The sequence below is a fragment of the Carassius carassius genome, chromosome 38 (assembly GCF_963082965.1).
Source record: "Carassius carassius chromosome 38, fCarCar2.1, whole genome shotgun sequence".
NCBI classification, from domain to species: Eukaryota; Metazoa; Chordata; class Actinopteri; order Cypriniformes; family Cyprinidae; genus Carassius; species Carassius carassius.
In genome coordinates, this window is record NC_081792.1 from 2,626,820 (window position 1) to 2,766,524 (window position 139,705).

At 42.1% G+C, this 139,705-nt stretch overlaps 54 non-coding genes across 54 annotated transcripts; 38 read left to right on the top strand and 16 right to left on the bottom strand.

Annotated features, from left to right (window-relative positions):
• Positions 1 to 9,506: 9,506 nt before the first annotated feature.
• trnar-acg (transfer RNA arginine (anticodon ACG)) lies at positions 9,507 to 9,579 on the bottom strand. The gene has a single exon. It is a non-coding gene; the product is annotated as a tRNA-Arg (tRNA).
• A 414-nt stretch (positions 9,580 to 9,993) lies between these two features.
• Positions 9,994 to 10,065, bottom strand: trnae-uuc (transfer RNA glutamic acid (anticodon UUC)). The gene has a single exon. It is a non-coding gene; the product is annotated as a tRNA-Glu (tRNA).
• Positions 10,066 to 11,125: 1,060 nt separating this feature from the next.
• On the top strand, positions 11,126 to 11,197 carry trnae-cuc (transfer RNA glutamic acid (anticodon CUC)). Its single transcript has one exon. It is a non-coding gene; the product is annotated as a tRNA-Glu (tRNA).
• Positions 11,198 to 17,436: 6,239 nt separating this feature from the next.
• Positions 17,437 to 17,508, top strand: trnae-cuc (transfer RNA glutamic acid (anticodon CUC)). The gene has a single exon. It is a non-coding gene; the product is annotated as a tRNA-Glu (tRNA).
• Positions 17,509 to 31,173: 13,665 nt separating this feature from the next.
• On the top strand, positions 31,174 to 31,245 carry trnae-cuc (transfer RNA glutamic acid (anticodon CUC)). The gene has a single exon. It is a non-coding gene; the product is annotated as a tRNA-Glu (tRNA).
• Positions 31,246 to 31,352: 107 nt separating this feature from the next.
• On the bottom strand, positions 31,353 to 31,440 carry trnay-gua (transfer RNA tyrosine (anticodon GUA)). The gene is given in 2 exon segments: positions 31,353 to 31,388; positions 31,404 to 31,440. It is a non-coding gene; the product is annotated as a tRNA-Tyr (tRNA).
• Positions 31,441 to 31,522: 82 nt separating this feature from the next.
• trnae-uuc (transfer RNA glutamic acid (anticodon UUC)) lies at positions 31,523 to 31,594 on the bottom strand. Its single transcript has one exon. It is a non-coding gene; the product is annotated as a tRNA-Glu (tRNA).
• Positions 31,595 to 35,345: 3,751 nt separating this feature from the next.
• Positions 35,346 to 35,417, bottom strand: trnae-uuc (transfer RNA glutamic acid (anticodon UUC)). Its single transcript has one exon. It is a non-coding gene; the product is annotated as a tRNA-Glu (tRNA).
• A 2,058-nt stretch (positions 35,418 to 37,475) lies between these two features.
• trnac-gca (transfer RNA cysteine (anticodon GCA)) lies at positions 37,476 to 37,547 on the bottom strand. Its single transcript has one exon. It is a non-coding gene; the product is annotated as a tRNA-Cys (tRNA).
• Positions 37,548 to 43,965: 6,418 nt separating this feature from the next.
• Positions 43,966 to 44,037, bottom strand: trnac-gca (transfer RNA cysteine (anticodon GCA)). Its single transcript has one exon. It is a non-coding gene; the product is annotated as a tRNA-Cys (tRNA).
• A 2,406-nt stretch (positions 44,038 to 46,443) lies between these two features.
• On the top strand, positions 46,444 to 46,515 carry trnae-uuc (transfer RNA glutamic acid (anticodon UUC)). Its single transcript has one exon. It is a non-coding gene; the product is annotated as a tRNA-Glu (tRNA).
• Positions 46,516 to 46,598: 83 nt separating this feature from the next.
• On the top strand, positions 46,599 to 46,686 carry trnay-gua (transfer RNA tyrosine (anticodon GUA)). The gene is given in 2 exon segments: positions 46,599 to 46,635; positions 46,651 to 46,686. It is a non-coding gene; the product is annotated as a tRNA-Tyr (tRNA).
• Positions 46,687 to 48,100: 1,414 nt separating this feature from the next.
• On the top strand, positions 48,101 to 48,188 carry trnay-gua (transfer RNA tyrosine (anticodon GUA)). Its single transcript is given in 2 exon segments — positions 48,101 to 48,137; positions 48,153 to 48,188. It is a non-coding gene; the product is annotated as a tRNA-Tyr (tRNA).
• Positions 48,189 to 55,399: 7,211 nt separating this feature from the next.
• On the bottom strand, positions 55,400 to 55,471 carry trnae-uuc (transfer RNA glutamic acid (anticodon UUC)). Its single transcript has one exon. It is a non-coding gene; the product is annotated as a tRNA-Glu (tRNA).
• A 1,856-nt stretch (positions 55,472 to 57,327) lies between these two features.
• trnae-uuc (transfer RNA glutamic acid (anticodon UUC)) lies at positions 57,328 to 57,399 on the bottom strand. The gene has a single exon. It is a non-coding gene; the product is annotated as a tRNA-Glu (tRNA).
• Positions 57,400 to 57,867: 468 nt separating this feature from the next.
• Positions 57,868 to 57,940, bottom strand: trnar-acg (transfer RNA arginine (anticodon ACG)). Its single transcript has one exon. It is a non-coding gene; the product is annotated as a tRNA-Arg (tRNA).
• A 2,596-nt stretch (positions 57,941 to 60,536) lies between these two features.
• Positions 60,537 to 60,609, bottom strand: trnar-acg (transfer RNA arginine (anticodon ACG)). Its single transcript has one exon. It is a non-coding gene; the product is annotated as a tRNA-Arg (tRNA).
• A 122-nt stretch (positions 60,610 to 60,731) lies between these two features.
• trnae-cuc (transfer RNA glutamic acid (anticodon CUC)) lies at positions 60,732 to 60,803 on the top strand. The gene has a single exon. It is a non-coding gene; the product is annotated as a tRNA-Glu (tRNA).
• Positions 60,804 to 63,628: 2,825 nt separating this feature from the next.
• Positions 63,629 to 63,700, top strand: trnac-gca (transfer RNA cysteine (anticodon GCA)). Its single transcript has one exon. It is a non-coding gene; the product is annotated as a tRNA-Cys (tRNA).
• Positions 63,701 to 67,643: 3,943 nt separating this feature from the next.
• Positions 67,644 to 67,715, top strand: trnac-gca (transfer RNA cysteine (anticodon GCA)). The gene has a single exon. It is a non-coding gene; the product is annotated as a tRNA-Cys (tRNA).
• Positions 67,716 to 68,264: 549 nt separating this feature from the next.
• trnac-gca (transfer RNA cysteine (anticodon GCA)) lies at positions 68,265 to 68,336 on the top strand. Its single transcript has one exon. It is a non-coding gene; the product is annotated as a tRNA-Cys (tRNA).
• A 187-nt stretch (positions 68,337 to 68,523) lies between these two features.
• trnac-gca (transfer RNA cysteine (anticodon GCA)) lies at positions 68,524 to 68,595 on the top strand. The gene has a single exon. It is a non-coding gene; the product is annotated as a tRNA-Cys (tRNA).
• Positions 68,596 to 69,143: 548 nt separating this feature from the next.
• Positions 69,144 to 69,215, top strand: trnac-gca (transfer RNA cysteine (anticodon GCA)). The gene has a single exon. It is a non-coding gene; the product is annotated as a tRNA-Cys (tRNA).
• Positions 69,216 to 69,401: 186 nt separating this feature from the next.
• On the top strand, positions 69,402 to 69,473 carry trnac-gca (transfer RNA cysteine (anticodon GCA)). The gene has a single exon. It is a non-coding gene; the product is annotated as a tRNA-Cys (tRNA).
• Positions 69,474 to 70,021: 548 nt separating this feature from the next.
• trnac-gca (transfer RNA cysteine (anticodon GCA)) lies at positions 70,022 to 70,093 on the top strand. Its single transcript has one exon. It is a non-coding gene; the product is annotated as a tRNA-Cys (tRNA).
• Positions 70,094 to 77,520: 7,427 nt separating this feature from the next.
• On the top strand, positions 77,521 to 77,593 carry trnac-gca (transfer RNA cysteine (anticodon GCA)). The gene has a single exon. It is a non-coding gene; the product is annotated as a tRNA-Cys (tRNA).
• A 798-nt stretch (positions 77,594 to 78,391) lies between these two features.
• trnac-gca (transfer RNA cysteine (anticodon GCA)) lies at positions 78,392 to 78,463 on the top strand. The gene has a single exon. It is a non-coding gene; the product is annotated as a tRNA-Cys (tRNA).
• Positions 78,464 to 83,903: 5,440 nt separating this feature from the next.
• On the bottom strand, positions 83,904 to 83,976 carry trnar-acg (transfer RNA arginine (anticodon ACG)). The gene has a single exon. It is a non-coding gene; the product is annotated as a tRNA-Arg (tRNA).
• A 477-nt stretch (positions 83,977 to 84,453) lies between these two features.
• trnae-uuc (transfer RNA glutamic acid (anticodon UUC)) lies at positions 84,454 to 84,525 on the bottom strand. Its single transcript has one exon. It is a non-coding gene; the product is annotated as a tRNA-Glu (tRNA).
• A 2,792-nt stretch (positions 84,526 to 87,317) lies between these two features.
• Positions 87,318 to 87,390, bottom strand: trnar-acg (transfer RNA arginine (anticodon ACG)). Its single transcript has one exon. It is a non-coding gene; the product is annotated as a tRNA-Arg (tRNA).
• Positions 87,391 to 87,521: 131 nt separating this feature from the next.
• Positions 87,522 to 87,593, top strand: trnae-cuc (transfer RNA glutamic acid (anticodon CUC)). The gene has a single exon. It is a non-coding gene; the product is annotated as a tRNA-Glu (tRNA).
• Positions 87,594 to 87,870: 277 nt separating this feature from the next.
• On the bottom strand, positions 87,871 to 87,942 carry trnae-uuc (transfer RNA glutamic acid (anticodon UUC)). Its single transcript has one exon. It is a non-coding gene; the product is annotated as a tRNA-Glu (tRNA).
• A 684-nt stretch (positions 87,943 to 88,626) lies between these two features.
• Positions 88,627 to 88,699, bottom strand: trnar-acg (transfer RNA arginine (anticodon ACG)). The gene has a single exon. It is a non-coding gene; the product is annotated as a tRNA-Arg (tRNA).
• Positions 88,700 to 88,846: 147 nt separating this feature from the next.
• On the top strand, positions 88,847 to 88,918 carry trnae-cuc (transfer RNA glutamic acid (anticodon CUC)). The gene has a single exon. It is a non-coding gene; the product is annotated as a tRNA-Glu (tRNA).
• Positions 88,919 to 104,191: 15,273 nt separating this feature from the next.
• On the top strand, positions 104,192 to 104,263 carry trnae-cuc (transfer RNA glutamic acid (anticodon CUC)). The gene has a single exon. It is a non-coding gene; the product is annotated as a tRNA-Glu (tRNA).
• Positions 104,264 to 110,849: 6,586 nt separating this feature from the next.
• On the top strand, positions 110,850 to 110,921 carry trnae-cuc (transfer RNA glutamic acid (anticodon CUC)). The gene has a single exon. It is a non-coding gene; the product is annotated as a tRNA-Glu (tRNA).
• Positions 110,922 to 112,641: 1,720 nt separating this feature from the next.
• Positions 112,642 to 112,713, top strand: trnac-gca (transfer RNA cysteine (anticodon GCA)). The gene has a single exon. It is a non-coding gene; the product is annotated as a tRNA-Cys (tRNA).
• A 1,840-nt stretch (positions 112,714 to 114,553) lies between these two features.
• Positions 114,554 to 114,625, top strand: trnac-gca (transfer RNA cysteine (anticodon GCA)). The gene has a single exon. It is a non-coding gene; the product is annotated as a tRNA-Cys (tRNA).
• Positions 114,626 to 114,809: 184 nt separating this feature from the next.
• Positions 114,810 to 114,881, top strand: trnac-gca (transfer RNA cysteine (anticodon GCA)). Its single transcript has one exon. It is a non-coding gene; the product is annotated as a tRNA-Cys (tRNA).
• Positions 114,882 to 124,302: 9,421 nt separating this feature from the next.
• On the top strand, positions 124,303 to 124,374 carry trnac-gca (transfer RNA cysteine (anticodon GCA)). Its single transcript has one exon. It is a non-coding gene; the product is annotated as a tRNA-Cys (tRNA).
• An 804-nt stretch (positions 124,375 to 125,178) lies between these two features.
• On the top strand, positions 125,179 to 125,250 carry trnac-gca (transfer RNA cysteine (anticodon GCA)). Its single transcript has one exon. It is a non-coding gene; the product is annotated as a tRNA-Cys (tRNA).
• Positions 125,251 to 126,181: 931 nt separating this feature from the next.
• On the top strand, positions 126,182 to 126,253 carry trnac-gca (transfer RNA cysteine (anticodon GCA)). Its single transcript has one exon. It is a non-coding gene; the product is annotated as a tRNA-Cys (tRNA).
• Positions 126,254 to 127,142: 889 nt separating this feature from the next.
• Positions 127,143 to 127,214, top strand: trnac-gca (transfer RNA cysteine (anticodon GCA)). The gene has a single exon. It is a non-coding gene; the product is annotated as a tRNA-Cys (tRNA).
• An 805-nt stretch (positions 127,215 to 128,019) lies between these two features.
• trnac-gca (transfer RNA cysteine (anticodon GCA)) lies at positions 128,020 to 128,091 on the top strand. Its single transcript has one exon. It is a non-coding gene; the product is annotated as a tRNA-Cys (tRNA).
• An 804-nt stretch (positions 128,092 to 128,895) lies between these two features.
• Positions 128,896 to 128,967, top strand: trnac-gca (transfer RNA cysteine (anticodon GCA)). The gene has a single exon. It is a non-coding gene; the product is annotated as a tRNA-Cys (tRNA).
• A 1,937-nt stretch (positions 128,968 to 130,904) lies between these two features.
• trnac-gca (transfer RNA cysteine (anticodon GCA)) lies at positions 130,905 to 130,976 on the top strand. The gene has a single exon. It is a non-coding gene; the product is annotated as a tRNA-Cys (tRNA).
• Positions 130,977 to 131,780: 804 nt separating this feature from the next.
• On the top strand, positions 131,781 to 131,852 carry trnac-gca (transfer RNA cysteine (anticodon GCA)). The gene has a single exon. It is a non-coding gene; the product is annotated as a tRNA-Cys (tRNA).
• A 930-nt stretch (positions 131,853 to 132,782) lies between these two features.
• On the top strand, positions 132,783 to 132,854 carry trnac-gca (transfer RNA cysteine (anticodon GCA)). The gene has a single exon. It is a non-coding gene; the product is annotated as a tRNA-Cys (tRNA).
• Positions 132,855 to 133,740: 886 nt separating this feature from the next.
• trnac-gca (transfer RNA cysteine (anticodon GCA)) lies at positions 133,741 to 133,812 on the top strand. The gene has a single exon. It is a non-coding gene; the product is annotated as a tRNA-Cys (tRNA).
• An 807-nt stretch (positions 133,813 to 134,619) lies between these two features.
• Positions 134,620 to 134,691, top strand: trnac-gca (transfer RNA cysteine (anticodon GCA)). The gene has a single exon. It is a non-coding gene; the product is annotated as a tRNA-Cys (tRNA).
• Positions 134,692 to 135,580: 889 nt separating this feature from the next.
• trnac-gca (transfer RNA cysteine (anticodon GCA)) lies at positions 135,581 to 135,652 on the top strand. The gene has a single exon. It is a non-coding gene; the product is annotated as a tRNA-Cys (tRNA).
• Positions 135,653 to 136,456: 804 nt separating this feature from the next.
• trnac-gca (transfer RNA cysteine (anticodon GCA)) lies at positions 136,457 to 136,528 on the top strand. Its single transcript has one exon. It is a non-coding gene; the product is annotated as a tRNA-Cys (tRNA).
• Positions 136,529 to 137,332: 804 nt separating this feature from the next.
• On the top strand, positions 137,333 to 137,404 carry trnac-gca (transfer RNA cysteine (anticodon GCA)). The gene has a single exon. It is a non-coding gene; the product is annotated as a tRNA-Cys (tRNA).
• Positions 137,405 to 139,341: 1,937 nt separating this feature from the next.
• Positions 139,342 to 139,413, top strand: trnac-gca (transfer RNA cysteine (anticodon GCA)). Its single transcript has one exon. It is a non-coding gene; the product is annotated as a tRNA-Cys (tRNA).
• The last annotated feature ends 292 nt before the right edge of the window (positions 139,414 to 139,705 follow it).

Sequence of the window (139,705 nt, forward strand, 5' to 3'; positions counted from 1 at the left end):
TCACCCTGGGAGTTCAGTTTATTTGGGCAGATTCCTGTGATTGCTGAATTGATACCTCGAACTGGTAATTAAGCTCTTTTCCAGGTGAAAATACTTGTGTCATCCATTTGAAAACACACACGGCAACCGTTATCTAGAGGAAAAACTGCCTATAGTCACTCTGTCAAGATACAAAAATGACATTGTGAGGGTAACAATGAAAGTGAAACCAATTTTTAATCGGCAAAGTTGCTGATTATTCGCTCCTTCAGTTTAACTCAGTTTACAACTTATTCCAAATGTCCAGGTGGCAATTAGTGATAAGGCTTCAAAATGGCAAGCCTGTGACATCAAAACAACATGGCATTACACCCTTCAAAGTAATGAAGCAGTTACAGAGTAGCGATGAAATTGTTCATTCGAAAATCCACTGGCTGCCAGCCTGCAGTTGTGGAAGATTTTTATTAGTAAGATTTTAATTAAACAAGTATATAATCAATGTGAATCTAGCCATTTTTGTTGCTAGTTATTACTCCATTATAATCTTATAGGTAATAGAAAGATACATGCTGGAATGTACAAAACTGAGGAGAAACATATGGTCAGACATACATACAGGGCCTTTGTTTAGAATAAATCAAGCAGGGGGCCTCTCCTCTCTAGGGAGGTATTATAATTGTAATCATAAAGAAATGTTTGACTATGTGGAACCGCCCCATTTAATGTATATAAAGAGAGACCAAATAACATTCGGGAGATCTCCTTGCAAGGACTCTCGGCTTTATTTTCTGTAAAATAAAGTCTTTTCTTCTGAGAGAAAAATCCCTGACTGAGTGTGATTCTTCGGAGAACTGGCAGACGACACCACATATTTGGCACCCCAGATGGGACTGGAAAAGAGCAGCAGAGTGGACAACCACTTTTGAGCTGACCGATGATCAAAACAACCGGGTGGCCACCATAAAATAAGGTAAGCATTTTTGCTTATAAAATTCGTTTGTGTTGGTTGAGGTCAGTTCTGAGTGGTAAGGACACTTAAAATCTGCTCTTCAAATTTAGAAAAATATTAGGATATCTAAATTGAAAAAGGGGTTTTACTCCAGAAGAAATAACTGCATGCACATATTTGGTTTATTAATAGGAAAGCCTTGGAAGGTCACCTTGATTTAAAACAAAGATGGTGTAAGCAGAAAGACATTGTATGCAATGGTCTGTGTTTATTGGAGAGCTGGGCCTAGGAAGGACAGTGTTAAACGGAGAAGCAGATTAGTTAAGGATTCGCGAGGAAAAGCCCCACGGATACGGCTTTGAGAAAGTATAAAGTGAAAAGTCTCAAAGGTCTGTACGGATGGGCCCTTAAGGATGCTCTAGGAAGAGCGGTGTTTTGTTGTGTGGATGTAACTGTGTCCGGACGAATGAATGTGTGAACGATGATGAATGTATGAACAAATAAATTCCGTATTGGGTGGGTAAGGGTTGAGCACCGTTCCTGGACCGTCACTTCGGTGTGACTTGGCAGAATTGGACCCAGATCCACTTGAGAGGGATGAATGTATGATGAGCCTTGATAATAAAAGGACAATTAATGACTGATTATCCCTTAGATAAAGGGAGAAAGTATGCAAGAATAAGCACTCTGGCTCAATAAAGAGTGTAGAAAGTGTGAATGAGTTTAGGAAAATAGTATCAATAAAGTTTGAATCAAGATATATAATATTTGCATTTGGATGCTTGTGTGAAAGGGGAGAAAATTCTTTGAGCCCAGTGCAGTGGGAGTGGCAGCAAGGGATGAAGTGTCTACATTAAAGTTGCATTACAGGGGTGGACAAAAAAGGAAAGAGAAGTAAAAAATAAAGAATTATGGTTAGAAATTGTTATGTAAAAAGTGATAATAAAATAGAGCAAATAAAATAGACAGTCAAATAATATAAAAAAGTGTAAATGCATGAGACAAAATAAAAAACTAAATTCAAAGAGTTATGACACACAATAAAGAATAAAAAGTAGGGTGAAATTGGTAAAGGAAAAATAGTTAAATTAAGTGAAAGGGAAAAGAAGAGATTGTAACCAAGTTACTATATAAAACTAAAAAGTTGATTTTTGAGGGTAATAATATAAATAAAGATATTGGAGCCACACCAGTGGAAATAATTGGATTAAAATATCCACTGTGTAAAGAGCAAATAAACAAAATCTCAAAAAAACGGCAGAAGAGAACAAAAAATATGATGACAAAATGGCCAAAGGAAGGGACATTTGATGTGGCATTGTGTGAGGAAATGGAAACTCTGATAAAAAACTATAAAACTAAAAGCATCAATATGAAAAGAGAAAAAAGAGAAACAAAGAGGGAAAAAGAGAAAGAAGTAATTGCTCTGTTTAAAAAAGAAGGTGAGGATATGTTGAAAAGTCTAAAACCGGCTAGGAAAATCCTGAAGGGGGCAGAGAAAGATAACATGAGAAAAGAAAAGTTATTTTCAGAGCCTCCCCCCTATTTGCCAGTACAAGGAGAGTTCCCAATACTCAAGGGAACAGTGGAAGTAACAGGAGAACTAGAGTTAGAAGGGCAGATAGAGATGGATGATAGAGAGGAACAAGCTGTAAAAACACAGAGGCAACCCAGAAAGGAAGTTGCAGAAAGTTTGCATCTTGATTGTTACAGGCAAGCACGTACAGCATTAGAACAAATGAAAGCTAATCAGGTAGATAAAACCTGGTTTGAGGAAGGATTAGAAAAAAAGAGGAGGAAAGATAGCGATATTGTAGCACAAGTACAAGCTATGGAAGAAGAAATGGAAGAGAAAATTAGAGAATCAGGGAAAAAGATACAAGAGGTAAATAAGTTGGAGAGAGGAAAGAGTAAGTTATTCTATGGTAGTGAGGATGAGAATCAGGCAGAGGAGTTATTTGATAACGGTAAATGGGAACAGGGCAGAGAAAAAGGGACACTTAGACCACTGGCCGCACAGCTCCCAATTTTTATCAAGGGTGAGCAGGGACAGTATGTCCCCTGGGCTTCACAGGACCTTGAGGGGCTTGTCACTCGCCTTCCTGATATAAATGAGGGTGCGGGCAAATTTATTCGAATGTTTGAGGACGAAACAACAGGAAAGCTATTGTTAGTAGGTGATGTCAAAGCTCTACTGGCTAGAATTATTGGAGGGACAAAGATGGATGAAATTCTCCTTAGAACGACTCTAAACAGAGCAGTGAACTCTCATAATATGGATGGGATTGTTTTTGATGCATTCCGCCCAGCAGTATGGCAGGCATTGCGTGCGGAGTATCCGATCAGACTGAATCCTAAATCACTGAAGGGAGAAGAAATCGGGGATGCAGAGAATCCAACCACATATGTACAGAAACAGTTGAAAAGGTGGAAACAAGAAACTGAGGGGGATCCCGAGGGAGACCCATTAATGGCAACATTGTTTAGGCAAGCTGTGATTGATGCTATGCCGCCAGCAGTAAAAAGCAAGCTGGAGGATGTGGTCGGTTTAACTTTAAACACACAAAGAGTTTTGCGACCATGTGTCTCATGCAGTGGAACAACACAGAAAAAATGAACAAAAACTCATGAGTCAAGAGAAAGAGTTACAACGTAAACTAACTCAATTACAGCTTGAAGAATTCACAAAGAAAAATAAGAAAAATATTCAAGCTTCAGTAACCAATGCAGCAGCCGAACAAATGACTATAATGCCTCCAGTAATTGCTCCACAACCAACTCTTCAGTCAAGCCCACTTACAGCAGTCCCTCCAAATGAACACTTGAACTCTGTGCCCATAATAAATGTTTATACTCAACAGCCAGGACAGATGGGATGGAGAAAAAACCCCATACAGCAAGGTCAAAGAGGCAGAGGCAAAGGCAGAGGCAGAAGCATGCCTCCAAGTCTGTGCTGGGGCTGAGGACAGCCCGGGCACAATAAAGCTGACTGTCCAACTCGTCAATGGCCACAGCAACCTCAGGGTGGAAGGGAGGTGAGCTGGCAACAGCCTAGTCAGGGTCCAGTGCAGGGTCCAGTAAACCCTTGGGGAGGTCCCAATCCAGGCTATTAGGGGTGCCCAGAGAATCCTAAAGGGGAGAGTCAGCTTCCAATTTTATCAACAAAAGCTGATCAAGAGCCTATTATGCAGATTAAAATAGAGGGAAAAGATACTCCGATGATGATTGATACGGGCGCAAATCTAACTTGCATTAATTTGAAATATGCTTCACATCTCCCCATGTCTGGAAAATTTGCAAAGACAATAGGATTCTCGGGAAAAATGCAATTGATACCCATAACAGCTCCAGTGTGTCTACAAACAAACGATCAAAGTATAACAATGCCCATTCTGGTATCTGCAGTATATGTAGGAAAAAGTTGGGAAGCAAAAGATTTAGGACCAATGATGAAAAGGGCAGAACAAAGCAAATGGGAATCAACAGAAAACCCATTAATTTTTCATTCAGCTGACAAAAATTACATCAAAATTTTGTGTGCAACCAGTTTGCTGGGAATTCCACAGGAAGTAGTTATCAGCCAAAAGAAAGAGACACAGATGAGTACATCATCTGAGTTAATAAACACAACTGAGACTCAATTATTTAAGGAAATGGAGTGTCAGGTACCAACTGAACTATGGTCTCAGCATGACACAGATATTGGATTAATAAAATCAGCAAATCCAGTAAGAGTTCAACTTAAGCCAAATGCACGTCTACCTAGAAAAGCACAATATCCTTTACGGGCAGATGCTGAAGCAGGAATAAAAGACACAATTGAAGGCTTAGTGAAGGCAGGAGTATTGATAGAAACTACTAGTTACTGTAACACTACAATTATGCCTGTAATCAAATCAGACAAAAACAGATGGCGACTTGTTCATGATTTACGAACAATAAATGAAATAACGGAAGATATGCCAGCTGAAGTACCAAACCCGCACACTTTACTGACAAATGTCCCTCCTGATGCCAAATACTTTACTGTAATTGATCTTTGCTCTGCCTACTTCAGTGTACCGCTTGCAGAAGAGAGTAGATATCTATTTGCATTTTCATTTTCAAATAAACAATATACATATTCTAGAATTCCCCAGGGATATAAACATTCACCACATATATTCAACAAGATTCTTAAGGCTGATTTAGAAGACCTCGTAATAGACGGTACACTATTACAATACATGGATGATTTAATTATCTGTTCTACCACACTAGAACAATGTCACAAAGATTCAATTAAGGTGTTGACAAAATTAGCACAAGGAGGACACAAGGTATCTAAAAACAAATTGTAATATTGCCAGCCTCAAGTGGAATACTTGGGAAGATTAATTGCATTTGGCACACGAGCTATAGCTCCAGCTCAGTTAGAAGGTATAAGTAAAACACTGTTACCTCAGACAGTAGGACAAATGATGACTTTTTTAGGAATGACTGGCTTTAGTGCAGACTGGATAGAAGACTATGCAGTAAAGACAGGGCCTTTGAGAGAAATGATGAAACAAGCAGGATTACAACATTTAAGCAATCCATTAAAATGGAACACAGATGCCTTACTAGCATTTGAAGCAATAAAAAAGAATTACAACAGGCCCCTGCCCTGGGAATGGCAGAATATGATAAAATGTTTCATCTATATGTGGCAAATAGAGTTGATGGTTATGCATCAGCTGTATTAATGCAAGAGTCCTGTAGTGGAAGGAAAAAACAGCCTATAGCACACTACAGCACAAAGTTAGACAATGTAGCCCAGGGATATCCACCATGTTACCAACAAGGTTTAGCTGCAGTGTATTATGCTTATGAAAAAGCATCCACAATAACTATGGGGTACCCAGTGACTATATATACCCATCACAAAGTTGTGGAATTAATAGAACAAGGGAAATTTGTTCTGACACAAGCTCGAATTCTAGCCTACTCCTCATTACTCACATATCCAGATGTTACCATTAAAAGATGCCAGACAGTTAATCCAGCTGAATTAATTCCTTTGGCTTTTGAAGGAGAACCTCATGAGTGTGTGAATGAGTCCTTGGCATTTACTAGATTACGACCAGATCTTGAATCAACACCTATTTGTGAAGCAGAAGTTACTTACTTCGTAGATGGTTCTAGCTTTAGGGATCACGAAGGAAATCATACAGGATATTCAGTAGTGAAGAAAAACAAAAAAGAATATGAATCTGTAATATCACAACATTGTGTACAGCCATGCTCTGCTCAATTAGCAGAATTAAAAGCTCTCACAACTGCATGTCAGTTAGCAAAAGGACAAACTGCTAACATTTTTACAGATTCAGCATATGCTCATGGTGTATGTCATCTATTCGGAGCAGTGTGGAAACAAAGAGGTTTCAAAAAGAGTGATGGGACTCCCATCCAACATAGTGAACAAATAGGGCAATTGATTTCTGTTATGATGCTACCAAAACGACTAGCAACAATCAAATGTCAAGCACACAAGAAGTGAAATGACTATGTCATTAAAGGAAACAATGCAGCAGATTTAGAAGCTAAAAAAGCTTCAGGATGTCAGGTAGCAGTATTAGCACCTGTTGTGCTTATCGAACCTCATCCTCAATAGGATGACATTATTCGAATTCAACAACAAGCAGGTCCTTATGAACAATCAATGTGGCATCAAAGTGGAGCTAAAAAGACTCACAGGACATCTGGCGTACACATGAAGGACACATTGTTGCACCTACTTCACTGTTGAATATTTTTATTACAGATGCACATGCTTTTGACCATTGTGCAAGGGGAGAAGTGGTAAGAAAAATTAAACAGCAAGGATATTGGTCTCCTTATTTATATGCAATGGTGGATGAATTTTTGTCCACATGTGAAGTATGTGCTAAATACAATGTAAGAAAAGGCATAGTGACACCAATAGGTCATATTCCAACACCTGAAGGCCCCTTTAAACATCTTGTATGCGATTATGTGGATATGATAAAGCGTGTACAAGGCAAAAGATACATGCTGGTTATCATAGACAGGTTTAGCAGATGGGTGGAGGCAGTACCATCCGCAGATCTAGGAGCAGGAACGGTGATAAAATTTCTAACAAGAGAGGTAATTCCTAGATTTGGAATTCCATCAGAAATAAGTTCAGATAATGGGTCAGCATTCATACAAAAAAGTTTGAAACAAGTATTGCAACAATTAAGAATAAAACAGAGACTAGGATGCGTTTATAGACCTCAATCACAAGGGTCAGTGGAGAGGGTTAATGGAGTTATCAAGGCCAAAATAAACAAAATATGTGAAAGTACTAAACTTAATTGGATTGATGCATTACCGCTCGCACTAATGAGTTATCGCATGCAAACTAACAGGAACACGCATTTAACACCGCATGAAATGCTTACGGGTCGACCCATGCCTGTGCCATATTGTAGAGGTCCTTATAAAGGACCCCCTCTAGAACAATTACAAATGGAACTTCGTTCTTATATGAAGAAATTAACTGCCATACATAAAGCTATCTATTTACAGGAAAAAAGAAAAGAGCCCAGAGAGGAATCGGAGACTGCCTGTCCAGTTGTTCCAGGGGATCAAGTTTATCTGAGGGTATTCCGGAGAAAATGGAATGAGCCCAGGAGAGAAGGACCCTACACAGTGGTGAGAGCTACTCCAACAGCAGTCCAAGTGGAAGGAAGCACAGCCTGGTATCATCTAAAACACTGTACTAGAGTTCCCACAGGAAAGGCAGAAAGAAAGGAAAACAGTCAACTAGACAATGCAGGAGAGAGCAATGAGGAAAAATCAGAGACACATGATGAAGTGCAAACTGACGAGGGCTCCCTAAAAAAGGTACACAAGGAGCTTCTTACCTCCTGTCAGACAAACTGGAGAGGACAGAGAATAAGTCTGACAACATGTCTGAAGACCATCCTATGCCTAATGCATCTCATAATGCAGACTCAAACTCAACCGATAGAAAGCAACCTGACTTCCCTTCCATTGACTTTACAACCTTTGAACAAAAGTGACAATCTAATCAACTTTTATAATCTTGTGATATTCCATTAGTGATGTAATGTATGTATTTTATGCCTTTTATACATAACTGTGATAACCACAGGCAAATGCTGAACCAATTGCACGCTCACGCTTATAACATTGTGTACTATTACAGAAGGAAATAGGGAGACTGGATCTTTTACTCCCTCCTCGTCAAAAAAGGAGAGAGATGTTTGGTCCAGTAATCCCTCAGAGTGGAATTTCATAATCTAGTCACTGGTGATAATACAATGTGACTTATTTAGTCACTAGGTAGTGTAACTAATATGACTGGATTATGGAGTAGCACTCTGGATAAGAAAAATGTGAGACTTATTAAGTCTCAAAGGGGAGAATATGTGGAAGATTTTTATTAGTAAGATTTTAATTAAACAAGTATATAATCAATGTGAATCTAGCCATTTTTGTTGCTAGTTATTACTCCATTATAATCTTATAGGTAATAGAAAGCTACGTGCTGGAATGTACAAAACTGAGGAGAAACATATGGTCAGACATACATACAGGGCCTTTGTTTAGAATAAATCAAGCAGGGGGCCTCTCCTCTCTAGGGAGGTATTAAAATTGTAATCATAAGGAAAAGTTTGACTATGTGGAACTGCCCCATTTAATGTATATAAGGAGATACCAAATAACATTCGGGAGATCTCCTTGCAAGGACTCTCGGCTTTATTTTCTGTAAAATAAAGTCTTTTCTTCTGAGAGAAAAATCCCTGACTGAGTGTGATTCTTCGGAGAACTGGCAGACGACACCACACAGTTTATTTCCCCTTTAATCGCTGAGCTTGTCGGAGTGCTTGTGTGATGAATGGCAATACCGAAGCATGTTACGCGACTCCCCATAGACATTGGAACCTCAATCTATCAGGGTTCTGTAGCTCTACTGCTGTCCAAAAAGTCACTTCTGGTGCAGGAAGATGTGCTGGCTTTTTGAGGAGAGAAGCAAAAAAGATCAAGCTTTCCCATCACGGGAGTCGACCCCTGGCTGCATGGGAGAAATCCAGGAATCCTAACTGCTAGACCATATGGGAACTGGCCAGCTTTAACTGGGCACAAGCTTGTGGGCCACTTTCATTAAATCTGGCCAGTGTGGTTTACAGAAATAAATGGTGTTACATGAATTCAAGGGTCATGTTTGTTGACTCACCCCGGGGGTTCAGTTTTTTGGCCAGAGTCCTGTGATTGCTGAATTGATACCTTGAACTGGTAATTAGGCTCTTGTCCAGGTGAAAATACTTGTGTCATGCATCTGAAAACACACATTGCAACCGTTATCTGGATGAAAAACTGTCTATCGTCGGTCTGTCAAGGTCCAAAATTGACATACGAAAGGCAATACCGAAGCATGTCCGTGTCTCCCCTAGACATCGGAATGGGTGTGCAGAATATGTCTTTTTTGGAAAAAAAAGAAGAATGCCTGGAGATTTGCCTTTACTTCTAGATTTTGGAGAAAAAGAAAAAACACAACAACAAAATAAGCCGGAGAAAAACAAGCACAGAGCAAGCCAGCCAGGAGTCGAACCTAGAATCTTCTGATCCGTAGTCAGACACGTTATCCATTGCGCCACTGGCCCACCGATAGTAGAGACTCCCGATTGCTACAGAGTTGTTGGTTTTAGATGTGACAGTGGCAAGCATTGCTGTCTGCTTATTCTCACCTTGTTATCAGGAGGCAAGCCTACCAGCCCACCAGCCCACCAGCCCCTCCCTGGTGGTCTAGGGGTTAGGATTCGATGCTCTCACCGCTGCGGCCTGGGTTCGATTCCCGGTCAGGGAAAGCTCTTTTGGCTTCCAATTGTGGACTGCGAATTCAAGCTCTGCTAACACCTGCGAGAAAGCCAGCTCCAAACCAAAAAAATGGTGAGCACTTGAAAAAAAGACCTCCTTCGTGCCGGAGTCGAACCAGCGACCTAAGGATTGCCAGCACTCCAACCTGGTGCAGGAAGATGTGCTGGATTTTTGAGGAGGGAAGCAAAAAGAAGCATGCTTTCCCATACCGGGAGTCGAACCCGGGCCGCCTGGGTGAAAACCAGGAATCCTAACCGCTAGACCATATGGGATTTGGACACCTTAAACTGGCCAGTGGCGCAATTTCCATACATGTGGTCAGTGTGGGCGCAGGATCTTGTAGTGGCCTGTTGCTTTAGGTCTGCGACTGTAACAATGTGATAATAATTTGGCAAAACAAGAATTATCCAAAAGGACGGTTTTCTGAATTATATAGTGTTGTATGCATTCAAGGGATCTGTTTTTTTTACTCACCCCGGGGGTTCAGTTTTGTTGGGCAGATTCCTGTGATTGCTGAATTGATACCTTGAACTGGTAATTAAGCTCTTGTCCAGGTGAAAATACTTGTGTCATGCATCTGAAAACACACATTGCAAGCGTTATCTAGATGAAAATCTGCCTATCATCGGTCTGTCAAGGTACAAAATTTACATATTGTGAGGTTAATAATGAAAGTGAGACCAATTTTTTATCCGCAAAGTTGCTGATTATTTGCTCATTCAGTTTAATGCAGATTACAATTTATTCTCAATGTCCAGGTGGCAATTAGTGATAAAGCTTCAAAATGGCAAGCCCGTGACATCAAAACAACATGGCATTACACCCTTCAAAGTAATGAAGCAGTTACAGAGTAGCGATGAAATAGTTCATTCGAAAATCAACTGGCTGCCAGCCTGCAGTTTATTTCCCTGATAATCGCCGAGCTTGTCGGAGTGCTTGTGAGACGAATGGAAATACCGAAGCATGTCCGTGTCTTCCCTAGACATCGGAAAGGGTGTGCAGAATATGTCTTTTTTGGAAAAAAAGAAGAATGCCTGAAGATTTGCCTTTTCTTCTGGATTTTGGAGAAGAGAAAAAAAAACACAACAACAAAATAAGCCGGAGAAAAACAAGCACAGAGCGAGCCAGCCAGGAGTCGAAGCTAGAATCTTCTGATCCTTAGTCAGACGCGTTATCCATTGCACCACTGGCCCACCAATAGTAAAGACCCCTGATTGCTACAGAGTTGTTGGTTTTAGATGTGACAGTGGCAAGCATTGCTGTCTGCTCATTCTCACCTTGTTTTCAGGAAGTAAGCCCACCAGCCCACCAACCCACCAGCCCACCAGCCCCTCCCTGGTGGTCTAGTGGTTAGGATTCGGCGCTCTCACCGCCGCGGCCCTGGTTCGATTCCCGGTCAGGGAAAGCTCTTTTGGCTTCCAATTGTGGACTGCGAATTCTAGCTCTGCTAACAGCTGCGAGAAAGCCAGCTCCAAACCAAAAAAAATGGTGAGCACTTGAAAAAATGACCTCCTTCGAGCCGGAGTCAAACCAGCAACCTAAGGAATGCCAACACTCCAACCTACAGTCCTCCGCTTTACCAGCTGAGCTATCAAAGGGGCAAAGTGTGAGACAGAACCTTGACATATCACGGTCTTGTAGCTCTACTGCTGGCCAAAAAGTCACTTCTGGTGCAGGAAGATGTGCTGGATTTTTGAGGAGGGAATCAAAAAGGAGCATGCGTTCCCATACCGGGAGTCAAACCTGGGCCGCCTGGGTGAAAACCAGGAATCCTAAGCGCTAGACCATATGGGATTTGGAAACCTTAAACTGGCCATTGGCTTCTGGCGCACTTTCCATACATGTGGTCAGTGTGGGTGCAGGATCTTGTAGTGGCCTGTTGCTTTAGGTCTGCGACTGTAACAATGTGATAATAATTTGGCAAAACAAGAATTATCCAAAAGGACGGTTTTCTGAATTATATAGTGTTGTATGCATTCAAGGGATCTGTTTTTTTTTTACTCACCCCGGGAGTTCAGTTTATTTGGGCAGATTCCTGTGATTGCTGAATTTATACCTCGAACTGGTAATTAAGCTCTTTTCCAGGTGAAAATACTTGTGTCATCCATTTGAAAACACACACGGCAACCGTATCTAGAGGAAAAACTGCCTATTGTCACTCTGTCAAGATACAAAAATGACATTGTGAGGGTAACAATGAAAGTGAGACCAATTTTTAATCGGCAAAGTTGCTGATTATTCGCTCCTTCAGTTTAACTCAGTTTACAACTTATTCTAAACGTCCATGTGGCAATTAGTGATAAGGCTTCAAAATGGCAAGCCCATGACATCAAAACCACATGGCATTATACCCTTCAAAGTAATGAAGCAGTTACAGAGTAGCGATGAAATTGTTCATTCGAAAATCAACTGGCTGCCAGCCTGCAGTTTATTTCCCCTATAATCGCCGAGCTTGTCGGAGTGCTTGTGAGACGAATGGCAATACCGAAGCATGTCCGTGTCTTCCCTAGACATCGAAAAGGGTGTGCAGAATATGTCTTTTTTGGAAAAAAAGAAGAATGCCTGAAGATTTGCCTTTTCTTCTGGATTTTGGAGAAGAGAAAAAAAACACAACAACAAAATAAGCCAGAGAAAAACAAGTACAGAGCGAGCCAGCCAGGAGTCGAACCTAGAATCTTCTGATCCGTAGTCAGACGCGTTATCCATTGCGCCAAGGCCGGCGCCCATTAGTCGAGGTAAAGATCCTAAAAGACGAATAGGGACGTGAGTTCGCGGCCCACTCCGAACAGTGATGGAATTCCTGGAATGTGTCCGCTTCGACGCTGCTGATGCACGCGTACGTAATCATCATTCTCCCCCGTAATTAAATCGAACGTAAATTCGCCCCCCCCCCACTTTAATTTGGGAACTGTCCAAAGTAAACACTCTCACGTTGTGTATGTTTCATTCATACCGGACGCCGGAGGGCGCTCTCTCGCACAAAGTCCAAAACAGACTCGTAAAAGTACCAGCTCGTGACCACTATGTGACGCACGCTACAGGAAATACCTTATATGGACAAAAGCATCAAGCTGTCACTGGATAAAAAAAAGTCGAAATGATTTGACAGACAAAACGTGAATATTCATTGCAACAAATACATGATTTGTGTTTTTGTGCATTTTCACAACAAAATACATGAATAACGCAGCGCTAACTAACTCATTTTTTACAGTATAATATATTATTTTTTACAGTATAACATTATATTATTATATTTTCTGACTTATTCTGAAAGTCCCTGTTTTTGTGTGTGTGTGTGTTTTATTGTTATGTAATACTGGAATACTTAAAAAAATTGCAACTTCAAATACAGTGAGAAATAGGCACAAAAACATTACTAGTGCAAAGATTAAGATTAACAACCCTTTTAATTTGCAAATATCAATAAAAAAATTATAACAGCAGTGCAAATATATATGCATTTACAAATATTGTGAGAATACAAAAAGGCACAATAACAATAGTGTGAGGGCAAATATTAACAATCCTTTTAATCTCCATATATATTTTAAAGCCAATAAAACATTTAGAACAGTAGTGCAATTTTGACACATCAATTAAAAATAATAAACAGTAAACCAAAAATGTTTACCACAGTAGTAAAATGTTTACATATCAGTGTAAAAAATATAATAAATATCAAACCAAAACAAACACAATAACAATAGTGTGAGGGCAAATATTAACAACCCTTTTAATCTCCATATACATTTTAAAGCCAATAAAACATTTAGAACAGTAGTGCAATTTTGACACATCAATTAAAAATAATAAACAGTAAACCAAAAATGTTTACCACAGTAGTAAACTTTTTACATATCAGTGTAAAAATATAATAAATATCAAACCAAAACAAACATTTGCAGTGCAATTTTGACATCAGACTAAGAAAATAATAAATAGTAAACCAAGACAAACATTTACCACAGTAGTGCAATTTTGACATGTTAGCCAAAAAAAGTAAATCAAAACAAAAATGGACCACAGTAGTGCAATTATGACATATTCGCCCCTAAAAAAATAGTAAATCAAATATACCAAAACCAAAATAATGATAATAATAAAAACATAAACATACCATATATATATATAATGGTATCAAATATTTTTCCAACAGAGGCATGCAGCAGAGGAAACACACAGTAATTACACATTTTAGAGAAAGCTGTCATTGTTGGAGACTATTAAATTGCACTATAAAGCAAACATTAAGTTACCAAATAAAAATATCACGTGCTGAAATAGCAGTTTTAAGAAGCTGTAGGGTTGCCATTTCCCTTTTTTCTTCATCTATAACCTCGTTCCTGCAGCACAGCCCTCCATTCACCATATGATTGAGTCTCAGAATCTTTGCAGAACCAGTTGCCAAAGTACTGAAGATGTGATGGTGGCTTTCTCTCTTTGTTACACTTTCTGGAAAGAATTATGTCTGTCTTCTTCACATATTTTCTTGTGACAGTTCCAGTGCGCTCCCTCTCCAGTTTTCTCTTTCTGTATTGCTGAGTGGAGTAAGGAACATCTTGACCGGATGTCTGTGTCTGAGCTGATGGTTGCAAAGCTGAAGGTAATGGGAGGTTGAAGAACATCACCTGTGAGGTACCTGTAGAGGATGGCGCTTAAGTGCCTTTCACTGTAGGAAGCTGCACAGATGGTAAAATGAAAGGGAGAGAGATGAGTAGTGCTGATGCAATGACAGGAAGGCCTTGATGTGATATTGGAGCCTGGGAGATGGCCTGGGGTTGCGACCTCCCCTTAAGTTTTGCCTTCCCAGCAGTGTTTGGTGGCAGGATAAAAAGGTGAGCCTCAGCCAAATTGCCTGGATACAGAGTTGGTCCTTTCTGCATAGCTGCAGGAAGTGTCTCGGGTCCTGCCATGGGTGCGTTTGGGGCTTGGATACCCTGCTTCAAAATCTCCTGTTCCTGTGACTTGCCACACCTGCTGAACCTGGGAAACATAAAACAACAGATATTAATAAACATTTAAGCAATACAAAAGATCAACTACTATTTGTCATGACTATGACGCAGCAGCATGACACAGCTCAGATCACACAGCAGTCGTCTAATGTATTACTGCTTTTGTGAAATGGCTACTTTATTGAGATTAACATTGTATTATGAATTATTGATTCTTGCAGTCTGCTGAAGACAGCTGATCCATGTCATAAATCTTATCTTTCATAATGAAGAAGAAAACAGAAGTTGAACTCTTGTTGATTTGTTTCTAGACCTGCAAAGCAGCCATGGTTACATAAAGGCTGATGATACAAAAAAATTTGAGAAGTGTTTCTTGGGTACGTTCCCCACTGAGAATGGGTAACAAATTTCAATCTGGATACTTCAGATCAATCTTGCGCTCTGTGTCTTATCTGGTTGCCTGTTGATGGCAATATTAACCAAAGTTGCCCAGCAGCATTGATCAAAAAAAGTTGCCGTGTAACATCAGCCCTTAGCTGCTTTAAGTTTAGGCTTAGCGGTGACAATGCTTATTTACTCACCATTGTGTGACTGTTGCAGCGTTCACTTCTGGGAGCTGGATGGTGGTCTCACACATCACCTTAGCATTGGTGAGGATGCACTCTTGGATGTACTTGTGAGCACATGCTACCACAGTGAAGCGGGACACCCTCACTCCGTCACAGCGCACCACGTTTGGGTAGAGAGCACAGAGCCTTGTGAAAATGGCCTCCACCACTCGGTTGAAGTCAGGCCACTGTGCAGGACTATGAGCCCCAACGAAACACCTGCAAATTACAACAGGATACATATTATTAATGTAAGATTGTTTTCATTGTGTGATCTTATTTTTATTTTCCCTTTCTTAGTCTGTTTTGCTTTGTGTTGTCTAAATGTTCATTTATAATATCTGCCCATAGTTATGTTTTTTTTCTTTTTTTTTTTTTTTTTTAGATTGATGTTAAAATGTCATATCAATAAATCAGGTCTCTACTGGATTACTGTGTTGTGGAATTATTACAGGGTGTTGTTAGTCAGCCTGTCAGATTTTATTCACAATAATGACTGCATATTATCCCGCTTATTACATGGCTACTTACTAAAGTACAGTAAAAGACAAATTATTTGACACAACATATTGATACAAAATGATTTTACCGATTTAAGAAATGATTGCTTTGTTTCTGCTAAATTAATTATTCCAATGTAACATACTTAGCAACCTAATATATATTCAGAATTAAACGTAAATCACAACTAATAATTTATGTTTAGTTGTGAAATGAAAAGAAAATGAAAAGAAAGATAATTTAAATGAAATAATTAAAAATAATTAAAAATGAAAAAAATAATTAAAAATGAAATATAATTTAGGAACTTTTGATAGCATCAGTGAATACAAATATTCACATGATTCATAGATAAAGAAATCAATAAATTGTTGTTATTAGTTAAATGTGTCATAATGTATCCATTCCTTAATAACATATTATATTAACTAACAGTGTAAAATTATATCATTAATGAATCATTAGATAATAATTTGTAAAAATATCATTATGTTATTACTTTAACTTTACTTGTTGTGGTACATGACTAATTTAAAAAAAAAACATAACCACAATAACATATTAACAATTGGTTAATAGCTCTTTACCTCAACATGTAAAGTCATAAATTGATTCCTTTGAAAATCATTAGCTAATGATTAGTTAAAGCTGACAACTGGAAGTTGAAGTAAATAGCTTTGGCCACTGTAGTAATTAAAATATACATTTACGTCATTAGTTAATCTAATGTTATTAAGGAACTAATAGATTAAAGTAAATTTAACTAATAAAATTGTATTTATTAATTTATCTATGAAACATATAGAATGTTTATTAGTTGCTGATGTAGTAATCATTAATTAATGGTTTAAGTTAGTGCTTTATTCGTTTACATTAACTCATGATTATCTGTGCATTCGTTAAGTATAAATTAATGGATATTTGTGCAACAGTATTGTAAGTGTTACTTTTTTATTGATAAAAGATTCACTTACATTGCAAATGTTGGTTAGAAATTAATCGATGACCGTTATCTTCTTCTTCAGCCGTGATCCGCAAGTCTCCGGGGGTTCTTGACGTTATCAATTGTTGTTGATAACTTGTTACTATGAAGAATCACGGTTGAGGAACGAGCGCTGATTGGTCAATTTCTTGTTGTTACTGGACGGAATCACGGTTGCGATACGAGCGCTGATTGGCTAATTCGCGGTTACGATACGAGCGCTGATTGGCCAATTTGCGGTTGCGATACGAGCGCTTATTGGCTAAAACATAAATTTCATGGTTGCAGCCAGGAACGTGATTGGCTGTCATAACAAAGAATAACCACGACCTACGGGTGACATGGAGCGCCACTGGCCCACCAATAGTAAAGACCCCTGATTGCTACAGAGTTGTTGGTTTTAGATGTGAAAGTGGCAAGCATTGCTGTCTGCTTATTCTCATCTTGTTTTCAGGAGGTAAGCCCTCCAGCCCACCAGGCCACCAGCCCACCAGGCCACCAGCCCACCAGGCCACCAGCCCACCAGGCCACCAGGCCATCAGCCCACCAGCCCACCAGGCCACCAGGCCACCAGGCCATCAGCCCACCAGCCCCTCCCTGGTGGTCTAGTGGTTAGGATTTGGCGCTCTCACCGCCGCGGCCCGGGTTCAATTCCCGGTCAGGGAAAGCTCTTTTGGCTTCCAATTGTGGACTGCGAATTCAAGCTCTGCTAACAGCTGCGAGAAAGCCAGCTCCAAACCAAAAAAATGGTGAGCACTTGAAAAAAAGACCTCCTTCAAGCCCGCAACCTAAGGATTGCCAACACTCCAACCTACAGTCCTCCACTCTACCAGCTGAGCTATCGAAGGGGCAAAGTGTTAGACAGAACCTCGACATCTGGTGCAGGAAGATGTGCTGGATTTTTGAGGAGGGAAGCAAAAAGGAGCATGCATTCCCATACCGAGAGTCGAACCCGGGCTGCCTGGGTGAAAAACAGGAATCCTAACCGCTAGACCATATGGGATTTGGACACCTTAAACTGGCCATTGGCGCACTTTCCATACATGTGGTCAGTGTGGGCGCAGGATCTTGTAGTGGCCTGTTGCTTTAGGTCTGCGACTGTAACAATGTGATAATAATTTGGCAAAACAAGAATTATCCAAAAGGACGTTTTTCTGAATTATATAGTGTTGTATGCATTCAAGGGATCTGTTTTTTTTACTCACCCCGGGGGTTCAGTTTTGTTGGGCAGATTCCTGTGATTGCTGAATTGATACCTTGAACTGGTAATTAAGCTCTTGTCCAAGTGAAAATACTTGTGTCATGCATCTGAAAACACACATTGCAACCGTTATCTAGATGAAAATCTGCCTATCATCGGTCTTTCAAGGTACAAAATTGACATATTGTGAGGTTAATAATGAAAGTGAGACCAATTTTTTATCCGCAAAGTTGCTGATTATTCGCTCGTTCAGTTTAATGCAGATTACAATTTATTCTCAATGTCCAGGTGGCAATTAGTGATAAGGCTTCAAAATGGCAAGCCTGTGACATCAAAACAACATGGCATTACACCCTTCAAAGTAATGAAGCAGTTACAGAGTAGCGATGAAATTGTTCATTCGAAAATCAACTGGCTGCCTGCCTGCAGTTTATTTCCCCTTTAATCGCCGAGCTTGTCGGAGTGCTTGTGAGACGAATGACAATACCGAAGCATGTCCGTGTCTTCCCTAGATATCGGAAAGGGTGTGCAGAATGTCTTTTTTGGAAAAAAAAGAAGAATGCCTGAAGATTTGCCTTTTCTTCTGGATTTTGGAGAAGAGAAAAAAAAACACAGCAACAAAATAAGCCGGAGAAAAACAAGCACAGAGCGAGCCAGCCAGGAGTCGAACCTAGAATCTTCTGATCCGTAGTCAGACTCGTTATCCATTGAGCCACTGGCCCACCAATAGTAAAGACCCCTGATTGCTACAGAGTTGTTGGTTTTAGATGTGACAGTGGCAAGCTAAGGATTGCCAACACTCCAACCTACAGTCCCTAGTGGCCTGTTGCTTTAGGTCTGCGACTGTAACAATGTGATAATAATTTGGCAAAACAAGAATTATCCAAAAGGACGGTTTTCTGAATTATATAGTGTTGTATGCATTCAAGGGATCTGTTTTTTTTTACTCACCCCGGGAGTTCAGTTTATTTGGGCAGATTCCTGTGATTGCTGAATTGATACCTCGAACTGGTAATTATGCTCTTTTCCAGGTGAAAATTCTTGTGTCATCCATTTGAAAACACACACGGCAACCGTTATCTAGAGGAAAAACTGCCTATTGTCACTCTGTCAAGATACAAAAATGACATTGTGAGGGTAACAATGAAAGTGAGACCAATTTTTAATCTGCAAAGTTGCTGATTATTCGCTCCTTCATTTTAACTCAGTTTACAACTTATTCTAAATGTCCAGGTGGCAATTAGTGATAAGGCTTCAAAATGGCAAGCCCGTGACATCAAAACCACATGGCATTACACCCTTCAAAGTAATGAAGCAGTTACAGAGTAGCGATGAAATTGTTCATTCGAAAATCAACTGGCTGCCAGCCTGCAGTTTATTTCCCCTTTAATCGCCGAGCTTGTCGAAAAAAAGAAGAATGCCTGAAGATTTGCCTATTCTTCTGGATTTTGGAGAAGAAAAAAAAAACACAACAACAAAATAAGCCGGAGAAAAACAAGCACAGAGCGAGCCAGCCAGGAGTCTGACCTAGAATCTTCTGATCCATAGTCAGACGCTTTATCCATTGCGCCACTGGCCCACCGATAGTAAAGACCCCTGATTGCTACAGAGTTGTTGGTTTTACATGTGACAGTGGCAAGCATTGCTGTCTGCTTATTCTCACCTTGTTATCAGGAGGTAAGCCCTGATAATTGCCGAGCTTATCCGAGAGCTTGTGTGATGAATGGCAATACCGAAGCATGTTACATGACTCCCCATAGACATCGGAACCTCAACCTATCAGGGTTCTGTAGCTCTACTGCCGTCTAAAAAGTCACTTCTGGCCACATGGGAGAAAACCAGGAATCCTAACTGCTAGACCATATGGGAACTGGCCAGCTTTAACTGGGCACAAGCTTGTGGGCCACTTTCCATAATCTGGCCAGTGTGGTTTACAGAAATAAATAGTGTTGCATGCATTCAAGGGACATGAAAAACTGCCTATCGTCGGTCTGTCAAGGTACAATATTGACATATTGTGAGGTTATTAATGAAAGTGAGACCAATTTTTAATCCGCAAAGTTGCTGATGTAGTTTCGTCTACCGGTTCTCAGAAGAATCACACTCAGTCAGTGGTTTTCTCTCAGAAGAAAAGACTTTATTTTATGGAAAACAACGCCGAGAGTCCTTGCAAGGAAATCTCTCGAATGTTTTTTGGTATCTCCTTATATACACTATATGGGGCGGTTCCACAATAGTCAAACTTTTCCTTATGATTACAATTTTAATACCTCCTTAGAGAGGAGAGGCCCCCTGCTTGATTTATTCTAAAGAAAGGCCCTGTATGTATGTCTGACCATATGTTTGTCATCAGTTTTGTACATTCCAGCACATAGGCAACTTTCTATTTTCTATTTTGTGACATTTTGGTGGGTGTAATCAGGGAGGGTTATATATAAATATAAAACAGTTTGATGCAAAGTTTTCACGTATAATGTCCGATTTATAATAGCCATATAGGTTATTAGTGAAAGTAAGTCAACATAACCATATTTTGTTAAGATTAGTCCTTCTAAAGGTTTTACTATGCATCTTCTACAAAGAGCTTGTATAAGTGCGTTTCCCCTTTAAGAGAATGAGTGAAACTTTAAGGGTTGGTTGATATGTACTTGAACAAAAACGTGGATTTTGCTATCAGGTTAGATCGATTCCTGTTTGATTGGACATTTAGTAGTTAATGCCCACCTCCAATATACGTGATACGTGAGTCTGATGTGATTGCTTTATCCGGAGATTGGAGGGAAAAAAAGACGAGAGGAGAGGCGTTATTAGAATAGGTGTGCAAAAAGGTTGGTTCTAATCGAAATCTACCGTTTTAATAACACAAAAAGAAACTTGAGTTAAGCCTTCATATTTTTCCAGATACGTTTTTTGTTTAGTTAAGTGTCTGATTGAACACAGGAAATGTGTTTGCCTGTTTTATTTTGATTCGTTTTCGAGTGAAAGACGTTGAGGCCTGTGTGAATATACAGCGATTTCAGTTAGAAAGATTGTCATGTTAGTCTTATTTTATACTATTCATCGTGCTGTTACAAGTAAAACAGTCGATGTGGGAAGAGTAAGAGGAGATCAGATAGCCCTGTTGAGCCACCGGAAGCGCTCACAGGTCCTCTGATAACGAGGGACTGTACAGCTGCAACCGGATAGCACGCCCAGCCACCGGGAGTGTTGGGTGTTCCTCCGGCATCGAGGGAGCGACGGCTGTTAGGGGAGTTGGTGCGAGCCGAGTTTGACGAAAATCGGGACCGCGTATGGACTTACAGGTACTGCTTATTGGTCTTATTTTAGCTCATTGAAGAGAGAAGAGGCCAGTTTGCATTTTAAAGGCCACTACGCACCCAAGCAACGAATCAGGCCTGCATCGAGGTTGGGTTTGAGTGTGTTTATGGTGTGAGTGGGCCCACTTTTTAACTATTGTTTTTTTTTCTGTATATTAAGTTTACGGTTACAGTTCGTAAAACGCTGAAACGTGTTACTGGGATTACTAGTGTTATATCAGTGCTCTAAGTAGTAAGCGAATTAAGTGGATTTATTATTCACTGATAATTCTCAGTTTGTGTTGCAAAGAGTGTACATATAGTGTCAAATAAGAGAAACGAAAAAGTGTTGAGACTTGTAAACTTGGGTATATTTCCCTAAGGGATTTTCTAAGTATTCTAATCCATGTATTACTGGTTTATCAGTATTGAATATTAATACCTGTACTTATTCAAATTGAAATTACCTATTGGTTATTGCTAATATATATCATCTGAATATTTATATCTGATATTTATACCATCCTATTAATATATAAATATAATTATATATTGTATTTTCCTTATTATTATTATTATTATTAATATATATATTTTTTTTTGTTTGTTAAATAAATTGTTTCTTTTGGATACGTGTTTCAGATTAGTTATTTAGGAAACCAATAACTCTCTTCAAAACTTGGTATCAGAGATGGGGGCTTAAATTATAGTCGAGAGACACTAATAAAAGGAACCCGGTGCTCCACCCATTAGAACTTAGGTCAGGACACACCTAGGAGGGCAGGGGGCGCTACATAAAGTGGGGCCTCGTCCGGGATTTTTCTTTCCCTCCCTGGTACCTTTCAGAAGAGAGAAGTAAACACGGGTCAATACTCCTTGATCCCTGAGAAGAAAACAGACATTTGGTGCATTTAACTTCTTGTTGAAAATGTCTCGCAGAAGTAACCCTCCTCCTCAAAGTGAACTTGTTGACTGGTGCAGAGAGGCCGGGATTGACCTTGCTCACTCCTTGATGCTAACAAGTGTACCCAGATCAACTGAGATTGCACGCATTGAAGAAGTAGCGGAGAGCGTGAAAGCTTTTGGAAGAGTGCGCGTTCGAGACACAAGATGTGGAGTCTCTCCAGATACCCTACTTGTGCTGTGTGAATGCAGAGAGTCTGTAGACCCCACACGCTGCCCTATAGAACTAAAGCCGTCCGATGATGAGACCTGGAGGATAATTACGGGCGTAGAAAAAACCCCAACAGGCACTGTTCCCTCAGGATTTGCTGACAAGCTCTCCCAGTTTCTTCAGGATGAAGGGAAGTCCATGACAGATCTACAAGCACTATTTCCTCCCCTAAGTGCAAGTCCCAGTTCCCCTGACTCAATTATTCGTGCAGTGGGTGAGATCCTAGAGAAAACCATAAGACCACCAAGTGATAGCAATGCTTACCGTCGTTTACGTACCTTCTCTGGTATTGTTCCGACCCCCACGGGAGAAGAAACCATGGAACACTGGATGGAGCAAGCTAAGATGATGATAACTGAATGTGAATGCTCAGAGAAAGAGAAACGGAGACGAATTGTGGAAAGCTTAAAAGGACCAGCCCTAGAAATCATTAAAGCTGTCCGTATGTCCAGTCCTGATGCCAGCTCGCAGCAGTACCTTGAAGCTCTGGAAAGTACTTTTGGCTCCTCGGAGTCCGGAGAGTATTTGTATTTCGCTTTTCGGCTTCTTCGACAGCGTCCAGGTGAGACACTTTCTGATTTCCTGAGAAGGGTTGAAAAATCACTGACAAAAGTTGTGCAAAGAGGTGGACTGTCTCCCGCCAATGTTGACAAGGCAAGAGTGGAACAACTGATTCGTGGAGCCGTCGAATCTGATATGATGCTTTTGCAATTGAGGTTAAGGGAGAGAAAAGAAAACCCACCAACTTTTCTGAGCCTGTTGAATGAGATTAGGGAGGCTGAAGAAATTGAAGTCACTAGACGCAAGTTTACTGCTACTGCAAAGTCCATACACTTGCAGGACGAGGGGAATAACTGTCCAGCTTTTGTGCGAGAACTTAAAGCAGAAATTCAAGAACTGAGGGCTCAGCTCGAAAGTGACCGCTTGAATAGCCTACCAGCATCCTCCATGATGTTAGAATCCAGAACCAAGCTATGTAAAACAAGCCCCTCCGATCACAAAGGAGTAACAAAGGATTCTGAAGTTCAGTCTTTGAGAAAGCAAGTACTTCAGCTGCAACAACAGCTAGCAGTAATGAGTGTCAGTTCAAGTAGTTCAGCTAGTCATGCCCAGTTAACCCAACCACATGCTTCAGTCCAGCAGCGATCCAAGCCCTCAAGGAACATGGAAGATTACTTTTGCTACCGGTGTGGAGAAGACGGACACATCTCTACAAAGTGTCAAGCACCCGAAAATGCCACACAGGTGATCACTAAATTAATCCATTCATCACGGAAAGCAAAAGGAATGAGGAGTGATCCAAACAACAGCAGCCCATCTGGAGAGCAAGCCTGTTTTTCTAAAAACAGTCATGTGCACAGCAGTGAGCCAAATGGTCTGACCAAGGGACTAGTTGGGCCCGCCTCGACCGTGGAGGTAAAGATTGGTGGCCATCCGTGCCAGGCTTTGTGGGACAGTGGGTCTCAAGTTACCATTGTCTTTGACTCCTGGTATTCCCGAAACCTACCTGATGTACCCATCCATCCCCTTGCTGGATTATCCATTTGGGGTCTCAGCTCATGCAGTTATCCCTACAAAGGATACATTGTCATAGATGTTACCTTCCCTGTAACTCTCACTGGTGCTGAAGAGACCATATCCATCCTGGCCTTGGTCTGCCCAGACCCCCAAGGACCGACACAATTCCCATTAATCATTGGAACCAATGCCAGCTTCTTTCAACGACTGACAGCATATAATGGGACTACTAGTGGAAAAAACAGTGCCCATTCGCTGAGAATTCAGACACCCCCAGTCCGTATTTTACCTCAAAGTGGACAAAATTCTGCAGCAGATCGACCCGAAGGCAAAGTGATATGGGAGGGCCCTGGAATTTTCAAAGTCCCATCACGAGGGGAGCGGTATGCCTTATGCAAAGTTGAGTCTGACAAACCCTTGAGGAAAGATATCTTCCTCATTGAAGCCTCCACTGTAGATCCACTTCCTGCAGAGCTGTTTGTTTCCCCTGTAGTAATGCCTTCATCAGCTGTGGATGTGAATGACTTCAGAGTCCTGATTCACAATGAGACGAGCAAAGATCTCTCAATTCCAGTTGGTACTGTAGTTGCCCATGTATTCCCTACAGACACAGTTACAGTGGCTCATGACATTCCAGAATCCAAAGGACCCCTTAATCCGGAGTTATTCAACTTTGGGGAGGCCCCTATACCTGCTGGCTGGGAGAAGAGATTACGTTTGAAGTTAGCGGAGCGGAGTAATGTGTTCCCCACCGAGGAATGGGACGTAGGCTTAGCCAAAGATGTCACTCACCAGATCAGACTGAGTCATCCTCGCCCCTTCCGAGAACGTTCACGGCGCATTGCCCCAGCCGACATTGATGACGTAAGACGCCACCTTAAAGATCTTCTAGCGGCAGGCATCATCCAAGAGTCCCGAAGTCCGTATGCATCACCGATCGTGATAGCTCGGAAAAAAATGGTGCCGTACGGATGTGCATCGATTATCGGACCTTAAACAGCCGCACTATACCAGATCAATACGTCACTCCCAGGATTGATGATGCCCTAGACTGTTTGACTGGTAGCCGATGGTTTTCAGTCCTAGACCTGCGAAGCGGCTATTATCAAATAGCTATGTCCGCTGAGGACCGAGAAAAGACTGCCTTTATATGTCCGCTGGGGTTCTACCAATTTCAACGAATGCCACAAGGTATCACTGGGGCCCCAGCGACATTTCAGAGGCTCATGGAGAGGGTGGTAGGTGACATGCACCTCCTACAGGTAATCGTCTACCTTGATGACCTTATAGTCTTCGGCAGAACACTTGAAGAACACGAGGAGCGACTAATGAAGGTACTGGATCGCCTGGAGGAATGGGGGTTAAAAGTCTCTATCGACAAGTGTCAGTTTTGTCAGCAACAGGTCAAATATGTGGGGCATATTGTTTCAGCTGCAGGAATAGCTCCAGATCCAGAGAAAGTGTCAGCCGTAACTCAGTGGAAAGAACCTACAGACCTGAAATCCCTACGGTCTTTCCTAGAATTTTTGCGGTTTCTATCGCCGTTTCATTAATGGGGTACTCCTCTGTAGTAAGACCTTTGACGGAGCTCACGAAAGGCTACCCACCTGTAAAAGGATCAGGAAAGAGGAATGGAAAGAACTACTACAAGGAGACTGACCCCTTTGGAGCACGATGGGACAAGTCCTGTGGAGAAGCCTTCAAAGCCATTATACATTGCCTAACCAATGCACCAGTACTGGCCTTCGCTGATAACTCCCTGCCTTATGTACTCCACGTTGATGCTAGTCTGAGTGGCCTTGGTGCTGTGTTGAACCAGGAGCATCCTGAGGGACTTCGACCCATCGCCTTTGCTAGCAGAAAGTTGAGTACTTCGGAGCAGCGTTACCACATTCACCAGTTAGAATTCCTGGCATTGAAGTGGGCTGTCGTTGATAAGTTTCACGACTACCTATATGGAGCTCAATTTGTTGTGAGAACCGATAACAATCCACTTACCTATGTACTGACTAGTGCGATGCTGAATGCAACGGGACATCGTTGGTTAGCCGCCCTAGCTGCCTACAACTTCAGCCTGCAATACAAGCCTGGAAAACATAACACTGACGCAGATGTGCTATGCCGATATCCTACCAACCCTGCTGTGTCTGCCTCTTGGACTGAAATTCCACAATCTGGGGTCAAAGCAATCTGCCAGTTGGCCAGTTATTCTGGGAATGACGAATCCGTCCGGATGGTGGACCATTTAGGAGTTTAACCTGATAGCATACCTTCTGCTTACTCTTGCCCGATTTCACTTGAAATGTGTCATATGGAGCAGTTGTCCCATGAAGACCTGAAGATGTCACAAGAAAAAGACCCTGTTATCGGAGTGGTGAAACATGACATTGAAGTTGGCAAAGTGCTTACCCCTCAGAAGAGCTCCGATCCAGTGCTAAATCTCCTAAAGCGTCAAGGCAGTGCTTGTATTACTGGTTTATCAGTATTGAATATTAATACCTGTACTTATTCAAATTGAAATTACCTATTGGTTGTTGCTAATATATATCATCTGAATATTTATATCTGATATTTATACCATCCTATTAATATATAAATATAATTATATATTGTATTTTCCTTATTATTATTATTATTATTATTAATATATATATATTTTTTTGTTTGTTAAATAAATTGTTTCTTTTGGATACGTGTTTCAGATTAGTTATTTAGGAAACCAATAACTCTCTTCAAAACTTGGTATCAGAGATGGGGGCTTAAATTATAGTCGAGAGACACTAATAAAAGGAACCTGGTGCTCCACCCATTAGAACTTAGGTCAGGACACACCTAGGAGGGCAGGGGGCGCTACATGAACATGCACCACTTTTGGTGAAATTAACCAAAATCCAACATTTTCTCTATGCATATTTCTACAGTATTATGGGACAAAACTTGTCTGTTCGGGCAAAATGTTCTTAAACTGTTCCAAAATAACTAAATCGCACAAATCATTAAACAAATCAATCCCTTCCGCTGTGCGCCAGCGATTAAAAAAACTACTAAGCTCTCTGGCCACATCAGCGTGAGTTTGTTATTTCGACTTTCTCCAATTGCGAAAACGTTGTCTATAAGCCTCAGGAATCAATTCATAACTTTTTAACACAGCCTCTTTTACTGATTGGTAACTCTTTCTTTCGACAAAAGACAGTGCCACAAATGCCTCTTGTGCACGCCCAACTAATACCGTTTGTAAAAGCAACGTCTTATCTTCGTCACTCCAATTCTGGTCGGCAGCAACATTTTCAAACAAAGAGAAAAATATGTCCGGATCTCGTTCATTGAATTTTGGAAGAAACTTTATCATATTTGCTACACCCGATTTCTGAGTGGAATTTCCACCGGCTCTACCTTCAGCCACCAGCTTAAGCCTGGTGCGTTCAAGTTCACGTGCCCGCTCCTGTTCATACTCCAAATGCTTCAGTTTTTCCCTTTCAAACAAACGATCTTTTTCTCTTTCAATAGATTCCATTCTCTTGCGTTCTAAATCTTGTTCTATTTCCAATTTCTTTTGCTCAAATTCCCATCTCTTTTGATCCAATTGCATCTGCAATAATATTTTTTGTTGCTCATAGGTTAATTCGTTACTTTTAGCCGAGGGACTTGAAACAGGCGGGTTGTCAGGAAACACTTGATTTTCTTTCAAACGATCACGAATAAAATCTATCAATTTATCTTTCTTTGCTGTTTTTGGCAGTGTCAGTTCAATCCCATAAAAATCTGCAACATTCACCAACTGCTCTTTTGTTAGCTCCACCAACAAACTCTCCGAAGGAGCAGCAAAAAAATCCTCCAACACACTCATTGTACAGACTATTTTCAATACACTATTAACCAAACTAATTAAATATACCTGTACGTTTTCCAATTCCTCTTAAACAACCACAAACAAACAATTTTGCAAAGTGAAAAAGCAGGTCCAGCAGCAGAGCAACTCACGGAGCTCTCCCCCTAAACATTTACCCCCCACTATACAACCCTATCTTCACACTGAGTCCAAGAATCAGGATAATTTCCTCACCAATACCGACAGAGACGTACTGCCCCGACCGAAGCCAATTCAGCCGGTTCTCTACGGCGGTGCCCTGGTCCAGACTCCAGTGACAACAACCTAAATCCCATAGCTCCAAAATTTTAGTCGCCCCACTACGTAAACAGCAATCACACATTACAAACAAAGTGGCTGCACTAAATACTCTAATCTACTAAATAATGCTACCCAATTTACCTCAAATCCAAATTCAAAACCAACAAGATCAGCGCAGATCTCCCCGAAACAAAACATCCGGCGAAAAAAACGGCATGTCTAAAACTACGCCCACTGATTTCATTCACAAAATCACACCGACGTTGCTACACACCGCACTACGCTACCATAGCCGACAGTGGGAATCAAAGTAGACTATACGTACCAATATTCGGGATCAAAACTTATCGGACGAGCCCCCATATGTCAAGTCCACTTGGCTCAATGTAGAGTTGACATAGGGGAGACCACACTGAACTTAGTATTTAATTATAATGCTGGTTTATTAAAGATCGATTTACAAAAGTCAGTAAATGGGAAGCCAAAAAGGAGAATGTTCAAGAAGCGCCGGCCGCAGCTAGCCTCTCATCGTCAGGCCGGAATAGCAGAAAGAGAGACTCAAATCCACTGAAAGGCAATGATTTTAAAGACACCCTCATCGATCCACCAATTAGCACGGCACGGCCCATCGCAACAGCTCCACCTAAAAGTGACACAGAATAGCAGCAATAGGCAATTCAGGCTTGATTACCCATACATGGCCAAGCCAGGGAGAGACACACCCAGCACTGCATAGCCAGGCGTGACAAGTACAGTACAGGTGTTTCATCTAGGCCTCAACCTAAGATTTTTCTTCTGACTTCCACCCCTCTCGAGCTGCCTTCTCTAGCCGGGGAGGGTGCACCCTGGCCAGCTTGGATGAGTAGGTGCGTTCACCACATTAACAAAAATCCAACATTTTTTCTATGCATATTTCTACAGTATTATGGGACTAAACTTACAAAAATGGTTTCTTCGGAGCTTGCAGAGTACAGCTGATGAGACTTCAACCACGAAATCGCTAAAATTTATCTGTCCACGGAACCATTAGGAAGGGTGTGCTGAATAAATGGCTAATGGGAGTTTTTTTTTAAAAAAATGTCCATTTACAATTTTTTCAGCGGGACCTCCTAAGTGCTCCCGTGGACATACATTTTTATGCATATTTTACATTATTATTGGATAATAATCCTCATCCTAAAATTTTTCTTCCGACTTCCACCCACCTCGAGCTGCCTTCTCTAGGCGGGGAGGGTGAACCCTGGCCAGCATGGGTGAGTAGGTTCGAACCTATCAGAAGCTCAGGGTTCTGTAGTACTACTGCTGTCCAAAAAGTCACTTCTGGTGCAGGAAGATGTGCTGGCTTTTGGAGGAGAAAAGCAAAAAACATCAAGCTTTCCCATACCAGGAGTCGAACCGAGGCTGTCTGGGTGAAAACCAGGAATCCTAACCACTAGACCATATGGGGTTTGGACACCTTAAATTGGCCATTGGCGCACTTTCCATAAATGTGGTCAGTGTGGGCGCAGGATCTTGTAGTGGCCTGTTGCTTTAGGTCTGCGATTGTAGCAATGTGATAATAATTTGGCAAAACAAGAATTATCCAAAAGGACGGTTTTCTGAATTACATCGTGTTGTATGCATTCAAGGGATCTGTTTTTTTTACTCACCCCGGGGGTTCAGTTTATTTGGGCAGATTCCTGTGATTGCTGAATTGGTACATCGAACTGGTAATTAAGCTCTTTTCCAGTTGAAAATACTTGTGTCATCCATTTGAAAAGACACACTGCAACCGTTATCTAGAGGAAAAACTGCCTATCGTCACTCTGTCAAGGTACAAAATGACATTGTGAGGTAACAATGAAAGTGAGACCAATTTTTAATCAGCAAAGTTGCTGCTTATTCGCTCCTTCAGTTTAACTCAGTTTACAACTTATTCTCAATGTCCAGGTGGCAATTAGTGATAAGGCTTCCAAATGGCAAGCCGATGACATCAAAACCACATGGCATTACACCCTTCAAAGTAGTAAAGCAGTTACAGAGTAGAGATGAAATTGTTCAATCTAGAATCAACTGGCCCACCAGCCTGCATTTTATTACCACGTTATTCGCCGAGCTTATCTGAGAGCTTGTGTGATGAATGGCAATACCGAAGCATGTTACGCGACTCCCCATAGACATCGGAACCTCAATCTATCAGGGTTCTGTACCTCTACTGCTGTCCAAAAAGTCACTTCCGGTGCAGGAAGATGTGCTGGCTTTTTGAGGAGAGAAGCAAAAAAGATCAAGCTTTCCCATCACGGGAGTCGACCCCTGGCTGAATGGGAGAAATCCAGGAATCCTAACTGCTAGACCATATGGGAACTGGCCAGCTTTAACTGGGCACAAGCTTGTGGGCCACTTTCATTAAATCTGGCCAGTGTGGTTTACAGAAATAAACAGTGTTACATGCATTCAAGGGACATGTTTGTTGACTCACCCCGGGGGTTCAGTTTTTTGGCCAGAGTCCTGTGATTGCTGAATTGATACCTTGAACTGGTAATTAAGCTCTTGTCCAGGTGAAAATACTTGTGTCATGCATCTGAAAACCACATTGCAACCGTTATCTAGATGAAAAACTGTCTATTGTCGGTCTGTCAAGGTTCAAAATTGACATACGAATTGCAATACCGAAGCATGTCCGTGTCTCCCCTAGACATCGGAATGGGTGTGCAGAATATGTCTTTTTTGGAAAAAAATTAGAATGCCTGGAGATTTGCCTTTTCTTCTAGATTTTGGAGAAGAAAAAAAAACACAACAACAAAATAAGCCGGAGAAAAACAACCACAGAGCGAGCCAGCCAAGAGTCGAACCTAGAATCTTCTGATCCGTAGTCAGACACGTTATCCATTGCGCCACTGGCCCACTGATACTGAGACTCCCGATTGCTACAGAGTTGTTGGTTTTAGATGTGACAGTGGCAAGCATTGCTGTCTGCTTATTCTCACCTTGTTATCAGGAGGTAAGCCCACCAGCCCACCAGCCCACCAGCCCCTCCCTGGTGGTCTAGTGGTTAGGATTCAGCGCTCTCACCTCTGAGGCCTGGGTTCGATTCCCCGTCAGGGAAAGCTCTTTTGGCTTCCAATTGTGGACTGCGAATTCAAGCTCTGCTAACAGCTGCCAGAAAGCCAGCTCCAAACCAAAAAAAATGGTGAGCACTTGAAAAAAAAGACCTCCTTCGAGCCGGAGTCGAACCAGCGACCTAAGAATTGCCAACACTCCAAACTACAGTCCTCTGCTCTACCAGCTGAGCTATCGAAGGGGTAAAGTATTAGACAGAACCTCGACATCTGGTGCAGGAAGATGTGCTGGATTTTTGAGGAGGGAAGCAAAAAAAGCATGCGTTCCCATACCGGGAGTCGAACCAGGGCCACCTGGGTGAAAACCAGGAATCCTAACCACTAGACCATATGGGATTTGGACACCTTAAACTGGCCAGTGGTGCACTTTCCATACATGTGGTCAGTGTGGGTGCAGGATCTTGTAGTGGCCTGTTGCTTTAGGTCTGCGACTGTAACAATGTGATAATCATTTGGCAAAACAAGAATTATCCAAAAGGACGGTTTTCTGAATTATATAGTGTTGTATGTATTCAAGGGATCTGTTTTTTTTACTCAGCCCGGGAGTTTAGTTTATTTGGGCAGATTCCTGTGATTGCTGGATTGATACCTCGAACTGGTAATTAAGCTCTTTTCCAGGTGAAAATACTTGTGTCATCCATTTGAAAACACACACGGTAACCGTTATCTAGAGGAAAAACTGCCTATTGTCACTCTGTCAAGTAACAAAATTGACATATTGTGAGGTTAATAATGAAACTGAGACCAATTTTGTATCCGCAAAGTTGCTGATTATTCGCTCCTTCAGTTTAATGCAGATTACAATTTATTCTCAATGTCCAGGTGGCAATTAGTGATAGGGCTTCAAAATGGCAAGCCCGTGACATCAAAACAACATGGCATTACACCCTTCAAAGTAATGAAGCAGTTACAGAGTAGCGATGAAATTGTTCATTCAAAAATCAACTGGCTGCCAGCCTGCAGTTTATTTCCCCTTTAATCGCCGAGCTTGTCGGAGTGCTTGAGAGACGAATGGCAATACCGAAGCAGAATCAGAATCAGAATGAGCTTTATTGCCAGGTATGTTTACACATACGAGGAATTTGTTTTCGTGACAGAAGCTCCGCAGTACAACGGAATGACAGCGACAGAACATAAAACACATAATAAAAGAATATAAAAATACAAATAATACATATAAGTAGATAAGGAATGACAATATACAAATTGACAATTGTAGGCAGGTATATTACAAAAATGCTGTTATGTATGTACATGTATATTATGTGCAAAATTTAAGTGTATACTAAGTATGTGTGTTAGATAAATTAAGTGTATGTGTATATAAATATAAAGTGTAGTGTGTTCAGTGTGTATCAGCTGTTCATAAGATGGATTGCCTGAGGGAAGAAACTGTTCCTGTGTCTGGTTGTTCTGGTGCTCAGTGCTCTGTAGCGTCGACCAGATGGCAACAGTTCAAAGAGGGAGTGTGCTGGATGTGAGGGGTCCAGAGTGATTTGAACAGCCCTTTTGCTCACTCTGGATAAGTACAGTTCTTGAATAGATGGGAGAGTTGAGCCGATGATTCGCTCAGCAGTCCGGACTACCCTCTGTAGTCTTCTGAGGTCAGATTTAGAAGCTGAGCTGAACCAGACAGTTACTGAAGTGCAGAGGATGGATTCGATGTTGGTGGAGTAGAACTGTTCCAGCAGATCCTGTGGCAGGTTAAACTTCCTCAGCTGGCGAAGGAAGTACAACCTCTGCTGGGCCTTTTTCACAATGGAGTCAATGTGAATGTCCCACTTCAGGTCCTGAGAGATAGTGGTGCCCAGGAACCTGAATGACTCCACTGCAGTCACAGTGCTGTTCGTGATGGTGAGTGGGGGGAGTGCAGGGGGGTTTCTCCTGAAGTCCACAATCATCTCCACTGTTTTGAGCGTGTTAAGCTCCAGGTTGTTGAGAGTGCACCAGACAGCCAGCTCTTTAACCTCCTGCCTGTAAGCAGACTCGTCACCATCCTGAATGAGGCCGATGAGTGTGGTGTCATCTGCAAACTTCAGGAGCTTGACAGAGGGGTCCTTAGATGTGCAATCATTAGTGTACAGGGAGAAGAGCAGTGGGGAGAGAACGCAGCCCTGGGGAGCTCCGGTGCTGATTGTACGGGTGCTGGATGTGTATTTTCCCAGCCTCACTAGCTGCTGCCTGTCTGTCAGGAAGCTGTTGATCCACTGACAGATGGAGGTGGGCACGGAGAGCTGAGTTAGTTTGGGCAGGAGGAGGTTTGGCATGATCGTGTTAAAAGCCGAGCTGAAGTCCACAAACAGGATCCTCACATAGGTTCCCGGTCTGTCTAGGTGTTGCAGAACATAATGCAGTCCAATGTTTACTGCATCGTCCACAGACCTGTTTGCTCTGTAGGCAAACTGAAGAGGATCCAGCAAGGGTCCAGTGATGTCCTTCAGGTGGGCCAGCACCAGTTTTTCAAATGACTTCATGACTACGGATGTTAAAGCCACAGGCCTGTAGTCATTTAGTCCTGTAATTTTGGGTTTCTTTGGGATGGGGATGATGGTGGAGCGTTTGAAGCATGAAGGGACTTCGCACAGCTCCAGCGATCTGTTGAAGATCTGTGTGAAGATGGGGGCCAGCTGGTCAGCACAGGATTTCAGACAGGCTGGTGTAACACAATCTGGGCCTGGTGCTTTTTTCCTTTTCTGCTTCCGGAAGACCTGGCGCACCGCATCCTCGCTGATCTGTATTGCAGGTGTGGGGGAGAGGTGGGATGCAGGAGGTGTGAATGGTGAGAGTGCTTGATTGGAGAGGTGTTCAGGATGGGTTGCAGGAGCTGAAAATGGTGTGAACGGTTGTGTGGAGAGGCATTCAGGGTTGGTTGCAGGAGTTGTTATTGGTGTGAACGATTGTGTGGAGAGGCGTTCAGGGCAGGTGATGGGTGTTCTTTCAAACCTGCAGTAAAACTCGTTCAGATCGTCTGCCAGTCGTTGATTTTCCACAGTGCTGGGGGGTGGTGTCTTGTAATTGGTGATCTTCTTTAGACTTTTCCACACTGTTGCTGAGTCGTTCGAAGTGAACTGAGTCCAATTTGGCAAAACAAGAATTATCCAAAAGTACGGTTTTCTGAATTATATAGTGTTGTATGCATTCAAGGGATCTGTTTTTTTTACTCAGCCCGGGAGATCAGTTTATTTGGGCAGATTCCTGTGATTGCTGAATTGATACCTTGAACTGGTAATTAAGCTCTTGTCCAGGTGAAAATACTTGTGTCATGCATCTGAAAACACACATTGCAACCGTTATCTAGATGAAAATCTGACTATCATCGGTCTGTCAAAGTACAAAATTGATATATTGTGAGGTTAATAATTAAAGTGAGACCAATTTTTAATCTGCAAAGTTGCTGATTATTCGCTCGTTCAGTTTAATGCAGATTACAATTTATTCTCAATGTCCAGGTTGCAATTAGTGATAAGGCTTCAAAATGGCAAGCCCGTGACATCAAAACAACATGGCATTACACCCTTCAAAGTAATGAAGCAGTTACAGAGTAGCGATGAAATTGTTCATTCGAAAATCAACTGGCTGCCAGCCTGCAGTTTATTTCCCCTTTAATCGCCGAGCTTGTCGGAGTGCTTGTGAGACGAATGACAATACCGAAGCATGTCCGTGTCTTCCCTAGACATCGGAAAGGGTGTGCAGAATATGTCTTTTTTGGAAAAAAAGAAGAATGCCTGAAGATTTGCCTTTTCTTCTGGATTTTGGAGAAGAAAAAAAAAACACAACAACAAAATAAGCTGGAGAAAAACAAGCACAGAGTGAGCCAGCCAGGAGTCAAACCTAGAATCTTCTGATCCGTAGTCAGACACATTATCTATTGCGCCAATGGCCCACCGCTAGTAAAGACCCCTGATTGCTACAGAGTTGTTGGTTTTAGATGAGACAGTGGCAAGCTAAGGATTGCCAACACTCCAACCTACAGTCCTCCACTCTACCAGCTGAGCTATCGAAGGGGAAAAGTGTTAGACAGAACCTCGACGTCTGGTGCAGGAAGATGTGCTGGATTTTTGAGGAGGGAAGCAAAAAGGAGCATGCGTTCCCATACCGGGAGTCGAACCCAGGCCCCCTGGGTGAAAACCAGGAATCCTAACCACTAGACCATATGGGATTTGGACACCTTAAACTGGCCATTGGCGCACTTTCCATACATGTGGTCAGTGTGGGCGCAGGATCTTGTAGTGCCCTGTTGCTTTAGGTCTGTGACTGTAACAATGTGATAATAATTTGGCAAAACAAGAATTATCCAACAGGACGGTTTTCTGATTTATATAGTGTTGTATGCATTCAAGGGATCTGTTTTTTTACTCACCCCGGGGGTTCAGTTTTTTGGGGCAGATTCCAGTGAACCTAGAATCTTCTGATCCGTAGTCAGACGCGTTATCCATTGCGCCACTGGCCCACCTATAGTAAAGACCCCTGATTGCTACAGAGTTGTTGGTTTTAGATGTGACAGTGGCAAGCATTGCTGTCTGCTTATTCTCACCTTGTTTTCAGGAGGTAAGCCCACCAGCCCACCAGCCCCTCCCTGGTGGTTTAGTGGTCAGGATTTGGCGCTCTCAGCGCCGCTGCCCGGGCTCGATTTCCGGTCAGGGAAAGCTCTTTTGGCTTCCAATTGTGGACTGCGAATTCTAGCTCTGCTAACAGCTTGGAGAAAGCCAGCTCCAAACCAAAAAAATGGTGAGCACTTGAAAAAATTACCTCCTTCGAGCCAGAGTCGAACCAGCAACCTAAGGATTGCCAACACTCCAACCTACAGTCCTCCGCTTTACCAGCTGAGCTATCAATGGGGCAAAGTGTGAGACAGAACCTTGACATATCACGGTCTTGTAGCTCTACTGCTGGCCAAAAAGTCACTTCTGGTGCAGGAAGATGTGCTGGATTTTTGAGGAGGGAATCAAAAAGGAGCATGCGTTCCCATACCGGGAGTCAAACCTGGGCCGCCTGGGTGAAAACCAGGAATCCTAAGCGCTAGACCATATGGGATTTGGAAACCTTAAACTGGCCATTGGCTTCTGGCGCACTTTCCATACATGTGGTCAGTGTGGGCGCAGGATCTTGTAGTGGCCTGTTGCTTTTAGTCTGCGACTGTAACGATGTGATAATAATTTGGCAAAACAAGAATTATCCAAAAGGACGGTTTTCTGAATTATATAGTGTTGTATGCATTCAAGGGATCTGTTTTTTTTACTCACCCCGGGAGTTCAGTTTATTTGGGCAGATTCCTGTGATTGCTGAATTGATACCTCGAACTGGTAATTAAGCTCTTTTCCAGGTGAAAATACTTGTGTCATCCATTTGAAAACACACACGGCAACCGTTATCTAGAGGAAAAACTGCCTATTGTCACTCTGTCAAGGTACAAAAATGACATTGTGAGGGTAACAATGAAAGTGAGACCAATTTTTAATCGGCAAAGTTGCTGATTATTCGCTCCTTCAGTTTAACTCAGTTTACAATTTATTCTAAATGTCCAGGTGGCAATTAGTGATAAGGCTTCAAAATGGCAAGCCCGTGACATCAAAACAACATGGCATTACACCCTTCAAAGTAATGAAGCAGTTACAGAGTAGCGATGAAATTGTTCATTCGAAAATCAACTGGCTGCCAGCCTGCAGTTTATTTCCCCTTTAATCGCCGAGCTTGTCGGAGTGCTTGTGTGATGAATGGCAATACCGAAGCATGTTACGCGACTCCCCATAGACATAGGAACCTCAATCTATCAGGGTTCTGTAGCACTACTGCTGTCCAAAAAGTCACTTCTGGTGCAGGAAGATGTGCTGGCTTTTTGAGGAGAGAAGCAAATAAGACAAGTCCAAAGGGGACACCCAGATTTAAACTGTGGACGACTTGATTACAGACTCACTTTGAAATCATGTCGTTGATTATGTCAAGCAAGCCAGATCCAAAACGTAGACCTATTGATCTGCAGGAAAATGCTCTGTCGTTGAGCTATAACCCGTACTGCATGAGCACAAATCTCAAAAATGAATTTATGTCAAGGATTTGTTTATTCCTAATATGCCAAGCCCAAATTAGGCACATGGGATGAACCTGGAACCTCATAATCTGCAATCAAACGCCGTACCATTGAGATATAACCCTGTACAGTATGAGCACAAAAGGCAGGAAGATATGGCTACACATATTCATAACATGCCAAATCCAAAGGGGGCATCCAGATTTGAACCAAGGACCTCTTGATCTGCAGTCAAATGCTCTACCACTGAGCTATACCCCCACAGATTCCCTGGATCATAGTCACACACAAGATGACAGACTCACTTTGAAATCACGTCGTTGATTATGTCAAGCAAGCCAGATCAAAATAGTAGACCTATTGACTTGCAGACAAATGCTCTGTTGTTGAGCTATAACCCGTACTGCATGATCACAAACCACAAAAATGAACTTATGTCAAGGATTTGTTTATTCCTAATATGCCAAGCCCAAAGGAGGCACATGGAATGAACCTGGGACTTCTTGATCTACAATGAAACGCTGTGCCATTGAGATATAACCCCATACAGTATGAGCATAAAAAGGCAGGATGATATGGCTACACATATTCCTAACATGCCAAATGCAAAGGGGGTCCCCAGATTTGAACCGGGGACCTCTTGATCTGCATTCAATTGTTCTACCACTTTATGCAGTCTTCCGGTGGCGCTGCTCTGTTTGCGACCCGGGCACGCTGTTTACTGCGATCGTCGTTTTGTTTTTTGGTGGTTTTTATTTGTTTGTTGGTTGCGTTGGCTTGTATGTTTGTGAATGTGTTGCTGCGCTGTGGGAACGTGAAGTCAACATGGAAATATTTATTCATTACATATATCTTGTGTTGCTCATTGTCGGAGTATGTGTACCATGCCAAACTTATTCAGCGGGCATCCAGGCCCAGCATCTTACTACCTACACCCGAGATGCGCTGCTGGCACTCCGACCGTCCCATATTCCACCTGTGGATTTACCAACCTGCATGAGCGCTCGGCCAGGGCGGTCGAGGAAAAGGGGTCGGCGTGGTGGAGCGCGTCAGCATTTACGATGGAGAGGCAGTAAGCCTCCTCTACCTTCAATGATATTATGCAACGCAAGATCACTTCGAGCTAAAATAGACGAACTTCGGATTAATACCAGAACATGCTCTGAGTATCGCACCTCAAGTTTAATGGTGATCACGGAAACGTGGTTACACAGGGATATCCAAAACTCTCTGATTGACATCGATGGATTTTCACTTGTCAGGGCAGATAGGATTGAACAATCCGGAAAAACGAGAGGTGGCGGCATGGCTGTGTATGTAAGTAACAACTGGTGCAAACAGTACACAGTTAGGGAAACACTTTGCTGTCTGGATGTCGAGATTTTGCATTTGACTATGAGACCGTTTTACCTCCCAAGGGAGTTCGGAAGTGTGGCCGTGTGCGTTGTGTACATTCCTCCCAGCGGGAATGCAGCTAGGGCCGCAGCTTGCATTGCTGACAGTGTACACCAAGAACTGCAGCGCGCTCCGGGCGCCCCCGTGTTTATAGTGGGCGACTTCAACCACTGTAAACTTGAATTAGCACTCCCTGGGTTTGACCAATATATCAAGTGCAGCACACGTGAAAACAAGACTATTGACAAATGTTATGGCAATGTTAAAAATGCCTATGTAGCCAAACCAAAAGCCCCATTGGCCAATTCAGACCACAACGTGATTCACTTAATTCCCATCTACAAAACCATGCTGAAACGCAGCAAGCCACAAGTGAAAACAGTCAGAGTGTGGTCTGATGAGGGGATAGAAACACTAAAAGGATGCTTCTTGTGTACAGATTGGAGTGTGTTTCACGACACAGGTATTGATGTTACAACAGAGACAATCACAGACTATATAAATTATTGCATAGATAGCGTCCTTACAAAGAAAGAGGTTGTGGTTTACCCAAATAATAAGCCTTACGTAACCAAGGAAATAAAAGACTGCATAAATCGAAAAAAGGTAGCTTTTAGAAATAATGACAGGATTGAGCTAAAAGTGGTGCAAAAGGAACTGAACCAACTGCTTAATAAAGCCAGAAAAAAGCAAAAGGAAGTAATTGAAAGCCACTTTACAACCATGAATTCGAAAAAACTCTGGGACTCAATGAAAACTATCACTAACATGTCACCAAGTAAAGTACATATAAACACTACAGATGACCGGATGAAAGCTAATGAATTTAATGACTTTTACCTTAGATTTCAAACTCAGGATTTTAACAATGATTGCACTAGTATCCTAAACTCCATCAGCACGGATTTGAACATAGGACATGAGATAGACTGGTTACAGATACAGTCACTGTTCCAGCATCAGTGTACTAGGAAGGCTAAGGGTCCAGATGGAATCTCTGCCCGCTTACTGAAAACATGTGCGGAGGAGCTTGTTCCAGCCTGGTGCCCTATCTTTCAGCGATCACTTGACTCTCACATCATCCCAGCCCTATGGAAAAAGACTGTTATTATTCCAGTACCAAAGAAACCCTGTCCCAAGGAGAACAATGATTTTAGACCAGTAGCATTGACATCCATTGTAATGAAGTGTTTTGAGAAATATATGGTGTCTCTTTTTAAAAACTGAGGTTAACAAAAAGTTAGATCCCTGGCAGTTTGCCTATAAACGGGGTAGGAGTACAGATGATGCTATAAGTAGCATCACCCACCTAGTCCTTAAGCACTTGGAGGACCCGAAGGCCTACGCACGCTTACTTTTTATAGATTTTAGTTCGGCCTTCAATACGATTCAGACAGTTATTTTACTTGAGACACTTAAAAATATGGGTGTAAGCTCTTTTATTGTTGAATGGTATTACTCCTTTTTAACTAATAGGACACAATATGTTAAAGTACACAAGGCAGTCTCAGACCCCAAATCCATCAGCACGGGGGCACCACAGGGTATGTATGTATATTTTTTTATTATTTGTTCATATACTGTATCTACTTTGTACTGTAATTAAGTTGAGGGTTGATGATGTGAACAACATATTGTCTGTTTGAGAGTTTGCCCATATTGTTTTAAAATTTCTGCTGTATTTATTACATTGCTACTGTATTTTAGTGTATCTTTATTGACTTTTGTATTTTAGGGTGCCTGTTAAGATCTGGCTAGGGACAACAGATGGAAACTAGCACTTGTAGCTAACTCTGGCTTGTTTACAGCAAGTCACTTTCTGTTGATCAATGAGCATTGTCCCTATCAAATAAAATAAATTAATAAAATTAATAATAATACCCACCTAGTCCTTAAGCACTTGGAGGACCCGAAGGCCTACGCACGCTTACTTTTTATAGATTTTAGTTCGGCCTTCAATACAATTCAGCCATTTTACTTGAGACACTTAAAAATATGGGTGTAAGCTCTTTTATTGTTGAATGGTATTACTCCTTTTTAACTAATAGGACACAATATGTTAAAGTACACAAGGCAGTCTCAGACCCCAAATCCATCAGCATGGGGGCACCACAGGGTTGTGTGAGCTCCCCTGTCCTTTTTACTATCTATACCAATGAATGTGTGAGTAAACATCCACACAATTATATTGTTAAATTCTCTGATGACACTGCTATCCTTAGCTTATTGTTTCGAGACCAAGACACAGTCTCCTACCATTCAGAAATTAAACAGTTTGTGGACTGGTGTGATGCTCACCATCTGATGGTTAACGTCATTAAAACAGAGGAGATGATATTTGACCCAAGATCAATCTGTGAACCTAATCCTGTACTTATTCATAACAAACCAATACGCCAGGTTACGTCATATAAGTATCTGGGTGTTTTTATTGACTGTTCCCTTACCTGGCACATTCATGTTGAAAATCTTTGCACCAGGTTGCAACAAAGGATATACTTTTTAAGAAGGTTAAGACTGTTTGGTGTTAACAGCAAAATCTTGCTTCTGTTTTTCGAAATTATTTTAGAGAGTGTGATACGTTATAGCATGCAGACCTGGTATGGTAATCTTTCAGTTCAGCTTAAATCTAAGTTGGGGCGGCTGATCAATACAGCTTTTAAAATTGTAGGCTACCAAGAACAGTGCTACCTTCAGTCACTGTATGAAAAATCTGTGCTCAGGGAGGCACATAAGATTGTGGATGATCCATCCCACATTCTGAATAAGGAAATAGAGCTATTACCCTCAGGTAAACGATTTAGAATGCCGTACTGCAGGTTAAAGAGGTATAAAAACTCATTCATCCCAGCTGCCATTAAGATGCTAAACAGTAGCAAATGACGGTTACCTACTTGTATACTTTTTATCCCCACTGTGTTGTGCAATTATTATTATAAATTAATTTTTGTAATTTTCACGATACAGTGTAATGACGCATGTTTGTATGGTTTATATTCTGTGTATTTTTTATGTGGTAAGTTGTAAGTGTGTGTCGCAGTGACTGTAGCCCAAGACAAATTTCCCCCCTGGGGGACATTAAAGTATATTTTATATTTATCTTTATCTTATCTACCACTGAGCTATACCCCCACAGCCTCCATGGATCATCGCCTCACACAACATTTAACATTTAACATTTAACATTTAATCATTTAGCAGACGCTTTTATCCAAAGCGACTTACAAATGAGAACAATAGAAGCAGTCAGGTCAACAAGAGAACAACAACAGTGTACAAGTGCCATGACAAGTCTCAGTTAGTCTAGTATAGAACGCATAGGTAGGGTTTTTTTTTTTTTTTTTTTTTTTTATAAAAAGACAAGAAAAGGAAAAGTGCTAGTGTTAGTTGGTTAAGTGCAGGCGAAAAAGATGAGTCTTTAGCTGTTTCTTGAAAACGAGTAAAGACTCAGCTGTACGAATTGAGATTGGGAGGTCATTCCACCAGCTGGGCACAGTCCAGGAAAAGGTCCTTGAGAGTGTCTTTTAACTTCTTTGGGATGGTACCACAAGGCGTCGATCACTTGCAGAGCGCAAACTTCTGGAGGGCACATAAGATTTAACCAATGAGTTTAGGTAAGTTGGTGCCGTGCCAGTGGTCGTCTTGTAGGCTAGCATCAGTACCTTGAATTTGATGCGAGCAGCTACTGGCCAGTGTAACCTGATGAGGAGCGGAGTAACGTGAGCTTTTTTTGGCTCATTGAAGACAACCCTCGCTGCTGCATTCTGGATCAATTGCAGAGGCTTGACAGTACATGCAGGAAGGCCCGCCAGGAGAGCATTACAATAGTCCAGTCTGGAGAGAACAAGAGCTTGGACAAGAAGTTGGGTTGCTTGCTCTGACAGGAAGGGTCTAATCTTCCTAATGTTGTATAAGGCAAACCTGCAGGACCGGGTAGTTGTAGCAATGTGGTCTGTGAAGCTTAACTGATGATCCATCACAACTCCTAGGTTTCTAGCTGTCCTCGAAGGAGTAATGGTTGATGATCCCAGCTGTATAGAGAAGTTGGGATGAAGCAATGGGTTAACTGGAATCACCAGGAGTTCTGTCTTCGTAAGTTTAAGCTGAAGGTGATGGTCATTCATCCAGCTAGATATGTCACTCAGACAGGCTGAAATGCGAGCAGGTACCGTCGGGTCATCTGGTTGGAATGAGAGGTAGAGTTGGGTGTCATCAGCGTAGCAGTGATAAGAAAAGCCATGCTTCTGAATGACAGATCCTAATGATGTCATGTAGATTGAGAAGAGAAGTGGTCCAAGTACTGAGCCTTGAGGAACCCCAGTAGCAAGGTGGTGTGACTTTGAAACATCACCCCTCCAAGACACACTGAAGGATCTGCCAGAGAGGTAGGACTTAACCCACAGGAGTGCTGTTCCAGAGATGCCCATCTTTCTGAGGGTGGACAGGAGAATCTGGTGATTAACAGTGTCAAAAGCAGCAGAAAGGTCCAGTAAGATGGCTACACAAGATGACAGACTCACTTTTGAATAAAGTTTTTGGATATGACAAGCATGCCAGATACAAAAAAAGAACCTCTCGAGAGGATGTGCCACTGAGTTACAATCACATACAGAATCTTTCTATATAGATATGTTTGCACTTATTCCTAATCTGCCAAATCCATAAGCGGCACTCGGATTTGAATTGTGGATCTCTTGATCTGCACTCAAATGCTCTACCACTGAACTATGCCCCCACATATTTGCAGAAAAATGCTCTTTCATTAAGCCATACCCCTTCAGACTTCTGTGCTTCGAGCCAAAGATTAAGTTCGATCCTACGATTCAACAATATCAAACATTGACTCCTTCACTGTAAACTCAGGTCTTTGGTTACTTCAAATCAGAATCAGCAACTCTACAACTCAAAACCTCCAAATAAGACAAGTCCAAAGGGGACACCCAGATTTGAACTGTGGACGACTTGATTACAGACTCACTTTGAAATCATGTCGTTGATTATGTCAAGCAAGCCAGATCCAAAATGTAGACCTATTGATCTGCAGAAAAATGCTCTGTTGTTGAGCTATAACCCCGTACTGCATGAGCACAAACCTCAAAAATGAATTTATGTCAAGGATTTGTTTATTCCTAATATGCCAAAGCTCAAATTAGGCACATGGAATGAACCTAGGACCTCTTGATCTGCAATCAAACGCCGTGCCATTGAGGTATAACCCTGTACAGTATGAGCAAAAAAAGGCAGGAAGATATGGCTACACATATTCCTAACATGCCAAATCCAAAGGGGGCATCCGAATTTGAACCGGGGATCTCTTGATCTGCAGTCAAATGCTCTACCACTGAGCTATACCCCCACAGACTCCCTGGATCATAGCCTCACACAAGATGACAGACTCACTTTTGAATAAAGTTTTTGGATATGACAAGCATGCCAGATACAAAAAAAGAACCTCTCGAGAGGATGTGCCACTGAATTACAATCACATACAGAATCGTTCTATATAGATATGTTTGCACTTATTCCTAATCTATTTAACTTGATTTATTTCAAATGAGTGCAATATTGTTAATGGAAACACCTCTACTGTACAAAGCTCAGTAGAGTCCATTCATGTAAGTTTGGTCACATAATACTGTAGAATTTGCATAAAAAAGTATGTCCACGGGAGCACTACGGAGGTCCCGCTGAATAAATTGTAAATGGACATTTTTTTTTTTTAAAAAACCTCCCATTTGCCATTTATTCAGCACACCCTTCCTAATGGTTCCCTGGACAGATAAATTTTAGCGATTTCGTGGTTGAAGTCTCATCAGCTGTACTCTGCAAGCTCCGAGGAATCCATTTTTGTAAGTTTTGTCCCATAATACTGTAGAAATATGGATAGATTTTGGTTAATTTCACCACAAGTGGTGCATGTTCACCAAAATGTCACAAATTTTAGGCAATAAAATAGAAAGTTGCCTACATGCTGGAATGTGCAAAACCGATGACAAACATATGGTCAGACATACATACAGGGCCTTTCTTTAGAATAAATCAAGCAGGGGGCCTTTCCTCTCTAGGGAGGTATTAAAATTGTAATCATAAGGAAAAGTTTGACTATTGTGGAACCGCACCATATAGTGTATATAAGGAGATACCAAATAACATTCGAGAGATTTCCTTGCAAGGACTCTCGGCGTTGTTTTCCATAAAATAAAGTCTTTTCTTCTGAGAGAAAACCACTGACTGAGTGTGATTCTTCTGAGAACCGGTAGACGAAACTACATCAGCATCTTTGCAGATTAAAAATTGGTCTCACTTTCATTATTAACCTCACAATATGTCAATTTTGTACCTTGACAGACCGACGATAGGCAGTTTTTCATGTCCCTTGAATGCATGCAACACTATTTATTTCTGTAAACCACACTGGCCAGATTATGGAAAGTGGCCCACAAGCTTGTGCCCAGTTAAAGCTGGCCAGTTCCCATATGGTCTAGCAGTTAGGATTCCTGGTTTTCTCCCATGCGGCCAGGGGTCAACTCCCGGTATGGGAAAGCTTGAACTTTTTTGCTTCCCTCCTCAAAATGCCAGCACATCTTCCTTCACCAGAAGTGACTTTTTGGACAGCAGTAGAGCTACAGAACCCTGATAGGTTGAGGTTCCGATGTCTATGGGGAGTCATGTAACATGATTCGGTATTGCCATTAATCACACAAGCTCTCGGATAAGCTCGGCAATTATCAGGGCTTACCTCCTGATAACAAGGTGAGAATAAGCAGACAGCAATGCTTGCCATAGTCACATCTAAAACCAACAACTCTGTAGCAATCAGGGGTCTTTACTATTGGTGGGCCAGTGGTGCAATGGATAACGCGTTTGACTACAGATCTGAAGATTCTAGGTCCGACTCCTGGCTGCAGGCTGGCAGCCAGTTGATTTTTGAATGAACAATTTCATCGCTACTCTGTAACTGCTTAATTACTTTGAAGGGTGTAATGCCATGTGGTTTTGATGTCACGGGCTTGCCATTTTGAAGCCTTATCACTTATTGCCACCTGTAGATTGAGAATAAATTGTAATCTGCATTAAACTGAACGAGCAAATAATCAGCAACTTTGCGGATTAAAAATTGGTCTCACTTTCATTATTAACCTCACAATATGTCAATTTTGTACCTTGACAGACCGACGACAGGCAGTTTTTCATCTAGATAGTGGTTGCAATGTGTATTTTCAGATGCAAGACAAAAGTATTTTCACCTGGACAAGAGCTTAATTACCAGTTCAAGGTATCAATCCAGCAATCACAGGAATCTGCCCAAATAAACTGAACCCCCGGGGTGAGTAAAAAAAAACAGCAATACCGAAGCATGTTACGCTTACAGAAGTGACTTTTTGGCCAGCAGTAGAGCTACAGGACCGTGATATGTCGAGGTTCTGTCTAGCGCTTTGTCCCTTCGATAGCTCAGCTGGTAGAGCGGAGCACTGTAGGTTGGAGTGTTGGCCATCCTTAGGTCGTTGGTTTGACTTCGGCTCGAAGGAGGTCTTTTTTTCAAGTGCTCACCATTTTGTACCTTGACAGAGTGACAATAGGCAGATTTTCATCTAGATAACGGTTGCAATGTGTGTTTTCAGATGCATGACACAAGTATTTTCACCTGGACAAGAGCTTAATTACCAGTCGCAGACCTAAAGCAACAGGCCACTACAAGATCCTGCGCCCACACTGACCACATGTATGGAAAGTGCGCCACTGGCCAGTTTAAGGTTTCCAATACCATATGGTCTAGCGGTTAGGATTCCTGGTTTTCACCTAGGCGGCCCGGGTTCGACTCCCGGTATGGGAACGCATGCTTCTTTTTGCTTCCCTCCTCAAAAATCCAGCACATCTTCCTGCACCAGATGTCGAGGTTCTGTCTAACACTTTACCCCTTCGATAGCTTAGCTGGTAGAGTGGAGGACTGTAGTTTGGAGTGTTGGCAATCCTTAGGTCGCTGGTTCGACTCCGGCTCGAAGGAGGTCTTTTTTTCAAGTGCTCACCATTTTTTTTGGTTTGGAGCTGGCTCTCTCGCAGCTGTTAGCAGAGCTTGAATTCACAGTACACAATTGGAAACCAAAAGAGCTTTCCCTGACCGGAAATCGAACCCAAGCCGCGGCGGTGAGAGTGCTGAATCCTAACCACTACATCACCAGGGAGGGGCTGGTGGGCTTACCTCCTGATAACAAGGTGAGAATAAGCAGACAGCAATGCTTGCCACTGTCACATCTAAAACCAACAACTCTGTAGCAATCAGGGGTCTTTACTATTGGTGGGCCAGTGGCGCAATGGATAACGCGTCTGACTACGGATCAGAAGATTCTAGGGTCGACTCCTGGCTTGCTCGCCCTGTGCTTGTTTTTCTCCGGCTTATTTTGTTGTGTTTTTTTTCTCTTCTCCAAAATCCAGAAGAAAAGGCAAATCTTCAGGCATTCTTCTTTTTTTCCATAAAAGACATATTATGCACACCCTTTCCGATGTCTAGGGAAGACACGGACATGCTTCGGTATTGCCATTCGTCTCACAAGCACTCCGACAAGCTCGGCGATTAAAGGGGAAATAAACTGCAGGCTGGCAGCCAGTTGATTTTCGAATGAACAATTTAATCGCTACTCTGTAACTGCTTCATTACTTTGAAGGGTGTAATGCCATGTTGTTTTGATGTCACGGGCTTGCCATTTTGAAGCCTTATCACTAATTGCCACCTGGACATTGAGAATAAATTGTAATCTGCATTAAACTGAACGAGCGAATAATCAGCAACTTTGCGGATACAAAATTGGTCTCACTTTCATTATTAACCTCACAATATGTCAATTTTGTACCTTGACAGAGTGACAATAGGCAGTTTTTCCTCTAGATAACGGTTGCCGTGTGTGTTTTCAAATGGATAACACAAGTACTTTCACCTGGAAAAGAGCTTAATTACCAGTTCGAGGTATCAATTCAGCAATCACAGGAATCTGCCCAAATAAACTGAACTCCCAGGCTGAGTAAAAAAAAACAGATCCCTTGAATGCATACAACACTATATAATTCAGAAAACCGTCCTTTTGGATAATTCTTGTTTTGCCAAATTATTATCACATTGTTACAGTCGCAGACCTAAAGCAACAGGCCACTACAAGATCCTGCGCCCACACTGACCACATGTATGGAAAGTGCGCCAGAAGCCAATGGCCAGTTTAAGGTTTCCAAATCCCATATGGTCTAGCGCTTAGGATTCCTGGTTTTCACCCAGGCGGCCCAGGTTTGACTCCCAGTATGGGAACGCACGCTCCTTTTTGATTCCCTCCTCAAAAATCCAGCACATCTTCCTGCACCAGAAGTGACTTTTTGGCCAGCAGTAGAGCTACAAGACCGTGATATGTCGAGGTTCTGTCTAACACTTCGCCCCTTCGATAGCTCAGCTGGTAGAGCGGAGGACTGTAGGTTGGAGTGTTGGCAATCCTTAGGTCGCTGGTTCGACTCTGGCTCGAAGGAGGTATTTTTTTCAAGTGCTCACCATTTTTTTGGTTTGGAGCTGGCTTTCTAGCAGCTGTTAGCAGAGCTTGAATTCGCAGTCCACAATTGGAAGCCAAAAGAGCTTTCGCTGACCGGGAATCGAACCAGGGCCGCGGCGGTGAGAGCGCCGAATCCTAACCACTAGACCACCAGGGAGGGGCTGGTGGGCTGGTGGGCTTACCTCCTGAAAACAAGGTGAGAATACGCAGACAGCAATGCTTGCCACTGTCACATCTAAAACCAACAACTCTGTAGCAATCGGGAGTCTCAGTATCAGTGGGCCAGTGGCGCAATGGATAACGTGTCTGACTACAGATCAAAAGATTCTAGCTTCGACTCTTGGCTGGCTCGCTCTGTGGTTGTTTTTCTCCGGCTTATTTTGTTGTTGTGTTTTTTTTTCATCTCCAAAATCTAGAAGAAAAGGCAAATCTCCAGGCATTCTTCTTTTTTTCCAAAAAAGACATATTCTGCACACCCATTCCGATGTCTAGGGGAGACACGGACATGCTTCGGTATTGCCATTCGTATGTCAATTTTGAACCTTGACAGACCGACAATAGACAGTTTTTCATCTAGATGCAATGTGGTTTTCAGATGCATGACACAAGTATTTTCACCTGGACAAGAGCTTAATTACCAGTTCAAGGTATCAATTCAGCAATCACAGGACTCTGGCCAAAAAACTGAACCCCCGGGGTGAGTCAACAAACATGTCCCTTGAATGCATGTAACACTGTTTATTTCTGTAAACCACACTGGCCAGATTTAATGAAAGTGGCCCACAAGCTTGTGCCCAGTTAAAGCTGGCCAGTTCCCATATGGACTAGCAGTTAGGATTCCTGGATTTCTCCCATGCAGCCAGGGGTCGACTCCCGTGATGGGAAAGCTTGATCTTTTTTGCTTCTCTCCTCAAAAAGCCAGCACATCTTCCTGCACCGGAAGTGACTTTTTGGACAGCAGTAGAGGTACAGAACCCTGATAGATTGAGGTTCCGATGTCTATGGGGAGTCGCGTAACATGCTTCGGTATTGCCATTCATCACACAAGCTCTCAGATAAGCTCGGCGATTAACGTGGTAATAAAATGCAGGCTGGTGGGCCAGTTGATTCTAGATTGAACAATTTCATCTCTACTCTGTAACTGCTTTACTACTTTGAAGGGTGTAATGCCATGTGGTTTTGATGTCATGGGCTTGCCATTTGGAAGCCTTATCACTAATTGCCACCGGGACATTGAGAATAAGTTGTAATCTGAGTTAAACTGAAGGAGCGAATAAGCAGCAACTTTGCCGATTAAAAATTGGTCTCACTTTCATTGTTACCCTCACAATGTCATTTTTGTACCTTGACAGAGTGACGATAGGCAGTTTTTCCTCTAGATAACGGTTGCAGTGTGTCTTTTCAAATGGATGACACAAGTATTTTCAACTGGAAAAGAGCTTAATTACCAGTTCGATGTACCAATTAAGCAATCACAGGAATCTGCCCAAATAAACTGAACCCCCGGGGTGAGTAAAAAAAACAGATCCCTTGAATGCATACAACACTATGTAATTCAGAAAACCGTCCTTTTGGATAATTCTTGTTTTGCCAAATCATTATCACATTGTTACAATCGCAGACCTAAAGCAACAGGCCACTACAAGATCCTGCGCCCAAACTGACCACATGTATGGAAAGTGCGCCAATGGCCAATTTAAGGTGTCCAAACCCCATATGGTCTAGTGGTTAGGATTCCTGGTTTTCACCCAGGCAGCCTCGGTTCGACTCCTGGTATGGGAAAGCTTGATGTTTTTTGCTTCTCTCCTCCAAAAGCCAGCACATCTTCCTGCACCAGAAAAGACTTTTTGGACAGCAGTAGTAATACAGAACCCTGAGCTTCTGATAGGTTCGAACCTACTCATCCATGCTGGCCAGGATTCACCCTCCCCGGCTAGAGAAGGCAGCTCTAGGTGGGTGGAAGTCGGAAGAAAAATTTTAGGATGAGGACTAGAGAAAACACTTGTACTCAGGGCACTCAGAGGAATCCATTTATGTACGTTTCATCCCATAATACTGTAGAAATATGCATAGAAAAAATGTTGGATTTTGGTTAATTTCAGCACAAGTAGTGCATGTTCACCAAAATGTCACAAACTTTGCCAAGCTGTAACTCCGCCAAAACGGGGCCAAACTGCACCAAACTCGGGTCAGAGTAAGACCTACAGAAGGCCCACCGAACACCGCTGGCCCCCCATCCATAAAACTCCAGGGGGCGGAGTTATGGCCCCCCACATTTTTGATAGTCAAATGGAAGGAAGAGACCTAGCAAATTGAAACTTTGTGACTTGATAGCACTCGAAGGGCCCTCTCTGAAGCCACCTCCCCCAAGTCGATAGACCACCGGGGGCCAGAGATACGGCCCCGCAAATGCAAAAAGTCCCAAAATTTGACCGGCCATAACTCACTCAAAAAGAGGGGAAAAACACCAACCTCTGGTCAATATTAGACCTTGAGGACCTCTATCCAACACCGCCGGCCCCAAGTCCCTTAACCCCCGGGAGAAGAAGATACGGTGCCCCAAACTTGGTATCCATCCAATATGAATAAATGGCAAGTGGGATATGTGTGCACCTGAGGTTTAACAAATAGCAATTCTATTAAATTATGAAAGTGCATGTCTACTCTCAATTTATTTGACAGCATATGTGTCCAATTGCAGATTATCAAATAGCAAGTCTATTTAACTTGATTTATTTCAAATGAGTGCAATATTGTTAATGGAAACACCTCTACTGTACACAGCACGCTCAGTAGAGTCCATTTATGTAAGATTTGTCACATAATACAGTAGAATTTGCATAAAAATTTATGTCCACGGGAGCACTACGGAGGTCCCGCTGAATAAGTTGTAAATGGACATTAAAAAAAAAAAAAAAAACTCCCATTTGCCATTTATTCAGCACGCCCTTCCTAATGTTTCCGTGGACAGATAAATTTTAGCGATTTCGTGGTTGAAGTCTCATCAGCTGTACTCTGCAAGCTCCGAGGAATCCATTTTTGTAAGTTTTGTCCCATAATACTGTAGAAATATGCATAGAGAAAATTTTGGATTTCGGTTAATTTCACCACAAGTGGTGCATGTTCACCAAAATGTCACAAATTTGCCAAACAGTAACTCCGCCAAAACGCGGCCAAACTACACCAAAATCGGGTCAACGTCAGGCCGTGAGGACTTCTATCCGACGACACCAGCCCCATGTCCCTATGACCCCGGGGGTCCAAGTTACGGCACCCCAACATGTGGAATTTGAACCGTTATAACTCAGGAACCGGACCACCCATGAACTCGTGGGTGGTCGCATACGGTAGGCCCCTCGACCCTCTAGAGATCCCCTAAAATTTTAGCCCTGGAATCCACCGCTTCGCGGAGATATTAGCAAAAAAAATTGTACCATCCACCCCCCTCGCACCTACTCATCCAAGCCGGCCAGGGTGCACCCTCCCCGGCTAGAGAAGGCAGCTCGAGGGGGGTGGAAGTCGGAAGAAAAATCTTAGGATGAGGCCTTGAGAAAACACCTGTACTGTACTCAGCACACTCAGAGGAGTCCATTCATGTAAGTTTTGTCCCATAATACTGTAGAATTTGCATAAAAACGAGCGTTGAATTTTGGCACACATGTGCACTACATGTGGTGCGTATCTCACTGTTCATAAAATAACAACTGTATTTAACTTTATTTATTTCATATGTGTGTTATTGTTAATGAAACGACCTGTACTGTACTCAGGACACCCAGGGGAACACATTCATGTAAGTTTTATCACGTAATAATGAAGACTGGCCATGTGTTAGAAACTGCTATGGCTTGCAACCTTTTAGCAGAAAATAACACTGCATCGGGATCTGTTTTCATGGTGGTCAGGAGGACAAAAAGACAATATTGTTAACGAAAACACCTGTACTGTACTCAGGACACTTAGAGGAATCCATTCATGTAAGTTTTATCCAATAATAATGTAAAATATGCATAAAAATATATGTCCACGGGAGCACTTAGGAGGTCCCGCTGAAAAAATTGTAAATGGACATTTAAAAAAAAAAAAAACTCCCATTAGCCATTTATTCAGCACACCCTTCCTAATGGTTCCGTGGACAGATAAATTTTAGCGATTTCGTGGTTGAAGTCTCATCAGCTGTACTCTGCAAGCTCCGAAGAAACCATTTTTGTAAGTTTAGTCCCAAAATACTGTAGAAATATGCATAGAAAAAATTTTGGATTTTTGTTAATGTGGTGAACGCACCTACTCATCCAAGCCGGCCAGGGTGCACCCTCCCCGGCTAGAGAAGACAGCTCGAGAGGGGTGGAAGTCAGAAGAAAAATCTTAGGTTGAGGCCTAGAGGAAACACCTGTACTGTACTTGTCACGCCTGGCTATGCAGTGCTGGGTGTGTCTCTCCCTGGCTTGGCCATGTGTGGGTAATCAAGCCTGAATTGCCTACTGCTGCTGTTCTGTGTCACTTTTAGGTGGAGCTGTTGCGATGGGCCGTGCCGTGCTAATTGGTGGACCGATGAGGCTGTCTTTAAAATCATTGCCTTTCAGTGGATTCTTGAACATTCTCCTTTTTGGCTTCCCATTTACTGACTTTTGTAAATCGATCTTTAATAAACCAGCATTATAATCAAATACTAAGTTCAGTGTGGTCTCCCCTATGTCAACTCTACATTGAGCCAAGTGGACTTGACATATGGGGGCTCGTCCGATAAGTTTTGATCCCGAATATTGGTACGTATAGTCTACTTTGATTCCCACTGTCGGCTATGGTAGCGTAGTGCGGTGTGTAGCAACGTCGGTGTGATTTTGTGAATGAAATCAGTGGGCGTAGTTTTAGGCATGCCGGTTTTTTCGCCGGATGTTTTGTTTCGGGGAGATCTGCGCTGATCTTGTTGGTTTTGAATTTGGATTTGAGGTAAATTGGGTAGCATTATTTAGTAGATTAGAGTATTTAGTGCAGCCACTTTGTTTGTAATGTGTGATTGCTGTTTACGTAGTGGGGCGACTAAAATTTTGGAGCTATGGGATTTAGGTTGTTGTCACTGGAGTCTGGACCAGGGCACCGCCGTAGAGAACCGGCTGAATTGGCTTCGGTCGGGGCAGTACGTCTCTGTCGGTATTGGTGAGGAAATTATCCTGATTCTTGGACTCAGTGTGAAGATAGGGTTGTATAGTGGGGGGTAAATGTTTAGGGGGAGAGCTCCGTGAGTTGCTCTGCTGCTGGACCTGCTTTTTCACTTTGCAAAATTGTTTGTTTGTGGTTGTTTAAGAGGAATTGGAAAACGTACAGGTATATTTAATTAGTTTGGTTAATAGTGTATTGAAAATAGTCTGTACAATGAGTGTGTTGGAGGATTTTTTTGCTGCTCCTTCGGAGAGTTTGTTGGTGGAGCTAACAAAAGAGCAGTTGGTGAATGTTGCAGATTTTTATGGGATTGAACTGACACTGCCAAAAACAGCAAAGAAAGATAAATTGATAGATTTTATTCGTGATCGTTTGAAAGAAAATCAAGTGTTTCCTGACAACCCGCCTGTTTCAAGTTCACATAAAACTTTTCCTTATGATTACAAATGTAATACCTCCTTAGAGAGGAGAGGCCCCCTGCTTGATTTATTCTAAAGAAAGGCCCTGTATGTATGTCTGACCATATGTTTGTCATCAGTTTTGTACATTTCAGCACATAGGCAACTTTCTATTTTATTGCCTAAAATTTTGACATTTTGGTGAACATGCACCACTTGTGGTGAAATTAACCAAAATCCAACATTTTCTCTATGCATATTTCTACAGTATTATGGGACAAAACTTACAAAAATGGATTCCTCGGAGCTTGCAAAGTACAGCTGATGAGACTTCAACCACGAAATCGCTAAAATGTATCTGTCAACGGAACCATTAGGAAGGGTGTGCTGAATAAATGGCAAATGGGAGGTTTTAAAAAAAAAAAAAATGTCCATTTTCAATTTATTCAGCGGGACCTCCGTAGTGCTCCCGTGGACATACATTTTTATGCAAATTCTACAGTATTATGTGACAAATCTTACATAAATGGACTCTACTGAGCGTGCTGTGTACAGTAGAGGTGTTTCCATTAACAATATTGCACTCATTTGAAATAAATAAAGTTAAATAGACTTGCTATTTGATAATCTGCAAGTGGACACATATGCAACATTTTTTCTATGGAAATTCTACATTATTATGGGATAGATCTTACATTAATGGGCTCTGCTGAGATGTCTGAGTACACTGCATGCGTTTTGATCAACAATATTGCATATTTTTAATTAAATCAAATTTAATAGAATTGCTATTTGTTAAACCTCAGGTGCACACATATCGCACTTGCCATTTATTCATATTGGATGGATACCAAATTTGGGGCACCGTATCTCCTTCTCCCGGGGGTTCAGGGACTTGGGGCCGGTGGTGTCGGATAGAGGTCCTCAAGGTCTAATATTGACCAGAGGTTGGTGTTTTTCCCCTCTTTTTGAGTGAGTTATGGCAGGTCAAATTTTGGGACTTTTTGAATTTGCGGGGCCGTATCTCTGGCCCCCGGTGGTCTATCGACTTGGGGGAGGTGGCTTCAGAGAGGGCCCTTCGAGTGCTATCAAGTCACCCAGTTTCAATTTGCTAGGTCTCTTCCTTCCATTTGACTATCAAAAATGTGAGGGGCCATAACTCCGCCCCCTGGAGTTTTATGGATGGGGGGCCAGCAGTGTTTGGTGGGCCTTCTGTAGGTCTTACTCTGACCCGAGTTTGGTGCAGTTTGGCCCCGTTTTGGCGGAGTTACAGCTTGGCAAAGTTTGTGACATTTTGGTGAACATGCACCACTTGTGGTGAAATTCCAGCATTTTTTCTATGCATATTTCTACAGTATTATGGGATGAAACGTACATAAATGGATTCCTCTGAGTGCCCTGAGTACAGTACAAGTGTTTTCTCTACTCCTCATCCTAAAATTTTTCTTCCGACTTCCACCCATCTGGAGCTGCCTTCTCTAGCCGCGGAGGGTGAACCCTGGCCAGCATGGATGAGTAGGTTCGAACCTATGAGAAGCTAAGGATTCTGTAGTACTACTGCTGTCCAAAAAGTAACTTCTGGTGCGGGAAGATGTGCTGGCTTTTTGAGGAGAGAATCAAAAAAGATCAAGCTTTCCCATACCAGGAGTCGAACCCAGGCTGCCTGGGTGAAAACCAGGAATCCTAACCACTAGACCATATGGGATTTGGACACCTTAAATTGGCCATTGGCGCACTTTCCATACATATGGTCAGTGTGGGCGCAGGATCTTGTAGTGGCCTGTTGCTTTAGGTCTACGATTGTAACAATGTGATAATAATTTGGCAAAACAAGAATTATCCAAAAGGACGGTTTTCTGAATTACATAGTGTTGTATGCATTCAAGGGATCTGGTTTTTTTACTCACCCCGGGGGTTCAGTTTTTTTGGGCAGATTCCTGTGATTGCTGAATTGGTACATCGAACTGGTAATTAAGCTCTTTTCCAGTTGAAAATACTTGTGTCATCCATTAGAAAAGACACACTGCAACCGTTATCTAGAGGAAAAACTGCCTATCGTCACTCTGTCAAGGTACAAAAATGACATTTTGAGGGTAAAAATGAAAGTTAGACCAATTTTTAATCGGCAAAGTTGCTGCTTATTCGCTCCTTCAGTTTAACTCAGTTTACAACTTATTCTCAATGTCCAGGTGGCAATTAATGATAAGGCTTCAAAATGGCAAGCCCATGACATCAAAACCACATGGCATTACACCCTTCAAAGTAGTAAAGCAGTTACAGAGTAGAGATGAAATTGTTCAATCTAGAATCAACTGGCCCACCAGCCTGCATTTTATTACCACGTTAATCGCCGAGCTTATCTGAGAGCTTTTGTGATTAATGGCAATACCGAAACATGTTACGCGACTCCCCATAGACATCGGAACCTCAATCTATCAGGGTTCTGTAGCTCTACTGCTGTCCAAAAAGTCACTTCTAGTGCAGGAAGATGTGCTGGCTTTTTTGAGGAGAGAAGCAAAAAAGATCAAGCTTTCCCATCGACCCCTGGCTGCATGGGAGAAATCCAGGAATCCTAACTGCTAGACCATATGGGAACTGGCCAGCTTTAACTGGGCACAAGCTTGTGGGCCACTTTCATTAAATCTGGCCAGTGTGGTTTACAGAAATAAATGGTGTTACATGCATTCAAGGGACATGTTTGTTGACTCACCCCGGGGGTTCAGTTTTTTGGCCAGAGTCCTGTGATTGCTGAATTGATACCTTGAACTGGTAATTAAGCTCTTGTCCAGGTGAAAATACTTGTGTCAAAAACTGTCTATCGTCGGTCTGTCAAGGTCCAAAATTGACATACGAATGGCAATACCGAAGCATGTCCGTGTCTCCCCTAGACATCGGAATGGGTGTGCAGAATATGTCTTTTTTGGAAAAAAAGAAGAATGTCTGGAGATAAAAAAAAACACAACAACAAAATAAGCAGGAGAAAAACAAGCACAGAGTGAGTCAGCCAGGAGTCCTAGATCTAGATCTAGAACCTTCTGATCCGTAGTCAGACACGTTATCCATTGCACCACTGGCCCACCGATAGTAGAGACTCCCGATTGCTACAGAGTTGTTGGTTTTAGATGTGACAGTGGCAAGCATTGCTGTCTGCTTATTCTCACCTTGTTATCAGGAGGTAAGCCTACCAGCCCAACAGACCACCAGCCCACCAGCCCACCAGCCCCTCCCTGGTGGTCTAGTGGTTAGGATTCGACGCTCTTACGCCGCGGCCTTGGTTCGATTCCCGGTCAGGGAAAGCTCTTTTGGCTTCCAAATGTGGACTGCAAATTCAAGCTCTGCTAACAGCTGCGAGAGAGCCAGCTCCAAACCAAAAAAAATGGTGAGCATTTGAAAAAAAGACCTCCTTCGAGCCGGCGACCTAAGGATTGCCAAGGCACCAACCTACAGTCCTCCACTCTACCAGCTGTGCTATCGAAGGGGCAAAGTGCTAGACAGAACCTCGACATCTGGTGCAGGAAGATGTGCTGGATTTTTGAGGAGGGAAGCAAAAAGAAGCATGCTTTCCCATACCGGGAGTCGAACCCGGGCCGCCTGGGTGAAAACCAGGAATCCTAACCGCTAGAGCATATGGGAACTGGCCAGCTTTAACCGGGCACAAGCTTGTGGGCCACTTTCATTAAATCTGGCCAGTGTGGTTTACAGAAATAAATGGTGTTACATGAATTCAAGGATCATGTTTGTTGACTCACCCGGGGGTTCAGTTTATTTGGCCAGAGTCCTGTGATTGCTGAATTGATACCTTGAACTGGTAATTAAGCTCTTGTCCAGGTGAAAATACTTGTGTCATGCATCTGAAAACACACATTGCAACCGTTATCTGGATGAAAAACTGTCTATCGTCGGTCTGTCAAGGTCCAAAATTGACATACGAATGGCAATACCGAAGCATGTCCGTGTCTCCCCTAGACATCAGAATGGATGTGCAGAATATGTCTTTTTTGGAAAAAAGAAGAATGCCTGGAGATTTGCCTTTACTTCTAGATTTTGGAGAAGAAAAAAAAACACAACAACAAAATAAGCCGGAGAAAAACAAGCACAGAGCAAGCCAGCCAGGAGTCGAACCTAGAATCTTCTGATCCGTAGTCAGACACGTTATCCATTGCGCCACTGGCTCACCGATAGTAGAGACTCCCGATTGCTACAGACTTGTTGGTTTTAGATGTGACAGTGGCAAGCATTGCTGTCTGCTTATTCTCACCTTGTTATCAGGAGGTAAGCCTACCAGCCCACCAACCCACCAGCCCACCAGTCCCTCCCTGGTGGTCTAGTGGTTAGGATTCGGCACTCTCACCGGCGCGGCCCCGGTTCGATTCCCGGTCAGGGAAAGCTCTTTTGGCTTCCAATTGTGGACTGCAAATTCAAGCTCTCCTAACAGCTGCGAGAAAGCCAGCTCCAAACCAAAAAAATGGTGAGCACTTGATAAAAAGACCTCCTTCGAGCCGGAGTCGAACCAGCGACCTAAGGATTGCCAACACTCCAACCTGGTGCAGGAAGATGTGCTGGATTTTTGAGGAGGGAAGCAAAAAGAAGAATGCGTTCCCATACCGGGAGACGAACCCGGGCCGCCTGGGTGAAAACCAGGAATCCTAACTGCTAGACCCTATGGGATTTGGACACCTTAAACCGGCCAGTGGCGCACTTTCCATACATGTGGTCAGTGTGGGCGCAGGATCTTGTAGTGGCCTGTTGCTTTAGGTCTGCGACTGTAACAATGTGATAATAATTTGGCAAAACAAGAATTATCCAAAAGGACGGTTTTCTGAATTATATAGTTTTGTATGCATTCAAGGGATCTGTTTTTTTTACTCACCCTGTGGGTTCAGTTTTTTTGGGCAGATTCCTGTGATTGCTGAATTGATACCTTGAACTGGTAATTAAGCTCTTGTCCAGGTGAAAATACTTGTGTCATGCATCTGAAAACACACATTGCAACCGTTATCTAGATGAAAATCTGCCTATCATCTGTCTGTCAAGGTACAAAATTGACATATTGTGAGGTTAATAATGAAAGTGAGACCAATTTTTTATCCGCAAAGTTGCTGATTATTCGCTCATTCAGTTTAATGCAGATTACAATTTATTCTCAATGTCCAGGTGGCAATTAGTGATAAGGCTTCAAAATGGCAAGCCCGTGACATCAAAACAACATGGCATTACACCCTTCAAAGTAATGAAGCAGTTTCAGAGTAGCGATGAAATTGTTCATTCGAAAATCAACTGGCTGTCAGCCTGCAGTTTATTTCCCCTTTAATCGCCGAGCTTGTCGGAGTGCTTGTGAGACGAATGGCAATACCGAAGCATGTCCGTGTCTTCCCTAGACATCAGAAAGGGTGTGCAGAATATGTCTTTTTTGGAAAAAAAGAAGAATGCCTGAAGATTTGCCTTTTCTTCTGGATTTTGGAGAAGAGAAAAAAAAACACAACAACAAAATAAGCCGGAGAAAAACAAGCACAGAGCGAGTCAGCCAGGAGTCGAACCTAGAATCTTCTGATCCGTGAGCTTGTCGGAGTGCTTGTGAGACGAATGGCAATACCGAAGCATGTCCGTGTCTTCCCTAGACAGTGGCAAAAAAAGACCTCCTTCGAGCCAGAGACAGCAACCTAAGGATTGTCAACACTCCAACCTACAGTCCTCCGCTCTACCAGCTGAGCTATCAAAGGGGCAGAGTGTTAGACAGAACCTCGACATATCACGGTCTTGTAGCTCTACTGCTGGCCAAAAAGTCACTTCTGGTGCAGGAAGATGTGCTGGATTTTTGAGGAGGGAATCAAAAAGGAGCATGCGTTCCCTTACCGGGAGTCAAACCTGGGCCGCCTGGGTGAAAACCAGGAATCCCAAGCGCTAGACCATATGGGATTTGGAAACCTTAAACTGGCCATTGGCTTCTGGCGCACTTTCCATACATGTGGTCAGTGTGGGCGCAGGATCTTGTAGTGGCCTGTTGCTTTAGTTCTGCGACTGTAACAATGTGATAATAATTTGGCAAAACAAGAATTATCCAAAAGTACGGTTTTCTGAATTATATAGTGTTGTATGCATTCAAGGGATCTGGTTTTTTTTACTCACCCCGGGAGTTCAGTTTATTTGGGCAGATTCCTGTTATTGCTGAATTGATACCTCGAACTGGTAATTAAGCTCTTTTCCAGGTGAAAATACTTGTGTCATCCATTTGAAAACACACACGGCAACCGTTATCTAGAGGAAAAACTGCCTATTGTCACTCTGTCAAGGTACAAAAATGACATTGTGAGGGTAACAATGAAAGTGAGACCAATTTTAATCTGCAAAGTTGCTGATTATTTGCTCCTTCAGTTTAACTCAGTTTACAACTTATTCTAAATGTCCAGGTGGCAATTAGTGATAAGGCTTCAAAATGGCAAGCCCATGACATCAAAACCACATGGCATTATACCCTTCAAAGTAATGAAAAAGTTACAGAGTAGCGATGAAATTGTTAATTCGAAAATCAACTGGCTGCCAGGCTGCAGTTTTTTTCCCCTATAATAGCCGAGCTTGTCGGAGTGCTTGTGAGACAAATGGCAATACCGAAGCATGTCCGTGTCTTCCCTAGACATCCGAAAGGGTGTGCAGAATATGTCTTTTTTTGGAAAAAAAGAAGAATGCCTGAAGATTTGCCTTTTCTTCTGGATTTTGGAGAAGAGAAAAAAAAACACAACAACAAAATAAGCCGGAGAAATACAAGCACAGAGCGAGCCAGCCAGGAGTCGAACCTAGAATCTTCTGATCCGTATTCAGACGCGTTATCCATTGCGCCACTGGCCCACCAATAGTCAAGACCCCTGATTGCTACAGAGTTGTTGGTTTAGATGTGACAGTGGCAAGCATTGCTGTCTGCTTATTCTCACCTTGTTATCAGGAGGTAAGCCTACCAGCCCACCAGCCCCTCCCTGGTGGTCTAGTGGTTAGGATTCGGTGCTCTCACCGCCGCGGCCTGGGTTCGATTCCCAGTCAGGGAAAGCTCTTTTGGCTTCCAATTGTGGATTGTGAATTAAAGCTCTGCTTACAGCTGTTAGAAAGCCAGCTCCAAACCAAAAAATGGTGAGCACTTGAAAAAAAGACCTCCTTCGAGCCGAAGTCGAACCAGCGACCTAAGGATTGCCAACACTCCAACCTACAGTGCTCCGCTCTACCAGCTGAGCTATCGAAGGGACAAAGTGCTAGACAGAACCTTGACATATCACGGTCCTTTAGCTCTACTGCTGGCCAAAAAGTCACTTCTGTAAGCGTAACATGCTTCGGTATTGCTGTTTTTTTTTACTCACCCCGGGGGTTCAGTTTATTTGGGCAGATTCCTGTGATTGCTGGATTGATACCTTGAACTGGTAATTAAGCTCTTGTCCAGGTGAAAATACTTTTGTCTTGCATCTGAAAACACACATTGCAACCATTATCTAGATGAAAAACTGCCTATCGTCGGTCTGTCAAGGTACAAAATTGACATATTGTAAGGTTAATAATGAAAGTGAGACCAATTTTTAATCCGCAAAGTTGCTGATTATTCGCTCGTTCAGTTTAATGCAGATTACAATTTATTCTCAATCTACAGGTGGCAATTAGTGATAAGGCTTCAAAATGGCAAGCCCGTGACATCAAAACCACATGGCATTACACCCTTCAAAGTAATGAAGCAGTTACAGAGTAGTGATGAAATTGTTCATTCAAAAATCAACTGGCTGCCAGCCTGCAGCCAAGAGTCGGACCTAGAATCTTCAGATCCGTAGTCAGACGCGTTATCCATTGCACCACTGGCCCACCAATAGTAAAGAACCCTGATTGCTACAGAGTTGTTGGTTTTAGATGTGACTATGGCAAGCATTGCTGTCTGCTTATTCTCACCTTGTTATCAGGAGGTAAGCCCTGATAATTGCCGAGCTTATCCGAGAGCTTGTGTGATGAATGGCAATACCGAAGCATGTTACATGACTCGCCATAGACATCGGAACCTCAACCTATCAGGGTTCTGTAGCTCTACTGCTGTCCAAAAAGTCACTTCTGGTGAAGGAAGATGTGCTGGCATTTTGAGGAGGGAAGCAAAAAAGTTCAAGCTTTCCCATACCGGGAGTTGACCCCTGGCCGCATGGGAGAAAACCAGGAATCCTAACTGCTAGACCATATGGGAACTGGCCAGCTTTAACTGGGCACAAGCTTGTGGGCCACTTTCCATAATCTGGCCAGTGTGGTTTACAGAAATAAATAGTGTTGCATGCATTCAAGGGACATGAAAAACTGCCTATCGTCGGTCTGTCAAGGTACAAAATTGACATATTGTGAGGTTAATAATGAAAGTGAGACCAATTTTTAATCCGCAAAGTTGCTGATGTAGTTTCGTCTACCGGTTCTCAGAAGAATCACACTCAGTCAGTGGTTTTCTCTCAGAAGAAAAGACTTTATTTTATGGAAAACAATGCCGAGAGTCCTTGCAAGGAAATCTCTCTAATGTTATTTGGTATCTCCTTATATACACTATATGGTGCGGTTCCACAATAGTCAAACGTTTCCTTATGATTACAATTTTTATACCTCCCTAGAGAGGAGAGGCCCCCTGCTTGATTTATTCTAAAGAAAGGCCCTGTATGTATGTCTGACCATATGTTTGTCATCGGTTTTGTACATTCCAGCACGTAGGCAACTTTCTATTTTATTGCCTAAAATTTGTTACATTTTGGTGAACATGCACCACTTGTGGTGAAATTAACCAAAATCCAACATTTTCTCTATGCATATTTCTACAGTATTATGGGACAAAACTTACAAAAATGGATTCCTCGGAGCTTGCAGAGTACATCTGATAAGATTTCAACCACGAAATCGCTAAAATTTATCTGTCCAGGAAACCATTAGGAAGGGTGTGCTGAATAAATGGCAAATGGGAGGGTTTTTTTTTTTAAAATGTCCATTTACAATTTATTCAGCGGGACCTCCGTAGTGCTCCCGTGGACATAAATTTTTATGCAAATTCTACAGTATTATGTGACCAAACTTACAAGAATGGACTCTACTGAGCGTGCTTTGTACAGTAGAGGTGTTTCCATTAACAATATTGCACTCATTTGAAATAAATCAAGTTAAATAGATTAGGAATAAGTGCAAACATATCTATATAGAAAGATTCTGTATGTGATTGTAACCAGATGCCCCCTTTGGATAAATAAATTTATTTTTGAGGTTTGTGCTCATGTAGTACGGGGTTATAGCTCAACAACAGAGCATTTTTCTGCAGATCAATAGGTCTACATTTTGTATCTGGCTTGCTTGACATAATCAACGACATGATTTCAAAGTGAGTCTGTAATCAAGTCGTCCACAGTTCAAATCTGGGTGTCCCCTTTGGACTTGTCTTATTTGGAGGTTTTGAGTTGTAGAGTTGCTGATTCAGATTTGGAGTAACCAAAGACCTGAGTTTACAGTGAAGGAGTCAATGTTTGATATTGTTGAATCGTAGGATCTAACTTAATCTTTGGCTCGAAGCACAGAAGTCTGTAGGGGTATGGCTTAATGAAAGAGCATTTTTCTGCAAATATGTGGGGGCATAGTTAAGTGGTAGAGCATTTGAGTGCAGATCAAGAGGTCCACGATTCAAATCCGAGTGCCGCTTATGGATTTGGCAGATTAGGAATAAGTGCAAACATATCTATATAGAAAGATTCTGAATGTGATTGTAACTCAATGGCACATCCTCTCGAGAGGTTCTTTTTTGTATCTGGCATGCTTGTCATATCCAAAAACTTTATTCAAAAGTGAGTCTGTCATCTTGTGTGAGGCTATGATCCAGGGAGTCTGTGGGGATATAGCTCAGTGGTAGAGCATTTGATTGCAGATCAAGAGGTCTCCGGTTCAAATCTGGGTGCCTCCTTTGCATTTGGTATGTTAGGAATATGTGTAGCCATATCTTCCTGCCTTTTAGGAAGGTCCCAGGTTCATTCCATGTGGCTAATTTGGGCTTGGCATATTAGGTATAAACAAATCCTTGACATAAATTCATTTTTGAGGTTTGTGCTCATGCAGTACAGGGTTATAGCTCAACAACAGAGCATTTGTCTGCAGATCAATAGGTCTACATTTTGGATCTGGCTAGCTTGACATAATCAACGACATGATTTCAAAGTGAGTCTGTAATCAAGTCGTCCACAGTTCAAATCTGGGTGTCCCCTTTGGACTTGTCTTATTTGGAGGTTTTGAGTTGTAGAGTTGCTGATTCTGATTTGGAGTAACCAAAGACCTGAGTTTACAGTGAAGCAGTCAATGTTTGATATTGTTGAATCGTAGGATCTAACTTAATCTTTGGCTCTAAGCACAGAAGTCTTTAGGGGTATGGCTTAGTGAAAGAGCATTTTTCTGCAAAGATGTGGGGGTATAGTTGAGTGGTAGAGCATTTGACTGTAGATCATGAGGTCCCTGGTTCAAATCCGGGTGCCCCTTGTGGAATTGGCAGTTTAGGAATAAGTGCAAACATATCTATATAGAAAGATTCTATGTGATCCTTCACAAAAAAAAAAAAGTCCTTCACTTAATATTGCGGCGCGCAACAGTGCAGCGGCCTCTCAGTTACCGGCGTGCGCATTACAAATCCCTTTTAGCAATACCAACACGAGGAATAGTGTGGTAAAGTACAGTTTATCTGGACTTCTTAAACTTAATAATATCAATATAACGATTAAACCACAGCTTAAAGCAACGTTGGGCAGGCTAAAGCTTCTGAACATAGCGAGGTGGAGGAGCGATACACACCGGTTAAAGGGAAGGAGGAAGCGGTGTGCAAGAAGGCAGAAGAGGGGTAAGCGGGCTGGTCTGATAGCCAGGCTAAAGGCTAATAATAGACCCATGTTTCCAACGCTTTTTCTGGCAAACGTCCGCTCGCTTGACAACAAGATGGACTTAATGCGCCTCAGACTAAGCAGCTATAAGGAAATGAGAAACTGTTGTGTATTTCTGTTAACGGAGACATGGCTATGTAACAACATCCCAGACTCAGTTTACCATATTGATGGGTTGCTACTCTTCCGAGCCGATCGAAACCATCTCTCGGGGGAAACTCGCGGAGGAGGACTCTGCGTTTACATAAACAAAGGCTGGTGTATAAACTGCTCTCCGGTAAGCAGCCACTGTTCTGAGGTGGTGGAATATCTGACATTGAAATGCCGAGCATACTATTTGCCTCGGGAGTTCACAGTTGTGTTTATTGTGGCTCTATATATCCCCCCGGGTGCTAACATTAGTATGGCTCTCGGGGAACTTCATGACCATATTGGTGCGTTACAGAACAAACATCCCGAGGCTTTTTTTGTGGTAGCTGGTGATTTTAATCATGTCAATTTGATGGATATTCTGCCACGGTTCCACCAACACGTCTCCATAGCAACCAGGGGGAATAACACGCTGGACCGTGTGTATACTAACAGACGGGATGCATACAGAGCGGTGCCCCGCCCACACTTGGGGTTTTCTGACCACATTTCCATCTTGCTGGTTCCTGCTTATCGCCCTTTGCTGAAAGACATCAAGCCCACAGTTAAAACCATCATGGTGTGGCCAAGTGGAGCCAACCTCATCCTCCAGGACTGCTTTGAACGCACCAACTGGCAGATTTTCCGAGAAGCAGCAACCAGCGTTGGTGGGGTGGACCTAGAAGAATATGCCTCATCTGTCTGTGGCTACATCAGTAAATGTATTGATGATGTCACCACTACCAGGAAGATCACTATCTGTCCAAATCAGAAACCCTGGTTGAATGGAGAGGTGCGGTGTCTTCTAAAGGCACGGGATTTAGCCTTTAGGACAGGGGACGCACTTACACTGAGAACGGCGAGGAGGGATTTAGAGGGGGGGATCAAGAGAGCAAAGGCTAAATATGCACATAAAATACAGGGTCACTTCTCCACCAATGACTCCCGGAGCATGTGGAAGGGCATCAAGAGCATCACTGCTTATAGTAAAAGAGACACTGTTTGCCCTCAGGATCCATCTCTTCCCGATGCCTTGAATGCATTTTATGCCCGCTTTGAGACAACAAATGCCCCTCCCTTCTCTGGACTTACACTCCACCCAGGTGAACTGCCTTTTAGTGTGTCCACTGAGGATGTAAGAAGAACCCTGCTGAGAATTAACACACGCAAAGCAGCAGGTCCAGATAATATCCCCGGCAGGGTTTTGAAGGACTGTGCTCATGAACTGGCTGAAGTGCTAACTGACATCTTTAACAGGTCACTCTCCCAAGCTGTGGTGCCAGTGTGTCTCAAGACATCAACTATTATTCCCGTTCCCAAAAGCTCGGCCGTGACAGGCATGAATGATTTCCATCCAGTGGCTCTGACACCGATAATCATGAAATGCTTTGAAAGGCTGGTTATGGCTCACATGAAGGATATAATTGATGTCAATGTGGACCCTCATCAATACGCTTACAGGGAGAACAGGTCTGCATCGGATGCAGTTTCATCAGTTATCCACTCTGCTCTTACCCATCTGGAAAATAGGGATTCTTATGTCAGGCTGCTCTTCCTGGACTTTAGTTCAGCCTTTAATACTATTGTTCCACAAACTCTAGTTAATAAATTGCTCCTACTTGGACTTAAGCCATCACTTTGTAACTGGGTTTATGATTTTTTAACGAACAGGCCACAGACAGTCAAAGTCCATGGCATTTCATCTTCTTCCATCATCCTTAACACCGGTTCCCCCCAGGGATGTGTACTGAGCCCCCTGCTCTATACGCTTTTAACATATGACTGCTCGGCTAAATATCCAGGCAGTCATATTGTGAAGATCGCTGATGACACGGCTGTGGTGGGATTGATATCCCATGACGACGAGTCCTTTTACAGACAGGAGGTGGAAGAACTCAAGGACTGGTGCAGAGCAAATAACCTCTGCATTAATGTGGGGAAGACGAAGGAAATTGTTGTGGACTTTAGAAGGAGAAGCTACACCCCTTCTCCCCTGTTCATTGGTGGATTAGCTGTGGAAATGGTCTCAAACATCAAGTATCTTGGAATATACATTTCCAATGACTTAACATGGACCATCAACACAGCCAGCATTATAAAAAAGGCTCAACAACGCCTTTATTTTCTTAGGAAGATGAAGCGGGCTGGTCTTGGGACTCCAGTTCTGCTAGCCTTTTACCGGTGTGTGGTGGAGAGTACACTCACTTTTTCCATCAGTGCCTGGTACGGAAATTGTTCTGCTGCTGACAAGAAGAAATTGGAGAGGGTGGTCAAATCGGCCCAAAAAATAACTTTGAGCAGCCTACCCTCTCTTGAGGGAATTTACACCAGCAGGTGCAGAAGCAGAGCATCCTGTATTATGGAGGTTTCCACCCACCTGGCAAACAAACTCTTCAATCCACTCCCCTCGGGCAGGAGGCTAAGAAGCGTTAAAGCCAGAACAAAAAGACTGAAATGCAGCTTCTTCCCAGAGGCTGTGAGAATCATGAATTCACTGCCTTAGGGATTGTTTTAAAATTGTTTCAAAATTTCTGATTAATTATTTATTATAGAAGGAGTACTTTTTAGGTATCAGGTGTCTTGTTTAGGTCAAAGTTATTTTTTTAAATATTGTAGGTTATTAAATTATGTTTTAATTATTTTATGTATACTGTATGTTAACTATCTTTTTTACGCTGCTGGTCCTGAGTACATATTTTATTCTTATGTGGCAACATATATAGAATGACAATAAAAGACCTGAAACCTGAAACCTGATTGTGACTTAGTGGTGCATCCTCTTGAGAAGAACCATAAACTTTATTCAAAAGTGAGTCTGTCATCTTGTGTGAGACTATGCTCCAGGGAGTCGGTGGGGGTATAGCTCAGTGGTAGAGCATTTGACTGCAGATCAAGAGGTCCCCGGTTCAAATCCGGGTGCCCCCTTTGGATTTTGCATGTTAGGAATATGTGTAGCCATATCTTCCTGCCTTTTTTGTGCTCATACTGTACGGGGTTATATCTCAATGGCACGCCGTTTTATTGCAGATCAAGAGGTCCCAGGTTCATTCCATGTGCCTAATTTGGGCTTGGCATATTAGGAATAAACAAATCCTTGACATAAATTCATTTTTTAGGTTTGTGCTCATGCAGTACGGGGTTATAGCTCAACGACAGAGCATTTGTCTGCAGATCAATAGGTCTATATTTTGGATCTGGCTTGCTTGACATAATCAACGACATGAATTCAAAGTGAGTCTGTAATCAAGTCGTCCACAGTTCAAATCTGGGTGTCCCCTTTGGACTTGTCTTATTTGGAGGTTTTGAGTTGTAGAGTTGCTGATTTTGATTTGGAGTAACAAAAGACCTGAGTTTACAGTGAAGGAGTCAATGTTATATATTGTTGAATCGAAGGATCTAACTTAATCTTTGGCTCGAAGCACAGAATTCTGTAGGGGTATGGCTTAATGAAAGAGCATTTTTCTGCAAAGATGTGGGGGCATAGTTCAGTGGTAGAGCATTTGAGTGCAGATCAAGAGGTCCTCGGTTCAAATCCGAGTGCCGCTTATGGATTTGGCAGATTAGGAATAAGTGCAAACATATCTATATAGAAAGATTCTGTATGTGATTGTAACTCAGTGGCACATCCTCTCGAGAGGTTCTTTTTTTGTATCTGGCATGCTTGTCATATCCAAAAACTTCATTCAAAAGTGAGTCTGTCATCTTGTGTGAGGCTATGATCCAGGTAGTCTGTAGGGGTATATCTCAGTGGTAGAGCATTTGAGTGCAGATCAAAAGGTCCCCGGTTCAAATCCGGGTGCCCCTTTTGGATTTGGCATGTTAGGAATATGTGTTGCCATATCTTCCTGCCTTTTTGTGCTCATACTGTACGGGGTTATATCTCAATGGCACGGCGTTTGATTGCAGGTCAAGAGGTCCCAGGTTCATTCCATGTGCCTAATTTGGGCTTGGCATATGAGGAATAAACAAATCCTTGACATAAATTCATTTTTGAGATTTGTGCTCATGCAGTACGGGGTTATAGCTCAACGACAGTGCATTTGTCTGCAGATCAATAGGTCTACATTTTGGATCTGGCTTGCTTGACATAATCAACAACATTAATTCAAAGTGAGTCTGTAATCAAGTCGTCCACAGTTCAAATCTGGATGTCCCCTTTGGACTTGTCTTATTTGGAGGTTTTGAGTTGTAGAGTTGCTGATTTTGATTTGGAGTAACTAAAGACCTGAGTTTACAGTGAAGGAGTCAATGTTATATATTGTTGAATCGAAGGATCTAACTTAATCTTTGGCTCGAAGCACAGAATTCTGTAGGGGTATGGCTTAATGAAAGAGCATTTTTCTGCAAAGGTGTGGGGGCATAGTTCAGTGGTAGAGCATTTGAGTGCAGATCAAGAGGTCCTCGGTTCAAATCCGAGTGCCGCTTATGGATTTGGCAGTTTAGGAATAAGTGCAAACATATCTATATAGAAAGATTCTGTATGTGATTGTAACTCAGTGGTGCATCCTCTTGAGAGGATCTTTTTTGTATTTGGCATGCTTGTCATATCCATAAACTTTATTCAAAAGTGAGTCTGTCATCTTGTGTGAGGCTATGATCCAGGAAGTCTGTGGTGGTATAGCTCAGTGGTAGAGCATTTGACTGCAGATCAAGAGGTACCCGGTTCAAATCTGGGTGCCCTCTTTGGATTTGGCATGTTAGGATTATGTGTAGCCATATCTTCCTGCCTTTTTGTGCTCATACTGTACAGGGTTATATCTCAATGGCACGGCGTTTGATTGCAGATCAAGAGGTCCCAGGTTCATTCCATGTGCTTAATTTGGGCTTGGCATATTAGGAATAAACAAATCCTTAACATAAATTCATTTTTGAGGTTTGTGCTCATGCAGTACAGGGTTATAGCTCAACGACAGAGCATTTGTCTGCAGATCAATAGTTCTACGTTTTGGATCTGGCTTGCTTGACATAATCAACGACATGATTTCAAAGTGAGTCTGTAATCAAGTTGTCCACAGTTCAAATCTGGGTGTCCCCTTTGGACTTGTCTTATTTGGAGGTTTTGAGTTGTAGAGTTGTTGATTCAGATTTGGAGTAACCAAAGACCTGAGTTTACAGTGAAGCAGTCAATGTTTGATATTATTGAATCGTAGGATCTAACTTAATCTTTGGATCTAAGCACAGAAGTCTGTGGGGGTATGGCTCAATGAAAGAGCATTTTTCTGCAAAGATGTGGGGGTGTAGTTCAGTGGTAGAGCATTTGACTGCAGATTAAAAGGTCCCTGGTTCAAATCTGGGTGCCCCTTGTGGATTTGGCAGTTTAGGAATAAGTGCAAACATATCTATATAGAAAGATTCTATGTGATTGTAACTCAGTGGTGCATCCTCTCGAGAGGATCTTTTTTGTATTTGGCATGCTTGTCATTTCCATAAACTTTATTCAAAAGTGAGTCTGTCATCTTGTGTGAGGCTATGGTCCAGGGAGTCTGTCACCTTTATTTATATAGCGCTTTAAACAAAATACATTGCGTCAAAGCAACTGAACAACATTCATTAGGAAAACAGTGTCAATAATGCAAAAATGAGAGTTAAAGGCAGTTCATCATTGGATTCAGTTATGTCATCTCTGTTCAGTTAAATAGTGTCTGTGCATTTATTTGCAATCAAGTCAATGATATCGCTGTAGATGAAGGGTCCCCAACTAAGCAAGCCAGAGGTGACAGCGGCAAGGAACCGAAACTCCATCGGTGACAGAATGGAGAAAAAAACCTTGGGAGAAACCAGGCTCAGTTGGGGGGCCAGTTCTCCTCTGACCAGACGAAACCAGTAGTTCAATTCCAGGCTGCAGCAAAGTCAGATTGTGCAGAAGAATCATCTGTTTCCTGTGGTCTTGTCCTGGTGCTCCTCTGAGACGAGGTCTTTACAGGGGATCTGTATCTGGGGCTCTAGTTGTCCTGGTCTCCGCTGTCTTTCAGGGATGTAGAGGTCCTTTCTAGGTGCTGATCCACCATCTGGTCTGGATACGTACTGGATCCGGGTGACTGCAGTGACCCTCTGATCTGGACACAGACTGGATCTGGTGGCCACGGTGACCTCGGAACAAGAGAGAAACAGACAAATATTAGCGTAGATGCCATTCTTCTAATGATGTAGCAAGTACATAGGTTGTTATGGGAAGTGTTTCCGGTTCCGGTTTACCTAATTAATGCAGCCTAAAAATCCTTTAACGGATTTGGATAATAAAAGCATATTAGTATGTTATGTGTATGCCAGGTTAAAGAGATGGGTCTTTAATCTAGATTTAAACTGCAAGAGTGTGTCTGCCTCCCGAACAATGTTAGGTAGGTTATTCCAGAGTTTGGGCGCCAAATAGGAAAAGGATCTGCCGCCTGCAGTTGATTTTGATATTCTAGGTATTATCAAATTGCCTGAGTTTTGAGAACGTAGCGGACGTAGAGGATTATAATGTAAAAGGAGCTCATTCAAATACTGAGGTGCTAAACCATTCAGGGCTTTATAAGTATTAAGCAATATTTTAAAATCTATGCGATGCTTGATAGGGAGCCAGTGCAGTGTTGACAGGACCGGGCTAATATGGTCATACTTCCTGGTTCTAGTAAGAACTCTTGCTGCTGCATTTTGGACTAGCTGTAGTTTGTTTACTAAGCGTGCAGAACAACCACCCAATAAAGCATTACAATAATCTAACCTTGAGGTCATAAATGCATGGATTAACATTTCTGCATTTGACATTGAGAGCATAGGCCGTAATTTAGATATATTTTTGAGATGGAAAAATGCAGTTTTACAAATGCTAGAAACGTGGCTTTCTAAGGAAAGATTGCGATCAAGTAGCACACCTAGGTTCCTAACTGATGATGAAGAATTGACAGAGCAACCATCAAGTCTTAGACAGTGTTCCAGTTTATTACAAGCAGAGTTTTTAGGTCCTATAATTAACACCTCTGTTTTTTCAGAATTTAGCAGTAAGAAATTACTCGTCATCCAGTTTTTTATATCGACTATGCAATCCATTAGTTTTTCAAATTGGTGTGTTTCACTGGGCTGCGAAGAAATATAGAGCTGAGTATCATCAGCATAACAGTGAAAGCTGAGTATCATCAAAGATTTGAACTGTGGACGACTTGATTACAGACTCACTTTGAAATCATGTGGTTGATTATGTCAAGCAAGCCAGATCCAAAACGTAGACCTATTGATCTGCAGACAAATGCTCTGTTGTTGAGCTATAACCCAGTACTGCAAGAGCACAAACTTCAAAAATGAATTTATGTCAAGGATTTGTTTATTCCTAATATGCCAAGCTCAAATTAGGCACAGGGAATGAACCTGGGACCTCTTGATCTGCAATCAAACGCCGTGCCATTGAGATATAACCCTGTACAGTATGAGCAAAAAAAAGCAGGAAGATATGGCAACACATATTACTAACATGCCAAATCCAAAGGGGGCATCCGGATTTGAACCGGGGATATCTTGATCTGCAGTCAAATGCTCTACCACTGAGCTATAGAAGTCTGTAGTCTGTGGGGGTATAGCTCAGTGGTAGAGCATTAGATTGCAGATCAAGAGGTCCCTGGTTTAAATCCGAATGCCCCCTTTGGATTTGGCATGTTAGGAATATGTGTAGCCATATCTTCCTGCCTTTTGTGCTCATATTGTACAGGGTTATATCTCAATGGCACGGCGTTTGATTGCAGATCAAGAGGTCCCCGGTTCAAATCTGGGTGCCCCCTTTGCATTTGGCATGTTAGGAATATGTGTAGCCATATCTTCCTGCCTTTTAGGAAGGTCCCAGGTTCATTCCATGTGCCTAATTTGGGCTTGGCATATTAGGAATAAACAAATCCTTGACATGAATTCATTTTTGATGTTTGTGCTCATGCAGTATGGGTTTGTAGCTCAACAACAGAGCATTTGTCTGCAGATCAATAGGTCTACGTTTTGGATCTGGCTTGCTTGACATAATCAACGACATGATTTCAAAGTGAGTCTGTAATCAACTCGTCCACAGTTCAAATCTGGGTGTCTCCTTTGGACTTGTCTTATTTGGAGGTTTTGAGTTGTAGAGTTGCTGATTCTGATTTGGAGTAACCAAAGACCTGAGTTTACAGTGAAGGAGTCAATGTTTGATATTGTTGAATCGTAGGATCTAACTTAATCTTTGGCTCGAAGCACAGAAATCTGTAGGGGTATAGCTTAATGAAAGAGCATTTTTCTGCAAAGATGTGGGGGCATAGTTCAGTGGTAGAGCATTTGAGTGCAGATCAAGAGGTCCACAGTTCAAATCCGAGTGCCGCTTATGGATTTGGCAGATTAGGAATAAGTGCAAACATATCTATATAGAAAGATTCTGTATGTGATTGTAACTCAGTGGCACATCCTCTCGAGAGGTTCTTTTTTGTATCTGGCATGCTTGTCATATCCAAAAACTTTATTCAAAAGTGAGTCTGTCATCTTGTGTGAGGCGATGATCCAGGGAGGCTGTGGGGGTATAGCTCAGTGGTAGATAAGATAAAGATAAATATAAAATATACTTTAATGTCCCACAGGGGGGAAATTTGTCTTGGGCTACAGTCACTGCGACACACACTTACAACTTACCACATAAAACATACACAGAATATAAACAATACAAACATGCGTCATTACACTGTATCTTGAAAATTACAAAAAATAATTTATAATAATAATTGCACAACACGGTGGGGATAAAAAGTATACAAGTAGGTAACCGTCATTTGCTACTGTTTAGCATCTTAATGGCAGCTGGGATGAATGAGTTTTTATACCTCTTTAACCTGCAGTACGGCATTCTAAATCGTTTACCTGAGGGTAACAACTCTATTTCCTTATTCAGAATGTGGGATGGATCATCCAGAATCTTATGTGCCTCCCTGAGCACAGATTTTTCATACAGTGACTGAAGGTAGCACTGTTCTTGGTAGCCTACAATTTTAAAAGCTGTATTGATCAGCCGCCCAAACTTAGATTTAAGCTGAACTGAAAGATTACCATACCAGGTCTGCATGCTATAACGTATCACACTCTCTAAAATAATTTCGAAAAACAGAAGCAAGATTTTGCTGTTAACACCAAACAGTCTTAACCTTCTTAAAAAGTATATCCTTTGTTGCAACCTGATGCAAAGATTTTCAACATGAATGTGCCAGGTAAGGGAACAATCAATAAAAACACCCAGATACTTATATGACGTAACCTGGCGTATTGGTTTGTTATGAATAAGTACAGGATTAGGTTCACAGATTGATCTTGGGTCAAATATCATCTCCTCTGTTTTAATGACGTTAACCATCAGATGGTGAGCATCACACCAGTCCACAAACTGTTTAATTTCTGAATGGTAGGAGACTGTGTCTTGGTCTCGAAACAATAAGCTAAGGATAGCAGTGTCATCAGAGAATTTAACAATATAATTGTGTGGATGTTTACTCACACATTCATTGGTATAGATAGTAAAAAGGACAGGGGAGCTCACACAACCCTGTGGTGCCCCCCTGCTGATGGATTTGGGGTCTGAGACTGCCTTGTGTACTTTAACATATTGTGTCCTATTAGTTAAAAAGGAGTAATACCATTGAACAATAAAAGAGCTTACACCCATATTTTTAAGTGTCTCAAGTAAAATAACTGGCTGAATCGTATTGAAGGCCGAACTAAAATCTATAAAAAGTAAGCGTGCTTAGGCCTTCGGGTCCTCCAAGTGCTTAAGGACTAGGTGGGTGATGCTACTTATAGCATAATCTGTACTCCTACCTCGTTTATAGGCAAACTGCCAGGGATCTAACTTTTTGTTAACCTCAGTTTTTAAAAGAAACACCACATATTTCTCAAAACACTTCATTACAATGGATGTCAATGCTACTGGTCTAAAATCATTGTTCTCCTTGGGACAGGGTTAAAAGAAACACCACATATTTCTCAAAACACTTCATTACAATGGATGTCAATGCTACTGGTCTAAAATCATTGTTCTCCTTGGTACTGGAATAATAACAGTCTTTTTCCATAGGGCTGGGATGATGTGAGAGTCAAGTGATCGCTGAAAGATAGGGCACCAGGCTGGAACAAGCTCCTCCGCACATGTTTTCAGTAAGCGGGCAGAGATTCCATCTGGACCCTTAGCCTTCCTAGTACACTGATGCTGGAACAGTGACTGTATCTGTAACCAGTCTATCTCATGTCCTATGTTCAAATCCGTGCTGATGGAGTTTAGGATACTAGTGCAATCATTGTTAAAATCCTGAGTTTGAAATCTAAAGTAAAAGTCATTCAATTCATTAGCTTTCATCCGGTCATCTGTAGTGTTTATATGTACTTTACTTGGTGACATGTTAGTGATAGTTTTCATTGAGTCACAGAGTTTTTTCGAATTCATGGTTGTAAAGTGGCTTTCAATTACTTCCTTTTGCTTTTTTCTGGCTTTATTAAGCAGTTGGTTCAGTTCCTTTTGCACCACTTTTAGCTCAATTCTGTCATTATTTCTAAAAGCTACCTTTTTTCGATTTATGCAGTCTTTTATTTCCTTGGTTACGTAAGGCTTATTATTTGGGTAAACCACAACCTCTTTCTTTGTAAGGACGCTATCTATGCAATAATTTATATAGTCTGTGATTGTCTCTGTTGTAACATCAATACCTGTATCGTGAAACACACTCCAATCTGTACACAAGAAGCATCCTTTTAGTGTTTCTATCCCCTCATCAGACCACACACTGACTGTTTTCACTTGTGGCTTGCTGCGTTTCAGCATGGTTTTGTAGATGGGAATTAAGTGAATCACGTTGTGGTCTGAATTGGCCAATGGGGCTTTTGGTTTGGCTACATAGGCATTTTTAACATTGCCATAACATTTGTCAATAGTCTTGTTTTCACGTGTGCTGCACTTGATATATTGTTCAAACCCAGGGAGTGCTAATTCAAGTTTACAGTGGTTGAGGTCGCCCACTACAAACACGGGGGCGCCCGGAGCGCGCTGCAGTTCTTGGTGTACACAGTCAGCAATGCAAGCTGCGGCCCTAGCTGCATTCCCGCTGGGAGGAATGTACACAACGCACACGGCCACACTTCCGAACTCCCTTGGGAGGTAAAATGGTCTCATAGTCAAATGCAAAATCTCGACATCCAGACAGCAAAGTGTTTCCCTAACTGTGTACTGTTTGCAACAGTTGTTACTTACATACACAGCCATGCCGCCACCTCTCGTTTTTCCGGATTGTTCAGTCCTATCTGCCCTGACAAGTGAAAATCCATCGATGTCAATCAGAGAGTTTTGGATATCCCTGTGTAACCACGTTTCCGTGATCACCATTAAACTTGAAGTGCGATACTCAGAGCATGTTCTGGTATTAATCCGAAGTTTGTCTATTTTAGCTCGAAGTGATCTTGCGTTGCATAATATCATTGAAGGTAGAGGAGGCTTACTGCCTCTCCATCGTAAACGCTGACGCGCTCCACCGCGCCGACCCCTTTTCCTCGACCGCCCTGGCCGAGCACTCACACAGGCAGGGAAATCCACAGGTGGAAGATGGGACGGTCAGAGTGCCAGCAGCGCATCTCGGGTGTAGGTAGTAAGATGCTGGGCCTAGAAGCCCGCTGAATAAGTTTGGCATGGTACACATACTCCGACAATGAGCAACACAAGATATATGTAATAAATAAATCATTCCATGTTGACTTCACGTTCCCACAGCGCAGCAACACATTCACAAACATACAAGCCAACGCAACCAACAAACAAACAAAAACAACCAACAAACAAAACGACGATCGCAGTAAACAGCGTGCCCGGGTCGCAAACAGAGCAGCGCCACTGGAAGACTGCATAAAGTGGTAGAGCATTTGAATGCAGATCAAGAGGTCCCCTTTTCAAATCCGGGGGCCCCCTTTGCATTTGGCATGTTAGGAATATGTGTAGCCATATCTTCCTGCCTTTTGTGCTCATACTGTACAGGGTTATGTCTCAAAGGTACGGCGTTTGATAGCAGATTAAGAGGTCCAAGGTTCATTCCATGTGCCTAATTTGGGCTTGGCATATTAGGAATAAACAAATCCTTGACATAAATTCATTTTTGATGTTTGTGCTCAGGCAGTGCGGGGTTATAGCTCAACAACAGAGCATTTGTCTGCAGAACAATATTTCTATGTTTTGGATCTGGCTTGCTTGACATAATCAACGACATGATTTCAAAGTGAGTCTGTAATCAAGTCGTCCACAGTTCAAATCTGGGTGTCTCCTTTGGACTTGTCTTATTTGGAGGGTTTGAGTTGTAGAGTTGTTGATTCTGATTTGGAGTAACCAAAGACCTAAGTTTACAGTGAAGGAGTCAATGATTGATATTGTTGAATCGTAGGATCTAACTTAATCTTTGGCTCTAAACACAGAAGTCTGTAGGGGTATGGCTTAATGAAAGAGCATTTATCTGCAAAGATGTGGGGGTATAGTTGAGTGGTAGAGCATTTGAATGCAGACCAAGAGGTCCTCGGTTCAAAATCGGGTGCCGCTTATGGATTTGACAGATTAGGAATAAGTGCAAACATATCTATATAGAAAGATTCTGTATGTGATTGTAACTCAGTGGCACATCCTCTCGAGAGGTTCTTTTTGTATATGGCATGCTTGTCATATCCAAAAACTTTATTCAAAATTGAGACCTGCCATCTTGTGTGAGGCTATGGTCCAGGGAGTCTGTGGGGGTATAGCTCAGTGGTAGAGCATTTGACTGCAGATCAAGAGGTCCCCGGTTCAAATCTGGATGCCCCATTTGCATTTGGCATGTTAGGAATATGTGTAGCCATATCTTCCTGCCTTTTTGTGCTCATACTGTATGCGGTTATATCTCAATGGCACGGCGTTTCATTGTAGATCAAAAAATCCCAGGTTCACTCCATGTGACTCCTTTGGGCATATTAGGAATAAACAAATCCTTGACATGAATTCATTTTTGAGTTTTGTGCTCATGCAGTACGGGTTATAGCTCAACGACAGAGCATTTGTCTGCAGATCAATAGGTCTACGTTTTGGATCTGGCTTGCTTGACATAATCAACGACATGATTTCAAAGTGAGTCTGTAATCAAAGTTGTCCACAGTTCAAATCTGGGTGTCCCCTTTGGACTTGTCTTATTTGGAGGTTTTGAGTTGTAGAGTTGTTGATTCGGATTTGGAGTAACCAAAGACCTGAGTTTACAGTGAAGCAGTCATTGTTTGATATTATTGAATCGTAGGAGCTAACTTAATATTTGGCTCTAAGCACAGAAGTCTGTGGGGGTATGGCTGAATGAAAGAGCATTTTTCTGCAAAGATGTGGGGGTGTAGTTCAGTGGTAGAGCATTTGACTGCAGATTAAAAGGTCACTGGTTCAAATCTGGGTGCCCCTTGTGGATTTGGCAGTTTAGGAATAAGTGCAAACATATCTATATAGAAAGATTCTATGTGATTGTAACTCAGTGGTGCATCCTCTCGAGAGGTTCTTTTTTGTATCTGGTATGCTTGTCATATCCAAAAACTTTATTCAAAAGTGAGTTGTCATCTTGTGTGAGGCTATGATCCAGGGAGTCTGTGGGGGTATAGCTCAGTGGTAGAGCATTTGACTGCAGATCAAGAGGTCCCCGGTTCAAATCTGGATGCCCCCTTTGCATTTGGCATGTTAGGAATATGTTCAATTCAATTCAATTCAAGTTTATTTGTATAGCACTTTTTACAATACAAATCGTTACAAATCAACTTTACAGAAAATTATGTTTCTACTATATTTAGTAGTAGCTAGTAGTTTGTGCACGTTTGACAGGATTTTAGAAAAAAAAAAAAATAATAATAATAATACAAGACGTAGTCAGCTAGACGATGAACTATCAATATTATTAATTAATAGTTAGTATTATATGATGCATTCACACATGTAGCAATAATTGTTAGTTCTGTTTGTTGATTCAAGGTTAGGATCATCTGGGGTCCTCTGAGGGTCAGCATCATCTCTTCTCAGGTGTTCTGGATCCAGACTGGAGCTTGTGTAAAACATAGAAACAAAATAGAGACATCATTAGCATAGCTGCTGATCCAACAAAGTAAAATTAGTTTAACCCAAGCTAAAGAATAAAAATGCATATTTGATCAGAGGCAACTACACTCACAATTTAAAAGATACATTATTCGTATGCTTGGCGAAAGAGATGTGTTTTTAATCTAGATTTAAACAGAGAGAGTGTGTCTGAACCCCGAACATTATCAGGAAGGCTATTCCAGGTTTTGGGAGCCAAATGTGAGAAAGCTCTACCTCCTTTAGTGGACTTTGCAATCCTAGGAACTACCAAAAGTCCAGCGTTTTGTGACCTTAGGGTGCGTGATGGATTGTAGCGTGGTAGAACGCTAGTTAGGTACGCAGGAGCTAAACCATTTAGGGCCTTATAGTCAAGTAATGATAATTTGTAACTGATACGGAACTTAATAGGTAGCCAGTGCAGAGACTGTAAAATTGGGGTAATATGATCATATTTTCTTGACCTGGTAAGGACTCTAGCTGCTGCATTTTGGACTACCTGTAGCTTGTTTATTGACAAAGCAGGACAACCACCTAGAAGTGCATTACAATAGTCCAGTCTAGAGGTCATGAATGCATGAACTAGCTTTTCTGCATCAGAAACAGATAACATGTTTTGTAGCTTGGCAATGTTTCTAAGATGGAAGAATGCAGTTTTTGTAACATTGGAAATATGATTTTCAAAAGACAAATTGCTGTCTAATATAACACCCAGATTTCTGACTGTAGAGGAAGTAACAGTACATCCGTCTAGTTGCAGATTGTAATCTACAAGATTCTGTGTAGTGTTTTTTGGTCCAATAATTAATATCTCTGTCTTATCCGAATTTAATTGGAGAAAATTATTTGTCATCCAATCTTTTACATTTTTAACACACTCTGTTAGCTTAGATAATTGGGAAGTTTCATCTGGTCTCGTTGAGATATATAGCTGAGTATCATCAGCATAACAGTGTAAGCTAATTCCGTATTTTCTAATAATATTACCAAGGGGCAACATGTATATTGAAAATAGAAGGGGACCTAGGACGGATCCTTGTGGCACTCCATATTTTACTGATGATAAATGAGATGACACCCCATTTAAGTAAACAAAATGGTAGCGATCGGACAGGTAGGATCTAAACCATCTTAGAGACTGCCTTTGAATACCTGTATAGTTTTGTAATCGATCTATGAGTATGTCATGAACTATGGTGTCGAACACAGCACTAAGATCAAGTAAGACTAGAAATGAGATGCAGCCTTGATCTGACGCAAGGAGCAGGTCATTTGTAATTTTAACAAGTGCAGTTTCTGTGCTATGGTGGGGCCTAAAACCTGACTGAAATTCTTCATACAGATCATTTTTATGCAGGAAGGTGCTCAATTGAGCAGACACAACTTTTTCTAAAATTTTAGACATAAATGGAAGATTTGAAATAGGCCTATAATTTGCCAGTACACTAGGATAGTACACTTTGGATAGTTTTGGTTATTTTCAATGAGTTTGTGTATATGCTCTGCCCTAGCAGTTTTTAGAGCCTGTCTATAGCTGGACATACTGTTTTTCCATGCAATTCTAAAAACTTCCAAGTTAGTTTTTCTCCATTTGCATTCAAGACTACGAGTTACTTTCTTGAGAGAGTGAGTATTACTGTTATACCATGGCACGGTACGTTTTTCTCTAAACTTTTTTCAATTTGATGGGGGCAACAGCTTCTAATGTATTAGAGAAAATAGTGCCCATGTTGTCAGTAATTTCGTCTAATTCATGTGTATTTTTGGGTACAAATAGCAGTTGAGATAGATCAGGCAGGTTATTTGCGAATCTTTCTTTGGTGGCTGGAACAATAGTTCTGCCCAACCGGTAACGCTGAGACATATACTTAATTACAGTTATACGCAGCATGCACGATACAAGGAAATGGTCTGTAATATCATCACTTTGGGGTACAATATCTATAGCAGTAAGATCGATTCCATGCGATATAATTAAATCTAGTGTATGATTAAAACGATGAGTGGGCCCGGTGACATTTTGCTTGACTCCAAAGGAGTTTATTAGGTCAGTAAACGCAAGTCCTAATGTATCATTTGCATTATCAACGTGAATATTAAAATCTCCCATGATTAGCGCCTTATCAACTGTAACTAGAAGGTCTGAGAGGAAATCTGCAAATTCTTTTAGGAATTCTGTATACGGCCCTGGTGGTCTATACACAGTAGCCAGAGCAAGAGATACATTAGATTTCTTTTGCATGTCTGGCAGTGTAACATTTAGCAGAAGTATTTCAAAAGAGTTAAACCTGTATCCTGTTTTCTGGGTAACATTGAGAATATCACTATATATTGTTGCAACACCTCCGCCACGACCAGTCTGATGGGGCTCATGCTTATAACAGAAGTTTGGTGGAGTAGACTCATTTAGACCAAAATAATCATTTGGTTTTAGCCAGGTTTCAGTCAAGCACAGTACATCAAAACTATTATCTGTGATCATTTCATTTATAATAACTGCTTTGGGTGTGAGTGATCTAATATTTATGAGCCCAAACTTTAAAAATTGTTTTTGTTCATTTACTTTACATTTTTCTGGTTTAATTACGATAAGATATTTTCTAGATCCTACATTATATTTTGACCTCACTATTCGGGGAACAGACACAGTCTTAATAGTTTTTACAGTGCAAGTACTTTTATCATTTAAGTGGGTGGAACAAAACTCATCATAATAGTTATTTGAGAATTGTCTTACTAGTCACATGGAGCGAAGTGTCCTGGAGATGTTGTCAGAGAGCAGCTCCGCTCCGACTCTGCTGGGGTGTAATCCATCAGCGCGAAACAGCCTAGGACGCTCCCAGAAAAGATTCCAGTTATTAACAAATAGCAGTTTCTGTTCTTTACACCATGACAACAACCATTCATTTAAAGCAAAAAGTCTACTGAACCTTTCGTGTCCTCGTCGGTACGTGGGCAGTGGTCCTGACACGATGATCTTCGCCGCGGGCGTCGTGCTGCGAACCGTCTCGATCAGGCTGCTGAAGTCCCTCTTCAGCGTCTCCGTCTGCCGCAGCGTGGTGTCGTTAACCCCGGCGTGAAGCACGACCGCTCTGGGGCTCTCACCGGCCTTCAGGATCGCGGGTATCTGCGCAGAAACATCGAGAACACGAGCACCAGGCAAACAATGAGTGTGCACTTTACCTTCGGCTAACGTAACACTTACGTGTCGGACGATGGAGTCTCCGATGATCACAGCGTCGCGTCCTGTCTCGCGGAGGGGAGCGAAGCGGTTCCGGATGGAGATGTCGAAGGCAGGAGGGGGAGAAGTCGTCGCCCGGGACCCGGCTCGCGTCCTCTGCTGTGGATGCACCCAGGGTCCATGGTGTCCCGGCGTCGCAGTGAAGGACATCTGGGAAGATCCTGGGTGCGTCCTGGGTGCACCGGGCCTGTGCAGAGAAACACACAGAGTAGACGTGGTGGGACTGTTAGCAGCACGCTGTATACTTACCCCGGACTTGTGAGCGTCAGCCCGGAATGATTCCAGCACGGCTCTCCGCTCTCTCAGCTGGGCCTGCCTTTCCTCCAGGTCGCAAATCTGCTTCCCCACGGCCTAACCCATATTGTGAGGTTATTAATGAAAGTGAGACCAATTTTTAATCCGCAAAGTTGCTGATGTAGTTTCGTCTACCGGTTCTCAGAAGAATCACACTCAGTCAGTGGTTTTCTCTCAGAAGAAAAGACTTTATTTTATGGAAAACAACGCCGAGAGTCCTTGCAAGGAAATCTCTCGAATGTTTTTTGGTATCTCCTTATATACACTATATGGGGTGGTTCCACAATAGTCAAACTTTTCCTTATGATTACAATTTTAATACCTCCTTAGAGAGGAGAGGCCCCCTGCTTGATTTATTCTAAAGAAAGGCCCTGTATGTATGTCTGACCATATGTTTGTTATCAGTTTTGTACATTCCAGCACATAGGCAACTTTCTATTTTATTGCCTAAAATTTGTGACAACCAAAATCCAACATTTTCTCTATGCATATTTCTACAGTATTATGGGACAAAACGTACAAAAATGGATTCCTCGGAGCTTGCAGAGTACAGCTGATGAGACTTCAACCACAAAAACGCTAAAATGTATCTGTCAACGGAACCATTAGGAAGGGTGTGCTGAATAAATGGCAAATGGGAGGTTTTTTTTTTTTAAAAATGTCCATTTACAATTTATTCAGCGGGACCTCCGTAGTGCTCCCGTGGACATACATTTTTATGCAAATTCTACAGTATTATGTGACAAATCTTACATAAATGCACTCTACTGAGCATGCTGTGTACAGTAGATGTGTTTCCATTAACAATATTGCACTCATTTGAAATAAATCAAGTTAAATAGACTTGCTATTTGATAATCTGCAAGTGGACACATATGCTGTCAAATAAATTGAGGGTAGACATGCACCATATGTGGTGAAATTAACCAAAATCCAACATTTTTTCTATGGAAATTCTACATTATTATGGGATAGATCTTACATTAATGGACTCTGCTGAGATGTCTGAGTACACTGCAGGCGTTTTGATCAACAATATTGCATATTTTTAATTAAATCAAATTTAATAGAATTGCTATTTGTTAAAACTCAGGTACACACATATCCCACTTGCCATTTATTCATATTGGATGGATACCAAATTTGGGGCACCGTATCTCCTTCTCCCGGGGGTTCAGGGACTTGGGGCTGGTGGTGTCGGATAGAGGTACTCAAGGTCTAATATTGACCAGAGGTTGGTGTTTTTCCACTCTTTTTGAGTGAATCATGGCCGGTCAAATTTTGGGACTTTTTGCATTTGCGGGGCCGTATCTCTGGCCCCCGGTGGTCTATCGACTTGGGGGAGGTGGCTTCAGAGAGGGCCCTTCGAGTGCTATCAAGTCACCCAGTTTCAATTTGCTAGGTCTCTTCCTAGCAAATTGATTTGATTTGCCTTTTCTTCTAGATTTTGGAGAAAAAAAATTACAACATCAAAATAAGCCGGAGAAAAACAAGCACAGAGTGAGTCAGCCAGGAGTCGAACCTAGAATCTTCTGATCCGTAGTCAGACACGTTATCCATTGCGCCACTGGCCCACCGATAGTAGAGACTCCCGATTGCTACAGAGTTGTTGGTTTTAGATGTGACAGTGGCAAGCATTGCTGTCTGCTTATTCTCACCTTGTTATCAGGAGGTAAGCCTACCAGCCCAACAGACCACCAGCCCACCAGCCCCTCCCTGGTGGTCTAGTGGTTAGGATTCGGTGCTCTCACTGCCTCTGTCTGGGTTCGTTTCCCGGTCAGGGAAAGCTCTTTTGGCTTCCAATTGTGGACTGCGAATTCAAGCTCTGCTAACAGCTGCGAGAGAGCCAGCTCCAAACCAAAAAAAATAGTGAGCACTTGAAAAAAAGACCTCCTTCGAGCCGGTGACCTAAGGATTGTCAACATTCCAACCTACAGTCCTCCACTCTACCAGCTGAGCTATCGAAGGGGCAAAGTGTTAGACAGAACCTCGACATCTGGTGCAGGAAAATGTGCTGGATTTTTGAGGAGGGAAGCAAAAAGGAGCATGCTTTCCCATACCGGGAGTCGAACCCGGGCCACCTGGGTGAAAACCAGGAATCTTAACCGCTAGACCATATGGGATTTGGACACCTTAAACTGGCCATTGGCGCACTTTCCATACATGTGGTCAGTGTGGGCGCAGGATCTTGTAGTGGCCTGTTGCTTTAGGTCTGCGACTGTAGCAATGTGATAATAATTTGGCAAAACAAGAATTATCCAAAAGGACGGTTTTCTGAATTATATAGTGTTGTATGCATTCAAGGGATCTGTTTTTTTTTACTCACCCCGGGAGTTCAGTTTATATGGGCAGATTCCTGTGATTGCTGAATTGATACCTTGAACTGGTAATTAAGCTCTTGTCCAGGTGAAAATACTTGTGTCATGCATCTGAAAACACACATTGCAACCGTTATCTAGATGAAAATCTGACTATCATCGGTCTGTCAAAGTACAAAATTGACATATTGTGAGGTTAATAATGAAAGTGAGACCAATTTTTAATCCGCAAAGTTGCTGATTATTCGCTCGTTCAGTTTAATGCAGATTACAATTTATTCTCAATGTCCAGGTGGCAATTAGTGATAAGGCTTCAAAATGGCAAGCCCGTGACATCAAAACAACATGGCATTACACCCTTCAAAGTAATGAAGCAGTTACAGAGTAGCGATGAAATTGTTCATTCGAAAATCAACTGGCTGCCAGCCTGCAGTTTATTTCCCCTTTAATCGCCGAGCTTGTCGGAGTGCTTGTGTGATGAATGGCAATACCGAAGCATGTTACGCGACTCCCCATAGACATCAGAACCTCAATCTATCAGGGTTCTGTAGCTCTACTGCTGTCCAAAAAGTCACTTCTGGTGCAGGAAGATGTGCTGGCTTTTTGAGGAGAGAAGCAAAAAAGATCAAGCTTTCCCATCACGGGAGTCGACCCCTGGCTGCATGGGAGAAATCCAGGAATCCTAACTGCTAGACCATATGGGAACTGGCCAGCTTTAACTGGGCACAAGCTTGTGGGCCACTTTCATTAAATCTGGCCAGTGTGGTTTGCAGAAATAAATGGTGTTACATGAATTCAAGGGTCATGTTTGTTGACTCACCCCGGGAGTTCAGTTTTTTGGCCAGAGTCCTGTGATTGCTGAATTGATACCTTGAACTGGTAATTAAGCTCTTGTCCAGGTGAAAATACTTGTGTCATGCATCTGAAAACACACATTGCAACCGTTGTCTGGATGAAAAACTGTCTATCGTCAGTTTGTCAAGGTCCAAAATTGACATACGAATGGCAATACCGAAGCATGTCCGTGTCCCCCCTAGACATCGGAATGGGTGTGCAGAATATGTCTTTTTTGGAAAAAAAGAAGAATGCCTGGAGATTTGCCTTTACTTCTAGATTTTGGAGAAGAAAAAAAAAAACACAACAACAAAATAAGCCGGAGAAAAACAAGCACAGAGCAAGCCAGCCAGGAGTCGAACCTAGAATCTTCTGATCCATAGTCAGACACGTTATGCATTGCGCCACTGGCCCACCGATAGTAGAGACTCCCGATTGCTACAGACTTGTTGGTTTTAGATGTGACAGTGGCAAGCATTGCTGTCTGCTTATTCTCACCTTGTTATCAGGAGGTAAGCCTACCAGCCCACCAGCCCACCAGTCCACCAGTCCACCAGTCCCTCCCTGGTGGTCTAGTGGTTAGGATTCGGTGCTCTCACCGCTGCGGCGTGAGTTATATTCCTGGTCAGGGAAAGCTCTTTTGGCTTCCAATTGTGGACTGCGAATTCAAGCTCTGCTAACAGCTGCGAGAAAGCCAGCTCCAAACCAAAAAAATGGTGAGCACTTGAAAAAAAGACCTCCTTCAAGCCGGAGTCTAACCAGCGACCTAAGGATTGCCAACACTCCAACCTGGTGCAGGAAGATGTGCTGGATTTTTGAGGAGGGAAGCAAAAAGAAGCATGCGTTCCCATACCGGGAGACGAACTCAAGCCGCCTGGGTGAAAACCAGGAATCCTAACCGCTAGACCATATGGGATTTGGACACCTTAAACTGGCCAGTGGCACACTTTCCATACATGTGGTCAGTGTGGGCGCAGGATCTTGTAGTGGCCTGTTGCTTTAGGTCTGCGACTGTAACAATGTGATAATAATTTGGCAAAACAAGAATTATCTAAAAGGACGGTTTTCTGATTTATATAGTGTTGTATGCATTCAAGGGATCTGTTTTTTTTACTCACCCCGGGAGTTCAGTTTATTTGGGCAGATTCCTGTGATTGCTGAATTGATACCTCGAACTGCTAATTAAGCTCTTTTCCAGGTGAAAATGCGTCTGCCATCCATTTGAAAACACACACGGCAACCGTTATCTGGAGGAAAAATGCCTATTGTCACTCTGTCAAGGTACAAAAATGACATTGTGAGGGTAACAATGAAAGTGAGACCAATTTTTAATCGGCAAAGTTGCTGATTATTCGCTCCTTCAGTTTAACTCAGTTTACAACTTATTCTAAATGTCCAGGTGGCAATTAGTGATAAGGCTTCAAAATGGCAATCCCATGACATCAAAACCACATGGCATTATACCCTTCAAAGTAATGAAGCAGTTACAGAGTAGCGATGAAATTGTTCATTCGAAAATCAACTGGCTGCCAGCCTGCAGTTTATTTCCCCTATAATCGCCGAGCTTGTCGGAGTGCTTGTGAGACGAATGGCAATACCGAAGCATGTCCGTGTCTTCCCTAGACATCAGAAAGGGTGTGCAGAATATGTTTTTTTTTTTGGAAAAAAAGAAGAATGCCTGAAGATTTGCCTTTTCTTCTGGATTTTGGAGAAGAGAAAAAAAACACAACAACAAAAAAAGCCGGAGAAAAGCAAGCACAGAGCGAGCCAGCCAGGAGTCGAACCTAGAATCTTCTGATCCGTAGTCAGACGCGCTATCCATTGCACCACTGGCCCACCAATAGTAAAAACCCCTGATTGCTACAGAGTTGTTGGTTTTAGATGTGACAGTGGCAAGCATTGCTGTCTGCTTATTCTCACCTTGTTATCAGGAGGTAAGCCTGCCAGCCCACCAGCCCACCAGCCCCTCTCTGGTGGTCTAGTGGTTAGGATTCGGCGCTCTCACCGCCGCGGCCTGTGTTCGATTCCCGGTCAGGGAAAGCTCTTTTGGCTTCCAATTGTGGACTGCGAATTCAAGCTCTGCTAACAGCTGCGAGAGAGCCAGCTCCAAACCAAAAAAAATGGTGAGCACTTGAAAAAAAGACCTCCTTCGAGCCGGAGTCGAACCAGCGACCTAAGGATTGCCAACACTGCAACCTACAGTTCTCCACTCTACCAGCTAAGCTATCGAAGGGGCAAAGTGTTAGACAGAACCTCGACATCTGGTGCAGGAAGATGTGCTGGATTTTTGAGGAGGGAAGCAAAAAGAATCATGCGTTCCCATACTGGGAGTCGAACCCAGGCCGCCTGGGTGAAAACTAGGAATCCTAACCGCTAGACCATATGGGATTTGGACACCTTAAACTGGCCAGTGGCGCACTTTCCATACATGTGGTCAGTGTGGGCGCAGGATCTTGTAGTGGCCTGTTGCTTTAGGTCTGCGACTGGTAATTAAGCTCTTGTCTAGGTGAAAATACTTGTGTCATGCATCTGAAAACACACATTGCAACCGTTATCTAGATGAAAATCTGCCTATCATCGGTCTGTCAAGGTACAAAATTGACATATTGTGAGGTTAATAATGAAAGTGAGACCAATTTTTTTTTCCGCAAAGTTGCTGATTATTCGCCCATTCAGTTTAATGCAGATTACAATTTATTCTCAATGTCCAGTTGGCAATTAGTGATAAGGCTTCAAAATGGCAAACCCGTGACATCAAAACAACATGGCATTACACCCTTCAAAGTAATGAAGCAGTTACAGAGTAGCGATGAAATTGTTCATTCGAAAATCAACTGGCTGCCAGCATGCAGTTTATTTCCCCTTTAATCGCCGAGCTTGTCGGAGTGCTTGTGAGACGAATGGCAATACCGAAGCATGTCCGTGTTTTCCCTAGACATCGTAAAGGGTGTGCAGAATATGTCTTTTTTGGAAAAAAAGAAGAATGCCTGAAGATTTGCCTTTTCTTCTGGATTTTGGAGAAGAGAAAAAAAACAAAACAACAAAATAAGCCGGAGAAAAACAAGCACAGAGCGAGCCAGCTAGGAGTCGAACCTAGAATCTTCTGATCCGTAGTGAGACGCGTTATCCATTGCGCCACTGGCCCACCAATAGTAAAAACCCCTGATTGCTACAGAGTTTTTGGTTTTAGATGTGAAAGTGGCAAGCATTGCTGTCTGCTTATTCTCACCTTGTTTTCAGGAGGTAAGCCCAACAGCCCACCAGCCCACCAGCCCACCAGCCCACCAGCCCCTCCCTGGTGGTCTAGTGGTTAGGATTCGGCGCTCTCACCGCCGCGGCCCGGGTTCGATTCCCGGTCAGGGAAAGCTCTTTTGGCTTCCAATTGTGGACTGCGAATTCAAGCTCTGCTAACAGCTGCGAGAAAGCCAGCTCCAAACCAAAAAAATGGTAAGCGCTTGAAAAAAAGACCTCCTTTGAGCTGGAGTCGAACCAGTGACCTAAGGATTGCCAACACTCCAACCTACAGACCTCCGCTCTACCAGCTGAGCTATCGAAGGGGCAAAGTGTTAGACAGAACCTCGACATATCACGGTCTTGTAGCTCTACTGCTGGCCAAAAAGTCACTTCTGGTGCAGGAAGATGTGCTGGATTTTTGAGGAGGGAATCAAAAAGGAGCAGTGGTGTCAAAAGTATTGACATTCATTACTTAAGTAGAAGTATAGATACTAGGGTTTAAAAAGACTTTTGTAGAAGTTGAAGTATCAACTCAAGCTTTTTACTCAAGTAAAAGTGTAAAAGTACTGGTTTAAAAAACTACTTAAAGTATAAAAGTAAAAGTAATGTAAGGGAAAAAAATGCCATTTAGAACAAAAGCTTAGGCCGCGCCTCAGGGGGCCTATTGTGCACTACCCTACCTCCTCAAAAAAACATTATTCTAAAAGCCATAGGCCATAATGACTATAATGTTATATTAAAATGTTCATGTTGAAAAATTTGGGATGCACTAGGCTACCTGTTTCAGCCGCATATATGCCCATTGAAAATGAACGTACTTTAGTACAATGCAAGTACATTAAAGAACTAGAGATATGATGACTAGTTGCCTAGGGTGACCATATGAGCCATTTTCCCAGGACGCGTCCTTGCCAGAATTTCTATATTGCCTAAAACATCCAAAGTAGTTTGACCAATAACATGCAGGTATGTTACATAATCAACCAATCGTGGCGTGTGATGAGGTGAGATCTACAGAGAACGATCAGAGTAATGCAAATACACGTACATGTTAGGTGTTTGTTTGTTCATTCAACTTGAAGCGTCGCTGCGCACCAATCATTGTATGACACTTATGAATGCCATACAATGATCGATCTGCAAAGCACAAACAGCCAAAATCTGGATATTTTAGACAATATAAAAATCCTGGTAAGGACGTGTCCTGGGAAAATGGCTCATATGGTCACCCTATAGTTGCCTATAAGTATTGTTATGGTTCAAAAAGTCAAACTTCAGAGGCATGTCATCAATAACCTTTAATGGAATGTAAATGTACATCCAAGTTTAGCTGCAGGAATCTGCGAGGGCAATGGACAAGAACATTGGTGGAGGCTAAAAAACAATTAGCCTTGTATGGTTATCTATATACAAGAAAGATTATAGTGCTGTCAAAATGAATGATTAATCCAAGTGATTAATCAAAAACTAAAAATGAAAAAATAACTCATAATCCTGATACCTTCTTGATTGATAGCTTCCTGTATTTGCTATGTCCAGTCTGTGTGTGTTGGGGGGGGGGGGGGGGGGTAACGAGTTACAAAGTTGGTATAGCCTACTTATCACAACATTGTCAATCGCGTCGTCAATCGCAAAAGATAATTTATTAAAACGTCTCGCTACCGAACTACCTACAGTAGCTTAATTTGTGGAGGACGAAGAGAAAGCACCCATTTGGTAAATGAGCCAGTGAGAAATAATCCAGTGCCATTTCGATACTTTTAAAACGGTACCGGCGCCTAAACGGTGCCTGAACCGATACTTTAAAAAAAAGACCCACAAAAAAACTATGGATAACATTAAAGAACATTACAAATATTTAAAATAAATACATAGCTTTCACTTTGGATGCTCTTATTTCCCAAGTTATGCTTAATCTAAGGCTAATAAATGTATTTCATAATCTGGGTCATTACTTAATACAAAAACCACACATAATGTTTCGACTGTATCTCTGTCACTCACTCTGATATTTAGTTAAGATGAGTGCTGTCACTGTCTTTAATCCATTCTGTGAATGACTGTATGCTCATTCTTTATAAAGTAGCAACAGTCGTTTGTAAAGTAGAGTACTGTGCAAAAGTCTAAGGCACATTAGTATTTTCACCCCAAAAAAGGGTTTTAAGCCAGTTATTTATATATATGCTGTAGTGTGTCAGTAGGAAATATCAGTTTGCCATTAATTTAATTAATAATCTAGTGCGATTTTGAATGCACAAGCAGTCTGACAACGGCGAAATGAATGTTTGGAAATTTAAACAGATATTTTATACTGAAACAGCAAAGTATATAAATAACTGGCCGAACACCATTCTTTAGTGAAAATACTAACGTGCCCAAGACTTTTGCACAGTAGCTGGTGTATGTATAAAGTACGTACGATTAAATTAAGTATATTTAAATAAGTGTAAGTGTTCGTTCATATGTGTTAAGGGCTAGATTTTTGTTGGAGGAAACAGCTGTTTAGTGATGAGTGGTGAACGCAGCGAAAACTTTACAGAAGATGAGAAACCGACTGCTCCCCCGTGACCTTTTGTAAACTGTATTTATGACAAAGAACTGCACAGATACGGATATTCTAACAATCTTTCGATAAACACATACCTTGTGTCCTGTGTGTTTGTTTCCGCTCTCGCGCTGCTCTGCCGCGGTCTGCGGATTGAAGAGCGCGCTGAAAGACGGAGAGGAGACCGGTCTGACGCCGGTTTCATATGAAACTTAAGGGGACTGACTCTGAGGCGATCACAAATTTGTATACAGTTTATGGAGCAAAATGCTACAGCCCCGCTAAAAAGCCTAGCGATGCCCGTGCTTCTTGTGTACATTTCGGAGAACCAGGACAAACATTTCAATCGATCGCGCAGGCATTTAAAAGGCACCGAAATCTGCTTCCTCTTATTCAGTAAGGTGCATACCGGTTCCATATCCAACCTTACTTTTAAGAAATATATTTTTTGATAAACGAACCCAAAACTGGCTATGTCCTGGCTGGAGTGTGACATGATTTGTGTCATGTGCAGGTGCGATGGATCGCGTACAAACCAATAGGGTGTCGGAATGGTATCTGTTTATACTTCTCATCCAACCACAATCAAATTCACTCCATCCGGATGGCGCGATTTGTCTGGATAGTTTTTTTTTTTTTTTTGAATGATGACAAGCCGGAATGAAAACAAGCCGAAATGAAATAGCAGTAACGAAGCTATTTTTAAAATGTAAGGAGTAGAAAGTACAGATACTTGCGTGAAAATGTAAGGAGTAGAAGTAAAAAGTCGGCTAAAAAATAATTACTCAAGTAAAGTATAGATACCCCAAATTTCTACTTAAGTAATGTAACGAAGTATTTGTACTTCGTTACTTGACACCTCTGAAAAGGAGCATGCGTTCCCATACCGGGAGTCAAAACTGGGCCGCCTGGGTGAAAACCAGGAATCCTAAGCACTAGACCATATGGGATTTGGAAACTTTAAACTGGCCATTGGCTTCTGGCACACTTTCCATACATGTGGTCCGTGTGGGCGCAGGATCTTGTAGTGGCCTGTTGCTTTAGGTCTGCGACTGTAACAATGTGATAATAATTTGGCAAAACAAGAATTATCCATAAGGACGGTTTTCTGAATTATATAGTGTTGTATGCATTCAAGGGATCTGTTTTTTTTACTCACCCCGGGAGTTCAGTTTATTTAGGCAGATTCCTGTGATTGCTGAATTGATACCTTGAACTGGTAATTAAGCTCTTTTCCAGGTGAAAATACTTGTGTCATGCATCTGAAAACACACATTGCAACCGTTATCTAGATGAAAATCTGACTATCATCGGTCTGTCAAAGTACAAAATTGACATATTTTGAATCCGCGAAGTTGCTGATTATTCGCTCGTTCAGTTTAATGCAGATTACAATTTATTCTCAATGTCCAGGTGGCAATTAGTGATAAGGCTTCAAAATGGCAAGGCCGTGACATCAAAACAACATGGCATTACACCCTTCAAAGTAATGAAGCAGTTACAGAGTAGCGATGAAATTGTTCATTCGAAAATCAACTGGCTGCCAGCCTGCAGTTTATTTCCCCTTTAATCGCCGAGCTTGTCGGAGGGCTTGTGAGACGAATGACAATACCGAAGCATGTCCGTGTCTTCCCTAGACATCGGAAAGGGTGTGCAGAATATGTCCTTTTTGGAAAAAAAGAAGAATGCCTGAAGATTTGCCTTTTCTTCTGGATTTTGGAGAAGAAGAAAAAAAAAAACACAACAACAAAATAAGCTGGAGAAAAACAAGCACAGAGGGAGCCAGCCAGGAGTCGAACCTAGAATCTTCTGATCCGTAGTCGGACGCATTATCCATTGCGCCACTGGCCCACCAATAGTAAAGACCCCTGATTGCTACAGAGTTGTTGGTTTTAGATGAGACAGTGGCAAGCATTGCTGTCTGCTTATTCTCACCTTGTTATCAGGAGGTAAGCCCACCAGCCCACCAGTCCCTCCCTGGTGGTCTAGTGGTTAGGATTTGGCACTCTCACCGCCCCGTCCCGGGTTCGATTCCCAGTCAGTGAAAGCTCTTTTGGCTTCCAATTGTGGACTGCGAATTCAAGCTCTGCTAACAGCTGCGAGAAAGCCAGCTCCAAACCAAAAAAAATGGTGAGCACTTGAAAAAAAGACCTCCTTCGAGCCGTTATTATAGCCGTACATTATATTATTATATTTTCTGAAAGTCCCTGTTTTTGTGTGTGTGTGTTTTATTGTTATGTAATACTGGAATACTTAAAAAAAATTGCAACTTCAAATAACAGCAGTGCAAATATATATGCATGTACAAATATTGTGAGAATACAAAAAGGCACAATAACAATAGTGTGAGGGCAAATATTAACAATCCTTTTAATCTCCATATATATTTTAAAGCCAATAAAACATTTAGAACAGTAGTGCAATTTTGACACATCAATTAAAAATAATAAACAGTAAACCAAAAATGTTTACCACAGTAGTAAAATGTTTACATATCAGTTTAAAAAAATATAATAAATATCAAACCAAAACAAACACAATAACAATAGTGTGAGGGCAAATATTAACAACCCTTTTAATCTCCATATACATTTTAAAGCCAATAAAACATTTAGAACAGTAGTGCAATTTTGACACATCAATTAAAAATAATAAACAGTAAACCAAAAATGTTTACCACAGTAGTAAAATGTTTACATATCAGTTTAAAAAACAGAAGTTGAACTCTTGTTGATTTGTTTCTAGACCTGCAAACCAGCCATGGTTACATTAAGGCTGATGATATAAAAAATTTTGAGAAGTGTTTCTTGGGTACGTTCCCCACTGAGAATGGGTAACAAATTTCAATCTGGATACTTCAGATCAATCTTGCGCTCTGTGTCTTGCCTGGTTGCCTGTTGATGGCAATATTAACCAAAGTTGCCCAGCAGCATTGATCAAAAAAAGTTGCCGTGTAACATCAGCCCTTAGCTGCTTTAAGTTTAGGCATAGCGGTGACAATGCTTATTTACTCACCATTGTGTGACTGTTGCAGCGTTCACTTCTGGGAGCTGGATTGTGGTCTCACTCATCACCTTAGCATTAGTGAGGATGCACTCTCGGATGTGCTTGTAAGCACGTGCTACAACAGTGAAGCGGGACACCCTTACTCCGTCACAGCGCACCGCGTTTGGGTAGAGAGCACAGAGCCTTGTGAAAATGGCCTCCACCACTCGGTTGCAGTCAGGCCACTGTGCAGGACTATGAGCCCCAACGAAACACCTGCAAATTACAACAGGATACATATTATTAATGTAAGATTGTTTTCATTGTGTGATCTTATTTTTATTTTCCCTTTCCTATTCTGTCTGTTTTGCTTTGTGTTGTCTAAATGTTCATTGATAATATCTGCCCATAGTTATGTTTTCTTTCTTTGTTTTGTTTTTAGATTGATGTTGAAATGTCATATCAATAAATCAGGTCTCTACTGGATTACTGTGTTGTGGAATTATTACAGGGTGTTGTTAGTCAGCCTGTCAGATTTTATTCACAATAATGACTGCATATTATCCCGCTTATTACATGGCTACTTACTAAAGTACAGTAAAAGACAAATTATTTGACACAACATATTGATATAAAATGATTTTACCGATTTAAGAAATGATTGCTTTGTTTCTGCTAAATTAATTATTCCAATGTACGGTTGTAACTGTGTCCATAGCAATGTAACATACTTAGCAACCTAATATATATAGTCAGAATTAAATGTAAATCACAACTAATAATTTATGTTATAACCAAGATAAGCTAGTCATGAAGGTGTCAGTTTACTAAACAAAAAAAGTTGTAGGTGATATTTCAGCCAGTTTCAGATATATATATATATATATATTACAAAACAATTTGTAAACCCTGTTTACTAAATATAACATACCTTTTGGTGCTCTCCACACCTGGGGCCACAATCTTCTTAGTGGCCCTGAATCGTCCCTGTTTTAGGTTGGTTTGGTGACGTGGTGGGTAAATGGTCTTTTTCCTGTCATACTCCCCCAATGCCTGCCATAGGGAGATGATCTTGATGCACTCTTCTCCCGACAAAGCCAGACAGTGGTCTCTGAGGCCAACCAAGAACTCTGCCAAGTCCTGCACGGCTCCATACCCCTCAATATTATCAGGTCCAACCGAATCCTAAAATGAAAGATAATTTAGGAACTTTTGATAGCATCAATGAAAACAAATATTCACATGAAAGCACATCCAATGTAACCCAGATTATGTTTACATACATGTAAATGTAAATAAAAAATAAACTGGGCCCTTACATCATGTGAAGTGTTCTCTTCCGATGTTGGACGATCCGTTTCTGCAGATAATCGGTCCACTGGGACAACATCAAAAAGGTAAATATTGATTTGAAATTTGTATTTATGCCTTTCAATGTGATAAATACAAATTTATAGTTAGTGTGATAACAAATACCGAAATCTTTATGAATACTTTGGTAAAACTCACAGCTATGTGCTCCAGGAAAGAGTCCTAGATTTGATTGAGTGTGCAGTGAGCTGCTGACAGGAGATGACACTGGTGATGGAGGGACCACAAACAGTGATGACGTGGTGCTGGTTGCTGGAGGAGTTGGAGATGATGCTGCAGACGCTGCAGACACTGATGCTTGTGAAGAGGCAGCAGGTGTCCGTTCAGTGTCAAAGGTGGGGACAGTGATGTCCTGAAACTCCTCAAGTTCAGCATAACCTTCATCCACCTCTATACCAACCTCAGTGGTCTCTGACTCTTCAATGGCCAACTTGTAGTCCTGCAGAACTTTACCAGTTTGCTGGTAAAGATATTCCACTCCAATAAGCTCACCTTTAAAATAGAAAAACATTGACAATTAGATAACATACCATAATATTATATTATAACTTAGTGGTTCAGTGGTTTATACTTAAATTAAAGTGTCACTAAAAACAAAAAAAAAATGTTATATACCAGTGTACTTTCTTGGCCCAACATAAGGAATGATTTTCATGCCCATAAGCTCCTCTGCAAGAGTGTTGACAGCATGACGCAGAAGATGGTTGTAGGAATGTGGTTGCTGCTGATTAGTTGTTGCTGCCACAGCCCGGTCCTCATTCCACCTTGCAAGCCCATCCAAAAGATATGCCTGAAAGAAGGTGTCACTTGCCAGCGTGCCTATAAATGAAAAAAAAAAAAATAATAAATTCACAGAACAAAAATTTCATATAAATACACAAATAGCTGTTCTTGCAATTCTCATAATTATTTCAGTATAAATCATATCTTAATTTAATAATTCAGTTAAATAATTTATTAACCTGGGATGAATCTGTTAAGGTGCAAGTGAAATGACTCAAGTGAAGTGGAACCTCTGGCACAGCGGTATGTTGGCAGGCGGTGCCCTCCCTTCAGTACAGTACCCGTCTGCATGTAGAGCTGCACACCGGCAGGATCCTGGATGCAGGCCACATGCTTCCGCTGGGACTTTAAAATCTCTCTCATGCGGGCTGAGTTTATTAGTGGGACTCCCAGAGTGTCACGACCAGCATCTCCATCAAAGGCCTGAACATGGCTCTCAATCAGCGCCAGGGTCTCTTTGGTCCCGCGAGTGGTTCTCCTGCAATGTAGCGCTAGCTCGCTACGACTGATAAAGCACAGCACATCAGCCTCGAATGATGGTTTCCCATCAGCTTCCAGCTCTGCTTGCTTAGCCGTCTTCAGGGCAGCCAGGTCGACCTGGTCCCACATGAAAATACAATGGCTGAGGCCACTCATAAATGTGGCATATAACTGGTGAGAGTCGGTGGTGCAGCCGACAGCAAACCTTCGCATGAAGTGCCAGACATCTAACCGGATGGTCATTTGCCCCCACTCTTCAAACATCCTCCTCAAAAGAGTGTTGCCACAGCAGTCTCGGTCGACATACAGCACTTCGGGAGGAGCCACCCCAGCCACTCTGTATCGCTTGATAAGGCCTTCTATCATTGGCCCCAGACCAAAACCTTCGCTCGCTGTGAGCACGGACATGATCACCTGTCCATGCTCATTGCCAACATTAGTTGCCCAAGTAGCAGTGCCATAGCTGCGTCCTGCTAGTTTTCTGGCCACTTTTTTGGTAGAATCCATTTTTAAGATTCGACCATATTGTGATGTTTTAGTGGCCTTGACCTCATCCAGCCTTTGCAGGACATCCTGGGCATACAGCCATCGGTGCTTGGGTATAGAAGGCATTGAAGGAGCAGGTTCAAATGTCACAGGCAGGATTAGGCTCGACGTGACAGCACTGGCAATCCCCTTGCAATCTGTCAGATACTGGGCTGTCTTTTGCAACCAGACATCAACATGACGCTCCTGTAGCTTGTGCTGGATCTGGCTGCTGCTGTTTCCCAGCCCACGCTGACGCATCAAAGTTACTACCTCAAAGTCACATGCAAGTTTTGAAGTAAGAATGCAAAGGAAAAGCACCCTGTGGCCAATGTCGAGCTGGGAAACGAGATCATGGCTCCAGCTGATGACCTTCCTTTTACATCTTCGGCAGGCAAGGTACTCAGATGCCACAAAGTACATCTCACCCATGGCAACCACCTGCCTGATCGTTTGATGCAAGCCAGCTGAGGTCAGAAGTTCTTTTTGACAGTCTGGATGCGGACAAGTCAGCTTCACTTGCCACAGTTTTCGTGGCATCCAGGGCAGCAGGCGATGGCCAAAGTAATTCTCCAAGGGAGGAGAATTACTGGTCTTCAGTGGCACCGGTGGAGGATACCACCAAAGTTTGTTCACCCTACTAAATACCAGCTCAGGATGCCCCTGTGCTGTCCACCTGAACAGGGCCTTGGAGATCCACCTCTGGTCCACTTCAGGCAGGGTGTGTGTCCATCCAGCAGGAAGACAGACTCGTCTTGCTGAAAAAATAAAATAAAATAGAAAAACAGAAAATAAACACATAAATAAACAAATTCACATTGCTTCACTTTACTTTATTATCCCTGGAAAGGAAACGTTGAATACTTTAAATAAGTATAGACGTACATGCCACATATGACTCCTCAAACTTAGCTGCCTCTGCCAGCAGTGTGCTGTCATCTATCACAAGGGACACAGTCGGACAGGTGAGGGTGGCTGAGGGTCCTGTGGCTGTCTCAAGGGACACAGTCGGACAGGTGAGGGTGGCTGAGGGTCCTGTGGCTGTCTCAAGGGACACAGTCGGACAGGTGAGGGTGGCTGAGGGTCCTGTGGCTGTCTCAAGGGACACAGTCGGACAGGTGAGGGTGGCTGAGGGTCCTGTGGCTGTCTCAAGGGACACAGTCGGACAGGTGAGGGTGGCTGAGGGCCCTGTGGCTGTCTCAAGGGACACAGTCGGACAGGTGAGGGTGGCTGAGGGTCCTGTGGCTGTCTCAAGGGACACAGTCGGACAGGTGAGGGTGGCTGAGGGCCGCGCACGTGCCTAGGCCAAAGCTACAAAAAAACACAGGACAAACAGATAAACATGACTACTGAACAGCAATAAATGCTAAACAAACCAAAAAAGTGTTATTCAAATAAATGTTTGCTTACAAGGTGCGACTTTGAGGGGGGAAACCAGTCTTTTTACAGCCTTGTTCAAGTTTTTTTGGTTAGGCAACTTCCTAACCAAGAGGGAGCGGAGAGAGGCAGTAGAAGTATGGGTGGTGGTAGCGTGCTGGGTGGGGGTGGTGAACTCTGTGGGGGCAGAGTGCTGGGAGTCAGCAGCATGCTGGGGAGCTTTCCCAGCATATTGCTCTTCCTTCATGGCAATGGCAATTCTGCCAGAAGGAAAGAGCTCAATATACTCCCTGAAACTCCCCTTGTTGTGGGCATGTTCTTGGGAGTCTTTGCTGCCTCCTGTGGGGTCCCTCTTCATAGCTGCCACCAGATAAGCAGCATCCCCAGGGCATTTTCAGCCACCCACCTAAATGTTTGCCCACGAAATACACCAAACTGGATTTCAAAGAAACCCAACAGGTGCTTTCTGTTAGACAGATCTCCGTGGTGCTCACTTAAACTTTTCCTGGCTTTGTCCAGCACTTTCTCCGGGGGCAGGGGTCTTGTGTATGACTTTCCTCTGTTGGCTTCCTTCACCTTTGACGCTTCCACTGTATCCGTCAGATTCAGGCTTCCATCAGCCCGTCTCCTGAAGCGAGGTTCCATCTAAATTAAAAAAAGTGAACTATATTTACTTTAGAGGTAATTTTTCAGATAATTATTATACATTAAAATATAACTTTTGTCCCACCTGAGACAGGGAAGGGAAAGTTCAGTCTATTATATGTGATCTCCTTTTTAAAGACAAATTTTTCACAAATTTGTCTGCTCTATTACAAGTAAAGATCATACATTCAAAATTCTAGAATCAAAATATACTTAAAGTACTAAAAGTAGAAGCATAATGCATACTATATTATTGCATTATAACAAGTAATGCATTAATGTGTAAGAATCGTTTTAATGTTGCAGCTGGTAAAACTGTAACTTAATATACTTTATATTCTGCTTGGTCGACTAATCTACAAAAATATGAAATACTTTTTTTTATTATAATATTTTACATTGATTAGCTGAATTATTAGCTTGTCTGAACTACAGGTTATTCATTCAAAACAACTTTATATATTTGACACTTTATTTTTATGTTAACATAAAAACACAACTCACTTTACAATATGCTGGCACTAGTATGCATTAAATAAATACAATTAAATGCATTAATTCACGCTTAATTCATGCACAGATAATCATGACTTAATATATAACTCATTAAGGACCAAACCATTTATTAATTATTACTGCATTGGCAACAAATGAACATTTTATATGATTCATAGATAAAGAAATCAATAAATTGTTGTTATTAGTTAAATGTGTCATTGTCACGGTTCGTGAATGCACCGTCTCCAGCTGTAGTCTTGTTATGTCATGTTGATTGGTTCATGTGGGTGTTTCCACTGATCGCCTGATCAGCGGCAGGTGCATCTCATTCCAACCGCCTATTTAACGCCCTGTCTTTCGTCTCCTGTTTGTCAGATCGTTGTTTGAGGTCCAACGAGTGCTTCAGAGGTTGCTAGAGAATGGGCTTTTTGTCAAGGCGGAGAAATGCGAATTTCATGCACAGTCAATTCCATTTTTGGGGTATATCGTGTCGACTGAGGGAATACGCATGGATCCCGAGAAGGTTAAGGCTGTGGTAGAATGGCCAAGCCCAGATTCCCGAAAGGCCCTACAGAGGTTTCTGGGGTTCGCTAACTTCTACCGGCGTTTTATTCGCAACTTCAGCCAACTAGCCGCACCTCTGACCGCCTTGACCTCCGCCAAAACTGCGTTCAGGTGGTCGGACACAGCTGAGGCTGTGTTTGCCAAACTGAAGAGCCGTTTCATTTCAGCCCCTATTCTGATTACCCCTGACCCTACACGTCAGTTCGTGGTGGAGGTCGACGCATCAGAGGTGGGGGTAGGAGCGGTGTTATCTCAACGTTCTCCCTTAGACGACAAGGTCCACCCTTGCGCGTATGTTTCATATCGTTTATCTCCGGCAGAACGAAATTACGATATTGGTAACCGAGAATTGTTGGCAGTTAAGATGGCATTGGAGGAATGGCGACACTGGTTAGAGGGATCGGGGGTTCCTTTTATAGTATGGACTGACCACAAGAATTTAGAGTACATTAGCACCGCCAAGAGGTTGAACTCCAGGCAGGCTCGGTGGGCACTTTTTTTCGGACGTTTTGACTTTACTATCTCGTACCGCCCGGGTTCCAAAAATATCAAACCCGATTCTTTGTCGCGTATTTTTGACCATTCCGAACGCCCGTCCACTCCCGAGTGTATTTTTCCTGAGACATTAGTGGTCTCCACTCTCACATGGGAGATCGAATCGAAGGTCAGAACGGCCTTAGAAGGGGTAACACCTCCGCCCGGGTGCCCACTGAACCGTTTATTTGTGCCGGAGGGATTAAGGTCCAATGTTATCCAGTGGGGACATTGCTCGAATGTAGCTTGCCATCCAGGGGTTAACCGTACTAGATTTTTAGTCAAGCAACGATTCTGGTGGCCACTTATGGCTCGCGACATTCACAGTTTTGTTTTGGCTTGCTCGGTTTGTGCCACTGGTAAGACTTCCAATCGGCCCCCTGATGGGTTACTCCAACCGCTGCCGGTTCCTTCGAGACCCTGGTCCCACATCGCTCTAGATTTTATTACCGCCCTCCCGCCCTCCCAGGGCAACACGGTAGTTTTAACCGTGGTGGACCGGTTCTCGAAGGCGGCCCACTTTATTCCCTTGCCCAAATTACCCTCAGCCAAGGAGACAGCGTTGACCGTCGTAGACCACGTCTTTCGTTTACATGGCCTCCCGATAGATGTGATTTCCGACAGGGGACCCCAATTTGTGGCTAAATTTTGGCAAGAATTCTGTAGACTACTGGGAGCGACTGTAAGTCTGTCCTCAGGGTTTCACCCCCAGAGCAATGGTCAAACCGAGAGAGCCAACCAAGATTTGGAAAGGGTGTTGCGATGTTTGGTCTCCAAGAATCCTTCCTCCTGGAGCCAACAATTGTCTATGGTGGAGTACGCCCACAATACCTTACCAGTATCAGCTACGGGCCTATCTCCTTTTGAGTGTAGTGTAGGTTACCAGCCACCTATTTTTCCCAGTATGGAATCCGAAGTTGCGGTCCCCTCCGCTCACGCCTTCGTCCAGAGGTGCCACCGCACTTGGACCAGAGCCCGTGAGACTCTACTCCAAGTGGGGGCGCGCACCAAGGCCAAGGCCGATCGCCACCGGTCTAGGCCTCCCGTATACATCGTGGGTCAAAAGGTGTGGCTTTCAACCAAGAATATTCCTCTCCGGTCCGTATCTAATAAATTGGCTCCCAAATTTATTGGCCCGTTTACTGTCACCAAGATCATTAGTCCGGTGGCAGTCCGCCTTAAACTCCCTCCTACGTACAGGAGAATTCATCCCGCCTTTCATGTGTCCAAAATCAAGCCCGTATTTCATTCTCCCATTAATCCGCCTACCCCGGTCCCTCCCCCGCCGCGTCTCGTAGATGGGGAGACCACCTATTTGGTAAATCGTATTCTGGACTCTAGGAGGAGGGGACGCGGATTTCAGTACTTGGTGGACTGGGAGGGTTACGGTCCGGAGGAGAGAAGTTGGGTACCTGCTAGGGACATCCTGGATCACTCCCTTATCGATGATTACAATCGACAGGTAAGAGATTCTGGGGACGCCAGGAGGCGTCCTTAAGAGGAGGGGTACTGTCATGGTTCGTGAATGCACCGTCTCCAGCTGTAGTCTTGTTATGTCATGTTGATTGGTTCATGTGGGTGTTTCCACTGATCGCCTGATCAGCGGCAGGTGCATCTCATTCCAACCGCCTATTTAACGCCCTGTCTTTCGTCTCCTGTTTGTCAGATCGTTGTTTGAGGTCCTCGTGTCGATGTCTGTTCGTGCTCCTGTGTTCTGTCCTTGCTCAGTTCCTGTTTCGGTCTTCATTGGAGATTCCAGTCACACACGGATTATCACCGCCGATCACCGATCTACCACCACCGCCATCGCTACCAACGCACTCAAATCACCTACCCACCTGTCTGTGCTGCCATCGTGGTTCCTGCGTCACTCACCAGCATTCATCCATCACTACTCCTGTCAATAAACTAACTTTACTTGCATCTGCCTCCTGTCCTCCATTGTTAGCGTCACAGTCATAATGTATCCATTCCTTAATAACATATTATATTAACTAACAGTGTAAAATTATATCAATAATGAATCATTAGATAATAATTTGTAAAGATATCATTATGTTATTACTTTAACTTTACTTGTTGAGGTACATGACTAATTAAAAAAAAATCCATAACCACAATAACATTTTAACAATAGGTTAATAGCTCTTTACCTCAACATGTAAAGTCATAACATGATTCCTTTGAAAATCATTAGCTCATGATTAATTAAAGCTGACAACTGGAAGTTGAAGTAAATAGCTTTGGCCACTGTAGTAATTAAAATATACATTTACGTCATTAGTTAATATAATGTTATTAAGGAACTAATACATTAAAGTAAATTTAACTAATAAAATTGTATTTATTAATTTATCTATGAATCATATAGAATGTTTATTAGTTGCTGATGTAGTAATCATTAATTAATGGTTTAAGTTAGTCCTTCATTCGTTTACATTAACTCATGATTATCTGTGCATTCGTTAAGTATGAATTAATGCATATTTGTGTACCAGTATTGTAAGTGTTACTTTTTTATTGATAAAAGATTCACTTACATTGCAAATGTTGGTTAGAAATTAATCGATGACCGTTATCTTCTTCTTCAGCCGTGATCCGCAAGTCTCCGGGGGTTCTTGACGTTATCAATTGTTGTTGATAACTTGTTGTTACTACGAAGAATCACGGATGAGGAACGAGCGCTGATTGGTCAATTTCTTGTTGTTACTGGGCGGAATCACGGTTGCGATACGAGCGCTGATTGGCTAATTGCTTGTTGTTACTGGGGGGAATCACGGTTGCGATACGAGCGCTGATTGGCTAATTCGCGGTTACGATACGAGCACTGATTGGCTACTTCGCGGTTGCTATACGAGCGCCGATTGGCTAAAACATAAATTTCATGGTTGCAGCCGGGAACGTGATTGGCTGTCATAACAAAGAATAACCACGACCTACAGGTGACATGGAGCGCCACTGGCCCACCAATAGTAAAGAACCCTGATTGCTACAGAGTTGTTGGTTTTAGATGTGACAGTGGCAAGCATTGCTGTCTGCTTATTCTCACCTTGTTATCAGTAGGTAAGCCTACCAGCCCACCAGCCCACCATCCCCTCCCTGGTGGTCTAGTGGTTAGGATTCGGCGCTCTCACTGCTGCGGCCCGAGTTCGATTCCCGGTCAGGGAAAGCTCTTTTGGCTTCCAATTGTGGACTGCGAATTCAAGCTCTGCTAACAGCAGCGAAAAAGCCAGCTCCAAACCAAAAAAATGGTGAACACTTGAAAAAAAGACCTCCTTCGAGCCAAAACGCTATACAAATAAACTTGAGAGTCAAACCAGCGACCTAAGGATTGCCAAGACTCCAACCTACAGTCCTCCGCTCTACCAGCTGAGCTATCGAAGGGGCAAAGTGTTAGACAGAACCTCGACATCTGGTGCAGGAAGATGTGCTGTATTTTTGAGGAGGGAAGCAAAAAGAAGCATGCGCTCCCATACCGGGAGTCGAACGCGGGCCGCCTGGGTGAAAACCAGGAATCCTAACCGTTAGACCATATGTGATTTGGACACCTTAAACTGGCCAGTGGGGCACTTTCCATACATGTGGTCAGTGTGGGCGCAGGATCTTGTAGTGGCCTGTTGCTTTTGGTCTGGGACTGTAACAATGTGATAATAATTTGGCAAAACAAGAATTATCCAAAATGACGGTTTTCTGAATTATATAGTGTTGTATCCATTCAAGGGATCTGTTTTTTTTTACTCACCCCGGGGGTTCAGTTTTTTTTTGGCAGATTCCTGTCAAAGTCAAAGTCACCTTTATTTATATAGTGCTTTAAACAAAATACATTGCGTCAAAGCAACTGAACAACATTCATTAGGAAAACAGTGTCAATAATGCAAAAATGATAGTTAAAGGCAGTTCATCATTGAATTCAGTGATGTCATCTCTGTTCACTTAAATAGTGTCTGTGCATTTATTTGCAATCAAGTCAACGATATCGCTGTAGATGAAGTGACCCCAACTAAGCAAGCCAGAGGCGATATCGGCAAGGAACCGTAACTCTGAAATGGAGAAAAAAAAACCTTGGGAGAAACCAGGCTCAGTTGGGGGGCCAGTTCTACTCTGACCAGACGAAACCAGTAGTTCAATTCCAGGCTGCAGCAAATTCAGATTGTGCAGAAGAATCATCTGTTTCCTGTGGTCTTGTCCTGGTGCTCCTCTGAGACAAGGTCTTTACAGGGGATCTGTATCTGGGGCTCTAGTTGTCCTGGTCTCCGCTGTCTTTCAGGGATGTAGAGGTCCTTTCTAGGTGCTGATCCAGCATCTGGTCTGGATACGTACTGGATCCGGGTGACTGCAGTGACCCTCTGATCTGGACACAGACTGGATCTGGTGGCCACGGTGACCTCGGAACAAGAGAGAAACACAATTATTAGCGTAGATGCCATTCTTCTAATGATGTAGCAAGTACTTAGGGTGTTATGGGAAGTGTTTCCGGTTCCGGTTTACCTAATTAATGCAGCCTAAAAATCCTTTAACTGATTTGGATAATAAAAGCATATTAGTATGTTATGTGTATGCCAGGTTAAAGAGATGGGTCTTTAATCTAGATTTAAACTTCAAGAGTGTGTCTGCCTCCCGAACAATGTTAGGTAGGTTATTCCAGAGTTTAGGCGCCAAATAGGAAAAGGATCTGCCGCCCGCAGTTGATTTTGATATTCTAGGTATTATCAAATTGCCTGAGTTTTGAGAACGTAGCAGACGTAGAGGATTATAATGTAAAAGGAGCTCATTCAAATACTGAGGTGCTAAACCATTCAGGGCTTTATAAGTAATAAGCAATATTTTAAAATCTATACGATGCTTGATAGGGAGCCAGTGCAGTGTTGACAGGACCGGGCTAATATGGTCATACTTCCTGGTTCTAGTAAGAACTCTTGCTGCTGCATTTTGGACTAGCTGTAGTTTGTTTACTAAGCGTGCAGAACAACCACCCAATAAAGCATTACAATAATCTAACCTTGAGGTCATAAATGCATGGATTAACATTTCTGCATTTGACATTGAGAGCATAGGCCGTAATTTAGATATATTTTTGAGATGTAAAAATGCAGTTTTACAAATGCTAGAAACGGGGCTTTCTAAGGAAAGATTGCGATCAAATAGCACACCTAGGTTCCTAACTGATGACGAAGAATTGACAGAGCAACCATCAAGTCTTAGACAGTGTTCTAGGTTATTACAAGTGGAGTTTTTAGGTCCTATAATTAACACCTCTGTTTTTTCAGAATTTAGCAGTAAGAAATTACTCGTCATCCAGTTTTTTATATCGACTATGCAATCCATTAGTTTTTCAAATTGGTGTGTTTCACCGGGCTGCGAAGAAATATAGAGCTGAGTATCATCAGCATAACAGTGAAAGCTAACACCATGTTTCCTGATGATATCTCCCAAGGGTAACATATAAAGCGTGAAGAGTAGCGGCCCTAGTACTGAGCCTTGAGGTACTCCATACTGCACTTGTGATCGATAGGATACATCTTCATTCACTGCTACGAACTGATGGCGGTCATATAAGTACGATTTAAACCATGCTAATGCACTTCCACTGATGCCAACAAAGTGTTCAAGTCTATGCAAAAGAGTGTTGTGGTCAATTGTGTCAAACACAGCACTAAGATCCAATAAAACTAATAGAGAGATACACCCACGATCAGATGATAAGAGCAGATCATTTGTAACTCTAAGGAGAGCAGTCTCAGTACTATGATACGGTCTAAATCCTGACTGGAAATCCTCACATATACCATTTTTCTCTAAGAAGGAATATAATTGTGAGGATACCACCTTTTCTAGTATCTTGGACAGAAAAGGGAGATTCAAGATTGGTCTATAATTAACTAGTTCTTTGGGGTCAAGTTGTGGTTTTTTGATGAGAGGCTTAATAACAGCCAGTTTGAAGGTTTTGGGGACATATCCTAATGACAATGAGGAATTAATAATAGTCAGAAGAGGATCTATGACTTCTGGAAGCACCTCTTTTAGGAGCTTAGATGGTATAGGGTCTAACATACATGTTGTTGGTTTAGATGATTTAACAAGTTTATACAATTCTTCCTCTCCTATGGTAGAGAATGAGTGGAACTGTTCCTCAGGGGGTCTATAGTGCACTGTCTGATGTGATACTGTAGCTGACGGCTGAATGGTTGCAATTTTATCTCTAATAGTATCGATTTTAGAAGTAAAGTAGTTCATAAAGTCATTACTGCTGTGGTGTTGGGAAATGTCAACACTTGTTGAGGTTTTATTTTTTTTAATTTAGCCACTGTATTGAATAAATACCTGGGGTTATGTTTGTTTTCTTCTAAAAGAGAAGAAAAGTAATCGGATCTAGCAGTCTTTAATGATTTTCTGTAGGATATGTTACTTTCCCGCCAAGCAATACGAAATACCTCTAGTTTTGTTTTCCTCCAGCTGCGCTCCATTTTTCGGGCTGCTCTCTTTAGGGTGCGAGTATGCTCATTATACCATGGTGTCAAACTGTTTTCCTTAACCTTCCTTAAGCGTAAAGGAGCAACTTTATTTAAAGTGCTAGAAAAGAGAGAGTCCATAGTTTCTGTTACGTCATCAAGTTGTTCTGAGGTTTTGGATATGCTAAGGAATTTGGTTACATCAGGAAGATAACTTAAAAAGCAGTCTTTTGTGTTAGAAGTGATGGTTCTTCCATACTTGTAACAAGAAGTAGAATTTACAATTTTGGCTATATGAAGTTTGCACAGAACTAAATAATGATCTGAGATATCATCACTTGGCTGAATAATTTCAACACCATCAACATCAATTCCATGTGACAGTATTGAATCTAGAGTATGATTTCGACAATGAGTAGGTCCTGAAACGTGTTGTCTAACCCCAATAGAGTTCAGAATGTCTATAAATGCTGATCCCAATGCATCTTTTTCATTATCAACATGGATTTTAAAATCACCAACTATTAAAACTTTATCTGCATCCAGAACTAACTCGGATGTAAAATCACCAAACTCTTTAATAAAGTCTGTATGGTGCCCTGGTGGCCTGTATACAGTAGCCAGTACAAACATAACAGGGGATTTATCATTAACATTTGTTTCTCTGGATAATGTTATATGAAGTACCATTACTTCAAACGAGTTATACTTGAAGCCTGCCCTCTGAGAAATCCTGAAAACGTTGTTATAAATTGAAGCAACACTTCCACCTTTGCCTTTTAGACGCGGCTCATGTTTATAACAGTGATCTTGGGGGGTGGACTCATTTAAAATAATGTAATCATCAGGTTTTAGCCAGGTTTCTGTCAAACAGAGTACATCTATATTATGATCCTGTGATTGCTGAATTGATACCTTGAACTGGTAAATAAGCTCTTGTCCAGGTGAAAATACTTGTGTCATGCATCTGAAAACACACATTGCAACCGTTATCTAGATGAAAATCTGCCTATCATCGGTCTGTCAAGGTACAAAATTGACATATTGTGAGGTTAATAATGAAAGTGAGACCAATTTTTAATCCGCAAAGTTGCTGATTATTCGCTCGTTCAGTTTAATGCAGATTACAATTTATTCTCAATGTCCAGGTGGCAATTAGTGATAAGGCTTCAAAATGGCAAGCCCGTGACATCAAAACAACATGGCATTACACCCTTCAAAGTAATGAAGCAGTTACAGAGTAGCAATGAAATTGTTCATTTGAAAATCAACTGGCTGCCAGCCTGCAGTTTATTTCCCCTTTAATCGCCGAGCTTGTCGGAGTGCTTGTGAGACGAATGGCAATACCGAAGCATGTCCGTGTCTTCCCTAGACATCGGAATGGGTGTGCAGAATATGTCTTTTTTGGAAAAAAAGAAGAATGCCTGGAGATTTGCCTTTTCTTCTGGATTTTGGAGAAGAGAAAAAAAACACATTAGACCAGCGACCTAAGGATTGCCAACACTCCAACCTACAGTCCTCCACTCTACCAGCTGAGCTATCGAAGGGGCAAAGTGTTAGACAGAACCTCGACATATCACGGTCCTGTAGCTCTACTGCTGGCCAAAAAGTCACTTCTGGTGCAGGAAGATGTGCTGGATTTTTGAGGAGGGAAGCAAAAAGAAGCATGCGTTCCCATACCGGGAGTCAAACCTGGGCCGCCTGGGTGAAAACCAGGAATCCTAAGCGCTAGACCATATGGGATTTGGAAACCTTAAACTGGCCATTGGCTTCTGGCGCACTTTCCATACATGTGGTCAGTGTGGGCGCAGGATCTTGTACTGGCCTGTTGCTTTAGGTCTGCGACTGTAACAATGTGATAATCATTTGGCAAAACAAGAATTATCCAAAAGGACGGTTTTCTGAATTATAAAGTGTTGTATGCATTCAAGGGATCTGTTTTTTTTTACTCACCCCGGGAGTTCAGTTTATTTGGGCAGATTCCTCTGATTGCTGAATTGATACCTCGAACTGGTAATTAAGCTCTTTTCCAGGTGAAAATACTTGTGTCATCCATTTGAAAACACACACGGCAACCGTTATCTAGAGGAAAAACTGTCTATTGTCACTCTGTCAAGGTACAAAAATGACATTGTGAGGGTAACAATGGAAGTGAGACCAATTTTTAATCGGCAAAGTTGCTGATTATTCGCTCCTTCAGTTTAACTCAGTTTACAACTTATTCTAAATGTCCAGGTGGCAATTAGTGATAAGGCTTCAAAATGGCAAGCCCATGACTTCAAAACCACATGGCATTACACCCTTCAAAGTAGTAAAGCAGTTACAGAGTAGAGATGAAATTGTTCAATATAGAATCAACTGGCCCACCAGCCTGCATTTTATTACCACGTTAATCGCCGAGCTTATCGGAGAGCTTGTGTGATGAATGGCAATACCAAAGCATGTTACACGACTCCCCATAGACATCGGAACCTCAACCTATCAGGGTTCTGTAGCTCTACTGCTGTCCAAAAAGTCTCTTCTGGTGCAGGAAGATGTGCTGGCTTTTTGAGGAGAGAAGCAAAAAAGATCAAGCTTTCCCATACCGGGAGTCGACCCCTGGCTGCATGGGAGAAATCCAGGAATCCTAACTGCTAGACCATATGGGAACTGGCCAGCTTTAACTGGGCACAAGCCTGTGGGCCACTTTCATTAAATCTGGCCAGTGTGGTTTACAGAAATAAATAGTGTTACATGCATTCAAGGGACATGTTTGTTGACTCACCCCGGGGGTTCAGTTTTTTGGCCAGAGTCCTGTGATTGCTGAATTGATACCTTGAACTGGTAATTAAGCTCTTGTCCAGGTGAAAATACTTGTGTCATGCATCTGAAAACTTACATTGCAACCGTTATCTAGATGAAAAACTGTCTATCGTTGGTCTGTCAAGGTCCAAAATTGACATACGAATGGCAATACCGAAGCATGTCCGTGTCTCCCCTAGACATCGGAATGGGTGTGCAGAATATGTCTTTTTTGGAAAAAAAGAAGAATGCCTGGAGATTTGCCTTTTCTTCTAGATTTTGGAGAAGAAGAAAAAACACAACAACAAAATAAGCCAGAGAAAAACAAGCACAGAGCGAGCCAGCCTGGAGTCGAACCTAGAATCTTCTGATCTGTTGTCAGACACGTTATCCATTGTGCCACTGGCCCATCGATAGTAGAGACTCCCGATTGCTACAGAGTTGTTGGTTTTAGATGTGACAGTGGCAAGCATTGCTGTCTGCTTATTCTCAACTTGTTATCAGGAGGTAAGCTCACCAGCCCCTCCCTGGTGGTCTAGTGGTTAGGATTCGGCGCTCTCACCGCCGCGGCCTGGGTTCGATTCCCAGTCAGGGAAAGCTCTTTTGGCTTCCAATTGTGGATTGTGAATTAAAGCTCTGCTTACAGCTGTTAGAAAGCCAGCTCCAAACCAAAAAATGGTGAGCACTTGAAAAAAAAGACCTCTTTCGAGCCGAAGTCGAACCAGCGACCTAAGGATTGCCAACACTCTAACCCACAGTGCGCCACTCTACCAGCTGAGCTATCGAAGGGACAAAGTGCTAGACAGAACCTCGACATATCACGGTCCTGTAGCTCTACTGCTGGCCAAAAAGTCACTTCTGTAAGCGTAACATGCTTCGGTATTGCTGTTTTTTTTTACTCACCCTGGGGGTTCAGTTTATTTGGGTAGATTCCTGTGATTGCTGGATTGATACCTTGAACTGGTAATTAAGCTCTTGTCCAGGTGAAAATACTTTTGTCTTGCATCTGAAAACACACATTGCAACCATTATCTGCAATATAACCAGCCTGCAGCCAGGAGTCGGACCCAGAATCTTCAGATCCGTAGTCAGACGCGTTATCCATTGCGCCACTGGCCCACCAACAGTATAGACCCCTGATTGCTACAGAGTTGTTGGTTTTAGATGTGACTATGGCAAGGATTGATGTCTGCTTATTCTCACCTTGTTATCAGGATGTAAGCCCTGATAATTGCCCAGCTTATCCGAGAGCTTGTGTGATGAATGGCAATACCGAAGCATGTTACATGACTCCCCATAGACATCGGAACCTCAACCTATCAGGGTTCTGTAGCTCTACTGCTGTCATAAAAAGTCACTTCTGGTGAAGGAAGATGTGCTGGCATTTTGAGGAGGGAAGCAAAAAAGTTCAAGCTTTTCCATACCGGGAGTTGACCCCTGGCCGCATGGGAGAAAACCAGGAATCCTAACTGCTAGACCATATGGGAACTGGCCAGCTTTAACTGGGCACAAGCTTGTGGGCCACTTTCCATAAACTGGCCAGTGTGGTTTACAGAAATAAATAGTGTTGCATGCATTCAAGGGACATGAAAAACTGCCTATCGTCGGTCTGTCAAGGTACAAAATTGACATATTGTGAGGTTAATAATAAAAGTGAGACCAATTTTTAATCCGCAAAGTTGCTGATGTAGTTTCGTCTACCGGTTCACAGAATAATCACACTCAGTCAGTGGTTTTCTCTCAGAAGAAAAGACTTTATTTTATGGAAAACAACGCGGAGAGTCCTTAGAAGGAAATCTCTCGAATGTTATTTGGTATCTCCTTATATACACTATATGGTGCGGTTCCACAATAGTCAAACTTTTCCTTATGATTACAATTTTAATACCTCCCTAGATAGGAGAGGCCCCCTGATTGATTTATTCTAAAGAAAGGCCCTGTATGTATGTCTGACCATATGTTTGTCATCGGTTTTGTACATTCCAGCATGTAGGCAACTTTCTATTTTATTGCTTAAAATTTGTGACATTTTGGTGAACATGCACCACTTGTGGTGAAATTAACCAAAATCCAACATTTTCTACAGTAGAGGTGTTTCCATTAACAATATTGCACTCATTTGAAATAGATCAAGTTAAATAGATTAGGAATAAGTGCAAACATATCTATATAGAAAGATTCTGTATGTGATTGTAACTCAGTGGCACATCCTCTCGAGAGGTTCTTTTTTTGTATCTGGCATGCTTGTCATATTCAAAAACTTTATTCAAAAGTGAGTCTGTCATATTGTGTGAGGCTATGATCGAGGGAGTCTGTGGGGGTATAGCTCAGTGGTAGAGCATTTGACTGCAGATCAAGAGGTCCCCGGTTCAAATCCGGATGCCCCCTTAGAATTTGGCATGTTAGGAATATGTGTAGCCATACCTTCCTGCCTTTTTTTGCTCATACTGTTCAGGGTTATATCTCAATGGCACGGTGTTTGATTGCAGATCAAGAGGTCCCAGGTTCATTCCATGTGCCTAATTTGAGCTTTGGCATATTAGGAATAAACAAATCCTTGACATAAATTTATTTTTGAGGTTTGTGCTCATGTAGTACGGGGTTATAGCTCAACAACAGAGCATTTTTCTGCAGATCAATAGGTCTACATTTTGGATCTGGCTTGCTTGACAAAATCAACGACATGATTTCAAAGTGAGTCTGTAATCAAGTCGTCCACAGTTCAAATCTGGGTGTCCCCTTTGGACTTGTCTTATTTGGAGGTTTTGAGTTGTAGAGTTGCTGATTCTGATTTGGAGTAACCAAAGACCTGAGTTTACAGTGAAGGAGTCAATGTTTGATATTGTTGAATCGTAGGATCTAACTTAATCTTTGGCTCTAAGCACAGAAGTCTGTGGGGGTATGGCTTAATGAAAGAGCATTTTTCTGCAAATATGTGGGGGTATAGTTCAGTGGTAGAGCATTTGACTGCAGATCAAGAGGTCCCCGGTTCTAATCTGGATGCCCCTTTGGATTTGGCATGTTAGGAATATGTGTAGCCATATCTTCCTGCCTTTTGTGCTCATACAGTACAGGGTTATATCTCAAAGGTACGGCGTTTGATTGCAGATTAAGAGGTCCCAGGTTCATTCCATGTGCCTAATTTGGGCTTGGCATATTAGGAATAAACAAATCCTTGACATAAATTCATTTTTGATGTTTGTGCTCAGGCAGTGCGGGGTTATAGCTCAACAACAGAGCATTTGTCAACCAAAGACCTAAGTTTACAGTGAAGGAGTCAATGTTTGATATTGTTGAATCGTAGGATCTAACTTAGTCTTTGGCTCTAAACACAGAAGTCTGTAGGGGTATGGCTTAATGAAAGAGCATTTATCTGCAAAGATGTGGGGGCATAGTTGAGTGGTAGAGCATTTGAGTGCAGATGAAGAGGTCCTTGGTTCAAAATTGGGTGCCGCTTATGGATTTTGCAGATTAGGAATAAGTGCAAACATATCTATATAGAAAGATTCTGTATGTGATTGTAACTCAGTGGCACATCCTCTCGAGAGGTTCTTCTTTGTATATGGCATTCTTGTCATATTCAAAATTGAGTCTGTCATCTTGTGTGAGGCTATGGTCCAGAGAGTCTGTGGGGGTATAGCTCAGTGGTAGAGAATTTGACTGTAGATCAAGAGGTCCCTGTTTCAAATCTCGGTGCCCCCTTTGGAATTGGCATGTTAGGAATATGTGTAGCTGTATCTTCATACTGTATGCGGTTATATTTCAATGGCACAGCGTTTCATTGTAGATCAAGAAATCCCAGGTTCATTCCATGTGCCTCCTTTGGGCATATTAGGAATAAACAAATCCTTGACATAAATTCATTTTTGAGGTTTGTGCTCATGCAGTACGGGTTATAGCTTAACGACAGAGCATTTGTCTGCAGATCAATAGGTCTACGTTTTGGATCTGGCTTGCTTGACATAATCAACGACATGATTTCAAAGTGAGTCTGTAATCAAGTCGTCCACAGTTCAAATCTGGGTGTCCCCTTTGGACTTGTCTTATTTGGAGGTTTTGAGTTGTAGAGTTGTTGATTCGGATTTGGAGTAACCAAAGACCTGAGTTTACAGTGAAGCAGTCAATGTTTGATATTATTGAATCGTAGGAGCTAACTTAATCTTTGGCTCTAAGCACAGAAGTCTGTGGCGGTATGGCTCAATGAAAGAGCATTTTTCTGCAAAGATGTGGGGGTGTAGTTCAGTGGTAGAGCATTTGACTGCAGATTAAGAGGTCCCCGGTTCAAATCCGGGTGCCCCTTGTGGATTTGGCAGTTTAGGAATAAGTGCAAACATATCTATATAGAAAGATTCTATGTGATTGTAACTCAGTGGTGCATCCTCTCGAGAGGATCTTTTTTGTATTTGGCATGCTTGTCATATCCATAAACTTTATTCAAAAGTGAGTCTGTCATCTTGTGTGAGGCTATGATCCAGGGAGTCTGTGGGGGTATAGCTCAGTGGTAGAGCATTTGACTGCAGATCAAGAGGTCCCCGGTTCAAATACGGATGCCCCCTTTGGATTTGGCATGTTAGGAATATGTGTAGCCATATCTTCCTGCCATTTTTTGCTCATACTTTACAGGGTTATATCTCAATGGCACGGCGTTTGATTGCAGATCAAGAGGTCCCAGGTTCATTCCCTGTGCCTAATTTGAGCTTGGCATATTAGGAATAAACAAATCCCTGACATAAATTCATTTTTTAAGGTTTGTGCTCATGCAGTACAGGGTTATAGCTCAACAACAGAGCATTTGTCGGCAGATCAATAGGTCTACATTTTGGATCTGGCTTGCTTGACATAATCAACGACATGATTTCAAAGTGAGTCTGTAATCAAGTCGTCCACAGTTCAAATCTGGGTGTCCCCTTTGGACTTGTCTTATTTGGAGGTTTTGAGTTGTAGAGTTGGTGATTCTGATTTGGAGTAACCAAAGACCTGAGTTTACAGTGAAGGAGTCAATGTTTGATATTGTTGAATCGTAGGATCTAACTTAATCTTTGGCTCGAAGCACAGAAGTCTGTAGGGGTATGGCTTAATGAAAGAGCATTTTTCTGCAAAGATGTGGGGGCATAGTTCAGTGGTAGAGCATTTTAGTGCAGACCAAGAGATCCACGGTCAAATCCGAGTGCCGCTTATGGATTTGGCAGATTAGGAATAAGTGCAAACATATCTATATAGAAAGATTCTGTATGTGATTGTAACTCAGTGGCACATGTAACCCAGGTTACCAGTGGACAGAGACAAAATGCACTTCAAATTAACAGAGTTAAAGTATGAAAGCTGCTTTCAGATCAAATATAAGACTGCAAACAAATTAATTAATTATATAGAAATGGATAAATATAAAATATTGAATGTTATAAATATGTCCAATAGCGTTATCTCCCTTTACATAAGCCTCCAATGAGATCGCATTTTGAATGATGTCATGGAAAATTCCACTATCGCGGCACTTTTAGAGAGCAGCGCCTTCTAGAACTTTCTTTTCTCTGTGAACCTCTGATGCGAGCAGACGCTTGTTTTGCTGCGGGAGATTTGAAGCTCCGATTGAGTCGAGAATTGATGATTCAGATAGAAGCAGTTTATGCTCGAGAATGACATTTTGAGAACGTGTATCATCTGGAACTTCCCTGGTTCTTCCGATGTACATGTAAATGAGTTCCTTGGCCAGGTTTTTGGTCTTCTGCTTTTGTTTCCACGTGAGTGCTGTGATGTCCAGCTGATGAGTGTGATCCATTCTGCATGTAAATCGAACGAAGTGTGAATCATTCCTGAACTGTGGATTGTCTCAGCTCTTCCTGTGTGCGTAACGGCGGGGTTGGACTGGCGAGCCGCCCATTTAACGAATCCTGTGATTTCCCTGTGAAAAGAAAACTTGCTCATCTTTGAACGGTAGGATTAGAACCACACATCAAATTATTCTGTGCTATCCAGGCCAGAATAGGACGACTGAATTAAGTGCCTCACAAACTTTTGGACTGAGTTTACCAACTGATCTGTTCATTGAGAACATCCAACTTTTGGACTTTCTGAGTATTTACATTCAAGAGTGAATGAGATTTTGTTTTGTTTTGTTGGTTTCATTTTCTATTGTTCTCCTTAAGCCTGTGTGAGGTTATATGGGTCCATGTTCAACAAATTGAGTAATCATTACAACCTAATAACAAGGTGAAAAGAAAAGAACATATTCAGTAAATTCAAACTTTTCTTACCTCATCCTTTTGTTTGAGTATTCACTGCTGCTGTATCGTCTCTCTCTCCGGACGAACCTAATCTTTTGAGCCCACTGGTCCGTTTGTAAAGTTGACACAAATTTATCATGTGTAATGGGTTACAAGTAAAAGTGGCGAGCTCAGCCAGGAGAGAGAGATAAGCCTGCAGCAATTGTGACTAGTTTTGAGTCAAATTAATAATCTATACACTCAGCAGAATATTGACAAAATGGAAATTGTAAAAAGAGAGAATGTAGATGTCTCTAACGCCGTAATAGTCAGCGGCTTAACATTAACTGAAACAGATCAGGACTTAGAAGCGTGGTTGTTGAGATATGGCAGCATTAGTCGCAACCTTCTCATTGATGACCCAAACTCTGAATTCCATCAACATGCCATTATAGAGTTTACTTATAGTTCCGCTATGAAAACATTAATGCCCCTTTTGCCCGTAACAATGGTCAGTACGTCAAACCCAGATACAACTTTCATAGTACGTGCCTTAAGCCATGTCTACACTCAAGTAGCTAGTGACAGTGCCACTAAGCTGTATTTCGAAGAACTACAAACTATTGCTAGCGCTAGTGGAAAGTCAATTGAAGAAGTGCTCCAGGAGGAGTTAAAGAGGATGAAAGCTGGCTGTTCTGTTGCTGAACCCATATCTGCTTCAGGTGAAAGAGTTAACTATCCACATGTTGCAGACTCTCAAACTCGTGATAGCAGCACTACCAGCTCACTGTATGGACCGTCGTCCCCAGACAAATTACAGAGAGTGACCACAGAACAAGTAGCCCCTCCCTCAAATGAATCTGAGACATCACAAAACCTGTCCAAGGAAAGACCCAGCAGTAGAATTAGCCATCCTGCACCTACAGTGTTACCCCATCCAGTACTTACAATGGACATGATTGATCCACCCAGCGTGCAAAAAGTTGTAGTTGAACACATCGTCAGAACCAACGACACTGCTATATTACAACCTGCCTCTTTCCATCTCAGGTCTTTCTCTGGGAAAGTCCCTAGGCCAGTAAACGAGCCAGACTTTGACACATGGCGGGCAAGTGTTCAATTTCTTTTAGATGATCCCTCCATTTCGGACTTATCTCGCAAAAGGAGAATACTTTATAGTCTGCTCCCCCCGGCAGCTGATGTCATTAAACATGTGAGTCCCCAGTCTTTACCTTCAGTTTACTTGGAGTTACTAGAGTCAGTTTACGGATCCGTGGAGGATGGAGATGAGCTGTTAGCAAAATTCATGACCATGCTACAGAACCCAGGGGAGAAGCCCTCCAGTTATTTGCACCGGTTGCAAGTTATGTTGAGAACTACTGTAAGGAGAGGTGGCATTGCGGAGAGTGAGCAAAACCGTTGTCTGATAAAGCAGTTCTGCCGTGGATGCTGGGATAATGGGTTAATTTCCAGCTTACAGCTAGAGAAAAATATCCACCCACCTTCTTTTGCAGAGATAGTAGTGCAAATTCGCACAGAAGAAGACCGACAAGAATCAAAAGAAGACAGGATGAGAAATCACTTTGGATTGAACAAACAGAGTAATGCCCCCAAAATGAGAACTGCTACTCATCAAATGTCAACATACTCCCATGATACAGTTGGTGGAGCAGCTGAAGAGGTGGATACTATGAGGGCTCAAATATCTGAAATTAATGCTCAGGTTGCTGCTATGCAAACCTAAACTTCCCAGAAGTGCAAGCCTGATTATTCCAAAAATTCTGAATTGATCCAATTAAAGAAAGAGCTATTAGAACTACAAGCAGAAGTAGAGGCTATGAGAACATCCATTTCTGGTAAAGTGCCAAAAGAAACCCCAGCAGCTAAGGAAATAGAGGGACTGAAGAAGCAAGTGGCAGAGTTAAAGGCTCAGTTGTCAGCCCCTGACATACCACAACATCGGTCAGGAAAGACTGCAAAATTCCAGCATAGGCAAACTGAGAGGGATGAGAACAGTCAACTCAGAAGTGGTTCAGTGACGTTCACTCGTCCTCGTCCTGGATACTGTTTTAGATGTGGTGAAGAGGGACATCTTGCCATCAACTGCGAAAATGAACCAAACCCTTCTAAGGTAGATGAGAAGAGGCGCCAGTTGAGAGAAAAACAAGCCCAGTGGGACCTAAAGAACCAAACCACTACTACTCGGTTAAACACCAGGCAGTCTCTGTAGCAGGGCATATGGAGACTGGGACAAAGCATCATTGCCCTAAAAGCCAACTGCCAAAGGGACTAATTGGAATGAAATGTACTGCCCAAATCTATGTTGACGAAATAAAAGTGAACTGCCTTTTAGACACTGGTTCCCAGGTGACAACAATCCCCTTCTCATTTTACAAAAATAACTTGTCTCATTACCCCATGAAACCCCTGGAGTCTTTGCTGGAAGTGGAGGGAGCCAATGGACAATCCGTGCCTTACCTTGGGTATGTGGAGTTAACTTTAAGGTTTCCCAAAGAGTTCCTAGGGACAGATACCGAGGTTACCACACTAGCACTGGTGGTTCCAGATTTGGTAAATGTACCACAAGTCCTCATCGGTACAAATACCTTGGATGTGCTTTACTCCAGTTATGTTCAAAAAGAAACTGTCAGCCCCAAATCAGCTTCTAAAGGGTACGCAGCTGTACTGAAGACACTTGATGTGAGGCATCGACAATCATGTGCCAAAACCCTTGGGTGTGTGACATTAAAGGGGACAGTCCCTGAAACAGTGCCAGCAGGATGCACTACTGTTCTTGATGGAGCTGTCTGTCTGAATTACCTTCCAGCAGAAACACTGACTGTTATAAGTCCTCCCACCATAAATTCCCTGCCAAGTGGTCTTTTAGTTGCTAGTGGATTGCACACCTTACCTGTGAAACGTTTCTTCTCCTTGCCTGTGGTAGTCAAGAATGAAACCCAGACTAACATAGTAATCCCTCCCCGGTCTGTGATTGCAGAAATGCATGCTGTTCAACAGGTGATAAACAAGCCATTAACAAGTGATGTTTCTGAAACACCTGAAAGTCCTCAGATAACTCTCGATTTTGGAGACTCCCCACTTCCCTCCGAATGGAAAGAACGGATATCAGCCTTGTTAAACTCTATGCCTGAAGTTTTTGCTTTGAGGGAAATGGATTATGGACACACTGATAAGGTGAAGCACCGAATTAAACTGAGTGACGAAACTCCTTTCAAGCATAGAGCTCGTCCCATCCACCCACAAGATATTGATGCTGTCAGGAAACATCTACAGGAGTTGTTAGCAGCTGGTATTATACGAGAGTCTGAGTCCCCATTCGCATCCCCCATTGTAGTGGTCCGGAAAAAAGACAACTCAGTGCGGCTATGTATTGACTTTAGGAAGCTAAACTCTCAAACCATACAAGATGCATATGCACTCCCAAACCTGGAGGAAGTATTCTCCATGTTAACTGGTTCCAAGTGGTTTTCTGTTCTCGATCTAAAATCCGGATATTACCAGATTGAGATGGATGAAGCGGACAAGCAGAAGACAGCATTCGTATGCCCCCTCGGGTTCTGGGAGTTGAACCGTATGCCACAAGGGATAACCAATGCGCCAAGCACCTTCCAGCGGCTCATGGAGCGCTGCATGGGTGACTTAAATAGAAGAGAAGTCTTAGTTTTCATCGATGATCTTATCATCTTCTCTGAAACCCTTGAGGAGCATGAGCGCCGACTGATACAAGTCCTGAATCGTCTAAAAGAATACGGATTGAAGCTCTCACCCGAGAAATGCAAATTCTTCCAAACATCTGTGCGCTACTTGGGCCACATTGTCTCCCAGAACGGTGTAGAAACTGACCCATCAAAAATTGAGGCCATTAAAACCTGGCTAAGGCCCCAGAACCTTCGGGAACTAAAATCTTTCTTAGGATTTACAGGATATTACCGTAGATTTGTTAAAGATTTCTCCAAGATTGCAAAGCCGCTCAACAATCTTACAGCTGGATATCCTCCGGTTCGAAAGGGAAAAAGGAAAGATAAAGATCATACTTACTTTGATCCAAAAGAGTCTCTGTGTGACAGATGGACTACCGAGTGTCAACAGGCATTTGAAAACCTCGTGGAAAGGGTAACCTCTGCTCCTGTCTTGGGGTACGCAAATCCTTGTCTGCCTTACCTATTGCATACAGATGCTTGTGCTACAGGACTAGGAGCAGCCTTGTATCAAGAACAACACATGAGAGTCATAGCATTTGCCAGCCGTGGATTAACAAAGTGTCAAGCCAAGTATCCTGCCCACAAATTGGAATTTCTGGCTCTCAAATGGGCAATCACCACAAAATTCCATGACTATCTGTATGGGGCAGACTTCACAGCGGTCACTGATAGCAATCCCCTCACCTATGTCCTTACGTCTGCCAAACTAGATGCTACTAGTTATAGATGGTTATCCAGTCTCTCAACCTACAATTTTAAGATCCAATACAGAGCTGGAGCACAAAATCAAGATGCGGACGGATTGTCTCGTCGTCCCAATGGTGAACCATCAGATGATTGGGAATCTAAAAAAGAACAAGAACGAATCAGACAGTTCACTCTACATCATCTTGGAGATCTTGAAGGCAACACCAAGACAATCTTACCTGAAGTAGTGAAGGCCATCTGTGAAAAACATCAAGTCAATCAATCCCATGATTTTCAATCTTTCCCTTTGACCTTGGTAGAGTCTCTGAGCATGAATGAAAAGGCATTACCTCCAGAAATCCAGGAAGAAGATGGTCATGGTCTCCCAGAGATGCCTTGCCTGTCTGAAGAGGATCTGTTCAGGAAGCAGCGAGCTGACCCTGAAATTAAAGAGGTAATTGAGTACTTGGAGTCTAACAACAAACCTTCGAACTTGAAATTCCACTTACCTGCAGTAACCTTGTGGATGAGACAATGGAACAAACTTGAGCTGAAGAATGGGTTGTTATACTGGAAGAGGATGGATGGAGACAAAGTGTTGAACCAACTGGCTTTACCTGAAGATCTTCGAGGAATTGTACTTACCAGTCTTCATGATGACATGGGGCATCTGGGCCTGGAGCGAACTCTCGATCTTCTCCGTTCCAGATTTTACTGGCCAAAGATGGCGGCTGATGTTGAAAAAAAATCAAAAGGTGCGAGCGCTGTGTTCGTACGAAGACTCCTCCACAGAAAGCGGCTCCCTTGGTGAATATTCAGACTCATAGGCCATTAGAACTAGTTTGTATGGATTTTCTGTCGCTGGAACCAGACAACAGTAACACCAAGGATATCCTGGTCATCACAGACCATTTTACCAAGTACTCTGTTGCTATTCCTACCCGTAACCAGAAAGCACAAACAGTTGCTAGATGCCTGTGGGATAATTTCTTTGTCCATTACGGTTTTCCAGAAAAGTTGCTCAGTGATCAGGGGCCAGATTTTGAATCTCATACCATCCAAGAGTTGTGTAGAATTGCTGGCGTCCGAAAAGTGAGAACCACCCCCTACCATCCTAGAGGGAACCCGGTGGAACGCTTTAACCGGACCCTGTTACAGATGCTAGGCACCCTGGAGAACAAAAGTAAAGCTCATTGGAAAGATCACGTCAAACCATTGGTGCATGCATATAACTGCACCAGGAGTGATGTAATGGGATACTCACCATATGAGCTAATGTATGGGAGGCAACCTCGACTGCCGATCGACCTTGCTTTCGGACTTCATACCAACTTCCCATTACAGTCCCATTCGCACTATGTGAGATCCCTAAAGAGTAGATTAGAGGAAAGCTACAGAGTTGCTTCTCACAATGCATCCAAATTAGCTGACCGGAACAAAGACGTTTTGACAGAAATGTAGTTGCCTCTACACTCGAACCAGGTGATCGAGTCCTTGTGCGAAATGTCAGATTGAGAGGGAAACACAAGTTGTCAGATAAATGGGCCTCTGAGATCTATGTGGTAGTCCGGAAAGCAGGTGACATGCCAGTATATACAGTCTGCCCAGAAGGGAAAGATGGACCAGTCCGCACATTACACCGCGATCTGCTACTGCCTTGTGGGTTCCTACCCCTGAATGAAATAGAAGGAACAGACCCTCTGAAAATTAGTCGTAAGCCTAGAACCAGATCCCACTCTGCACGTGAAGCAGTTCCTCAAGAACATCTGAGTGGTCAGTCTGAATCAGAGGATGACTCTTATATTGGAAATTCAGGACGCCAATTGGAGTTTAGTACAAAAATTATTTCACCTCCAGGACATCCTATGACCGTAGAGAACTTGCCTGAAACAGAGTTTCTCGATTCCCCTGCTGCTGTGGTAGAACCTGTGGAAGAAACCTTACCTAACATCAGACTAGAAGAAGACTCCTCAGATAATCAGTCAGAAAATGAAGAAAATTGTATACCTGTTCAAGATGGAGACACTATTGAAGTGGAAATCTGAATATGTCTGGTGCTTTTCCAATAGTGGTGACCAGTCAACCCCAAGCATGCCCGATGACGTGCCTGAATTCAGAGGGGGAAAGTGTAACCCAGGTTACCAGTGGACAGAGACAAAATGCACTTCAAATTAAACAACAGAGTTAAAGTATGAAAGCTCCTTTCAGATCAAATATAAGACTGCAAACAAATTAATTAATTATATAGAAATGGATAAATATAAAATATTGAATGTTATAAATATGTCCAATAGCGTTATCTCCCTTTACATAAGCCTCCAATGAGATCGCATTTTGAATGATGTCATGGAAAATTCCGCTATCGCGGCACTTTTAGAGAGCAGCGCCTTCTAGAACTTTCTTTTCTCCGTGAACCTCTGATGCGAGCAGACGCTTGTTTTGCTGCGGGAGATTTGAAGCTCCGATTGAGTCGAGAATTGATGATTCAGAGAGAAGCAGTTTATGCTCGAGAATGACATTTTGAGAACGTGTATCATCTGGAACTTCCCTGGTTCTTCCGATGTACATGTAAACGAGTTCCTTGGCCAGGTTTTTGTGCTTCAGCTTTTGTTTCCACGTGAGTGCTGTGATGTCCAGCTGATGAGTGTGATCCATTCTGCATGTAAATCGAACGAAGTGTGAATCATTCCTGAACTGTGGATTGTCTCAGCCCTTCCTGTGTGCGTAACGGCGGGGTTGGACTGGCGAGCCGCCCATTTAACGAATCCTGTGATTTCCCTGTGAAAAGAAAACTTGCTCATCTTTGAACGGTAGGATTAGAACCACACATCAAATTATTCTGTGCTATCCAGGCCAGAATAGGACGACTGAATTAAGTGCCTCACAAACTTTTGGACTGAGTTTACCAACTGATCTGTTCATTGAGAACATCCAACTTTTGGACTTTCTGAGTATTTACATTCAAGAGTGAATGAAATTTTGTTTTGTTTTGTTGGTTTCATTTTCTATTGTTCTCCTTAAGCCTGTGTGAGGTTATATGGGTCCATGTTCAACAAATTGAGTAATCATTACAACCTAATAACAAGGTGAAAAGAAAAGAACATATTCAGTAAATTCAAACTTTTCTTACCTCATCCTTTTGTTTGAGTATTCACTGCTGCTGTATCGTCTCTCTCTCCGGACGAACCTAATCTTTTGAGCCCACTGGCCCGTTTGTAAAGTTGACACAAATTTATCATGTGTAATGGGTTACACACTTCCTCTCGAGAGGCTATTTTTTGTATCTGGCATGCTTGTCATATCCAAAAACTTTATTCAAAAGTGAGTCTGTCATCTTGTGTGAGGCTATGATCCAGGGAGTCTGTGGGGGTATAGCTCAGTGGTAGAGCATTTGACTGCAGATCGAGAGGTCCCCGGTTCAAATCCGGGTGCCCCCTTTGGATTTGGCATGTTAGGAATATGTGTTGCCATATCTTCCTGCCTTTTTGTGCTCATACTGTACGGGGTTATATCTCAATGGCACGGCAATTGATTGAAGATCAAGAGGTCCCAGGTTCATTCCATGTGCCTAATTTGGGCTTGGCATATTAGGAATAAATAAATCCTTGACATAAATTCATTTTTGAGGTTTGTGCTCTTGCAGTACGGGGTTATAGCTCAACGACAGAGCATTTGTCTGCAGATCAATAGTTCTGCGTTTTGGATCTGGCTTGCTTGACATAATCAACGACATGATTTCAAAGTGATTCTGTAATCAAGTTGTCCACAGTTCAAATCTGGGTGTCCCCTTTGGACTTGTCTTATTTGGAGGTTTTGAGTTGTAGAGTTGTTGATTCGGATTTGGAGTAACCAAAGACCTGAGTTTACAGTGAAGCAGTCAATGTTTGATATTATTGAATCGTAGGATCTAACTTAATCTTTGGCTCTAAGCACAGAAGTCTGTGGGGGTATGGCTCAATGAAAGAGCATTTTTCTGCAAAGATGTGGGGGTGTAGTTCAGTGGTAGAGCATTTGACTGCATATTAAAAGGTCCCTGGTTCAAATCTGGGTGCCCCTTGTGGATTTGGCAGTTTAGGAATAAGTGCAAACATATCTATATAGAAAGATTCTATGTGATTGTAAGTCAGTGGTGCATCCTCTCGAGAGGATCTTTTTTGTATTTGGCATGCTTGTCATATCCATAAACGTTATTCAAAAGTGAGTCTGTCATCTTGTGTGAGGCTATGATCCAGGGAGTCTGTGGGGGTATAGCTCAGTGGTAGAACATTTGACTGCAGATCAAGAGGTCCCCGGTTCAAATCCGGATGCCCCCTTTGGATTTGGCATGTTAGGAATATGTGTAGCCATATCTTCCTGCCTTTTTTTGCTCATACTGTACAGGGTTATATCTCAATGGCACAGCGTTTGATTGCAGATCAAGAGGACCCAGGTTCATTCCCTGTGCTTGATTTGAGCTTGGCATATTAGGAATAAACAAATCCTTGACATGAATTCATTTTTGAGGTTTGTGCTCATGCAGTACGGGGTTATAGCTCAACAACACAGAATTTGTCTGCAGATCAATAGGTCTACATTTTGGATCTGGCTTGCTTGATATAATCAACGACATGATTTCAAAGTGAGTCTGTAATTAAGTAGTCCACCGTTCAAATCTGGGTGTCCCCTTTGGACTTTGTCTGCAGATCAATAGGTCTACGTTTTGGATCTGGCTTGCTTGACATAATCAACGACATGATTTCAAAGTGAGTCTGTAATCAAGTTGTCCACAGTTCAAATCTGGTTGTCTCCTTTGGACTTGTCTTATTTAGAGGGTTTGAGTTGTAGAGTTGTTGATTCTGATTTTGAGTAACCAAAGACCTAAGTTTACAGTGAAGCAGTCAATGTTTGATATTGTTGAATCGTAGGATCTAACTTAATCTTTGGCTCTAAACACAGAAGTCTGTAGGGGTATGGCTTAATGAAAGAGCATTTTTCTGCAAAGATGTGGGGGCATAGTTCAGTGTGTAGAGCATTTGAGTGCAGATCAAGAGGTCCTCGGTTCAAATCCGAGTCAGTTTATGGATTTGGCAGATTAGGAATAAGTGCAAACATAGCTATATAGAAAGATTCTGTATGTGATTGTAACTCAGTGGCACATCCTAACGAGAGGTTCTTTTTTTGTATCTGGCATGCTTGTCATATCCAAAAACTTTATTCAAAAGTGAGTCTGTCATCTTGTGTGAGGCTATGATCCAGGGAGTCTGTGGGGGTATAGCTCAGTGGTAGAGCATTTGACTGCAGATCAAGAGGTCCCTGATTTAAATCCGGATGCCCCCTTTGGATTTGGCATGTTAGGAATATGTGTAGCCATATCTTCCTGCCTTTTGTGCTCATACTGTACAGGGTTATATCTCAATGGCACAGCATTTGATTGCAGATCAAGAGGTCCCCGGTTCAAATCTGGGTGCCCCCTTTGCATTTGGCATGTTAGGAATATGTGTAGCCATATCTTCCTGCCTTTTAGGAAGGTCCCAGGTTCATTCCTTGTGCCTAATTTGGGCTTGGCATATTAGGAATAAACAAATCCTTGACATGAATTCATTTTTGATGTTTGTGCTCATGCAGTACGGGGTTATAGCTCAACAACAGAGCATTTGTCTGCAGATCAATAGGTCTACATTTTGGATCTGGCTTGCTTGACATAATCAACGACATGATTTCAAAGTGAGTCTGTAATCAAGTCGTCCACAGTTCAAATCTGGGTGTCTCCTTTGGACTTGCCTTATTTGGAGGTTTTGAGTTGTAGAGTTGCTGATTCTGATTTGGAGTAACCAAAGACCTTAGTTTACAGTGAAGGAGTCAATGTTTGATATTGTTGAATCGTAGGATCTAACTTAATCTTTGGCTCGAAGCAGAGAAGTCTGTAGGGGTATAGCTTAATGAAAGAGCATTTTTCTGCAAAGATGTGGGGGCATAGTTCAGTGGTAGAGCATTTGAGTGCAGATCAAAAGGTCCACGGTCCAAATCTGAGTGCCGCTTATGGATTTGGCAGATTAGGAATAAGAGCAAACATATCTGTATAGAAAGATTCTGTATGTTATTGCCACTCAGTGGCACATCCTCTCGAGAGGTTCTTTTTTGTATCTGGCATGCTTGTCATATCCAAAAACTTTATTCAAAAAGTGAGTCTGTCATCTTGTGTGAGGCGATGATCCAGGGAGGCTGTGGGGGTATAGCTCAGTGGTAGAGCATTTGACTGCAGATCAAGAGGTCCCCGGTTCAAATCCGGATGCCCCCTTTGGATTTGGCATGTTAGGAATATGTGTAGCCATATCTTCCTGCCTTTTTGTGCTCATACTGTACAGGGTTATATCTCAATGGCACGGCGTTTGATTGCAGATCAAGAGGTCCCAGGTTCATTCCCTGTGCCTAATTTGAGCTTGGCATATTAGGAATAAACAAATCCTTGACATAAATTCATTTTTGAGGTTTGTGCTCATGCAGTACGGGGTTATAGCTCAACAACAGAGCATTTGTCTGCAGATCAATAGGTCTACATTTTGGATCTGTCTTGATTGACATAATCAACGACATGATTTCAAAGTGAGTCTGTAATTAAGTAGCCCACAGTTCAAATCTGGGTGTCTCCTTTGGACTTGTCTTATTTAGAGGGTTTGAGTTGTAGAGTTGTTGATTCTGATTTTGAGTAACCAAAGACCTAAGTTTACAGTGAAGGAGTCAATGTTTGATATTGTTGAATCGTAGGATCAAACTTAATCTTTGGCTCTAAACACAGAAGTCTGTAGGGGTATGGCTTAATGAAAGAACATTTTTCTGCAAAGATGTCGGGGCATAGTTCAGTGGTAGAGCATTTGAGTGCAGATCAAGAGGTCCTCGGTTCAAATCCGAGTCAGTTTATGGATTTGGCAGATTAGGAATAAGCGCAAACATAGCTATATAGAAAGATTCTGTATGTGATTGTAACTCAGTGGCACATCCTCTCGAGAGGTTGTTTTTTGTATCTGGCATGCTTGTCATATCCAAAAACTTTATTCAAAAGTGAGTCTGTCATCTTGTGTGAGGCTATGATCCAGGGAGTCTGTGGTGGTATAGCTCAGTGGTAGAGCATTTGACTGCAGATCAAGAGGTCCCTGGTTCAAATCTGGGTGCCCCCTTTGGAATTGGCATGTTAGGAATATGTGTAGCCATATCTTCCTGCCTTTTTGTGCTCATACTGTACAGGGATATATCTCAATGGCACGGCATTTGATTGCAGATTAAGAGGTCCCAGGTTCATTCCATGTGCCTAATTTGAGTTTGGCATATTAGGAATAAACAAATCCTTGACATGAATACATTTTTGAGGTTTGTGCTCTTGCAGTACGGGGTTATAGCTCAACAACAGAGCATTTGTCTGCAGATCAGTAGGTCTACATTTTGGATCTTTCTTGCTTGACATAATCAACGACATGATTTCAAAGTGAGTCTGTAATCAAGTCGTCCACAGTTCAAATCTGGGTTTCCCCTTTGGACTTGTCTTATTTGGAGGTTTTGAGTTGTAGAGTTGGTGATTCTGATTTGGAGTAACCAAAGACCTGAGTTTACAGTGAAGGAGTCAATGTTTGATATTGTTGAATCGTAGGATCTAACTTAATCTTTGGCTCAAAGCACAGAAGTCTGTTGGGGTATAGCTTAATGAAAGAGCATTTTTCTGCAAAGATGTGGGGGCATAGTTCAGTGGTAGAGCATTTGAGTGCAGATCAAGAGGTCCACAGTTCAAATCTGAGTGCCGCTTATGGATTTGGCAGATTAGGAATAAGTGCAAACATATCTATATACAAAGATTCTATGTGATTGTAACTCAGTGGTGCATCCTCTCGAGAGGATCTTTTTTGTATTTGGCATGCTTGTCATATCCATAAACTTTATTCAAAAGTGAGTCTGTCATCTTGTGTGAGGCTATGATCCAGGGAGTCTGTGGGGGTATAGCTCAGTGGTAGAGCATTTGACTGCAGATCAAGAGGTCCCCGGTTCAAATACGGATGCCCCCTTTGGATTTGGCATGTTAGGAATATGTGTAGCCATATCTTCCTGCCATTTTTTGCTCATACTTTACAGGGTTATATCTCAATGGCACGGCGTTTGATTGCAGATCAAGAGGTCCCAGGTTCATTCCCTGTGCCTAATTTGAGCTTGGCATATTAGGAATAAACAAATCCCTGACATAAATTTATTTTTTAAGGTTTGTGCTCATGCAGTACAGGGTTATAGCTCAACAACAGAGCATTTGTCTGCAGATCAATAGGTCTACATTTTGGATCTGGCTTGCTTGACATAATCAACGACATGATTTCAAAGTGAGTCTGTAATCAAGTCGTCCACAGTTCAAATCTGGGTGTCCCCTTTGGACTTGTCTTATTTGGAGGTTTTGAGTTGTAGAGTTGGTGATTCTGATTTGGAGTAACCATAGACCTGAGTTTACAGTGAAGGAGTCAATGTTTGATATTGTTGAATCGTAGGATCTAACTTAATCTTTGGCTCGAAGCACAGAAGTCTGTAGGGGTATGGCTTAATGAAAGAGCATTTTTCTGCAAAGATGTGGGGGCATAGTTCAGTGGTAGAGCATTTTAGTGCAGACCAAGAGATCCACGGTCAAATCCGAGTGCCGCTTATGGATTTGGCAGATTAGGAATAAGTGCAAACATATCTATATAGAAAGATTCTGTATGTGACTGTAACTCAGTGGCACATGTAACCCAGGTTACCAGTGGACAGAGACAAAATGCACTTCAAATTAAACAACAGAGTTAAAGTATGAAAGCTGCTTTCAGATCAAATATAAGACTGCAAACAAATTAATTAATTATATAGAAATGGATAAATATAAAATATTGAATGTTATAAATATGTCCAATAGCGTTATCTCCCTTTACATAAGCCTCCAATGAGATCGCATTTTGAATGATGTCATGGAAAATTCCGCTATCGCGGCACTTTTAGAGAGCAGCGCCTTCTAGAACTTTCTTTTCTCCGTGAACCTCTGATGCGAGCAGACGCTTGTTTTGCTGCGGGAGATTTGAAGCTCCGATTGAGTCGAGAATTGATGATTCAGAGAGAAGCAGTTTATGCTCGAGAATGACATTTTGAGAACGTGTATCATCTGGAACTTCCCTGGTTCTTCCGATGTACATGTAAACGAGTTCCTTGGCCAGGTTTTTGTGCTTCTGCTTTTGTTTCCACGTGAGTGCTGTGATGTCCAGCTGATGAGTGTGATCCATTCTGCATGTAAATCGAACGAAGTGTGAATCATTCCTGAACTGTGGTTTGTATCAGCTCTTCCTGTGTGCGTAACGGCGGGGTTGGACTGGCGAGCCGCCCATTTAACGAATCCTGTGATTTCCCTGTGAAAAGAAAACTTGCTCATCTTTGAACGGTAGGATTAGAACCACACATCAAATTATTCTGTGCTATCCAGGCCAGAATAGGACGACTGAATTAAGTGCCTCACAAACTTTTGGACTGAGTTTACCAACTGATCTGTTCATTGAGAACATCCAACTTTTGGACTTTCTGAGTATTTACATTCAAGAGTGAATGAAATTTTGTTTTGTTTTGTTGGTTTCATTTTCTATTGTTCTCCTTAAGCCTGTGTGAGGTTATATGGGTCCATGTTCAACAAATTGAGTAATCATTACAACCTAATAACAAGGTGAAAAGAAAAGAACATATTCAGTAAATTCAAACTTTTCTTACCTCATCCTTTTGTTTGAGTATTCACTGCTGCTGTATCGTCTCTCTCTCCGGACGAACCTAATCTTTTGAGCCCACTGGTCCGTTTGTAAAGTTGACACAAATTTATCATGTGTAATGGGTTACACACTTCCTCTCGAGAGGCTATTTTTTGTATCTGGCATGCTTGTCATATCCAAAAACTTTATTCAAAAGTGAGTCTGTCATCTTGTGTGAGGCTATGATCCAGGGAGTCTGTGGGGGTATAGCTCAGTGGTAGAGCATTTGACTGCAGATAGAGAGGTCCCCGGTTCAAATCCAGGTGCCCCCTTTGGATTTGGCATGTTAGGAATATGTGTTGCCATATCTTCCTGCCTTTTTGTGCTCATACTGTACGGGGTTATATCTCAATGGCACGGCAATTGATTGAAGATCAAGAGGTTCCAGGTTCATTCCATGTGCCTAATTTGGGCTTGGCATATTAGGAATAAATAAATCCTTGACATAAATTCATTTTTGAGGTTTGTGCTCTTGCAGTACGGGGTTATAGCTCAACGACAGAGCATTTGTCTGCAGATCAATAGTTCTGCGTTTTGGATCTGGCTTGCTTGACATAATCAACGACATGATTTCAAAGTGATTCTGTAATCAAGTTGTCCACAGTTCAAATCTGGGTGTCCCCTTTGGACTTGTCTTATTTGGAGGTTTTGAGTTGTAGAGTTGTTGATTCGGATTTGGAGTAACCAAAGACCTGAGTTTACAGTGAAGCAGTCAATGTTTGATATTATTGAATCGTAGGATCTAACTTAATCTTTGGCTCTAAGCACAGAAGTCTGTGGGGGTATGGCTCAATGAAAGAGCATTTTTCTGCAAAGATGTGGGGGTGTAGTTCAATGGTAGAGCATTTGACTGCATATTAAAAGGTCCCTGGTTCAAATCTGGGTGCCCCTTGTGGATTTGGCAGTTTAGGAATAAGTGCAAACATATCTATATAGAAAGATTCTATGTGATTGTAAGTCAGTGGTGCATCCTCTCGAGAGGATCTTTTTTGTATTTGGCATGCTTGTCATATCCTTAAACGTTATTCAAAAGTGAGTCTGTCATCTTGTGTGAGGCTATGATCCAGGGAGTCTGTGGGGGTATAGCTCAGTGGTAGAACATTTGACTGCAGATCAAGAGGTCCCCGGTTCAAATCCGGATGCCCCCTTTGGATTTGGCATGTTAGGAATATGTGTAGCCATATCTTCCTGCCTTTTTTTGCTCATACTGTACAGGGTTATATCTCAATGGCACGGCGTTTGATTGCAGATCAAGAGGACCCAGGTTCATTCCCTGTGCTTGATTTGAGCTTGGCATATTAGGAATAAACAAATCCTTGACATGAATTCATTTTTGAGGTTTGTGCTCATGCAGTACGGGGTTATAGCTCAACAACACAGAATTTGTCTGCAGATCAATAGGTCTACATTTTGGATCTGGCTTGCTTGATATAATCAACGACATGATTTCAAAGTGAGTCTGTAATTAAGTAGTCCACCGTTCAAATCTGGGTGTCCCCTTTGGACTTTGTCTGCAGATCAATAGGTCTACGTTTTGGATCTGGCTTGCTTGACATAATCAACGACATGATTTCAAAGTGAGTCTGTAATCAAGTTGTCCACAGTTCAAATCTGGTTGTCTCCTTTGGACTTGTCTTATTTAGAGGGTTTGAGTTGTAGAGTTGTTGATTCTGATTTTGAGTAACCAAAGACCTAAGTTTACAGTGAAGCAGTCAATGTTTGATATTGTTGAATCGTAGGATCTAACTTAATCTTTGGCTCTAAACACAGAAGTCTGTAGGGGTATGGCTTAATGAAAGAGCATTTTTCTGCAAAGATGTGGGGGCATAGTTCAGTGTGTAGAGCATTTGAGTGCAGATCAAGAGGTCCTCGGTTCAAATCCGAGTCAGTTTATGTATTTGGCAGATTAGGAATAAGTGCAAACATAGCTATATAGAAAGATTCTGTATGTGATTGTAACTCAGTGGCACATCCTAACGAGAGGTTCTTTTTTGTATCTGGCATGCTTGTCATATCCAAAAACTTTATTCAAAAGTGAGTCTGTCATCTTGTGTGAGGCTATGATCCAGGGAGTCTGTGGGGGTATAGCTCAGTGGTAGAGCATTTGACTGCAGATCAAGAGGTCCCTGATTTAAATCCGGATGCCCCCTTTGGATTTGGCATGTTAGGAATATGTGTAGCCATATCTTCCTGCCTTTTGTGCTCATACTGTACAGGGTTATATCTCAATGGCACAGCATTTGATTGCAGATCAAGAGGTCCCCGGTTCAAATCTGGGTGCCCCCTTTGCATTTGGCATGTTAGGAATATGTGTAGCCATATCTTCCTGCCTTTTAGGAAGGTCCCAGGTTCATTCCTTGTGCCTAATTTGGGCTTGGCATATTAGGAATAAACAAATCCTTGACATGAATTCATTTTTGATGTTTGTGCTCATGCAGTACGGGGTTATAGCTCAACGACAGAGCATTTGTCTGCAGATCAATAGTTCTGCGTTTTGGATCTGGCTTGCTTGACATAATCAACGACATGATTTCAAAGTGATTCTGTAATCAAGTTGTCCACAGTTCAAATCTGGGTGTCCCCTTTGGACTTGTCTTATTTGGAGGTTTTGAGTTGTAGAGTTGTTGATTCGGATTTGGAGTAACCAAAGACCTGAGTTTACAGTGAAGCAGTCAATGTTTGATATTATTGAATCGTAGGATCTAACTTAATCTTTGGCTCTAAGCACAGAAGTCTGTGGGGGTATGGCTCAATGAAAGAGCATTTTTCTGCAAAGATGTGGGGGTGTAGTTCAATGGTAGAGCATTTGACTGCATATTAAAAGGTCCCTGGTTCAAATCTGGGTGCCCCTTGTGGATTTGGCAGTTTAGGAATAAGTGCAAACATATCTATATAGAAAGATTCTATGTGATTGTAAGTCAGTGGTGCATCCTCTCGAGAGGATCTTTTTTGTATTTGGCATGCTTGTCATATCCATAAACGTTATTCAAAAGTGAGTCTGTCATCTTGTGTGAGGCTATGATCCAGGGAGTCTGTGGGGGTATAGCTCAGTGGTAGAACATTTGACTGCAGATCAAGAGGTCCCCGGTTCAAATCCGAATGCCCCCTTTGGATTTGGCATGTTAGGAATATGTGTAGCCATATCTTCCTGCCTTTTTTTGCTCATACTGTACAGGGTTATATCTCAATGGCACGGCGTTTGATTGCAGATCAAGAGGTCCCAGGTTCATTCCCTGTGCTTAATTTGAGCTTGGCATATTAGGAATAAACAAATCCTTGACATGAATTCATTTTTGAGGTTTGTGCTCATGCAGTACGGGGTTATAGCTCAACAACACAGCATTTGTCTGCAGATCAATAGGTCTACATTTTGGATCTGGCTTGCTTGACATAATCAACGACATGATTTCAAAGTGAGTCTGTAATCAAGTCGTCCACAGTTCAAATCTGGGTGTCTCCTTTGGACTTGTCTTATTTAGAGGGTTTGAGTTGTAGAGTTGTTGATTCTGATTTTGAGTAACCAAAGACCTAAGTTTACAGTGAAGCAGTCAATGTTTGATATTGTTGAATCGTAGGATCTAACTTAATCTTTGGCTCTAAACACAGAAGTCTGTAGGGGTATGGCTTAATGAAAGAGCATTTTTCTGCAAAGATGTGGGGGCATAGTTCAGTGTGTAGAGCATTTGAGTGCAGATCAAGAGGTCCTCGGTTCAAATCCGAGTCAGTTTATGGATTTGGCAGATTAGGAATAAGTGCAAAAATAGCTATATAGAAAGATTCTGTATGTGATTGTAACTCAGTGGCACATCCTAACGAGAGGTTCTTTTTTTGTATCTGGCATGCTTGTCATATCCAAAAACTTTATTCGAAAGTGAGTCTGTCATCTTGTGTGAGGCTATGATCCAGGGAGTCTGTGGGGGTATAGCTCAGTGGTAGAGCATTTGACTGCAGATCAAGAGGTCCCTGATTTAAATCCGGATGCCCCCTTTGGATTTGGCATGTTAGGAATATGTGTAGCCATATCTTCCTGCCTTTTGTGCTCATACTGTACAGGGTTATATCTCAATGGCACAGCATTTGATTGCAGATCAAGAGGTCCCCGGTTCAAATCTGGGTGCCCCCTTTGCATTTGGCATGTTAGGAATATGTGTAGCCATATCTTCCTGCCTTTTAGGAAGGTCCCAGGTTCATTCCTTGTGCCTAATTTGGGCTTGGCATATTAGGAATAAACAAATCCTTGACATGAATTCATTTTTGATGTTTGTGCTCATGCAGTACGGGGTTATAGCTCAACAACAGAGCATTTGTCTGCAGATCAATAGGTCTACGTTTTGGATCTGGCTTGCTTGACATAATCAACGACATGATTTCAAAGTGAGTCTGTAATCAAGTCGTCCACAGTTCAAATCTGGGTGTCTCCTTTGGACTTGCCTTATTTGGAGGTTTTGAGTTGTAGAGTTGCTGATTCTGATTTGGCGTAACCAAAGACCTGAGTTTACAGTGAAGGAGTCAATGTTTGATATTGTTGAATCGTAGGATCTAACTTAATCTTTGGCTCGAAGCAGAGAAGTCTGTAGGGGTATAGCTTAATGAAAGAGCATTTTTCTGCAAAGATGTGGGGGCATAGTTCAGTGGTAGAGCATTTGAGTGCAGATCAAAAGGTCCACGGTTCAAATCCGAGTGCCGCTTATGGATTTGGCAGATTAGGAATAAGAGCAAACATATCTATATAGAAAGATTCTGTATGTTATTGCCACTCAGTGGCACATCCTCTCGAGAGGTTCTTTTTTGTATCTGGCATGCTTGTCATATCCAAAAACTTTATTCAAAAAGTGAGTCTGTCATCTTGTGTGAGGCGATGATCCAGGGAGGCTGTGGGGGTATAGCTCAGTGGTAGAGCATTTGACTGCAGATCAAGAGGTCCCCGGTTCAAATCCGGATGCCCCTTTGGATTTGGCATGTTAGGAATATGTGTAGCCATATCTTCCTGCCTTTTTGTGCTCATACTGTACAGGGTTATATCTCAATGGCACGGCGTTTGATTGCAGATCAAGAGGTCCCAGGTTCATTCCCTGTGCCTAATTTGAGCTTGGCATATTAGGAATAAACAAATCCTTGACATAAATTCATTTTTGAGGTTTGTGCTCATGCAGTACGGGGTTATAGCTCAACAACAGAGCATTTGTCTGCAGATCAATAGGTCTACATTTTGGATCTGTCTTGATTGACATAATCAACGACATGATTTCAAAGTGAGTCTGTAATTAAGTAGCCCACAGTTCAAATCTGGGTGTCTCCTTTGGACTTGTCTTATTTAGAGGTTTTGAGTTGTAGAGTTGTTGATTCTGATTTTGAGTAACCAAAGACCTAAGTTTACAGTGAAGGAGTCAATGTTTGATATTGTTAAATCGTAGGATCAAACTTAATCTTTGGCTCTAAACACAGAAGTCTGTAGGGGTATGGCTTAATGAAAGAGCATTTTTCTGCAAAGATGTCGGGGCATAGTTCAGTGGTAGAGCATTTGAGTGCAGATCAAGAGGTCCTCGGTTCAAATCCGAGTCAGTTTATGGATTTGGCAGATTAGGAATAAGCGCAAACATAGCTATATAGAAAGATTCTGTATGTGATTGTAACTCAGTGGCACATCCTCTCGAGAGGTTGTTTTTTGTATCTGGCATGCTTGTCATATCCAAAAACTTTATTCAAAAGTGAGTCTGTCATCTTGTGTGAGGCTATGATCCAGGGAGTCTGTGGTGGTATAGCTCAGTGGTAGAGCATTTGACTGCAGATCAAGAGGTCCCTGGTTCAAATCTGGGTGCCCCCTTTGGAATTGGCGTGTTAGGAATATGTGTAGCCATATCTTCCTGCCTTTTTGTGCTCATACTGTACAGGGATATATCTCAATGGCACGGCGTTTGATTGCAGATTAAGAGGTCCCAGGTTCATTCCATGTGCCTAATTTGAGTTTGGCATATTAGGAATAAACAAATCCTTGACATGAATACATTTTTGAGGTTTGTGCTCTTGCAGTACGGGGTTATAGCTCAACAACAGAGCATTTGTCTGCAGATCAGTAGGTCTACATTTTGTATCTTTCTTGCTTGACATAATCAACGACATGATTTCAAAGTGAGTCTGTAATCAAGTCGTCCACAGTTCAAATCTGGGTTTCCCCTTTGGACTTGTCTTATTTGGAGGTTTTGAGTTGTAGAGTTGCTGATTCTGATTTGGAGTAACCAAAGACCTGAGTTTACAGTGAAGGAGTCAATGTTTGATATTGTTGAATCGTAGGATCTAACTTAATCTTTGGCTCAAAGCACAGAAGTCTGTTGGGGTATAGCTTAATGAAAGAGCATTTTTCTGCAAAGATGTGGGGGCATAGTTCAGTGGTAGAGCATTTGAGTGCAGATCAAGAGGTCCACAGTTCAAATCTGAGTGCCGCTTATGGATTTGGCAGATTAGGAATAAGTGCAAACATATCTATATACAAAGATTCTATGTGATTGTAACTCAGTGGTGCATCCTCTCGAGAGGATCTTTTTTGTATTTGGCATGCTTGTCATATCCATAAACTTTATTCAAAAGTGAGTCTGTCATCTTGTGTGAGGCTATGATACAGGGAGTCTGTGGGGGTATAGCTCAGTGGTAGAGCATTTGACTGCAGATCAAGAGGTCCCCGGTTCAAATACGGATGCCCCCTTTGGATTTGGCATGTTAGGAATATGTGTAGCCATATCTTCCTGCCATTTTTTGCTCATACTTTACAGGGTTATATCTCAATGGCACGGCGTTTGATTGCAGATCAAGAGGTCCCAGGTTCATTCCCTGTGCCTAATTTGAGCTTGGCATATTAGGAATAAACAAATCCCTGACATAAATTTATTTTTTAAGGTTTGTGCTCATGCAGTACAGGGTTATAGCTCAACAACAGAGCATTTGTCTGCAGATCAATAGGTCTACATTTTGGATCTGGCTTGCTTGACATAATCAACGGCATGATTTCAAAGTGAGTCTGTAATCAAGTCGTCCACAGTTCAAATCTGGGTGTCCCCTTTGGACTTGTCTTATTTGGAGGTTTTGAGTTGTAGAGTTGGTGATTCTGATTTGGAGTAACCATAGACCTGAGTTTACAGTGAAGGAGTCAATGTTTGATATTGTTGAATCGTAGGATCTAACTTAATCTTTGGCTCGAAGCACAGAAGTCTGTAGGGGTATGGCTTAATGAAAGAGCATTTTTCTGCAAAGATGTGGGGGCATAGTTCAGTGGTAGAGCATTTTAGTGCAGACCAAGAGATCCACGGTCAAATCCGAGTGCCGCTTATGGATTTGACAGATTAGGAATAAGTGCAAACATATCTATATAGAAAGATTCTGTATGTGACTGTAACTCAGTGGCACATGTAACCCAGGTTACCAGTGGACAGAGACAAAATGCACTTCAAATTAAACAACAGGGTTAAAGTATGAAAGCTGCTTTCAGATCAAATATAAGACTGCAAACAAATTAATTAATTATATAGAAATGGATAAATATAAAATATTGAATGTTATAAATATGTCCAATAGCGTTATCTCCCTTTACATAAGCCTCCAATGAGATCGCATTTTGAATGATGTCATGGAAAATTCCGCTATCGCGGCACTTTTAGAGAGCAGCGCCTTCTAGAACTTTCTTTTCTCCGTGAACCTCTGATGCGAGCAGACGCTTGTTTTGCTGCGGGAGATTTGAAGCTCCGATTGAGTCGAGAATTGATGATTCAGAGAGAAGCAGTTTATGCTCGAGAATGACATTTTGAGAACGTGTATCATCTGGAACTTCCCTGGTTCTTCCGATGTACATGTAAACGAGTTCCTTGGCCAGGTTTTTGTGCTTCTGCTTTTGTTTCCACGTGAGTGCTGTGATGTCCAGCTGATGAGTGTGATCCATTCTGCATGTAAATCGAACGAAGTGTGAATCATTCCTGAACTGTGGTTTGTATCAGCTCTTCCTGTGTGCGTAACGGCGGGGTTGGACTGGCGAGCCGCCCATTTAACGAATCCTGTGATTTCCCTGTGAAAAGAAAACTTGCTCATCTTTGAACGGTAGGATTAGAACCACACATCAAATTATTCTGTGCTATCCAGGCCAGAATAGGACGACTGAATTAAGTGCCTCACAAACTTTTGGACTGAGTTTACCAACTGATCTGTTCATTGAGAACATCCAACTTTTGGACTTTCTGAGTATTTACATTCAAGAGTGAATGAAATTTTGTTTTGTTTTGTTGGTTTCATTTTCTATTGTTCTCCTTAAGCCTGTGTGAGGTTATATGGGTCCATGTTCAACAAATTGAGTAATCATTACAACCTAATAACAAGGTGAAAAGAAAAGAACATATTCAGTAAATTCAAACTTTTCTTACCTCATCCTTTTGTTTGAGTATTCACTGCTGCTGTATCGTCTCTCTCTCCGGACGAACCTAATCTTTTGAGCCCACTGGTCCGTTTGTAAAGTTGACACAAATTTATCATGTGTAATGGGTTACACACTTCCTCTCGAGAGGCTATTTTTTGTATCTGGCATGCTTGTCATATCCAAAAACTTTATTCAAAAGTGAGTCTGTCATCTTGTGTGAGGCTATGATCCAGGGAGTCTGTGGGGGTATAGCTCAGTGGTAGAGCATTTGACTGCAGATAGAGAGGTCCCCGGTTCAAATCCAGGTGCCCCCTTTGGATTTGGCATGTTAGGAATATGTGTTGCCATATCTTCCTGCCTTTTTGTGCTCATACTGTACGGGGTTATATCTCAATGGCACGGCAATTGATTGAAGATCAAGAGGTTCCAGGTTCATTCCATGTGCCTAATTTGGGCTTGGCATATTAGGAATAAATAAATCCTTGACATAAATTCATTTTTGAGGTTTGTGCTCTTGCAGTACGGGGTTATAGCTCAACGACAGAGCATTTGTCTGCAGATCAATAGTTCTGCGTTTTGGATCTGGCTTGCTTGACATAATCAACG